General features: G+C 42.3%; 2 protein-coding genes across 3 annotated transcripts; one reads left to right on the top strand and one right to left on the bottom strand.

The window, feature by feature from the left end:
* Positions 1-33,464: 33,464 nt before the first annotated feature.
* On the bottom strand, positions 33,465-106,821 carry MYLK4 (myosin light chain kinase family member 4). Its single transcript, XM_054721169.1, has 11 exons — positions 106,597-106,821; positions 53,548-53,626; positions 49,089-49,194; positions 46,280-46,373; positions 46,094-46,203; positions 45,066-45,207; positions 42,119-42,189; positions 40,195-40,323; positions 39,441-39,593; positions 36,307-36,385; positions 33,465-33,523 (listed from the first exon to the last, which is right to left on the bottom strand). Exons 1-11 carry the CDS (start codon positions 106,753-106,755, stop codon positions 33,479-33,481), a joined length of 1,167 nt encoding a protein of 388 aa, XP_054577144.1. The 5' UTR covers positions 106,756-106,821; the 3' UTR covers positions 33,465-33,478.
* A 13,678-nt stretch (positions 106,822-120,499) lies between these two features.
* On the top strand, positions 120,500-141,779 carry WRNIP1 (WRN helicase interacting protein 1). Of its 2 annotated transcripts, XM_008158881.3 has the most exons (7): positions 120,502-121,576; positions 123,742-123,933; positions 124,720-124,961; positions 133,465-133,694; positions 137,599-137,754; positions 139,713-139,792; positions 141,005-141,779. In XM_008158881.3, the coding sequence occupies exons 1-7, from the start codon at positions 120,758-120,760 to the stop codon at positions 141,278-141,280; spliced, it is 1,995 nt and encodes a 664-aa protein (XP_008157103.2). In that variant the 5' UTR covers positions 120,502-120,757; the 3' UTR covers positions 141,281-141,779. The 2 variants fall into 2 exon arrangements, with proteins under 2 accessions (XP_054577546.1, XP_008157103.2); XM_054721571.1 differs by lacking the exon at positions 137,599-137,754 and having other exon boundaries at positions 120,500-121,576.
* The last annotated feature ends 2,400 nt before the right edge of the window (positions 141,780-144,179 follow it).

The following is a 144,179-nucleotide window of genomic DNA, read 5'->3' as shown; positions in this document are numbered from 1 at the left end:
GCGGGACATGTTCAATCCTATTTTAAATGCAGGAAAATTAACTCAACAGTTTATTGTGGATTCATATTCAAAATGGAGGCCAATTGGATAAATTTCATTAAAGCAAACCAATCTAAATTGAGAGTTGAAAAATATAGTGGTTTGATGGATTATCTCACATCTAGATCTGAAAATGACAATGTGCCCATTGGTAAAATGATAATACTTCCATCATCTTTTGAGGGTAGTCCCAGAAATATGCAGCAGTGATATCAGGATGCTATGGCAATTGTAATGAAGTATGGCAAGCCCGATTTATTCATAACCATGACATGCAACCCCAAATAGGCAGATATTACAAACAACTTAAATGCTGGCAAAAAGTTGAAAACAGACCTGACTTGGTAGCCAGTGTTTTTAATATTAAGCAGAATGCTCTTTTAAATGATATATGTAAATTCCATTTATTTGGCAAAGTAATAGCTAAAATTCATGTCATTGAATTTCAGAAACATGGACTGCCTCACATATTATTGATATTAGATTATGAATCCAAATTATGAACAGAAGATGACATTGACCGTATAGTTAAGGCAGAAATTCCAGATGAAGACCAGTGTCCTCGACTTTTTCAAATTGTAAAATCAAATATGGTTCATGGACCATGTGGAATACAAAATCCAAATAGTCCATGTAGTCGGACATCCCCCGAGGGGTCCCAGATTAGAGAAGGTGCAGACCGGGCTGAGGGACACCACCCCCCCCCCTGCATGAATTTCAGGCACCGGGCTACTAGTCATATATAAGAGTGTCTGCTGATTGTTGTTATATGTGTCTCTCTTTTTTTTGTTCAGTTTGTTTAGAGATGGAGCATATTTCACTTTGCTAGGGGCCCCAGCTACTTATGGCAGGCTGAACGCGTAGTAGGGACTGCAGGAACTTCCCAGAAGCTGCTGAGAAATCTTAATCTTGGGGACCCTTCCTGCTATCCCTTCTCAATGCATCAGCCACTGGAAACTCTTAGCTAGTGGAAGTTCTTGTCTGTCTGTAATATAACTTGGTTATTGATGTTCTTTGCTTGCTTTCTTATCTTTGGGGGACTTAATTTGCTCTTTGCCATTTTATGAACATAGGGAATCCTCTGTCTCTGCTGTTTGGGCTTTGTGCCACTCAGAACCCATTTGCTGTGCTGGGTTAATGTGAGTTAAGATTCTAAGGCTAATGCCCACCCTTTTATGAGTACTCACCTATTTACTGTAGGGTTTTTCTGTTTCTGTTTTTAAGATCTCTTCTTATATGCAAGATTTCATATTGTTAGTCTACTCAGAAAGAAAAATATGGGAAACAATCTTTTTTCCTAGGAGGATTAGATGTGTAGAAGTGCCCTCCAGCTGGCTTCAGAAATAGCAGTGGGGGCCACTCTGATTTTGTAAAATAAGATAAAATAGTACTTTCACATTAAAGCCACTGAAGGCCAGTGAGTAATCCCTGTTACAAAATTTGCCAAGAAAATGCATTGGGTAATAATAATTGGCTTTAAAATCTCAAAGTTGTTAAGGCAAAATAAATATAACTAAAATGAAGGGTATATGATAAAGCTTTTTCAGTGGTAATTATATATGCCTAAACATAGTTTTCCAAAGTCTTTGGTAACTTAAAACTTTGGAGTTTGCTGGGTTAAATAATAAAAATTATTAAATGTCTAGGTATTTTGAAATAACAGGATACGAAATATTAATTAACCTGAGTTTGTCTCATATGAAGAATCTAGAGGATGAAGTTAAATCTGTTAATAAATAAGTCTTGTATTTTATTTGAAATATCTCTTAAAATGTGAATGTATTGCTAATCTGAGGAGTGTTAATTACTTACATGTCACCTAAAAATTAAGGTTTCTAAGGGTTAAGAATTCTAACTAATGGAAAAGAGATTATGGTTTTGGTGTAATAGAAGGCATGAGGCATGGAGATGCATTTTGAAGGAGAAAGAAAGTGCCTTCTAAAGTTGGTTATTTCTGAAAGTTACAAGGTTTCTGAAGAAAGGTTTGTGAAAGTTGTAGAAAGTTTGTGAAAGTTGTGGAATGTTTGTAAAGAGAAATGTTAACAGGGAATTATATAAATGACACAGGCCAGTAAGCCAGGACAAGTAGAATAGGGAAACTGAAATGATTAAACAGCAATTTGGAGCCATCTAGTAAATCCTATCTTCCCAAAACCAAGGACACTTATGAGTAAATGATTTGCTTCCCTAACCAGAGGGTAAATAGCTTATATCAACCTACTCAGGGAGACAGATAGCAGAAATCCAATTAGTGTCATTTGCTGACCACACCCAAGGAAAAGTGAAGTTAGAGAATAAACCTATTTTGGTAAGTCATTTTCTAGTCTGTTAAAAGGGAAAAGATCTTTCCTGTTTTTCTACCCAGGGAGCAAAAGTTTTATAAATTATTAAAATGGTTATATGTCATATTAATCAGGTATTAAAAAAAGGCCATCATTTAATCGTGGGAACTAAAATTTGCTAGTGCATGTTTGTGTCTATCCTTTGGTAAAATAAGTTTAGCAATCCTTTCAGAGTTTGAATTTTAAGAAACTTTTTCTTGACCTAGCATTGGCTTTGGATTATTCCAATAGGCTCTGGAATGCCTTAAGTGTTTGTTTTCTCTCTCATGAAGGAAAATTTTCTGCTTAAGGTACATGGGAAGCTTTGTCAAATAATAATAACTATATTATGCTTTCATTTACAGCTCTAATTGTTATTCTGGAATATTGTGTTTTGCAGAAAAGACAAGATTCCATGTTATTTGCATTACTCTATAAAGTATCTGGATTTATAGAAGCACAGGCAGGAAAAAATCAGGAGAAACAAAAATTTTATTATGGGGCTGAATGAATAGAAAATAATTATATATTTTGTGTAACTTTTGTTGAAAGTATTGCTGATTCTTAAACTTTTTGTTTTTCAGATATAGGGAAGCATTTTTAAAGCAATTTGGCAAATTATGTATTTCTTTCCCTACCTGTCCCTCCAGTATTTGGCAATCTTACCTTATAATAGACAAATATGCAAATTGACCGCACCTTCGGTATGCCCAAGCCATGCCCACCAACCAAGCCACGCCCACCAACCACACCCACCAGGAAACCGTTGCAGGGACATTGAGGTGTGGCGGAGCCCACGGTCGGGAAAGCTGCCCGAGGCTTTCCCGGCCTTGAGCACCAGCGGGGAGCCTGCACGGATCGCAGGAAACCACTGGGGGTCGGCTCCTGCGATCCTTAGCAGGGATGTTGGGTGCGGCCGAGCCCAAGGCCACCGCCTGGGGCCAAGCCCCGACCCTGAAAGAAGGCAGAAGGCGGTGGCCACAGCCAAGGCCTGGGTCCCCGGTGCCAGCAGAAAACTGGTACAGGCAGCCAGGTGAATGAAGGTCTATTGCACGAATCTTCGTGCAAATGGGCTACTAGTTCTTAATAATTGGCAATACGTTTCTTTGCCTGAATTCAATAAGACCTGTTTCCAATTGTAGCTATATTAACCAAGATAAAAACTGATAATGGGCCTGCTTATAGCAGCAATGGCTTCCCTGCCTTTTGCAGAACTTGGTCCATCCAGCATTCCATGGGAATCCCTTACAATCCACAAGGGCAGGCCATCATTGAACATGTACATACTACCCTGAAGAGTATGCTGGTAAAACAAAAAAGAGGGAATATGGGACTCAAGGATTCTGCTATAATACTATCTAAATCACACTTTACCCTTAATTTTTTTAATCTGAATGATCATTTTCAATCCTCTATAGAACAGCACTTTACCTCAATAACCCCACCTCAGAAACCGAAAGTCTTGTGGCAAGTTGTGGACTCTAATAACTGGATGGGACCCAATGAATTATTAACATGGGGGAGAGGGTATGCATGTATTTATTCCCCCACAGGGCTGCTGTGGATTCCAGCTCGCTGAATTAAAGCCTACTGTGGCATGGCATAGGACCAATCCTCTTCCAGAAATGAAGAATTTGGACTTAGGGATGCCACAGCCCCAAATGTTGCACCTTCCCTGGACCCAGATGGCCCCCAGATAACTTGGGGAGTGATGAAGAAGCTGATGCCAGAGGCTGAGAAATTATTGGAATGTACTCACATTCCAGGCACTCCAGATAACTAACCATTATTTTTGTTTGTTTTTCTTATAGTCTGTAAAATTGGAACTGGAGCAGTGAACACGCTTCATAGAACCCAACATTCACCAGCAACAAATTCATTGCAGCCCTCTGTCTTCTACATTCAGCAAAACAGAAAAAGGGGAAATGTAGGTAAGCACGGGAAACTTCGTTGGAAAGTTTAGAAGGAGGAAATTCTGAAAAGGAAAGTTGGCTGAAGGTGCCTGCCCCTGTTAATCAGAATTCTGACTTGGGAGAGTTGGCTAAAGGCGGATATCCCTAATTGTTCCTTGGCCTTTACAAATAAGTCTATGTACATGTGGACCCTTGGGTGTTTACCAGAATCTTTATGCTTAATCTTTAGGTGTCCTTGTTAAAGGACACTACAGACACACATGTCCTCCCAAGATTACTTACCCTACTGATTGCATCTAAAAATAAACTTCATCTCAAACTGCTGTTACAATAAAAGCCTGAAGAGGCAGTCGATCAAGGCCATCTGGTTCCTTTAGCCAGGTAGTCCCTTAGCCCTCTGTTTCACAGCAATCCTGTGTCAGAGTAATCATTTATCTGTAGCTCAGGGTCTGCTGGTAGCCCCAGAAGGATTAATTTATTGATGTTACATTACAAGGATAAATCTCAAGGTAATTATGTTGCATGAAAAGAGCCAAATGAATACATATGTGATTCCATTTATATGAAATTCTGGAAAATTCAAACAAATCAGTGTTCGATCTGTTACAAAATAGATCAGCATCTGTAATGGAATGCAGAAGTAAGCTAGAAAAGCTGGAAGAAGCTTTACAAAGAGGCAAGGGGAAATTTTAGAGGGTGATGGCTATGTTCATTATCTTGATTGTAGTGATAGTTCCATAGTTCTATGCTTTAAATTTGTACAGCTTATCGTATGTCAATTATATCTCAATAAAGCTATTAAAGGCATGGGAATATTAGCTATTTTCCATATGGATTGCCTATATGCAGATTTTCAATCAAGAGTATACATATTTTCTATTTTTTCTTATTTTTATTTTACTTGTATTTATTAAAGTACTAGTGGCCCAGTGCACAAAATTCATGCATGGGGCAGGCGGGGGGTGTCCCTCAGACTGGCCTGCACCCTCTACAATCTGAGACCCCTTGAAGGATGTCCTACTGCCAGTTTACAGGGATCGGGCCTAAACCAGCAGTTGGACATCCCTCTTGCAATCTGGGACTGCTGGCTCCTAACTGCTCACCTGCCTGCCTGATTGCCCCTAACCACTCTGCCTGCCAGCCTGCTTGCCCCCAAATGCCCCCCCGCCAGCCTAATCACCCCCAACTGCCCCCCTGCTGGCCTGCTTACTCCAAACTGCCCCTCCCACTGTCCTGATCACCTCCGACTGACCACCACTGACATCCTGCTCGCCCCCAACTGGCCTCCCTGCTTGTCTGCTTACCCCCAATGGCCCCACCCCCCACCAGCCTGATCACTCACAATTTCCATCCCATCCTGACCTGATCACCCACAACTGCCCTACCCTCTTGGTCTCTGAACCACCTCTACCTCGGCCCTGCCACCATGGCTTTGTCCAGAATAATGTCTGGAAGGTCTCCTGGAAGGTTTCCCAGTCTAATTAGCATATTACCCTTTTATTAGTATAGATAGAGGCCTGTTGCACGGGTGGCGGCCGGCTGGTTTGCTCTGAAGAGTGTCCCAGAGCAGGGTGGGGGTTTCCTTGGGGCATGGGGCAGCCTGGGAGAGGGGCCTGTGGTGGTTTGCAGGCTGGCCATGCCCCCATGGGGGGAGGGTTCCCACTGGGGGGCGTGGCCAGCCTGAGTGAGGGGCTGAGGGCTGTTTGCAGGCTGGTCACAGCCCCTTAAGGGTGGGGGGTCCCGCTGGGGTGCCTGGCCAGCCTGGGTGAGGGGCTGAGGGCCGTTTTCAGGCTGGCCAAGCCCCCCAGGGGTACCCTCACCCCATGTGGGTGTGGCCAGCCTGGGTAAGGGGCTGAGGGCTATTTTCAGGCTGGCCACGCCACCCGGCGACCCAGGCTCTCAGCCCCTCTACTTTTTTTTTTTTAACTCCTCCTTGAGCGGAGTCCAGGGCCAGCTGGAAGCAGGTATCTGGGATTTATTTATCTTCTATAATTAAAACTTGGTAGCCTTGAGCAGAGGCCAGGGCTGGCCAGGCAGGTGAAAAGCTTGGCTTCCTCCATCGCCGGGGGCAACCCAAGCCTCCTGCTTGCTCCAGGTCCATGGCCGCCGCCATCTTTGTTGGGTTAATTTGCATACTCGCTCCTGATTGGCTGGTGGGTATAGCAGAGGTATGGTCAATTTGCATGTTTCTCTTTTATTGGTGTAAATAATTATGTCTGTTGAATCTTATAATGAAAAATAGGGCTTGCATTTTGAATGTTTTGTTTTTCTATTTCATTTTATTAGCAATTGATTTTTCTTTTCTTTTTAAAATATATTTTATTGATTTTTTACAGAGAGGAAGGGAGAGGGATAGAGAGTTAGAAACATCAATGAGAGAGAAACATTGATCAGCTGCCTCCTGCACACCCCCTACTGGGTATGTGCCCGCAACCAAGTTACATGCCCTTGACTGGAATCGAACCTGGGACCCTTGAGTCCTCAGGCCGACGCTCTATCCACTGAGCCAAACCGGTTAGGGCAGCAATTGATTTTTCATTGTACTTCACAAAAGTATCATTTTAAATGAATTGGAAATTTAAAAAAAAATAAAGGACACCAACCCCCAAAATTAGTGTTTTTTTGAACTCTAGATTGAAAAACACTACTGTAGCATAATTCCTCTCTGTTAATCAGGATTGGGTCATGTGGTCATGCCCTAGCTATATCAGTCTGGGAAAGGAAGGGAAGCAACTGACTCCCTGAGGTCATAACATCAAAATGGGTGTGACCCAGAATGGTGGAGCGAGGATCTGAATATCCATGGCTCTCTTAGGAAAACAAAACACTGGCAAAAATGGTAAAAATCAACCTTTTTAGAACTCTGAAAATTAATTAATGACTTGTAACCATCCAAAAAATGTTTATTCAAGAATGGCTGAATATTAATGTACAGTCAGCTTTGCAGCATTTTAACTTTCTTTATTCTCATTCTCTTTTACCCAAGTTTGTGGTAGTCTTGAAAACTCTGAGCTTAGTAGTCATGAGAGGAGGCATACTGGGTTGAAGTTCCACAAAGCGTTACCCTGAGAGCACTGTCAGTATTAGTCTCCTCTGTCAGCTTCCCGGGAAATCCCCATTTTCAGGGCTTGTTATTATTTGACCTGACTCAGAACTCCTTCAGTTGGGAAAGTTCTATCCCCGGGCATTAGTCAAAAACAACCAATTGTTTAATATCTCAGCTACCTGAGGTGGTGTTTTCAGTTGGAGTAAATAAGAGGCTAGCCAAAAACTTAAAACTATGACATATTTTAGGGGATATAGAAAGCCATGTACTTGTGCAGGGCTATGTACATAAGAAGTTAGGAAAGAGCTTCAAAAACCCTAATGTCTTTAGGGCTCTAACAATGGCTGGCCTTGAGGCCTATGTGAGCAGAAAATGAAGGTAAAGGCAAGAATTCTAAAGGCTTTTCATTGAAGATGTGCTCCAATGCACTAAGAGAGCCTCTCAGCAAATGGTGGAAAACTTCCTGTATGAGGCATTTACAAAAATCACTGTCAAATCATTAATTGACCACTAAGCTAACTGAGAAGAGACTTAAGTGGTCACAAGTAACAGGGAATAAAACTTTACAAAATCAGTCTAAGAAAGTAACTAAACAGACATTATTATCATCTTTAACAACAACAAAACAGCAACAATAAATTTTCAGGAGGAAGGAATCTGATTTCCTGATTTACTATATTATTTAAAATGTCCAATTTTCAACCTAAATTATGAGACACTAAAATAAAAAGGAAAGTATCCTATATAATAAAAGCCTAATATGCAAATTGTCCCCTTGGGGGGGTCATTCAACCGAGAGTTTGAACACTCACTATGACATGCGCTGACCACCAGGGGGTGGCACAGAACATGGTGGGTGTTGGCAATGCAGCACTGACAGCAGGCAGCAGTGGAGGCACTGCTGGCCCTGATGGGCCCCCAAGAGAGCAGGACGACAGCAGGATAGTGGAGCAGGTGAGCAGGTGGCGCCAGGCTATGGCAGGTGCAAGCAGGGGACTGATCGCCCTACTGATTACCCTGCAGATGGCAACCAGCAGTGGTGGCAGTGAGCGGGGCCAACGCCTGGCTCCCAGGCACTGAGGGAGCTGGGCAGGCGGCCTGGCCCTGATCAATCGTCCCACAGGTGGATGGTGGAGCAGGTGAGGGGGCAGTGCCAGGCCAAGGCAGGGTGCCAGGTGGGGCTGTGGTGCTGTGAGGCTAGGGGCACAAGCTGGGGGTGCAAGGCTGGGTGTGTGAGCTGGGGCCCGATCCCCACAGGCCACCCCGACGGACCCCACCCATGCACGAATTCGTGCACAGGGCTGCTAGTGACTCATAAAAGGGAACAAAAGTAATCAACAGAAATTGTCCATGAGGAAGCCAGATTTTAGAACTTATCAGAAAGTCTTTTAAATAGCTATTAAAATTTTATTCAGAACTACAGAAAACCATGACCAAAGCATTAATGGAACATATGAGAATAATGTCTCACCAGAAAGTGTAAGAATGAAGAGATAGAAGTTATTTTTTTTCTTTTTTTTTTTTTTTCATTGATTTCAGAAAGGAAGGGAGAGAGATAGAAACATCAATGATGAGAGAGAATCATTGATTGGCTGCCTCTTGCAGGGCCCCTACTGGAGGGTTGGGGGGGGAGAAAAAGCCTACAACCTGGGCATGTGCCCTTGGCCAGAATCGAACCTGGGACCCTTTAGTCCACAGGCCGATGCTCTATCCACTGAGCCAAACTGGCTAAGGCTAGAAGTTATTTTTTAAAATTAGTAATTCTGGAGTTGAAAAGTAATGACTGAAGTAAATTTTTCACTAGAGGAACTTAACAGCAGATTTTAATTTATAAAAGAAAGAATCAGCAAACTTGATAATAAGTTATTTGAAGTTATATAGTCGAAGAAACAAAGAGAAATAAAATGAAGAAAAATAAACAGAACCTTAGATATTGTCAAGCATGCCATCATAAACTTAATGGAAGAGGAGAGACTGAGAAAAGAAAGAGAGAGAGAGAGAGAGAGAGAGAGAGAGAGAGAGAGAGAGAGAGAGAAATATCAATATGCTCAACAGGCTTCAAATAGAATAAACTAAAAGAGGTCCATACCTAGAAATTTTTAAATTCAGAAAGTTCATGTGCCATATATGCCCATCTAAGCCTAGTTATTTTGTCCCCCAGCCACCTTTATAGTGTTACCATATAATAACTTCCAATAACTCATAAAATGCCTAAGTTCCTATGCAACACAAACTACTATATAAAGGGGAAAGAGCAAACACTGTTTTCTGCTTACTGTGAGAAAAATGGAAATCTCATTTTGCCGATATGAACAAGATCCCCTTTTGTCCTGTGATCTACAAGTATTATTTTGAAAATTACAAGTCCTAATAGATAGGCATAACAGAAACAATTATCATCTGATTTGTTCGTTTTTATGTCTTAATTTTGTGAAGTGCCTTAAACATTTGGTGTTTTATGAAGCATCTGGCTGTTAGCCAAATTTATAAGATAGCACAACCTAAAGCAAAAGGACTGCTAAGTGAGACAGAGGAAAATGCAAACTATTACTGGACCAAAACTGTGGAATCTGACTTCAGGGAAGTTAGCAGAAGGTAGGCTTAGCAGAGTAGCAAAACCCATGTTTCACCTCGGAAGGCTCTGAACTACTGCATATGATAAAGGCTGCTAACTATAGAATGATAAGATTTGAAACAAATAGGAAGATTTTCAGTGAAAGAATTTTTAAAAACTATTTTTAAAACATTTATAAAAGCAGACCATATGTTGTCTCTTGAAACCTTAGGAAAACTTCATAGTTTTTTGAAGTTTAAAGTTCAATTTTATTAAACATATGGTTAAGTTTGGAATTATTCAGAATATTTAAATTAATTTGAAAATAATTAAAATTCAGAAAACCTCATGTGCACGTCCAACTTTTAGGCAATGTTATTATGGTATAAAATTGCCAAGGAAATTTATAGTGAACAGGTGTGTCAAGTAATTGAGGGGGAAAAGTTTCAAACATTAATTAGCAAGAATTATGAATATCTTTGTTGGATTGTTTTCTCTCAAGTTGACACAATTTTAAGCATATGTAGAGTGGAAATATTTTTTTAATTATGAATACAAATGGAAAGTAAAATCTCACTTATCTATAATATTCTGCACTTTTGCCATTAATCACTTGATGAAACATGGAATGAAAATGAGAAAAAGGTCTAAACCAAAAGAAAAATATGATTCTAAATATTTTTGAAAGTTTATTCAATAAGTTTGTTAATAGTGTTGAAATGTTCTCATTCCAAATCCAGCAAAATAAGTATTCTTTCACTGCAAAAAGTATCTCTGTTGAAATTTGGAGAGGAAGGGATAATTATGCCAAAAATAAGACCCAATGACCTATACTCAAGGAATTTACAGGAGGAGGGGAGCCAGACCCCCCTCCCAAAAGAAGCCTAAGTTTAGAAAATAGTGTTACAACTGTTATAAGAAACATATAGAGGATGTCACAAGTACATAAGGCTTTGCCCTGGATTTGGAAATGTGGTGGGATTTGGGTGTTCATCCACTAGATAAGAATAGCAGAAAATATTTTAGACAGAAAAAGGGGTATGTATAAACTTTTAGAATTCTAAACAAGGCTTTTGTACAGTGCTCACAGAAGTTGCAGAGTGCTACCATAACAAAAATCTGAAAGGAGAAAAAGCTTTGGAAACAGCTGTGGAGAGAAGTTGGAAAGCTGGGGAAAGTGTTGATAGAGCCTGAAGAGTCTTGAAGAATGTTTCGTGAAATCCTAATGACCTTCAGGGAGGATGATAGTAAGGGCTTGAAGAAAATGTTATTTGACACTGGAAAAAATGATCTTTGTCATATAGAGGCAGAAAGTTTAGCAACACTGTAGTCTGCAATAATGGGGAAAATAGAAAACTTACCTAAGCTGTCTGACTGGGCTAAGGACTTTTCCACAGACGATTGAAAATGCTTCCTGGTTTCTTCGTTCTGCTTGTAATAAAATTTTAGAAGAAAGAGATGAACTAAAGAAAGGACTTTTAAACAAAAAGGAAATTAAAAATTCCAGCCGCTGAAGACAACAAATGATACTAAAATTAAGAAAAGATTTCTAGGTAAAGATCAAATTCAGCATACTCTGAAGAAAGCATGGTCTAATCATGAAAATTTTTGAAAGTTTAAAATTTTTAAATTCTCTTTTAAAATTATTTGTTAAAACTTCAGAAATATTCAAGACAGTGCATCAGAGAATCATTTAAACAATAAAGCTTCCCTATAATGTCTGAGGGTGTTGTCCCTCAAGAGGCTTAGCAGAAGTTCAAGGAAAAGCAGAGTATATCTTAAAGAAATGTGTTGGTTTGGTCTTTGTCTAATGGAGTCGACTCCAATCAAATTCACAGGATACTTTTAAACTAAAAAAAAAAAAAGATTCATATTGACAGGTATACCACCAGCTTGTATTGAAATGGGTAACAAGAGCACAAAGAGGTCATAGGGCTTTGTATTTTTCAAACTTCTACTGGCAGGAAGTAGGCTGAGAAATCTACACAGCTGCACATACAGACTAGTTCCCATGGAAAAGGAAGAGTGGCTCAGAGGCTAAAATTAAAAGCCTGAAGTGTGGAGCCAACAGTCATCATGAATCAATCCTGGGAAGGGGTAGGGTTGAGTCTTAATAAGAAACTCCCAACGTTTACCCTGATTTGTGTATATTATTCCTTTTCCCTCATTTTAAATAGGAATATTTTTAGTGACTGTCCTATGCCTGTCCATCATCATGTCTTAGGTGTGGATGTGTTAGAGGAGGGATAAAGTTTCTCTTTAGTTTACATGTCTTTGGACCAAGAGGAACTGTACGCAAGGAGTTATACTTAAGGCACAGTGACTCATCCACAAATACCTTTATTTGGAAGATGAGATTTTTTACTTTGAGTTGATGTTTTAATAGGATCAGATTTTGATGGGTAAATGGGTGAGTGTGATTTGCATGTGTGTGGGACATGTACTGCTGGGGAGTCATAGGATGGACAATGGTTGATAACCTCCAAAATAGTCCCTAATGATTCTCACCTCTTATTATTCTTGTCCTGTGTAGTTCCTTCCCACATATTATAGGGCATTGTGGAAATTAGAGAGTATGGCTGAAGCTGAGAATAGGTCAGGAAAGTGATTGAGATTTCTACCTGACTATTCATTCTGAGAAGCCAGTTGTCACATGAGCAGCCCTATGGAGAAGGAACTGAGGCCTTTTGCCAAAGTCAGCATCAATTTACCAGCTTATGAAATTAGTCATCTGGGAAATGGAGCCTCCAGCCCCAGTCCTGGTCTTTTCCAGCACTAGTTGTCTGTGATAAGGAGAAATAACAGGGATTTAAAATGGTGGTGGAGTAAGTGGATGCTACACAGACACGTTCCCAGAATCAACTGGAATTACAATTAAAATACAAACAAAAGCCATCCTGAATAATCAACTGAAGAATAGATGGAGAGAATCCTGATAACCAAGTATGGAAAGTGGAGACCACATAGAGACTGTTAGGAAGGGCAGAGGCACCAAAGGGTTGCCACTGAGAACTCTGGGGTCTAATCCCCAAGCTGCATCCTCCCTACAACAGAGAATACCAGAACTGAGAAATATGTCCACATAACATCTGTCTGGAAATGCAGGAACCCTCTTAAAGAACCAAACACAAAATTTCATGTGCAGCCAATCACCTTGGGCTCCAGCGGGGAGAGACAGGAAAGGGCAGAGTGAACTGGAGAGTAAGTATAAGCCAAGGTTGGGGGGTCTGGGTTTAGAGCTTGGAAGGCAGACACCCTGGTTTCCTGTGCTGAGTCATTTGCTCATGCTGTGGAGGTCATCTTTCTAAGGCAGACCTTTGCTACCCAGGTCATTTTTACCTGGGGGAAGACAGTTGACCCATGCTATTGGAAAACCCCTTTTCCTACCTGTGGAGTTCCTGAGGCCCATTAAGAGACTGAGAATAATAATTAGCCTCCAGGCAGAAACAATTGCCCTACCTTATTGGAAAACCTCTCACCTCACCTGTGGATGATTGCCTGAGGTTACTCAAGGCTGAATCCAATCAGTTTGTAGGCAGAGGTGGGTCTCTGGAGGCTTTGAGTCTTTGCCTAATCTAATTAGTCAGAAACAGCATTTGGGTCCCCTCTGCAGACACCACCCCAGACCAGGTATCAAGGCAAAAGTCAGTGGGACCCCAAGTGCTTTCACATGACACTTGTAGGACCAGCTCCATGGGGGGAAGGGAGTACAGCTCAGAACAGGGGCAATCAAGGTGTGAGACTCAAGGCAGACCCAGCCTCTGGGCTAAGGAGTTCCCGACCACTAGACTGGTAGGGGTTTCAACTTCTCAGACCTCAATCAGGTTGCCCAGGGCCAGAAAAAGACAGTGACTCACATTCACCTGCACTAGAAAAGCTCACAGGAGGTCCAAGATAGACACACCAAGGGACAAGATTCAACAACATCAGAGCAAAATCCAGTGAGCCCCACAAATTGCAGACCCAAAACACTGTATAATAGCTGACATGATGACAATGGGGTTGAACCTTAATGGCAGCAAGTTGGGAGGGAGATCCCTCCCACAAATGGTATATCAACAATCAAGTCCCAGTTACAACAAGAGAGCTCAAATAATGCATACTAGGGGTATTCCTAGAGTATCTAGCTCAAGAGAACAAGGAGACTGCACCACTGGACTCCTCAAGACACTTTCTATATAAGGTCACCCCACAGAGACTGGGATGCATAACATTTCTATCTAATACATAGATACAAATACAAAGAGACAGCTAAAATTGGAGATAAAGAAACTACCCCCAAATGAGAGAAAAGAAGGAATCTCCAGAAAAAAAACTAAACAAAATGGAGGCAAGCACCTTATCAGACATAGAATTCAAAGTAATGGTTATAAAATGCTTAAAGAACTCAGTGCAATCATAACAGCATGAAAAGGGAATAGAGGCCATGAATAAGAACCAGACAGAAATGAAGAATGATATATATGACTTCAAGAACACACTGGAAGATATTAACAGTAGATTGGATGAACCCGAGGATTGAATCTGTAATTTGGAAGACAAGGTAGAAATAAAAACCCAATTAGAGCAACAAATAGAAAAAAATAATTAAAAACCAGAAGGGTAGTTTAAGGGAGATCTGGGACAACATGAAAAATAACAACACCTGCATTATAGGAATACCAGAAAGGGAAAAAGGTGAACATAAATAATGTTTAAAGAAATAATGACAGCCCTAACTGGTTTGGCTCAGTGGATAGAGCATTGGCCTGCAGACTCAAGGGTCCTAGGTTCAATTCCAGTCAAGGGCATGTACCTTGGTTGCTGGCACATCCCAAGTAGGAGGTGTGCAGGAGGCAGCTAATTGATGTTTCTCTCTCATCAATGTTTCTAACTCTCTCTCTATCCCTTCCTCTCTGTAAAAAATCAATAAAATATATTTTAAAAAATAAAGAAAAATAAAGAAATAATGACAGAAAACTTCCCCAACCTGGTGAAGGAGAATGTCACACAAGTTCAGAAGGCACAGACCAAATCAAGATGAACCCAAAAAGACCCACACCTAGACATCATTATTAAAATGGCAAATGTTAAAGACAAAGAAAGAATCTTAAAGGCAGAAAGACAGAAAGTTACCTACAAAGGAATTCCCATTAGAATGTCAGCTGACTTCTCAATAGAAACACTTCAAACCAGAAGGGAGTGGCATGAAGTACTCAAAGTAATGAAAAGCAAGGACCTAAATCCAAGACTACTGCATCCAGCAAGGCTATCATTTAAAATTGAAGGTGAGGAGAAACCAAGATGGCAGCATAGGTAAACACCTGAACTTGCTGCCTCGAACAACCACTTCAAAACTACAACTAAAAGACAAAATGGACATCATCCAGAACCACAGGAAGGCTGGCTGAGTGGAAATTCTACAACTAGAAGGGAAGAGAAAAGCACACTGAGACTCAGAGGAGGTACGGAAGTAAAGTGCGGAGGTACGGAGGCATGTGCGCAGAAAGGGCTGGCAACTGAGGATGTGGTTGTCTTTTTCAATAGGGAGGGAGACACAAGCTCCCGACTGCACTGAACTCCAGTTCCAGGCGAGACTCTGGGGACCCAGACTCATACCGGGAGAAATTGGACTGTCTGGCATTGGGCCGGAACACAAGGGTGGCTTTCTCTCAGAGGTGCTTGCAGCGATTACCACGGGACACTGAGACCCAGGGGCCTCTTAGGGCAGGGCTGAAGGTCAGCCATTGCTGTTTGCTCTGCCCTGTTGATTCCCTGAGACCCCGCCCCACACAATTTACAACCCCGCCCCAGCTGTGCACAGAGGCTTTTGCATATGACTGGCCTGGCCCTTTGCAATCTAAAATTACCTAATAAACTGCAGCTGGGTCAGAGAGCCCCAGAACTTCCAAAAGAAGGCCTAGCGCTCCACAGCAGCCTGAATTACTTCACAGCTGGGCCTCATCTGGGCACCTCCAAACCCCAAACAAAAAAGAGGAATCTGCAGATCTCTCCATAGCTCCTGCTGGGTGGCCTCAGGCAGAGGCTAAATTAGCACCTCCTTGGAGACCCAAGAGCCAGTGTACCCAGTGGTCAGAGTGGGACCATCCAGATTACAACTCAGATCAATAAGGGACACATTCAGGGGGCAGACACAGTGAGCACCAAAGCCCCACTGAAGCAAGTCCTATCCCATAAGGGTGTCTCCAGCACAGAAGTTCTCCCAGAGTAGACACAACTGATCCTCACAGCCTATTGGCCTGGAGGTTAATTCCTCCCAGTGATACCAACAACAATCAAGGCTTAACTACAACAACACTGTGCACACAGCCCACAAAGGGGTGTACCAAGAGTGTCCACCTCAGGTAACTGGGGAGGCTGAGCCACTGGGCCCTATAGGACACCTAGCACACAAAGCCACTCTATCAACACAAGGAAGCAGCCAAAATGTGGAGACAAAGAAAGAGGTCACAAATGAAAGAAATGGAGGAAAGCAAACTACTGGATATAGAGTTCAAAACCACGGTTATAAGGTTTTTCAAGAATTTTCTAGAAACCGCTGATAAATTTAGTGAGTCCCTCAAGGATATGAAAAAGTACCAAGTAGAAATTAAGCATACACTGACTGAAATAAAGAATAATATACAGAGATCTAACAGCAGACTAGAGGATCACAAGAATCAAGTCAAAGATTTGAAATATGAAGAAGTAAAAAACACCCAACTGGAAAAGAAAAAGAAAAAAGAACCCAAAAATATGAAGATAGTGTAAGGAGCCTCTAGAACAACTTCAAGCATACCAACATCAGAATTATGGGGGTGCCAGAAGAAGAGAGAGAGCAAGATATTGAAAACCTATTTGAAGAAATAATGACAGAAAAATTCCCCTACCTGGTGAAAGAAATAGACTTATAAGTCCAGGAAGGGCAGAGAACCCCAAACAAAAGGAATACAAAGAGGACCACACCAAGACACATCATAATTAAAATGCCAATAGCAAAAGACAAAGAGAGAATCTTAAAAGCAGCAAGAGAAAAACTGTTAGTTACCTACAAGGGAGTACCCATATGAATGTCAGCTGATTTCGCAACAGAAACTATGCAGGCCAGAAGGGAGTGGCAAGAAATATTCAAAGTGATGAATAGCAAGAACCTACAACCAAGATTACTCTACCCAGCAAAGCTTTCATTCAGAATTGAAGATCAGATAAAGAGTTTCACAGATAAGAAAAAGCTAAAGGAGTTCATCACTGCCAAACCAGTATTATATGAAATGCTGAAAGGTATTCTGTAAGAAGAGGAAGAAGAAGAAAAAGGTAAAGATAAAAATTATGAACAACAAATGCATATCTATCAACAAGTGAATCTAAAAATGAAGTGAATGAAAAATCTGATGAACAGAATAAACTGGTGAATATAATAGAATCAGGGGCATAGAAAGGGAGTGGACTGACAATTCTCGGGGGGAAAGGGGTGTGGGGGGTGCAGGAAGAGACTGGACAAAAATCGTACACCTATGGATGAGGACAGTGGGGGGTGGGGTAAGGAAAAGGGTGGGGTGGGAACCGGGTGGATGGGAGCTATGCGGGGGGGTGGGGGGGGGAGGGAGAGGAACAACTGTAATAATCTGAACAATAAAGATTTATTTAAAAAAAAAAAACTGGTGAGCAGAGCAGCAGAATGCTCCCTCCATGCAACACAACATTCCTCGGCCACAAATGTACAGATGTGCCAGTGTATCCTGCAACACGATGCACCCTGAAAACATTATGCTGATTGAAGGACGTCCGACACCAAAGGCCACATGCTTAATGATTGCATTTTTATAAAATGTCCAGAATTGGGAAATCCATGGAGACAGAAAGGGGATTAACAGTTGTCAGGGGCTACAGGGAGACTGACAATGGTGATGGGGATCCTCTTTGGGGTGATGAGAATATTCTAACACTGATATGATGCTGCTGTATGAGGCTCTGAATATAAATCCATTGAGTTGAATACCCTCAGTGGTTGAATTGTATGATTGGAAGATTATATCAATACATGTCCTTGTCACAAAAAATAATAAAATAAATAAAATAAATAAAATAAAATAAAATAAAATTGAAGGTGAAATAGAAAGTTTTCCAGACAAAATAAGGGTTAAAGGAGTACATTACCACCAAACCGGCAATGTAAGAAATGTTAAAGGGACTGCTTTAAGATGAAGGAAAGGAAAGAGAGAGGATCATAGGAATAAAGAAAATAAATATGGCAATAAATAAATATCTATCAATAATAATTGTAAATGCTCCAGTCAAAAGACATAGAGTGACCAAATGGATAAGAAAATATAACCCATATATATTCTGTCTACAAGAGACCTACATCAGAACAAAGGATACATACAGACTAAGAGTGAAGGGTTGAAAAAATATATTCCATGCAAACAGAAAGGGAAAAAAAGCTGGGGTAGCAATACTTGTATCAGACAAAATAGACTTCAAAACAAGGGCCATAACAAGAGACAAAGAAGGCCACTTCAGCCCTAGCCGGTTTGGCTCAGTGGACAGACATCAGCCTGCAGACTGAAGGGTCCCAGATTTGATTCTGGTCAAGGGCACATGCCTGGATTGCATGCTTGATCCCCAGTAGGGGGCATGCAGGAGGCGGCCAATCAATTATTCTCTCTCATTATTGATCTTTCTGTCTCTCTCCCCCTTTCCCTTCCTCTCTGAAATCAATAAAAATATATTTTTTTTAAAAAATAAAAGAAGGCCACTTAATAATACTAAAGGGAATGGTTCAATAAGAAAATATAACCCTTGTAAACATATATGTACCTAATATAGGAGCACCCAAGTACACACAAAAAAAAACTCTTGATGGACTTTAAGAGAGATTGACAGCAATATAGTCATGGTAGGGGACTTTAACACCCTCCTGACATCACTGGATAGATCTTTCAGACAAAAAATTAACAAGGAAACAGAGACCTTAAATAACACACAAGATCAGATGGATCTAACCGATATTTACAGAACATTTCACCCCAAAGCAACAGAATGTATATTCTTCTCAAGTGCACATGGAACATTCTTAAAGATAGCCCACATGTTAGAGCACAAAACAAGTCCATACAAGTTCAAGAAGATTGATATAATACCAAGCATTTTCTCAGATCACAATGGCATAAAGTTAGAAATCAACTACAATAAAAATCCTCAAAAACACTCAAATACATGAAGGCAAAATAGCATATTATTAAACAATGAATGGGTTACCAATGAGATGAAGCAGGAAATGAAAAACTTCCTAGGAACAAATGAAAATGAACACAAAACCACCCAAAACCTATGAGACATGGCCAAAGCAGTCCTGAGAGGGAAGTTCATACTACAGGCCTACCTCAAGAAACAAGAAAAAGGACTAACAAACTATGTAAGCCAACAACGAAATGAATTAGAAAGAGAACAGCAAGAAAAGCCCAGAGTAAGTAGAAGGAAGGAAATAATAAAGATTAGATTGGAAATAAATGACATAGAGACTTAAAAAAAAAAAAAAAACAAAAACAAAACAAAAAAGTACAAAAGATCAATAAATCTAAGAACCTGTTCTTTGAAAAGATAAACAAGATTGATGAACCCCTAGCCAGACTCATCAAGAAACAAAGAGAAAGGACCTAAATAAATAAAATCAGAAATGAAAGAGGCAATATAATAATGGACTCCACAGAAATACAAAAGATTGTAAGAAAATACTATGAACAACTATATGCCAATAAGCTGGACAATGTGGATGAAATGGACAAATTTCTAGAAACATACAATCTTCCAAAACTCAATCAGGAAGAATCAGAAAACCTCAGTAGGCCAATAACAACTGATTAAATTAAAGCAGTAATTTAAAAAATTCCAGCAAACAAAAGTCCTGCACCAAGTGGATATATAGGAGGATTTTACCAAACATTCAAAGAAGAACTAACACCTATCCTCTTCAAACTATTCCAAAAAATTCAAGAGGAAGGCACACTTCCAAGCTCTTTTAATGAGGCCAGCATTATCCTAATTCCAAAACCAGATAAAGAAAGAAAATTTCAGGCCAATATCCTTGATGAACACTGATGCTAAAATTTTCAACAAAATATTAGCAAATTGGGTCCAGCAATATATTAAAAAGATCATTCACCATGATCAATGGAATTTATTCCAGAGATGCAAGGCTGGTACAATATTCACAAATCAATAAATGATACATCACATAAACAAATTAAAAGATAAAAACCACATGATCATATCAATAGATGCAGAAAAAGCATTAGAAAAATCCAGCATGCTTTTTTGATAAAAACTCTCAGTAGAGTGGAAATAGAGGGAAGATACCTCAACATAATAAAAGCCTTATATGACAAACCTACAGCTAACATAATCCTCAATGGGCAAAAACTAAAAGTATTTCTCTTAAGAACAGGAGCAAGACGAGGATGTTTGCTTTCAACACTCTTATTCAGTATAGTACTTGAAGTCCTAGCCACAACAATCAGACAAGAAGAGATAAAAGAAATCCTAATTGGAAAGGAGGAAGTAAAACTGTCATTATTCACAGATGACATGATATTGTACATAGAAAACTCTAAAGACTCCACCAGGAAACTACTAGACTTAATAAATGAATTTGGCAACATAGAAGGATATAAAATCAACATCCAGAAATTGGTGGCATTTTTATACACCAATAATGACCTCGCAGAAAGAAAAACTAAAAAAGCAATCCCGTTTTCCATTGCAACAAAAAATAAAATAAAATACCTAGGAATAAATTTAACCAAGGTGGTAAAAGACCTGTACTTGGAAAACACTAGGACATTAAAAAAGACATAAAGATACAAACAAATGAAAGAATATACCATGTTCATGGATTGGAAGAATTAACATCACTAAAATGTCTATATTTCCACCGAAGCCGGTTTGGCTCAGTGGATGGAGCGTCGGTCTGCGGACTGGAAGGTCCCAGGTTCGATTCCGGTCAAGGGCATGTACATTGGTTGCGGGCACATCCCCCGGTGGGGGGTGTGCAGGAGGCAGCTGGTCGATGTCTCTCTCTCATCGATGTTTCTAGCTCTCTATCCCTCTTCCTTCCTCTCTGTGAAAAATCAATAAAATATATTTTAAAAAAATGTCTATATTTCCAAAAGCAATCTATATATTCAGTGAAATCCCTATTAAAATAGCAATGGCATACTTCACAGAGCTAGAACAAATATCCCAAAAATTTATACGGAACCATAAAAGACCCCGAATAGCTGCAGCGATCTTGAGAAAGAAGAATAAAGTAGGAGAGATCACAATACCGGACATAAAACTATACCACAAAGCCATTATAACAAAAACACCCTGGTACTGGCATAAGAACAGGCATATAGACCAGTATATCAGAACAGAGACCTCAAAAACTGACCCACACCATTATTGTCAATTAATATTTGACAAAGGAGGCAAGGACATATAATGGAGTCAAGACAGTCTCTTCAACAAATGGTGCTGGGAAAACTAGATAGACACATGCAAAAAGATAAAACTAGACCACCAACTTACACCATATATAAGAATAAACTCAAGATGGATAAAAGACTTAAATGTAAGGCATAAAAACATAAAAATCTTAAAAAGAACATAGGCAGTAAAATCTCAAACATCTCTCATAACAATATGTTTATAGATACATCTCCTAGAGCAAAGGAAACTAAGGAGAAAATAAACAAATTGGACTACATCAAAATAAAAAGCTTCTGCACAGCAAAAGAAACCACCATCAACATGAAAAGGGAACCCACTGGATGGGAGAACACATTTGTCAGTGATACATCTGATAAGGGGTTCATATCCAAAATATATAAAGCACTCATGCAACTCAGCAAAAGGAAGACAAACAATCCCATTAAAAAATGGGCAGAAGACTTGAATAAACATTTCTCCAAAGAGGACATACAAGTGGCAAGAGACATATGAAAAAAATGCTCAAAGTCACTAATCATCAGAGAAATGCAAATTAAAACCACAATGGGATATCACCTCACACCTGTCAGAATGGCTATCATCAAAAAATCAACAAACAACAAGTGCTGGCAGGCAACAAGTGTGTAAATATATAAAAATATATCTTAAAAAAATTTAAAAATTAGAAATAAGAGCACAGATAGTCTGAAGAAATAGTCAACCACTAGTTCACTGCTGGTGGGAATGCAGATTTGTGCAGCCACTATGGAAAACAGTATGGAGTTTCCTCAAAAAATTAAAAATGGAACATCTGTTTGACCCAGTAATACCACTTCTGGGAATATATCCTAAAAAAACCAAAACACCAATCAGAAAGAATATATGCACCCCTATGTTCATAGCAGTATTATTTATAATAGGTAAGATTTGGAAACAGCCCAAGTGCCCATCAGTAGATGAATGGATAAAAAAGCTGTGGGACATTTATACTATGGAATACTATGCAGCTGTAAGAAAAGAGGGATATCTTTGGGTCAGCATGGATAGACCTGGAAAATATTATGCTAAGTGAAATAAGCCAATCTGAGAAAGACAAATTATCATGATCTCACTTATTTGTGGAATATAATAAGCAAAATGAATTACCAACAAAATATGACCCAAAGCACGGAGGCATGGAACAGAGTGACATACCTTGATGTGGGGTTGGGGGAATGACAAGAGAAAAACCAAAGAACTTATATACTTATATGCATAGCACATGGTCACGGGCAATAGGATAGTGAAGACCTGGATAAGGGCTTGGGGAACATAGAAGATATCTGTAATACTATCAACAATAAAAAATACATTTAAAAAATAAAAAAGAGAAATAACAGCACAAATAGTCTGAACCTTTTATTAGTTCCTGAATGGTCTAAAAGCATTAAATTCAAAATTTTAGCAATTGTGGTGTTCAAAGAGATCCACATCTGGCCTACTTTAGTCAGAGATACTATATGATGACCCTGCTGAGGCCTACGAAATAACTCCTGTATCTTTAGAGTCAGGACATTGGGGGAAATGTTGTGAATGATGTTGAAAAGTAAGGTAAACCATGCTAATACATGAGGATCTTAAACATGACACTATGGGGCTTAAGGGTATTTTCAGGTTAAAGGCCTAAACTTGAAGCATTAAAGTGTTATAATTAGATTTGTGTTTTAAAAGATAAAATTATCATCAATATGAAGGATTAAAGGAGAAAGAGACCAAAGTCCAAGACACCAATCATGAAATCCAGGAGAATCTGTGAAGAATGAAGTGTGTAACATCTAGTACTCACCAGCCTAAAACTGGGGCTGAGGGACGGAGAGGTACAAAGCAGATGGTTATCTAAGGAGAGTGTTTGCTCATCACTAGTTGAACTCTCCACAGAAAGTTGTAGGATCCTGGTTTTAAAAAGAATGTGAACACAGAAGGGCCATCCCTCTGGAAGAAATGAGTGTGGCCCTAGAGTCCCCTCGAGCAGCAAGATTCTTTGCTGTTCTATACCTGCTTTAGGAACTTGCTTCATCTGATTGTGAAAAGGGACAAAGAACATTCTTATTTAATAACCCTGTGATGATTCATAAGCTTTAGCTAACTCTACAATGCAGAGATGTCACTAAAGAGAATTGGCAGGAATTCAGGAGTTCAGATAGGCCTGATGGCACCATGAGATGTGTATTTTGGAGCAGACAGTTTTCATGGAAGAGAGGGATAAGGAGGAGGATCTGTAGCCGTTCCTGTATGTTCCTCAACCAGCTCAATGAGGGGTCAAGCGCAGAAGCTGAAAGAGATTGTTTTAAGAAGAATCATGTGAAATGCTGGGGCCGACCATGTGAGTTTGTCTTTAAACTACTCTGGCACAGAAGTTAGTAAGCATTTGAAGAATATTAATCTAATCAAGAACATATACTCCATGGTTCATGTAGCTTTTAAAATTAGCATAAGGAGGCTGGTCTGTTCAATCTCTTCTATCCTTATGTCTATTTAATACCAGAAGAATTTGAAATTGACAAAATGGATACTAGAAAATGACTTTTTAAACTGGTGAAATAAGTAGTGTGTACAATGTATGGATTGGCTAGAAATGTTGTATAGACATTTCCACTTTAAAATAAAGAATGAGAATCCTATATAATAAAAGGCTAATTTGCAAATCGACCAAACGTCAGAATGACCAGTCACTATAACGTGCACTGACCACCAGGGGGCAGACGCTCAATGCAGGAGCTGCCCCCTGATGGTCAGTGTGCTCCCACAGGGGGAGTGCCACTCAGCAAGAAGCCGGGCTCAGGCGAGCTCAGTGGCAGTGGCGGGAACCTCTCCTGCCTCCGCAGCAACACTAAGGATGTCTGACTGCCGGCTTAGGCCTGCTCCCCGGGGGGGGGGGGGAGTGGACCTAATTAATCAGTCAGACATCCCCCGAGGGCTCCCAGACTGTGAGAGGGCACAGGTCAGGCTGAGGGACACCCCCCGCCCCTGAGTGCACTAATTTTGTGCACCGGGCCTCTAGTATAATATACTAGTAATGATAGAATGGTAATAATAATGCAATAATCCTTACATAATAGTATAAGAATTCAGCAAGCTCAGGAACCAATATGCTTGGGAGTGTCCCCAAAACCTGAGAATTCCACTTCGTTCTGGGTTTAGTCTCTTACAGAGGATACTGTAACCCCATCCAACTACACAGTTACCTGGATCGTGTAATCAGAATATTGTCACATTTGCCTTGAGTGACCTTTCATGCAGAGGGCCTAAAAGGCCAGACAGATGGGGCTCCACTGGGCTCACACAACTATTTGTATAACTGTCCCTGTACCTACTACCCATCCATCAGCCTAAGCCTGGCTAAATTACATTGTGCCAAAACCCAACTAGTCGTGAAGTTATGGGAGGAGACTGTTGCTTCACTTCTCTCTACCTATTAGAAACTGGTAATAGTTCATGAAGAGATCTTAATGGTCGTGATTAGCATGAGGAGTGAGTTGACAGGGCAGTGAGCATTCTCTGCACTTCTGTGTGGCCATGTGACTGTGCACATAGCATTGGTGTGATGGGGACTCCAGGAAACACCACCTGGCTGGTACTGAGAGGGCTGGCTTCTTGGGGAAGCTGGAAGGCAATGCCCTTAGCTGGGCTAACTGCTGTGGGGGTGCCCTGGAATAGCAGCAGTTGGTGTCCTACCAAAGAGGTCACTCTAGTCACTCTCCCTGCCACACTGGCTTCTGAACTTGTACAAGATTATTTTGGACATCTCTAGAAATAACTGGGTGAGCTATGAGGGGCTCAAAGGCCCTCAGCTGTGTAGCTGAGGCCCTGAGCCAGCTCAATACAGATCAGTCCCTTTCATGAGACCCTGCGTGTGCCTGAAGCAGTGTCTGGGAACATAGGTTACAAGGTCCTAGCTGAGTCCTGTGTGAGGAGCGATAGAAACAAGTTACTGAGGGAGGAGCCTCAAGAAGCACATATCTTCCTAATGGGTCTGGGTCCTGAGCCAGGGTTGGTGCCCCTTTCAGAACAGGGAGTGCTCAAAGGAAGTGACAAGGTGGGTTTCAGGGCCCTCCCTTTGTGGGGATGCTGAGGGAGGCCACCCCACTCCACTCTACCCCAGGAGAAGGCCAGAGAGGAAGATGATGGATTCTTAATCTCCCAGGCCCAGGCCCTGAAGCTCTAGTCTTGAGAATCTGGGAAAGGGTGAAGCTGTCCATTGGGATCTATGTGGTGCCAACATTGGAGGGTAAAGGAAAACGACTTCTCTTCTCATAACATTTCTGACACCAAATGGATCGGGGGGGGGGGGGTTCTCCCATTAAACAATGTTGACACTAACCTCTTGGAGTTAGCACAGACCCCACAGGTTAAGGGCTCAGTCCCACAAGAGTATCCCCACTTTGGACACCAGTCACAAGTGGTGAGTGCCCAGGTTATCCACACTCTGTCTGACTTGACTATAAATCTGGGCTTCCTACAGCCCACTGCTAAGGCTCAATCATTTGCTATAACAACTCAGAGAACCCAGGGGGAAACTTTACTATCACCAGTTTATTATAAAGGATGTAATAAAGAACACAAATGACCAGCCAGAGGATAAAGTACATAGGTGAGGTCCTGGGAGGGGCCTGAGCCCAGGAGCTCTGTCCCCGTGGAGTCTGGGGTGAGCATGTGGATGGTCCTGGTCACAAACCCAGAAACTCCCCAAGCCCCTTTGTGTAGGCTTTTCATAACAGTTCTGCTACATAGGCATGATTGATAAAATCATTGACCATTATTGATTAACTCAATCCCCAGCTCCATTCCTCTCCCTATAGGTGGAGGGTGAAGTTGAAAGCTTCAACCCACTAAACACATGGTTGGTTCCTCTGGCAACCAGCCCCACCCTCCGAGGATCACCTTGGTTGGGGAAACTCGGGTATGATTAAAAGGGGCTGATCATGAACAACAACAGATGTTCCTCTCTCCTCTACCACTCAGGAAATTACAAGGGATTTAGGAGCTCTGTGCCAGGAACCAGGAACAAAGACCAAATGTATAGTTCTTATTAAACCACAGTATCCCAGGGAATCAGTAAGGTTTCCTCACTTTGGGGAAGAAGTCAAATGCCTGCCTCACCTGGGGGTTTAAGGGGGAAAAGACTGGGGTTCAAAAGAGAGGGACAGGATTGCTTTACATGAGAACACGAAGGCTCCACTTCTGCCTGCAATTGAGACAATGGAAAATTCAGTGGGACTGTCTCACCAGGTGGGGGTGGGGGACTTTGCTGACACTGAGAGACTCAGTCACTGCTGGGCTGAAATGTGAATGTTCTCATGGACTCAGACATCATCTTCAGATAGGTATGTAGGCCTTGGAGCTGACCAGTCAAAGCAGCGTTTCCAACCAGGAGCAACGTAGCTGCCAATAACTGCTGGTCAGTCACTTCACACTGGAGGTTTTAGTGGTAGATTTTCTGAAGCAAATAATTTGTGGGGTCTGAGAAATATTCACTAAGGTACATTATTAAAGAAGTTGGACTACTGATAACTGCCCTAATAATTTATTAGACACTGCTCTGACACTATACACTTTATATCTCAGTAAGTAGTTTTGTATGAATAGCAAAAAACCCCTAAACCTGTGTTGGTACATTGTGTTCAAATAGAGAGGTTGTTTTCCTGTGTGGGACCAGCCCATGTTCCTGCGATGGTCCTGGAGCTCCTGTGAGTGTGACATTGTTCTCTTAAGGTATGTAGGGTTCTTAATGGCACCGGCTTTAATATGTCAGAATTTGTCATAAAGGAGAGAATTTGTGTTGCATTTGCCAAGATCACTTATTTGAATAATTGAGCTCATTAACGAAAGGACAAATAAGGTCCATGTTTATTCTTCAATATAAGACATATATATATGACTGTGATACATTTTATAAGACAATGAAATAGAGCTGAATGAAATGATATTCAGAAATAAAAATACACATGATACACATAATCACCACATTATGAATCCATTTTTATTTGTTATCTACATAGGACTCACTGACATCTACCAGCGGACACAACTACAAACACGTGTAGTCAGCATATGAACACTCGGGTATCTGACATTTCCTTTTCTTCTGAATAAGTAATAGTTGAGTTATAAGCCTTCATGGAAGGTGAAACTGCTTTTATAAAAACTTATTGTAAAAAACACTAACCTACTAAAATGGAGCTAGGAGAAATATCTAGAACTTTTAGTATGAGAAACTTCAGACTCATGCTATGCAAGGAAGTAATATTAGCCTAGGCATTGAACATCTAGTAAGCCCAGCAGCAAGTTTTCTTTAGGACAGAAAGTAACTTACCTTTGGGAAATATAATTTTTATCCTAAAAAAGCTTTTAGGGGAGCATGATGATGGATGAGAAGAAGGACTTTGACTCTAAATTAAGAAAAAAAGAAAGACGTGAAAAAATAAAAAAGAGCAAAAGCAAGGCTGAGAGCATTGTGGCTCAGAAAACAGGCATGTGGTGATGTGCCCTAAACCCATGACTGGATTGCCAGAGAACCTGAGTCTACCGACCAGGTCCAAGTGAGGCTCCCTCACCTGGCCTACAGCCAACTGAACAAGCACGTGGATGCATGCTGGCTCCCCTTGCCTAATCGCTGTGGTAGGGTAGTGGGGCAGGCGAGATAAGAAAAGAATGAAATATAGAACAAGACCCTCATTTCTCTAATATCAAATCCATATTTTTATTCTAAAACAAGAAAAAATTGCTATATTTATTGATAGTTATAAAAATGGTGAAAATATAAGTATTCACACATCTTTCAAAACACGCTTACATCAAAGTATGTGGTGACAATGGCAGCATGCCTAGTTACATGTTTGAGGAAAGAAAGCAAAATAATATTGTCAGACAAAAAATAAACAACTAAAAAGAAACCTATGGTACTCAACAAACATGAGAATTATCTGATTTTAACCTAGAAATCTATTCCCCAGGTTAGTTCAGGTGAGAATCCATTTCAGGGATTTTTGTGCCACAAACTGGAGCATGAACCCGTTGCCCTGATTTTTAAATAGCAACAGGTTCTGTATAAGTGATGGTATCTTATAAATTACAAATATGGACATGCTTTTTCCTTAACAGTTTGTGAGATTTATTTCTCTCCAGGCAGTGGGAAGGGCCACATCCATGCTTAATTTCCTCCATTTACTAAAGGAATAGCAACTGCCTAATTCAAGTGAGCGAAGCCATATCACGTCATTAAGAGGGTGGAGAAGAAATACAGGCTCTCAAGTCCTAATGACTTCTTGGAAAAATCTATCACAATAGCCGCAGTCTAGCCAGACTTCGCTTCCATGGGTCATGCTGGTTGACTCCTTCGCTGTACAAAGCCTCCTTTCCAATCGGCAATCTGCCCATCGGGGCTCTGGCTGGAACAGCCTCACAGGGGTGCGGAGGAAGGCAACAGGATGAGCAGGGGGCTGAAATGCTCCCCTTTCATGTAACTCTAGACTGTGATCATCAACTCTACCATGCAAACCGCCCTCAGCTCTCCTGTGAAAGGTGCCCTGCTGGCATGGGGAGGCCTCCTCATGCAAATGTGGAAATTTAATTACAAATTCAAAGGAGATCCAGTTTCAAAGTAGAGTATCCTCTCTAAACCTTTTCTGGGGAAAAATCACACCCGCTAAGTGCAGGGTCATCAATGGATTAATTTTGCAAAGAAATTTGGCCTAAGCGCTCTCTTGCATGTGTGGTAGGGCCTGGGGAAAGTTTATCTGCCAATGCAAGGCAGGGAGTGGATGCAAACTGCGCATCATGCAGAAGACCTCTGCTCTGCCTGGTAGAGAACGCACACTACAGGACAGAAAAGCCTTCCACGCGGGCTTTCAAATCAAACCCTTGTGTCTTATTTAGCATTTGAGTAAAGGCCAGCGCTCTGTGGTCTGAGTATTAATGCGTGCACTGGCTTGTATTTTTCCAGACTCTATGAATACCATCAGCTAAAGATAGCACAGCAATATAACACTTCAGTCACGGGGCTTTTTTTTCTAAGGAAACTAAATTAAACATTTTAAGCATAGTCACATAACAGGAACTGGAGAAGCCAACCTTGGGTAAATGCATGGGCCAAAGGAAAGAAGAAATGCAGCATGGTGTAGAAGCCATGGGTAGGGAAGGTCCATTTTCTAGTATAACCACTAAATTGTCATATGGCCTTAACTAAATTAAACATGTTCTTCTTTCTCTACTTCCTCTTTAGCTTACATGTGAAAATAAGGGCATTGCTCAAATAGTGGTTCTTGGCATGCTATAAGGATTCACTGGGTGGACATGAGAAATAATGGAGAAAAGCCAATGCAAGTTAAAACTGCCCTCAATGATGCGGCCACCAAGTTATTCTTAGTTCATTCCATTGCCTTTGTGACAGCAAGAGCCTAGAACAATTTACAGCCAACAATAAAGACATTATTCTAGCTAATCTCAGCAGAGCAGATATTTGGACATGGAAAGTGTGAGGAAAGTGTTAAGAAGCCGATGGTGAGCTCGGTGTTGGGTGTGTATCTAGCGTTAGTGTGGCTCCGCATCGCCTCTTCTTCATGATGAAACTGCGCCAGCGCATTCCTGAGAGGCCCCGTGCCTTTCTGTGCCGAAGGCAGTCGGGCTCATGACCCTTCTTCAGTATCCATGATGAAATGGTGCAGGAGCTCAGGAACAAGAAGAAGCGTCCACTGGAAATCATTCTTGTGTCCAAAAAATGAGCACTTTTGACTTCTGAATGCTCTTTCTTCCCAACCACTGAGCCTCGTGAGACTCCACGTAAGTGAGATCATGAGGCTTTGAAAGTGTTTGCGTTACTTGAATACCATTTCCCAGTCTTTTCAACATTGCAAAGCAGCACTGTTCTTCCACAGGCTGCCCAAGACCTATCTCTCCTTGTTGACAAGTGCAGCACGAGAAGAGCTCTCATCACTGTTGACATCATTCCAAAGGTGTGTAAAGACCACCCGTAAACAGATGTCTCCTTCACTACCTCTCAAAACCGGCGGGCTGCACGCAGATGAATGTTCAATCAGAGGAAAGCGGGGAATGCACTAGGAAACTGTGTCATTCATTTGAAATAGAATCAGCTACTTGGGAGAAACTGATGCAGTTGGGGGGAAATGCAGAATAAACAGAAGATAGGATGTCTGAGGCCTCGTGACTCAGGATTCAAAGAAAGCTTATGTTCCAGAATGCAAACTATTTATCAATTGAATTCACCTGATTTCAGAACAAATCAAAATAATAAGAAACTAAGTGCTCAAGGGCGCAACAGACTTTGCATTTTTTCTGGCCATATGATCACCCCTTTGAAAGGTATCCTTTAATGACTGGAAGCAGTTTTCTTCCTCTAAGTTCATCCTCCAGGTTTTAAAAGAAATCTCTAGTATGCTGGTGTCAGTAAACTGAGAAGTAGCAGACATAATGCCTTTAGTCCATGACTAAAATCAAGAAATAAAAATAAAACATAAAAAACTCCAGATAGCAGGGAAATAGCTTCCCAAGTGTACACTACCACGGGGCGTGGGGAAGCGAGAGAGGAGTGTGAGGCTTGCCTGAGCCCCCGGGACCGGAGTGCTGGGAGGCCCCTGGAACCAGAGGCTCTGAGTTCAAATGTGGTGGCCCCCACGTCCCCAAGGCCGCCAGTCATCATCGGGGTCAAGGTATCAGAACTGCTGATTTTTCAAAAAATCTCAAAGCAGCAGCAACCCCAGCGGTTTTCCTGCAAAGCAAACAAAATATGACTCTTGTTAATTCAACAGAGCTTTTAAAATTGTAATTAGTTGGTTGTGCCCTTAGGAAAACCACACACGATTTTTTATAATGTATGTGTGTATGTGAGAGAAAAAAAAGAAACCCTTTGAAGGAGTCCAAATGCTTACCAGAGTGGGGTTGGTTTTTTTTTCAGTTTATGCAGGATATTTCAGGACTATTTGCCATATCGAAGGACAAGGCCTCTTTGTTCCCTCAGAAGCACAGCCAGCTCCCCAGGCTGCTGCCACCGTCCACTCTATCAGCTCAATCTGGCATCAAAGTGAGACTGCGGGTTGCGAGTGGAGAGACCTCCACTCACTCTAGGCCCGCGTCTGACCTGGCCCACACACGGTCTGCTGTCCTCCGTCATTCCTAGAGACCTGGGGTGTCCCGAATGTATGTCTCACGGCTCCAAAGAATGCAGTGGGAACAGTGAAATGCCGCTGTTTCTAGAGAGATTTTTTAGGGTGTTTCCTCAATGCATCAAAAAACCTCTAACAAATTGCAGGAGATTTATATGCCACAATTTACGTTGTGGATTATGCCTTATTCATAGGGCCTGGAAGTCGTACTTTTTCCACAGAAATAATCTCCAACCACCAGATTTCTAAAATCAATATTATCTCAAAGTTGGTTTTACTCATAATAGATCTTGCCAAAAACCCCATCTTAGCCTAGCAGGAAATATTGTGAAGAATGAGCTATTTTTTTAAAAAACATGAGGCTGCTCCCAGAGTTCATATCTTAAGCTTACATTTTAATCTGAAAACAAAAAGTAAAAAAATAAACTCGGAAGTGGCCACATTGTGTGGACCTGAAACACTCGCCCTGCACCTGCAGGGGCCAAGGTGACCTCTGTGGCTAGACAGAGCGGCGGGACCCAGGAAGGGATGGTGGACAGCCCAAGTGACTGTCAGGAAGCAGACAGGACCAAGTTCAGAGAGAGGGCTCCTCGAGCTGTTCCAGCAAAGACGGTCCTACATAACTGCGACAGTGTGACCGGTTCAGGGCTTTAGTCTTTGTCCCTGTGACTGTTTACAGATTTCAGGATAAGTGGTAGACTCCTAAGTAAGTGACCTTTACACCAAAGGCCAAAGGCATTTCTAACACTGTTTTGTGACTTTTATTATGACGTATTGATTTATTTCTACCCGGTCTTACTCTATAAAAGATTCAAGGCAGCTTACAAGAATATACACAGTCCAACAGACAAACAAAAACCTCAAGACCAGAATAAATACAAATCTGAATAAAAGATTAAGAGCCCATGGGTCTCTTTGGACTGGAGCAGTTGCCAGCGGCCCGGAAGGAGCGGGGCAGGCCCTGGGCCACTTTGGGAGCTTATGAGATGCTGGGTCCCAAAGCTCCAGGGCATCTGCCAGGCTGGCCTCTGTAGCCACCGAATTCCCAACCCCAGGCCAATCCGGAGCACTTGCCACTCCCGCACACCCCACAATTTGTAAATTGCTGGAAATCCCAAAGACAGCACAGCCACATTTGTTTACAGGATAAAAGATTAATGCCAGAAGGCAGCAACAATGCAGGTTCACAAATTTTTAGTCCTACATAATTGTTAAAATTGAGCTGCAAAAAGGCCTCGGACTCATTGCCCTAGGTTAGGGAGCTGACTTATGCCCCAAAAAGAACATAAATATTGGGGTTTCTATGAGCCTTCTATAATATAAGTACTCTTATTTGGGCTTCTCCTTTAGTGCATAAATTGGGCTAGCTCACTGATATAACAGAAGATATCCATGTGTAAAACTATTTCTTAAGAATTCCCACAAAATTCTAAGCAGGGTAGAGTCCTTGGGGTCCAAGATTGGGTGAAGACCAGGAGGCAGCTTAGGAGAGAAAAACAATGTGGGTTTTAGATTCAGAGACCCTAAGAGGATGACATTCTACTACTGACCAGCTGTATGGCTTTGGGTGAGTTACTGAGTCTTTGAGTCTCTAAAGCTTGGTTTACCTGTCTATGCAAAAAAAATATATTACTTCCTCTGATCTAACACAGCTGTTGTAAGGACCACCAGAGGCAGTTTCTGTTTCATTACGGGCACCTATTGAGCACCTACTATGTGCCAGGCACTGGTCTCGAGACGTTGTTTGGATTATCTCAGTGGAGCCACTTAGAAACTTAGGAAGTAAGACTATCCCCAACTCACAAACCAGGAAACTGAAGTTTCTCAGCTAGAAAGTGGCAGAGTCCGGGTGCAAATACTGCGATCTTTGTCCCCCAGCCCACCTCAGCCAAAAGACCACTCTGCTTCCCACATATGCAACAAACACTGGATTTCTCTTAAGGACTGCACACAGCTCGGCACCGAGACCAACCTTTCAAATGGGCCTCTTCTGGAGACTATTGGGTCACAAGGTCTTGAGCGTCAGAGCAGCGATTCTTCTCCTAGGAAAACCAGAAGACATTTGGGGAAGGATAAGAACTTTTTGCGTCAGTTCCTGACTTATGAAAATACTTGAGTCAATTATTTTCTACTGAGTAGAAAGTTCTTGAAACCTTGTTGCTAATGATCCTCTGATAGATACGATGAGTCCAGCTCAGGCGCAACCCCACTCTGCCCTGGAGCTCCTGTCATCACTACCCTCCCTCAGAGTCAGGGACAAAGAGCTCGGCACCTAACGACACCTGAATTTCACACATGTGTGTGCTGCCAAAACCTCCTTGGACACATTCACTTAGACAAAGCACAAGAGTCAGGACTGAGACTTGGGTTCCAGTGACTACAAAGACGCGCTGGACACAGAAACTGCTTCGTCCAAAAGTTTTCAAATCCAGCGGACAAGAGTCAGGTGCTACAAGAGAAGCTCAGGAAGACAGAGAAAGCACCTCCAATTGGGGGTTGAGAAGAGCCATATTAAAGGAGGTAGCATTTAAAATAGGCCTTAGACAATCGCCATGATTTGGGCTGATCTGGAGGGAGGAGTGGAGACAAGACTGGACCGAGATCAGGGCGTCTTGGAAGAGGCCTGAACTGTTGGCTGTGCCTGCTGTACACAATGGGGAGCACTTGAAGACTGTTTGATCAGGAGTAATATGATCAGAGTTGTAATTAAAGAAATCATGATTGGTGAATTAGCGAAGAGAGCCAATGGAGGTTGAATATCGGCTCATGTTTTATTTTATTAGCTCGGTGAATTGGAAGAAGAGCATGTGCTAAGGGAGTAGTGCTGGGAATGGAAAGGAAGGTAGAAGGCACTGGGAGATAAGGAAACAGGTCACATTTATTCAGTTTTCCTTCCTTCAGCCCCAAAGCATTTACTGTCTGTAGTAGGTGCTGGCTGAGTTCTAATAGACTTGTAGTTTGGGAATGCTTTGTTCCTTCCCACAGAGAGCTGTGTCTGATGCAGGATGGGTTATATATGGATGGTTGGGTTATAAGAAAAGCTTACGCTGTCTCTTCAGCTTCCTCATCCACAGACTGAGGAGAACAGTGCCTGTTCCAGAGGATTGGTGTGAGGCTTAAATGAGTTAATATTTGTATAGCAGTTAGAACAGTGCCATATAACTATAATTTTTATAATAATGAACTAGCTTTATCCAATGGAATTTTTTTAATCCTCACCATTCTTGAAATATCTACCCACCTTAGATAGAATAACAAAAAGGTGATTTTGTTGCTGTTATATCATTTAAAAAATATTTTTAAACACTTTCCAAATTGTATAATGTCATTAATTATCCGCTGTGGTTTCCATATTGTCCTACCATGTCAAAGTGTATTTAGACACCAATAAGCTTGGGTAAAAATACATTGGTGGAAAATTGGCCCAAAATAGGTTGGTAACCCTAATAAGCAGTTTATGTAGTCTGAGTAAGGTACAGAATAGGTAATATGTCTATTTTTACTTGCCATCAGTACCAATTATCAAGGAAAGGTATACTCAGACACAAGTAAAATTGAGTACTGATGCTGAATTTAGAAGCAAAGCTAATTTCAATAAAAACTGAACGTGGAAAAAATGAGTACCTGAAGCATAGTCATTCCAAGGTTTGCTGGTCAGTGGAAAAGCTCCATTCCGAACCCCAGGGAGTGGGGAGGACGAGGAGCAGAGACGGAGGAAGTGAAAGTGTGTCAGATTCATGTTACCCAGGGGCCATCTTGTTAATAACAGATGCTCACGTCACACCTACCCTCAGTGAGCCCGAAGACTTAGAGTGCTGATTGCTCTGAATGTATCTTGTTCAGTTGAACATTCTAAATGTTTAGTAAAGTTATTTAAATGCTACACATCTGCTTCCATGTCATTGACTTGAATGGAGAGGAGGCTATCATGGTCGTTCAGGTGAGGGTTGACCTGGACCAGAATAACCATGCGGATGGAGAGGACACAGATTCCAGAAGTAACTAGGAAAATAATGTGCAGAAGTTGGGGATAAATTAAGCATGAAATGAGGGGATTGAGGAAGAAAGAGGGAAAAATTAAGATGTCCTTTAAAGTCATTAAGTGGGGTCACTCTGGGAGGGGTTGGGGATGAGATGAGGTGTGGTGGGGGGAGATGAGTTCAATTTAGGAGAAGATCCAAGTGGAAATGTCAGTACACATGTGGATTGTGTACCTGAAGTTCAGGAAACAAATCTGTGCTAAAGAGACAGATGGGTGAGTCAGAATATAAATGGTAATTAAGGCCATAAGAGTAGATAAGGAATTTACTACAAGAAGTTATTGCAGGGAGTGGGCTCAATTATTCTCAATAAATCCTTCTGTCATCTTCATTTAGTCTCTGGTAAGAGTATCCTTCACATATACTTACATTAATATCTGCACCAAGCTGAGTATAATAGTTTTTGGTGCCAAAGAAGACTAAACCAGGTGAGCATAGAAGTTAGAAATTCTGAGTTCTGTTTTAAGGAGACATAACATACATTGATATAGTCTCCCAAACTTTATATGTTCATTTGACCTAGGCTATATGTGTGTTTGTGTGTTTAAGTATATATGCATAGCATAGTTTATAATAGATACAAATATTTAATAATAAACATAACACAATTAACATCTATTTTAAAAACACAAACTGCTCAATAAAAGCATTTTAAGCAATTTAACACTAGCATAGATTTGAAGGCTATAAGAAAAGGAATTAAATAGAACCGCTCTTAAGGCTAAAATTCTTCAAGCATCTGATCATCAAAAAACTGAGGCCAAACAAAGAAGAGCCTTGGTTACCTGTGTTTTGAGTCTCGAGTGGAGCTTGTGGTCTGACAACCAAGGGTGCTTGAGAGCTTCACTTGCACTTATTCGCCAACTATAGGGAAATTCAGAAGGTTATTAGTGGGAACATGCCTGATGAGGCCTGCACCTGCCATTCAAGCTCAGCTCTGGCCACTGCCTTTGGGAGATCGGATGCAGACGGTGAAGTTCCCAGGCCATTCTGACTGCTCTGAAATTGTCAGTGTCATGTAAGTTACCATCTAATTCAACCAGGGTAATAATATGGGTAAGACAAAGCAAGGCAACAATTCCAAATTCTTGTTAATAACTGAACATCTACTTTCAAATATAAGTAGACTAGAGGCCCGGTGCATGAATTCGTGCACAGGTGGGGTCCTGCCAGCCTGCCCCAATAGGAGCCAATCGGGCAGGGCCGGCCGGAGGGAGGGACCACAGGCAATTGGCTGGCTGGCCCCGCCCCCTGGTTGAGCTCCTGGTCCAGGGAACAATTTGCATATTAGCCTTTTATTATACACTAGAAGACCAATGCATGAAATTCGTGCACAGGTAGGGTCCCTAGAGGCTGCCAGCCGGGACCTCCCTTCATTCCACGCTGCCCCCTGGTGGTCAGCGCATGTCATAGCGAGCAATCGAACTCCCGGTTAATTGAACTCCCAAGGGGACACTTTGCATATTAGGCTTTTATAGAGAGAGAGGATATTATATTCTTGATGTACTGTCTGAGCTTCATAAACTGAGCTCTCAGTCAGTTGAAGAATAAACATATGTTTATTATTGTATGGACAAAATGCTACAATGATTCTTGCAAAAGCAATTGATGTATTAAAACTGTTTAATTATATGTATTACTAACTTTTTAATTAAAAAGTTTCAAAGAGTTAAGTAGAGAAATAGGTAGAAAGTTAATGTAAGTATTGGGAGAGAGTATTTTATATTCTGTCATGGTAATATTTAACGTTGGCCTTAGTTTCATCAGGTATTGACATGAATACTTAACTAGTTGTCATTCTGCCCAAATGTGTATCTGCTGCTCCTTTAGTGTTAATGAAACCTGCAGACAAAGGGAGCAGCAGGGCACAGGGCTGAAGTGCCACAGGCCTGGCTCAGAATCTGCCCTGAGGAGCCCTGACTGCTTCACTGCTCCCAGTGATAACATGATGGTGATAATAGCCACGCACCTCAGGATCTCCATGCGATCAAACCAAAGAACAGGTAAATGGATACAACAGGTCCTCAAATAATGTCATTTAGTTCAATGTCATTTCCTTATACATTGATGAGGAAAAAATCAATTTCAGCTGGGGACACTGTCTGTGGCATGTGTACTCTGTCCTGCCTGCAAGGGTTTCCTCTGGACACTCTGGTTTCCTCCCACAACCCAGAGATGTGCACGTGCATGCATTGGAGTGTCTGCACTGTCCCGTCTGAGCGAATGTGGGGTGTCTAGTGTGCCCTGCAATGGAAGGGCATCCTGTCCAGCATGGGTTCCACCTTCGCCCTGAGCCACTTTCAAGCCTGAACTAAAATAAGTAGGGCATGTCCTTGTTTTTAATTAATCTTTCTTAATATATATTAGCTCACCTTCATTTTTTGGTGTTTTGGTCATTATTTAGAAGTTTGTTGGTGCTTTTGTGACCAGAAATATGCCATAGGAATTTAACTCTTGCTTTTGTCAATTAGCCCATGGTAAAACTGGTTTCGGCATATGTCATTTGACTTAAAGTCAAGTTTCCAAGTGTCCAAGTTTTCTATGGGCAACATTAAATGAAGATTTACTGTATCTCTAAATAGGTTCTCAGTAAATTTGTATCTCTCATCTATCAAAGATTTGACAGAGTTGATGTTTTCCCTCTGTTTACTGCTTGGCATTCAGTGTTATAAATAATGATAATAACATCAGCTTTCCATGAATGTGCCTTTCCATTCAAGATAAAGCCTGTGCCTGTTCATTAGCCCTCCTCTCAGACTGAGACCCCAGCCTGGCCAAGTCCTCCTCCCCTTTAGGACTCAGCTCTGGCCCTTGTCAGTACACTCTATCTTTGCATTAGTCACATCGCATTATTTTTTAAATACCTGTCTCTTCTACTAGATTATGAGTTACCTAAAGGCAGGGGCTGGGCTTTATACATCTGCCCTCAATGCCCAAGACACATTCCCTGGCAGACTGTAGGTAATTACCTACTTGCTTCAGGAAAAGAGCCTCCTGTGTGGCAGGCACTGTGCCAGACCCTTTCCCATGTTGTGTGTTTACCAGCCCCTCCACTGCTCCCTCCTCTGTATTGGTTCACAGTCATGCTTATTAATAACTTAAAAGCCAAAACTATAATGAAACAATAAAGCAAGTATTGTTGGCCCTGAGAATCTTAAAAACTACCTAACTGTGCTATGTTTTAGATATAAAACCATTTAAAACTGTGTCTGCAGAGTAATGGAAATGTCCTTCCCCTGTCCATCATTCTAAAAGGCCAGCCTACTCTTCTTCACCAACTGACACACAAATGTTGTTTCAGCATGGCAGGAAATACAAGGCCATGGAGTGCATAACAGTTAAGTGACTGGCCTTGGGGGAAGGTAGGTTTGTGTTTGATTATAAATTCTACAACTTACTAGCTGTATGATCTTGGGCAAACTCCTGAGAGTCTAATCCATAAAACAGTAATGATAATTTCCATCTCATGGAATTGAGTGGGGGTTGAAAGAGATAATGTCCTGGCACAGTCTGGCCCATTATAGGTTCTCAAATGAAATAATAGTTAAGTGTTCAGCTACACAGAGCTGTATTCGTGCTTTGTAAATGTGAAAGGCATCATGGAAATAACTTATCCCAAAACCTTCATTTGCAGGGTTCACCGAGGCCCAGCGAGAGCCCTTTAGTGCAAGAGCCTTATTGCAAAAGACAAAGACTGGAGTTTTTGCAGCTCCATTCAAACCTCATGACCAAAGCAGTCCCATATATCAGTAAATTGGGTCAAGAGCATCAACTCTTCCTATTTACAACTTGGTGCAAGCATCAGTGACTTCACAAAAGGAGTTCAATAGTTATCTGTCATTAATTCTAATAGTCCTGGTGACATACTGTTCCTCTACAGCCCCAACTTCTTCCAGAACCCTGGATGAGCTGGCGTTACCTTTTCTCCTTAATGAGAAGCTTAGAGATGAACTCCTTGGCCTCTTCTGAGATGTTTTGAAATTCTTCCTCTTCTAAGTCCCACCTGCAGGCCAGGATGTTGTTCAGGGTCTCAGCATCATTATCACCCAGGAAGGGGGACAAACCACTAAGTCTACAAGACACAGGGTCCAGAGTGAGTATTTTTTTCAACTGCTTCAAACTCCTCATAAATAGGTTGCTCTTTGTGGTTCTATCATTTAAAAATGAAAGAAAGCAAACAACCTAATATTTAAACATAATTTAATCATAAAAATATACATTTTATCTCCCCTCAACCCATTTCTGTTAAAGAACTGCAGGGACCCAAGTGGCAGCCACACCTGACTGTGGATGTCACAGACCAGCACAACCTCCTCTTACAGGACTTACGGCTGAGATGGTCTGTCACACACGCACATGGCAAACAGGGGGAGTGTCACCTCTAGGGAGTAAGGGTTGTTTTTTAAAATTATTTTTAAGGCATTGGGTGGTGTCCTAAGAGTTGAAATGACCAGTGAAGAAGACATACAGTTACTTTTTCAGATGATGGTCAGGGAAGGAATTTACTTCTTTCACCCACAGCATGCAACAGAGCCTAGAAAGTAGTTGACTATGGCCTGGTGTTATTTATTCTTAAGATAGCTAAATTAGAGCTTTCATTCAAAATAGCAAAACCTCATAGAATATGCATGATGACTGAGAATACGTGTCAGGGAGATTGGTGATCTGCTTACAGCATATAGGCGATGACCCCCACACTCCACATGTCAGTGGGAAAGGAAACAAAATCATAGTTCACGACTTCAGGGGCAAGAAACTCTGGGGTTCCAAAGTTCACCTTCAGCTTCTCTCTGGGTTTGTATCTGAAATTTAGAAGACAAGTGGAGAGATGGTGAGTGGCAATCAAAGATCATGGAAATTTAAAAGACACAGTCTATAAACAAAATGACTTCAGCCATACAACAAGTTTAGAATAAATAGACTTTAAAAGAAATCACTTTAAAGTGTCAAAAACTTGTGAAGAAGTTCTAAGAGTTTTAAGTCATAATTCATACAATAAAACTTTAAAACTAATAATCTAAAACATCTATGAGAAAAGCCACTCAGAATAATTAGAACACCTGAACTATAAAATATCTATATATATAAAAGCCAAGCAACAGGAATGCCAGAATGACCGAATGACCGGTTGCTATGATGTGCACTGTGGCAGCCAACTGGCCCAACTGGGGCCCCGATCGGCTCCCCCAACCTCCTGTGGCTCCTCCCCAAGCCAGCTCCACCCCTGACCACCCCCCTTCTAATCAGAGGCAGGGACAGCCAACCTCCTGTGGTAGGCCCAACCCCAATTGGCCCCCATTGGGGCCTGACCAGCCAGATGCCACCCATGCACGAATTTGTGCACCGGGCCTCTAGTGACCAAATAAAAACTTACGTGATTCTTGACATGTAGATGGATTGAATAAACCCTTATTAATTAATTAGAGGCCTGGTTCACAAATTCGTGTGCCAGTGGGGTCCCTCAGCCTGGCCTGCTGGATCAGGCCAAAACTGGCTCTCTGACATCCCCTGAGGGGTCCTGGATTGCAAGAGGGCACAGGCCAGGCCGAGGGACCCCACTGGTGCACAAACAGGGCCAGGGAGGGACCATGGGAAGGCTCCAGGGCATGTCCAACCCATCTCGCTCAGTCCCGATTGGCCAGACCCCAGCAGCAAACTAAACTACCAGTTGAAGCCCCTTGGTGGTCAGTGCACATCAAAGAGAGCGGTTGAGTGGCCTTAGCATATCTTTAGTATTTTACACTTTGATTGGTTGAACAGACGATTGGATGACTGGACACTTAGCATATTAGGCTTTTATTGTGTAGAATACATTAAATGCAAAAATTTACAACATCTATTTTATTTCATTGTTAATGTGTTGAAGTGCATGTAAACTCTTTGTTCCCTTCAGAACCTTAGATGTTCCAGAACCCCTTGCTATCTTGTTTAGACTATGATTATTTTTTAAAGTAAATCTTGTTACAGATGGAACAAATATAAAAGACAGACAAACTCTTACAAATTCTGAATTAATGTTTTCAAATTTAATAACTTCACTGTACAGTAGGTCCTCGAGTTACATTGGAGATCTGTTCCTATGGTGCGATGTAACGCGATTTTCACCGTAAGTTGGAACCCACCTACATAAGCACCTACGTCACTCACATGGAGCACATGCACAGCAGTAATGAAGTGAAACAGTAAAAAAAATTTAAAAGAAAGTTAACAATTTCTGACCTTTACTTGTGGTAAATAAATAATAAAAAACATAAAGCACATATGTACATACGTCGAAATGACGGAACTTTTCTTTTATATAAATAAATGTGGGATGGCGATGTAACCACTAAACGACGTACGTCGAGTCAGACGTAACCCGAGGACTGCCTGTATTGGATTTTAATTGTTTATCTTTTTCTTGCATGCACTGTAGACACTTCTAAACATTCAAATCCCAAAGTCAGCAAGGTAAAGCTGAAACATAATTTTTGTTAAGGTAAATCTAAATAAGGGTATGAAACTAAGGGATATATCTATCAGATTTGTCTTTACAAAGAAAGAGCACTCATCGTGCTCCCTAACTCCATTCATGCACCTATGTTCAAATAGACGTACCTTCTGGCCAATCCAAAATCAATAATTTTTATTTGTTTAGTATCCCGATTCACACACAGGATATTCTCAGGCTGCCAGGAGAAAGAGACACATTAGCAATGAAAACAACCATCATTCACTCAAATTGTCCTTGAACCACGACTAAAAATACAACGATGCTCAGGAAAAACATAGCAGGCCTTTCACTTTGGGGCTGGCTTGTCTGTGTGGGTATTTTCTCCTTTAATTATGTGGTAGACGAGGTTTTGGGTACCATGCCAAACTTGCATTACCCCGCCTGTTCTCCCCCCTGCTCCTGCAGTTTACCATGATGTGTGAGGTCAGGCAGGAGGCCTCCATGAGGGAAGGAAAAAGGGGACTGCTTCAGTACTTTCCAAATGCACTGTGGGGGCTGTCTCAGACCTGACATCGGCCCCCCTAAAATTATGAAGTATGAATTTCCCTTCTTGGAGGAATATTTTACCCAAGGATTTATGAATTCTAAGAGAAATGGCCTGATTCATTTAAACAACCACCCCGAATATGCAGTAGAATATGAATCCTCCAACCTCCAGATTTTCCTTTATGCTTTGGTCTATGAGAAAGTCATGTGTCAAAGGAAGGCTTCCCCCATTTCATTCTTCATTCTCTGAAATTCCAAAGTTTTGCTGAGTTGGATCTCAATCCCTAACACCCTTGACTAAGTGTTCCCTTGGAGTTTGACTCTGGGAACACCTAGCCCTGCTAATAATCTGACAGTCTTGGGGTGAAGAGGGAGAAACATAGATAATAGCACTGTAACTGTTTACAGAATGTCTTACACATGTACCTACATTTGTTAGGATAGAAAAGCTTAGGTCAAAGAAATATGAGAGATTTAATTTAAAGTTAAGGTTATCCATAAAAGAGAAAATTTTCAACAAATTGCCTGGATTCTCAAGCTCTAATCCATCCCAACTCTTCCCTTATTGCTGGGGGGAGGAGGGGAGCATGAGCTGAGTAATTGAATACTTAGGATCCCATGTCCCATCCTTTAGGTGGGATCCTGTCTGGGTGGAGAGGAGGTTCAGATGAGATCAGAAACTCAGAAAACACTTTATGAAATAACATAGTCCATTTGGTTAGGTATAATGTCTTTGGAAGATCTTTTCTAAAATATCTCTAAAACAGATGTTCCTGAGAAAAAACTTTTGAGAAGTGGGTGCCATATAAGAACATTTGTTTTTATGCTTAAATAACTGATCAATCATGTATAAAGCTATCTAGTTGTCAGCCTACTATGACACCACACACAAAATTGTTTGCAGAATGCAAAGAAGCAGTTTCAAGGGCACTTCAAAAGTTATTTTTTTCTAATTATGGAATTAAAGCATATTCATTGAATAAGATTTGTAAAACAGAGAAAAATATAAAGGAGAGCATTTTTTAAGTCACCTCTAAGCTCCTCTACACATGATAAGCACTCAATATTTTTGGCCCTTTTCCTTCCAAGGAGCTTTCTGAAAGGATGACTGGTCTTTAACGGCCTGTCAAGCTGCTGCCTTTATTATTATATTTACATACAAGTTGTAGCCTAAATTATTCACTGCAAGTCCTCAGTCAACATTATGGAGCCACATATGAAGTTGTCTGACTTACGATAGGTCAGGTCCTAGTTCCAGTTGCCAATCAAATCCCTTTAGGGATATCTGCAGAATATCCATACTCAATGGAATGCTCCATGAAAATACGCATTCTCAAACTCAGCTCATAGCCGAGCTTTTTGCTAATGATTTTTAACCTTTGACTTTGCCATTTTATATACCACTTACTCCTGCCCTGTGAATGGGAGAGGCAGAGCACATAAATCAAAACAGCGAGGGAAGACAAGTTATAGGAGAGAGGCCCATGGGAAATTATTTAAGGAAGTTAAGTGTATTTACTTCTACAACCCCTGGTGAGTTTCCATAGATGGTATGTTACATAGAATACTTTATCTCACTGCCAAGCTGTGTAAACAGGGCAATGAGAAAATGTGCCACACAGAAGATATATTTCATGATGCTCAGCCGGAATATCAGAGCTGGTCAATTATTGGGCCTGGGTATTTCATTGGTTGTAACTAGCTACAACCTAGGGACTTCATAATGGGAGAGAAATCAAAAGGGAAGGGTAATTGCCTGGACAGTGTTGCTCAATAGTTGAGCATCAATCTATGAACCAGGAGATCACAGTTCGATTCCCAGTCAGGCCACATGCAGGAGGCAGCCGATCAATGATTCTCTCTTATCATTGATGTTTCTCTCTCTCTCTCCTCTTTCCTTCCTCTCTCTGAAATCAATAAAAACATATTAGGAAAACAAAAACAAAAATGGAAGGCTCATTGAATAAGAGAAGAAAGAAAGGCATCTTGGATTCCCAATGCTTACAGAAACCTTCTACCATTTCCAGCATTTTCTCACTACTCTTCTGGCTGTCCTGGATCCCGTCCTGCCACTGGTTTCTCTTCAGTGCTCTAGCATGCCCGTCAAAAAACAGAGCCCTAAAGTCCAGGGCTGCCTGAGTGAGTTTCAGAAGAATGCTGGGGACTCCTGGAGAGCTGAAAGGCTTGGCTACTACAAGGGTATGTTGACCTAGTAAAATCCTCCCACCTACTTAGCACATAATGTCAGGGACACAACTAGGGCACCATGATGGTGATGGTGATGGTGGTTTTAATTCTAAACTTTTAGGGAAATGATCTCCATGTGGATTCCCTTAACACAGACAAGTTGCAAGAATCTAAATAGTAGTCCCTAACGAAGGAGAATGCAAATATTAGTGGGTGACAGAAGTTGGAAATGGAAAGGTAAGGTTAAGAACCTGGATTTTTATTAATTACTTAATATGTACTTAGTGACAGTCTCGGTGTCCCAAGCTGGTGTATAGTGTCTGACGGGGCCCTCAGATTCACACGAGGGGAAAGGTCAGGATACAAAACATGTTCTACCTTCAGGTCCAGATGAAGAATGTACATCTGATGCATATGTCGTATTCCCTCACATATCTGCTTGATGAACAGGATGGTGTCCAACTCAGTCAGACTGTAGTTGTTGTCAATGATCCGATCAAACAGCTCGCCTCCGTCCACACTGCAGAAGGGAGAGGAGTGAAGTCCTGAGTCTTGATTCCTTCATGAACATGCTTTCCTTGCAGCAGGTTGGTGTGTAAGCTCCTCTAGCTCTTCCAATAAAGGTGTGCACACAGTTCTTTCTCTGCCTTCTTTGCTATCTCAGTTAGATGGCTCTTAGGTTGAAGGCCTTTGTCTTACCTGCCATCAGTTTTACAAAGTCGCAAACTCCCTTTCATGCAGTGGTTGCCGCTCTGGAGTAAGTCTACATCTACCATTTTCTAACAGACATGGAAAATAAAGAGGCCTCTAAGAAGGCAAGGAGAGAAATTATAAACACCAACTGAGGGTTAGACAGGGTCTCCTCAGATTAATTTCAGTGATAAAGTGCTTCTATGTGGCTGATGATAAATATTTAGTATTCAAAATTCCTTATTAAACAATGATAAAGAAAATCCAAAATGAGGAGAAATTGAACTGAATCACAATACTGATTCACTTTCTAACTAAACACTAAGTTTTAGAAAGTTGATTTTAAATGGAAGTTTCTTAGCCCTAATTATTAAGCATTTGACATGGACAGTAAAATGTAGTTCAAACATCACTATCCTCCAAGTCAACCAGAATAATATTCAAGCTGGATTTTTTACAGTATAGCTTACATAAAAAGTTTAGATCTATGTTGCTTTTCTACTTCTTATTAATTAAATCATATATGGAAATAGCTATTTACAAGTAATGTCCTTTCTGAAACTGATGAGATTATCAGAACCAGCTCATAGCCGAGCGTGGATCTGGAAACTTCGGCGATAGGACAGAGCACCATGGTCACAGATGCTGCGGGTCTCTCTCCACACGGTGCACAGCTTTTCAGGGGAGTGGAAGAGGGAGCAGAAGGGAACACATACTACTCCATGACCAGGACGATGTCATTCTTAGACTCGAAGGCATCGTAGAGCTGAATGAGGTTCACATGATCCAGCTGGTTCATGACAGTGATCTCATTCTTCACTTCATCCTGAGAAGAGAGAGGGACAGGCACTCAGTGAAGTGAGGATAACAGTAAGGAAACAACCACATGGCACAGCCTTTACCTTATCCTTCAGGCCTCTAGTCTTGATGATCTTGGCCGCCAGCTTTAAACCTGTTGCTTTCTCTTCACACTTGTGAACCTGGCCAAAGCGCCCCCTGCCAAAGAAGAGGACAAGGTGCAGCTTGAGGCTCTGTCCCCACCAGAACCTGGCTTAGTCACTGCCAACTAGATGAGGCAGTTGCCCCAAGCATTTCTCCTTTTGAGTTTGAATGAGCAAACCTGTTAGTACATCTACAGTAGCCAATAAACTTCTACAACAGTGTCAAGGGGTGGTCTGTAGGTCACTGGATCAGAATCTTCTGGGGGTAGAAATACATGTTTCACAGCTCTACCCCAGACCTACTGAGAAAGGAATCTGGGATGAGGCCCCAGAATCTGAATTTCACAACATTTCGTGGGTAATTCATATGCAGCCTAAAATTTGAGAACCTCTGTTATGGAGAAATTAGAATTGTTCTGAATACATAGAAATATAATAAGCTAGGCTTTGTAAGCATGTGAACAATACAAGTTATGAACAGACACATCGTTGTTGTTGTTTTTGGAAATTCATATAAATAAATAAGAAGTAATAACAATATTACATATAAACACATACATATACATACTTGTTTCTGAGCTTTTTAAAATATTTTTTTTCATTTATTTCATAGAAGAAGGGAGAGGGAGAGAGATAGAAACATCAATGATGAGAGAGAATCATTGATTGACTGCTTCCTGCATGCCCCCTACTGGGGATGATCAAGCACACAACCTAGGCATGTGCCCTGATCAGTAATCGAACCATGACCTCCTGGTTCATAGGTTGATGTTCAACTACTGAGCTACGCCATCTAGGGCAGCATCTCTGAGCTTTTTGACACTTTAGGTTGGATATAAATGTATATACACTTTGTAAGACAGCTTCTTACAAAGGTAATCACAGACAGCTATGCACCCTCATGAATAATTTTCCAGTCTGACTTGCTTGCTGATTTAGTAAAACAGACAGCACCCTAGTGCCTGCCTGTGCAATGATGGCTCTCACAGCAGGGGCCACAAGGAAGCTTCCCTTACAGCATCGGGAGCCTAACGTCACTGCACTCTTAGAGGCCTGCAGAGGTGAGGGTCTTGGCAACAACTGAAAGAGGGAGGGTGATGACTGCCACCACACCCCATGCAACTCAGCTATGCACGCCTGGCAGAAGCAGATGGGTCCATAAACAGTGAAGTGATAACTTGAATTCTAAGTGGCTGCTGATTAGGAACTTTTTTTTTCTCCTTCCCTAGATTAGCAAAAGCCCCCAGAACTGCCTGGCTTAGCAGAGGTGCCACATCACTTTTAACCTCAGAACTACTTCAACTTTCACATGATTTACTCTGCAAGTGCCTTGAATGGTGAGGCTGCCTCCAAGTATTCCTGCTGGCCCACCACACTGATAAACTCATGCTAGCTGAATATGCTAAGTTGGGATTATAAATACTCCTGAGGCCACAGGTTGGGAGATGAACCTCAGGAAAATTCAGGGGCCTGCCACCACCGGCATGGGGTGGGGGGGTGGATCCAGTGATCCTCTACTAAAGGTGAAAAATAAATATCTGCATCTGGAACCTTTAATTACTAAAAAGGAGATACAGCCATTGATTATCTCTTTGTACTTTGAGGCAACAATATACACTTGACTGTGGTCCTCTAACTTATTTGCCAAGTGAGATCTGGCGGCCAGTTTTGAGTGGAGCCCAGACAGTAGATGACCAGCAGCTAGTGTGGATTGCAGTACAACCAAGAAGATCCAATGAACCTCTCAAGGAGCCATTGACAGCCTTCATCAGAAACACAGCACCGGCCCTGGGGATTGTTTCAAAGCCTCTTCTGCCCAATAACTCCTCTCCTTAAGAGAAGCAGTTGCTAGCTTGCTGCTGAAGACCCAGGCAAGCTGCTGCAGGCTCCACGGCACCTACTCGTGTTTCAGAACCCCTGCTCCTCCCTCAGCCCATCCTCACAGTCCCAAGGGGAGTTGTCCAGGATCAGGTTGCTGAGGAGGAAAGTTCAGGTGGCTCTGTGTGGTAGAGGGCAAAAAAAATACAGAACGGGAAGAGAAAGAAGCGATTTTACAAATGTCAACCATACCCCCAATGGCCAGTCACAGAAACATGCATTACAGTAGCTATGGATATTTTCCAGTGTGCTGTTAAGTAAATTTTGTATGTATTTGCACAAATTTTCTGTTTTCCTCTTCCTATTTTATATAGGTATGCTAATCGTGGTAAATTTTAGAATTTAGGCTTTAAATAACAAGATATCATAAGGGATTGCGACTGAAGTAGAAGAGGAAGAAAAGAGTAATGACCTCGGGTCCCCGATGGACTCCACTCTACCTTCCTCAGGGAAAGACTGTGCATTTAGATGTCCTTCCAACAAGTTATTCAGTGAAGAAAGTAATTGATTAAAATGGAGAAGAGTGATTAATACAATAAAACATAAATGGAAAACCAACAGCAAGGATCAAAATGATTTAACACACGCTGCAGGAAATACACAGTTTGTTTCTCAGTTTTCACACTTTGGACAGATTCTCGACCTTCTGGTGACTCAGAGTAGGTCTCTCTCCTCTCAGACAATGCAATACGGGAAGCAAAGTGGATAATTAATGTGGAATTTAATCCCCACATCAATTTCTGGCATTCGTGATGCTTAAAATCTCTTAAAATGTTTGTTGATGACATTTCTGATTCTCAGGTCAAGACTGGCAAATATTTAGAAACCCTCCGGATCTTTGAAAGTTCTCTTTTTTGTTGTTGAAAGTGTGTTAAGATAGAGCATGACTTACCCTCCTAAAATTTCTGTTCTGCTCACAGTATAGAGACTGTTGACTGCTGTCTGTTTGGCTGTTACAATCCGGTGATGAAAGGGTGCGGGAGGAGCCGGGCCGTCATCTAGAAGGTGAGAGGGAAAGGAGGGCCATCTGTTAAGCAGTCAGACTCTTTATAGCACCAAGCATTGGGCCTCAGAGTGAAATTTTGCTCATTTAATAATAAAATACAGCAGGCCATCTGTTTTATTCCTAACGATCCAGGGAGTACAACTTTTCATTTCATATTATGATCTGTGATTCATGAAGGTGACACCTGACATCTTTGAGAAAGAATGTCAGGACCACTAACCTCTGGTTCAAACCATCTTCAGGACGACTTTTAGAAATGTCAACATAGTTGAAAATCTCCAACCCCAAGACAGTCCAAATAGGTTAGACTTCCAAGCCTATGGTCATTTAAGTTCAAACATGAGATATTGTTTGTTCCATTTTTTTTAGTACCACAAGTCTATTTTAATTAAAGCAGGGAGGGAAAAAGTGAAAAGTTTCTTCATATCATTAAAATATTTGAGATTATTACATATTACTTTCCAAAATATTTTAGCCTTTACTTAAGATACTTACGGCACAAATATGAGTTTTTTCTGGCTGGAAATAAAATGCCCAGTAAAACTGGCTTAGTATATATTCCACAGCTCTCAAATTTCTCCTGCTTTCTACCTTCTAGCCTAAGGGTTTAAACTCTAGTCCACCTCAGGACTGATTCTGAAATACAAAATTATATTTTCCCAATATTCTTTTCACTTTTCCATGATTGCTGCTGTTAAAGCTTTCTTGCTACAAACCTATTCATTTCCCCATTTATTCATCTACTGCACATACCTGCTTACATGCATACAAAAGATACAAAAGAGGTAAATAGATAATAACTTTGCTTTCAAATATTTACATGTATTCAACAAATAATTCTTAAGCATTTATCTTGTGTTAGGCACTTTTCCAAGTGATAATATTTTTAATTGAGATAATATAAGTCTGGGAATTTGATTTGAAATGGACATTCACCTCTCACACCATAAATATGCAGAAAAATTAAAGTCATGAAAAAATTCTCTCAGTGGCATTCTTCTCTTCAGACTAGAAAAAGTGATAGAGTTACAAACATAAATGGCATCAACACAACCTAATGTCTCCTTCAGGATGTTGGGCTAAGTTAAATTTAGTCGGAAATGCTTGCTGAAAAAGTTAAGAAGCTTTAGAGGTTGAAACAAAAGCCATTTCCTACCCAGTGGAGTCACCAGATCTTGCTATCTGGAGGTCTTAATTCCAGGGGACTCCAGGGGTTTGGCCTTTTAAGTTCCCCTGGAGTGGTCTGGTTTCCTGTGTCCTTCTCAGTGTGCATCCTTCACCTGTCCCACTACCTCTACTCTGCTCTTTTTGTTGTCCTCTTTGCTGACGCACTCCTCCACCACTCTCTGCTTACTACTGCCAGCATGCTCTGTCTGCTCAGCACTCTGGAAAATGGGTCCTAGTGCTGATTTTCTGAGGATTTGTGCTGTGGAAATGGCTTTTACACTGCTGATACATGTGGAAAATAAAACTTAGCTGCAACTCTCAAAGTTTTGGGAAGGAAACTTTTAGGTAGTCAAATTTCTTAGAACTAAAGCTTCCTCAGAGTGGTGTTTTGGTGAAGAGACCTAAGCTTTGTGACAGATAGGCTGTGATGTCAGTGTTTGGGGATAAAATGGAGCAGTGTGCTTCCCCATCAGATCTGGGTGCCAGAATGATGAATGTAGGCAACTAGGATCCCAGAGAACCTCCCCAATGACTTCATTGGGACCCCAACTTATTCCATTGAACCTTTACAAAAACAGTCATTTCATGAATATGTAACTAACTTGATCTTCACTTTTTCACTTCCTTCTTTTATAAAAGAAAGAAATTACTAAATTAAAGCATAATAAAAGAAGTAACAATCTTTGTGGACATTCACAGCAATGAGAGTAAGCCTTTTTTGGTGAAGGAATTGACCTAATTTCCGTTTGCAACAGCTCCAGATCTTAGGAAGCACACCTTCCCAGCAATGGACTTTCTTAGTAAACGTAACTGTTTATGTTTAATTCTTGGAAAATTAGACTTCTCCATGATTAGATTTCAAACACAGTTTTTAAAATAAAATAATAATTATATCTTAAACCAATTTTTTTTAAAAAGACCACAGATGTTTGGATTCTTTTTGTTCCAAATAGATTCTGTGTGTCATTATAACACTAGAGGCTTGGTGCACGAAATTCGTGCATGGGGGGGGGGGAGGTGTCCCTCAGCCCAGCCTTCACTGTCTCCAATCTGGGACCCCTCTCACAATCCAGGACTGCTGGCTCCCAACTGCTCACCTGCCTGCCTGCCTGATTGCCCCTAACCGCTTCTGCCTGCCAGCCTGATCACCCCCTAACCACTCTCTGCCAGCCTGATCAATGCCTAACTGTTCCCCTGCCGGCCTGGTCACCCCTAACTGCCCTCCCCTACCAGGCTGGTTGCCCCCAACTGCCCTCCCCTGTTGGCCTGGTCACCTCTAACTGCACCCCCCTGCTGGCCTGGTCATCCCTAACTGCACTCCCCTGCTGGCCTGGTCACCCCCAACTCCCCTCCCCTGCCAGCCTGGTAATCCCCAGCTGACCTCCCCTGCAGGCCTGGTAGCCCCTAACTGCCCTCTCCTGCTGTTCTGGTCACCCCCAACTGCCCTCACTTGCAGGCCTGGTTTTCCCCAACTGCCCTCCCCTACAGGCCTGATCGCCCACAACTGCCCTCCCCTGCAGGCCTGGTCCCCCCCAACTGCCCTCCCCTACAGGCCTGATCGCCCACAACTGCCCTCCCCTGCAGGCCTGGGTCCCCCCCAACTGCCCTCCCCTGCAGGCCTGGGTCCCCCCCCAACTGCCCTCCTCTGCTGGCCTGGTCACCCCTAACTGCCCTCCCCTGCTGGCCTGATTACCCACAACTGCCCTCCCCTGAAGGCCATCTTGTGGCAGCCATCTTGTGTCCACATGGGGGCAGCCATCTTTCATCACATGGGAGCGACCATCTTGTGTGTTGGAGTGATGGTCAATTTGCATATTACTCTTTTATTAGATAGGATAGGATAATTAATTGTAATTGGCTACATAGTGACCTGCATTTATTTGCGAAACTTTGCAGTTGAAGAGTGATTCAGTAATCTTATTTATTACTCAATCCTCATAATATTTGGAGGGAAATAGGCAACTTCTCAGGTATAAATGGCTAGGTAAACTTTTTAAGAATTAGATTTAACTTACAAATAAATATGATCCTTATTCAATTCTTGATCTTAGGAAAGATGTGCTCTATATTGCTAAAAATAAGAAAATTTTACTTGAACTTTAAAAGATATTGATTGATGTGAGTACTATTAATCATTATTTTGTCTTTTCTTTGGTAGGAGGCTTAGAAAATAATACAATGCATGAACATATCACAGGCATGAAGAAAAAGTAATGGCAAAAAAAAAACATGGCCAAAAAAAAATCTACACAGGTGAATACTGGTTTTTAAACCCTTGCTTTAAACTTACTTCAGCTATCCTTTTTCTATGGCCATAAATTGCAATGGCACATGTATCTACAAAGAACATCAGTATAGATATATAATGTTTTTACCCTACCTTTCACAGAACTGATCACCATTAGTTTTGTCAACACTTTGCTTTTTATTTGAACACTTGTCCATCACTGTCTCACTTGCAATAGATGATCCCCCTTTTTTCTCAGGGTCTCTTTCATTAGTCTCTTCCTTATAATGAAGCCTATTTTCCTCCCTTTTGAATACTAGACATTCACTTTTATTCACAGTGACTTGTTTATCACCTCCAGCACTGTTCTTTGCTTGTCGACACAGTCTCTCTGTGTATAAAATGTCTCTTCCACCTGTATTTTCTCTTGGTTCTATGGACTTTCTTAGAGCAAGATCTTATCTTGTCTTGTGGTATTTTTGCATGAAATGTGGACAAACTTCTCTGGACTAGAGAGGCATTGGTCTTCTCAGCATTTTCCTTGTGGAGTTTATTAACCTTTTCTTTGTCAGAGGAAGGCTGGTTCTTCTGAGAAGATCTTTCTAAAAGCCACCACACGACACAAATACTTTAATGGAGGATGTGTATGATCAGCATCATTTTGTCTTCATATAATGGCATCTCTATTCAGCTTTGTCTTTATAAGCAGATAAGAGTTTTTGAAAAGCAAAGTATACGTGACCATGACCAACTGACTAACCATTGGGTTCCCCAAGATTTTCTAGTTGGTAGCTAGTACCCAAAGCCAATCAAATAAAGGTATTCAATTGCACTTCTCCCGACATGTGGCTTTATGAATGTGTAACTTCCTCTGAATAAGAACAACAGCAACCTGACTTTTATAACAGAACTTTCTTTGTCCATAGATATCTGGTCTTCTGAAGCTGTTACCTGTGGGGACCAATGTCCTCTTGCCTTTGACAGGTACCATTTCTTTCAGGTTGGGATATGACCACACCTTCTCCTTAGCCTGTGGATACACAATTGAGTAATTGAGATTACACATCACATCAGGGTTTCTCAGCCTCAGAAGTACTGACACATGGGCTGGATAATTCATTGTGGGGAATGCCATGAGCATTGGAGGACATTCAGCAGCATCTCTGGCTTCTACACCACATGCCAATAGTATCCTTCCTCCCAGTTGCAACATTCAAAATGTCTTTAGAAATTGCTAAATATCCCCTGGGGGTGAAATCACCCCAGACTGAGAACTATATATTATGTGATTAAAACACAGGAAAAAATTAATAGTATTTAGAGGGCAGAACAGCCTGAATTAATGAAACTCTATATAGACTACAGTATTAGAAGACAAATGAACTCCCTATTTTAAAAGAAATCCTGTAAAACTCTAGCACTGTTTATAGAAGAAGGCCAATTTTGTGAACAGATTAAAGGATATTGATAATATTCAAGTCACCCTCGACCTCTGTTTATATTGTCTTGATGTGGTTCATATTTCAATCAAATAAAAAATGAGAGGACCTATGTGATTGGTTTTGTAAACCAGAAAGTAGAAGACTAAAGTAAGCTTTTATAAATGGAGCTTTTACATTGCTTAGAACAGATGGCCCTTTTCCTAAGCAGATAAACATTCTTCTCACAGTCCCGGCTCCTCTGAATTAGCTTAGCAAACCCTTTTTAAATACCACATAAAAGGTAAACCAATCCACCCAAATTATCCCAAATTCTAAAGTTATACATTATAAATTAATGAAGTTGTACAGATATCCAGAGAACCAGTCTTTTTCCTTTGGGAAGAGAGCAAGCTTTGCCTCAGGGTGAATTGAATGCATGAAACGCCATGTACGTGCAGTTCACAGACATCAAGACAAACTGCAAATGCGCTTTTAAACAACCCAAAGGGCAACTCCATAGGTCGAGCACTTCCATCTTTCTGACAGGGACATTGGAACACAGAGGCGTGCTCAGTAAATCTATTCTAAAACAGAATTAGACATTGCAGCCTAAATTGTAACTTTCTTTTTTAAGTCAAAGTGTAGGGATGATAGACACATATTTCTTTCTTTGCACGAAAAATGCCCTTTAGCGTGCACAGCACTCAGCACACCCCCCAGGCCCCTCAAGCCTGGTATCTCTTGCAACATTTTATTAAACTTTTTTTCCTGCCGAAACCGGTTTGGCTCAGTGGATAGAGCGTCGGCCTGTGGACTTAAAGGTCCCAGGTTCGATTCCGGTCAAGGGCATGTACCTTGGTTGCGGGCACATCCCCAGTAGGGGTTGTGCAAGAGGCAGCTGATCGATGTCTATCATCGATGTTTCTAACTCTCTATCCCTCTCTCTTCCTCTCTGTAAAAAATCAATAAAATATATTTTTTAAAAAAACTTTTTTTCCTTTTTGCCTCAAATGGGCAAAAAGACTGGTGTATCTTTGAATTCCTGGTGTTTACCCCAGAGATTGAGACATAGTGATAATAATGATGATAGTGGTGACTAATATATACCAAACAATGACTGCATAACAGGTGCTTTTCTATACTCATTATATTATTAACTTAGTCGGTCCTCATAGAAACCTTTGGGATAGATACTATTAACTCTATTTCATAATGAAGTTGGGTAATTCCCCAGGGTCATATAGTCCAGAAATGGTATAACCAGGGTTCTAACTCAGTTATCTACTCAATCTGTGTTCTCAACTACTAAATTGTCAAGGTAGATACCGTTAATATTTATTGAATATCCACCACATAGCCAACACTACTGGAGATAAAAAATAAGATTAAGAGAGAAGGGTATAAATAAAAACAAATTAGTAGAGTGAAGAAAAATTTATTGGTCAAAAGATTAGAATTAACATGGAAGAGAGGCAAGAGAGAGAGAATTTAAGTCTAATTTTGAAAATATGTCCAAATTAGTAAAACAGGATAGTTTAAAAAATTTCTCTTAAGCTACTTTATAACTTTGCCTTCAAATGCTTCTCTTTCAAAATGAAAACTCCTGGTGGACAGGCCTTGTGCTTCTGGGTTTGTTCTGGATGGCAGGAACATGATGGTCAATGTCTAAGTGGACTCTAATGACAACCGTTGTGTTTCAGTTCCTTTCAATCCATTCATGTGTAAAATTCAGAATTTGGTTGTAAGACTGGAGTGATGATGGATCAGCATTTGCCTCTAAGGCTGTCTACAGTGTCATTGGCAAATGTCCACAAACTGGGCTAGCGTTCTTGGGGTCCAGCAGCCTGACTAGAGTCACAGGGGAAGCTGTCGTTCAATCCTGAGGAATATAAGCAACCAACTTCCAAATGAGGTTGTTTTTTCCACCAATTATATATCACATATGTTTTACCATTTGAATAATGTAAGGTCTTTATCCATTGCCTCGGCCTATTATACTTTCATTTCCCTATGTAATACTGACATCTAGAGGAACTTTCAACTGAAAGATTCCAAAAAAACAGGCTGCATTTCTCCTTTTCTGTGTCTGGACAACAGCTTCAGTATGAAGAGTTTTTACTTCGTGTTTCCCAGTTAGATGTGGAAGTCCCTAAAATAGGAAGCATATCTGTGGATCCATCTTGTAAGTTGTCAAAAACTGAACCTATTTTCTACTGATTGCAGAGGACAGGATGATGCCATTAAACATGATGATTCTGTAAGGATTTCTGCCACCCTCTGTTCAATGATAAAAACCACGTCAGACTCAGTTTCCTCTGCTAAGTTCACACTGATAACCCTGACCAGCAGGAGGATCACAGTTCACTAAATTCACTCATTATTCACTCACTTAGTCATCACAAATAGATTTGCATATGGATTCCCTTTGTAACCATTGACCCATTCCTCTGACAATACATCAGTAAATTTAGAATGACATGGAAAGGTGACTTGGCCCAAATGCCCAAGTATTCGAAACACAGTTCTGCTCCTTGCAGTCTATGCAGTTTCCTAGACTGGGATTCTCAGTGGGGCTGTATGTAGACAGAGAGTGTTCCAGGAGCGTGAAGGAAATGTTTGAAACCTTCTCTTCACCTTTGCCCGCCCCCAGCACCACACAGGGGCTCAGAGTTCTGAAATGCTTGCTGAACCCAAGAAGGGAAGAAGTGCTTTCGAAGTGGTGCCCTCATTGTGAGAGCATCCTTTCAGCAGCTGCATTGCAGAAAAGCTGCATTGGAAAAGCAGGGCTACCCAGGCACCATCAGACATGCATCCCTGTCACCGTCACCGGCGCTCACATTCTTTGTAGCCACATCTCTTCATTGTGGGATTCTAGTTGCTGCAGAAAATGTTTTCTTGACATCAGAATGGGACTTGACTAGAGTAGCTACCTACCCTGAGCCGAGGGCTTTCCATGTGACTGTTTATGAAGATGCCAAGATGAACACCTCTTGGTGATTTTAGCCTAATGCCTATAAGTATAAACACAATTATAACATTTTATAATGAGTTTGTTCAACTTTGATTAGGCTCCTCATGGGGAAGAGGAAAGCATAGAGCCTAAAACAATGCAAAGAGGAATTTTCATAAGAAATATTAAAACTACATTTCCTTGCCTGAGCAGGGAAGATAATTTTAGAGTTCACTTATAAAATAACCCTATGTCTCTTAATCTTCAGGACACACTCAAATTCTGTGTCAGTCCCTGTCTGAGGAAAGCAGTTCTCACGCAGCATAAGCTGTGCTGTGGCCTGTGGGGACTGGCTTGGAAAGATGCAGGACAGGATCCGACTGACTGAATCCAGAAAGGGACAGGGTTAACCTTGACCTCCGACCTCAGTCAGTGGACCCTCCCCAGTTGCTGAAAGCAGAGAATAATCAAACAACCATTTTAGGAAAATAACCCTGCAGGGCAAATGAAAGCCTTGGATGCACCCACTATGACCCAGACCAGTGGTCGGCAAACTCATTAGTCCACAGAGCCAAATATCAACAGTACAACGATTGAAATTTCTTTTGAGAGCCAAATTTTTTAAACTTAAACTTCTTATAACGCCACTTCTTCAAAATAGACTCGCCCAGGCCGTGGTATTTTGTGGAAGAGCCACACTCAAGGGGCCAAAGAGCCGCATGTGGCTCACGAGTCGCAGTTTGCCGACCACTGACCCAGACAGTTCTTCATTCACGTACCAGGAAAACGGGATTCCTTAAGGAGACAGCACAGCAAGGAAGGGCCTCTAATTAAAGGTGTTGGTTCAGAAAAGCCTAATTGGACAATCTGCCAAGTGCAGACACATGGATAATTTTACTTTTATTTGATTATAAGATGTATTGAGCAGTACCATGAACAAAGCCTCCCCTAGCAAAACCAAAACAAACAGACAAACAAAAAACACTGGGAGAGCAGCTCTGGTCAAATGGACTCTATCAGGTTATTTCTAACTGACTATGGACGTTTCTTCATTCAAATACATGTTCAGGTTTTCTTGTCCCAATAGCCTCCTGTTATAACCCAGACCATTCAGGCTACAGGTTCTGTCCTGAGGAGGTGTGTGTGAGCTGAGAGTTGTGGGAGTGACAGGATCCTAATATCTGCCTGCCACCATCAGGGGACAGGCTATGGACCAGAGCTACAAATATTTACAATACGTGTTCTCCTCCATTCTTCTATCAAGCCTCTCTTTGTTGATTTTAAAATAACAAGTTAGAAATAACTTGGAACCAATTAAGAATCTTCACCTAAATATTTAGTCACATTAGGTCCTTTGATCATACAGGTTTTATTTTTTTCCTTATCCTATGCTCATTGGATGAGCTTACATCAGACGTCTAATGGATTCATATTTTTTTAAATTTCCTTCTCACTATCACTTTTCCTGTCTTCCCCAAACAAAAAACACTGAGCTCTCTGCTGTGTAACCCTTCATTTTCCCACTCAAACTGCCAACGTGACTGCTTGGCCTGCAGGCCTGTGTGCCATCCCCCTACCTTCCCTGCAGACTCTCCTTTGCTCTAACTCAGGGTTCTTGGCCACCTGGGAGGCAGCTGAGAACTGGTGATGCCTGAGTCCTGCCCCTAAAGGTGGGGTGGGCTGGACGCTGGTATTTTTACTCCCTCCCCCCACAAACCCTACTGACTCCAATGTGCTGCAAGGTTTGAGAGCCACTGCCCCTGTCAGCTACAGTTCCTATCACTTTTTCTTTTCCTTTTTCTTTTTTTTTTTTTTGAGTCCTTACCACCCAGGCTGCTCTGTGGGCCACAGTTTTAAATGGTCGTGCTAACACTAGAGACTCCGTATTTCTCTTAATCCCTGCTCCCCTCCCACCACCAGCAAGGGCCTTTAATCCTCTCCCAGATGGATTAACCACTGCCTCTTCCTCACCCCCACCCAGGGACACCTATGTGGAATGAATCTGAGATACACTGGTATACTGCCCTAACACACATGCCTCCCTTCTAAGGGATCTCAAGGGCATCCAGGGAGAGCAAGCCAATCAAAGAGCCAGCCTGGCTCAGCCTTAGATCCTCGGCCCTGCTTCCTGGTCAAATCTAGGAATTGAGCCCTGGCCAGGTCGCTCAGCTGGTTGGAGCATCTTCCCCTACACCAAAAGATCTCAGGTTCCATTCTGGTCAGGCACATGCCCAGGTTTCGAGCCTGATCCCAGTTGGAGCACATGCCCAGGTAGAGGGTTCAATTCCCATCAAGGTATGTGGGGAAGCAACCTATTGATGTACTGGGAGGAGGATTAGAAACAAAATCTGATCATTGGAAATGGTTTAATTCCTCCACCAAAATGGAGGTGAGCAGATGAGGGGGACTCAGGGCATCGCGTTATTTATAGCACCATGTGTCATGGCAAGCTTTTGTCTTCTTGGGATTTGTCACCAGAATAGCACCTAAGGCTTCAAAAACTATGTGGAGGTTACTAAGAAAGTGCAGTGTGTGTGTGTGTGTGTGTGTGTGTGTGTGTGTGTGTGTGTGCGCGCGCGCGCGCGCACATGTACCTTAATAACCAATTTCATATGCAGGTATAAATAGGATTATAGCTCCTTGATGTTCGTTTGATTAAAATGAATCTTACTTAGTAAAATTCCTCTTTTATGCTACACAACACCAAACCTTGGAATGTTTTCACAAGAAGTTTACAGTGGTTTTCATCACTTAATAAAACTGATTTCTTCCCACGGTGGCAGTTTAATGAGCATTCATTGCACTAGGTGTTCTCAGTGTGCTTTTTAATGTTTACATTAGGTTCCCTTTATCCCTCCATCTCCTGACTCCTGCTCCCAGTAACCAGTCAGCTCTCAGCTCCCTCCCCCTGCCCCGCCACACACACACACACACACACACACACACACACACACACACACACACACACACCGAGGGCTGCTCAGGAGCTGGCACACGCTGGCTCAGGTTCACAGCTCAGTGTTCCCGAAGTGAAGTGAGGTGCAGTCTCGGGGGTTGTAAGGCAAGTTCAGAGATCTGAACTTAGATTCACTGAGCAAAACACTGCACTTCTTAATGGTTTACATCTTCCCCTGCACAGCAAATTCCACAAACACACGACAAAGGGCTTTTAAAACACTTTCTGAAAAGCCGTGAGAAGCTGCAAAGCTCTTAAAAAGTCTCTGAATGTGGAGTATGTGATACAGACTTTGTAGCTATAAAATAATTAGTTATGACTATGCCCAAACATTCCGTTGTCTAGTCCCTTCTACTCAAAGCAGGTCCCTGAACAGCACAACAGCATCCCCTGGGAGCTTGTTGGAAACTGAGCTCTCTCAGCCCCTCCCCCACCGACCACACCCTGAATCTGAGCTTTAACCAATCCCTGGGGTTCCCGTGCACATGAAATTTTGAGAAGCATTGGCCTTGATAACATAACTAATGACTTGGTATGAAAAACTGTATTTGACAAAATACCTGTCACGGCCTAATGTAGTTATTTAAATCTTGCCTCCATCAACGAAGAGTTAATAATGTCATACTTGGGTAAGCTCAGAGGGAGGACAGTGAAGAAAGAAGGAAGGAGCCGAGATAATGCTCAGCTGGCCTGGATGTCAGTTGCCTTCAGAAGAGTAGCCAGGGGAAGTCCAGCATCACGATGTTAGTGAGCTTTAAAGAATGTCCAGAATCCTGACACTGACCTGGGAGACTTAGCAGGAGCTCAAAAGAGAAAGCAAGAATTGTTATCATGTGCCTGGAGCTCTCCTAGTCTCTAGGTCTACTGAATGCCTGAGTTCAGGCCTCAGAGAAAAGCAACATCAAGGTGTAAAGGCTCTATTATGAACTGAATGTTTGTGTCCCTCCACAATTCACATATTGAAGCTTTAACTCCCAATATGATGGAATTAGGAGGTGGGGCCTTTGGGAGGTAATTAGGTTTAGATGAAGTCATGAGGGTGGAGTTCTTAAGATGACATGAGTGTCTTTATAAGAGACAGACCAAAGCTCGCTCTCTCTCTCTCTCTCTCTCTCTCTCTCTCTCTCTCTCTCTCATTCCTCTATTCCCCACCCCTGCCCCCCACCATGTGAGGACATGAGAAGTCTCCATCTGCAACTCAGGAAGAGGGTTTACACCAGAACCACACCATGGTGGCACCCTGATCTTGGACTTCCAGTCTCCAGAACTGTGAGAAAGAAACTGTTATTTAAGCTGCCCAGCCTATGGTATTTTGTTGTAGCAGCACGAACTAAGAAAGGTTCGATGAAAACTGTGCCAATGGGCCCTAGCTGGTTTGGCTCAGTGGATAAAGCATTGGCCTATAGACCAAAGGGTCCTGGGTTTGATTCTGGTCAAGGGCACATACCGTGGTTGCAGTCTCCAGGGCCTGTGCAGAAGGCAACCAATCAATGTGTTTCTCTCACATCCATGTTTCTCTCTGTCTTTCCCTCTCTCTTCCACTCTCCCTAAAAATCAATGGAAAAACATCCTTGGGTGAGGATTAAACAACAACAACAAAACTGTGCCAATGGTAAGCTCTAGAGAATTAGAAATATATTCCGATCAACTCCAAAATCAAGGAATACAGTTCATATTATTAATACAAGTGCTATAACATTTGCTATAAAGGTGACTATCAACTTTAAAGGGAACAAAAATATTTTTATTTAGTCCAGTTCTTATGAACCAAAAACTTTAAAGAAACCGATAGTACATACCCTCTAATACCAAAGTGTATGTATACATTTTTGGGACACCTTATAGTTGTCTGTGCTTTTTTTCTTAAGGTATTGTTAAACCCTTAATCAATGGAGAACATAAACGTCTACTGAACTCTTTGTATTTCTATCTCATAGTCTTCATTTTATTGTGTACATACAGGAAAATATTCAGCTGGAACACTGGTCCTATAACAATTATCAAAATAGAGAAATACTTCATACTGGCTGGTAAGTAGTAGATGTCCTGAAACTTCCAGGAGCCCCATTTCCAACTCCTGACCTAGCCACCCTGTCCAGCCTAAGGACCTTCATTAGATTCAGTAACTAAAGGGTCAGTGACTAACTTGGCGGGGCCCCCAGGACCCTGCTCCAACTCAGTCCATTCTGAGAGGTGAGTGACTGTAGACTCCCAGCTACTGAATTCAGTACTGTACCAGGGAACATTAATATAATATGAATGTACCTGTCCACAATGGTAGGCTCCTGGCTGAGTAGTTTTTAACATTTGCTTAAAATCCTTTTATTTTACTTACACTATCCCTGTGAGGTAATTATGAGCAGGAAATTGGAAAGTATACCTTCACAGTCAAAGAGAGAGCCATGGCTGATAAATGGAGAAGAGACAGGGGACTTACTACCAGCCTTTGCCTACTTAGACATTAGGACAGTGGTCCTGAAGTTTATCTTGCCCCAGAGACTTAATCAGTAGGTCTTAGTCTGAGCTCAAGAACATTTTTCACAAGTTCTGGAAGTGGTCATGATGTAGGTAGTCCTAGGATCTTTCATTGACAAAATGTATGGAATTCCTACTCATTATACAAGAACCTACTTAAGAAGGTTTTTCTACATGAATTCTTACTTGGAACACTCCCTACCACCCCCATTCTTATACCAAAAAAGCAGTCAATCTTTCCTCCACCTTCCTTAGCCATTCATCTGTCAGGTAGTTTTCATAATGGGTTGGAATTATTTGTTTGCATGTCTGGCCTTCCTGCACAAACACTGATTCATTGATTGATTGATTGATTGATTGATTAAGGATGCGGGGAAGCTAATGCCAGGCAGAATTTACTGAACATTTCAACCACCGATCCTAATATATAAAAAGCCAGGGGCCATCACGACCAAAACAACCAGATGGACAACTGAACAGCAGGCTGCGTGGAGTGACCAGGCTGGCAGGGGGGTTAGTGAGGGATGACCAAATGATTGAACAGCAGGTTGCGTGGGTGACCAGGCCAGCAGAGGGGGCAGGGGGGCAGTTGGGGTTGACCAGGCTGGCAAGGGGTGTAGTTGGGGGCGACCAGGCCAGCAGGCAGAGGCAGTTAGAGGTGATAAGGCTGGCAGGGGGGGCAGTTAGGGGCAATCAGGAAGGCAGGCAGGTGAGCAATTAGGAGCCAGCAGTCCCAGATTGTGAGAGGGATGTCCGACTGCCGGTTTAGGCCCGATCCCTGGGATTGGGCCTAAACCGGCAGTCAGACATCCCCCGAGGGGTCCTGGATTGGAGAGGGTGCAGGCTTGGCTGAGGGGGCCCCCCCATGCATGGATTTCATGCACCACGCCTCTAGTATAAAATATTTTCTTAAGGGATGCCATAGTGTGCCCTTTACTATATCCTCTTCAATATCAGCCTTGATAGCCAGCATCCTGGCTTCTGTGGCACCTAAAAGACCTCATTGTCATGAACAGCAATTTGTTGGTCTGGCCTAGGAAAAAGCCCATAGTCTTCTCAGACCTTTTCATAATTCAAATGTTTGTGTCCCCAGTAACATTCAGCATGAGTTATTAAAGTAATTTAGCACTTGACCACCTTCTCAACATATCTTATACTTAGTGAAAATCAGAACATGTACTATGAACATTCATTTGCTTAATGTACATATTTAAGATCTATCATTCATATTTCTGCGTTGATCATAACTTCTTTAGTATGCTTTAACATATTAGGATGGAGAGATACTTAATAAATACTTTTGATGATGGAAAATGAGAAGAAGTTGAGGTTAGGTTTTTCTCACTGCCATATTTTACTTTATCGTGATTCTGGAACTTAATTTTGACAAAAGGCAATAGCTATCTCCTTAAAAAGTCTGATTAAACTTATTTGGTTTATAAGGTGCTAAAATAGGTGCTAAATAAATGTCTTTGAATTTAACTGGTAACGTCCTTTACAGTATTTATAACGGTGATTAAGCAGTCAGTCTCACCATACATCACATTCATTACTTCAGCTCTAAGTTCTATGATGCCACAGAATCCAGAAGAACGCTTGGCACCATTAAAGAGCGTGCTGTGAAGCTTTGTATGCCAGCAAGAAACCACCTCTCAGGTGCTTTTCCAAGTAGCTTCACCCCGGAATCGATCCTCTATTGTGGTGATGACTTAGTAGTAACCGGATGCCTAAGTACAAACGTCTCTATGGAAGATCTAGGAAGAAGTGGTGTGCTTGTTTGTTTCATTCTGTGCTGTTTATTTACCATTTCTCAGCAGGCAAGGACTTTGCTTCAATACAATTATTATGGTCTCCCTACTGCATTTGTCCCTGTCAAAGTGGAAGGAGTTCTCTGGGGGACGTTATCAACAAAGTTTCCCATTTGCCTCTTTCTGCAGGGAAGGGAGTGTGATGGGAGTAGTCCTGGGGTTCTTCTAATATTTCTTCTCAAGCACCGCTCAGAGGCAGCACCCACGGATCTGGGGATGGGCTTCCAAGGTGTGTTCCTCCAGCTTCTTTCTCAATCCCTGGTTTCAGACAGCCATGGCAAAGAACCTAACCTCCCTGTTGAAACAGGGAGCTCCATTTGCTGATGCAAATAGAAATAACAATCTCCAAGATTATTCTCCAAGACAAGAGATTTTCATTTTAATGACTAAAGCCAAACAAAACAAAAGGTAGCATTTTTTGTTGTGGACATCAGCTATTTATTGTCCATACTAGTAGCCCATCGTACATATCGCGCAAGACCCGGGACCCCTCACTCCCCCCTCCCCTGAGCCATGGGACCTTACCTGAATGCTTTGAGCACAAATGCCTGCACTTGCTACTGGGATGAGGTTCATGTGGGCGGAAATCTTGGCTACGCCCACCTTACACCTCACTACGCCCCTCACACTGGTCACGTCATTTTGCTTATTCACATTATGCCCCCCCCCCCCCGTCCACCCAACAACACCTTAAGCCACACCCTGGATACACTCCCTAAGCGCATCTCAGCTTTGCTCAGAGCCTCTTCCACAGTCTCGAGCGCCTGTGCAGTAACTTGGCCCCATCCCTGCCCTCCGCCTGGGTTCAAACCTCCTTCTAGCAGGACTTTCTCTGTGATGCCTCTGAGGGCAGCAAAGCTATGCCCTATGGACAGGTGCACCCTCATGTTCAGGGTATGTCCTTGCGTACACTACTCCTTGGCACCTCCTCTCTATCGGTGTTCACCCTCATTCTGCTGACTCCATGTCTGTCCCTTGTGCCCATGTTCCTGTTTTTAATTCTAGTAATTCCTGTGCCTGAGCTTACCCCTCCAGCAATCTCTGGGCTAGGCCAAGGCCACAGCCCCACCCACAGGGCTGGTGCCTATGGTCCTTCCCATGGTTCCAGGCTCTGCCCCTCCGGTCCGAGTTCTGGAGTCCTGCCCCACATGGCCGGCGTACCGTGGGATGGCCCTGAGTCCTGGAATGCCACCCCAATGCCCTGCCTCTGGGCAAGTGGGGCCGTGGAAACCCCAGCAGAAACCACATGAAGCGGATGCCAGGACCCTTGTGGGGCCACAGGAACCCGGGCAGAATCTGTGCACCGGTAGCTCTCTGCGGGGCCTGGCCACTCTGCACCCACTGCCCAGAGGCTCTCCGCAGCCCAGAGGCATTTTGCCAGGCGGCTCACGCTGCCCACTCTCAGCAGCTGCCCTCCCCCTCAGACTGGGGGACTCCAGCAGGGCTGAGAGGACTGGGCGCCACCATCTTGTGGCTATGGGCGCTGCTATCTTTGTGATGGAGTGATGGTTAATTTGCATATTACCCTTTTATTAGATAGGATTGGCTGAAGACAGAATAAGAAAACAATCTAAAATATCAGCTTAGATTAACATCGCATATTTCAATTAGATTTTAGAAAGAAATGAATAATGGTATAAGTTTGCCTCACAATCCAGTGGGTTATATATGTAAGTGTTCTGTATTCTCAACTACACAATTTACCCCAAAAGAACACAATATTCTAAAGGTTCAAATCAAACCCTTTCTAAATCATAAAATCTACTTTGAATTGAAGAGACCTTAAAGAGTATGTAGGCTAGTCAACTCAGCTGGAGATAACAAATGATATTCTACCCAATTTTACCTAATTATAGAAGATTTTAGTAATTCTTAAAATATTTCACTAAAAGGAATGGCTACTCCAAACACTGGTAATTTTCCCCACAACACCTTCATCTTTAAATATGTAATAATACATTGTGGCAGACAGTCTCAGTCTTTATTTTCTCTCATCAGACATCCACCCACCACAATGCAGCTTTCAAATGTACACATAGTTCTCAGCGTGCCATTTCTCATTATGCCTCAGTTTTCTACAATGGTTAGAAAAAGTAGACAACTATAGATTGATTTATATGAGGGACTGGTATAAACATTGGATTGCTATAGTGTGGAGTACATAGTTAGGCCAAGTAAACTTTAAAGTCACTATTTTTGTTTGGAGAAAAAAAATATCCTTCTGAAATAAGACAGGATTAGGAAAACCGTTAGCACCTACAGTAAGTATTGAACGTGAATCTGTACACTTAGGCTAGAAGTCACCTGCGAACTAGGAGGGGCGGGCATGCTTTCCTTGGCTCGTGGAGAGCCCCATTTGAAATTCCCTGTGGGAAGGGAGGAAGCGATACCATGCATGACATGTGTTCATTTCCATAGGAAGCAAAAATAGTGCAGACTTGCTCTTCTGCCTTTCTGGAAACTTTGCTAGCCTACAGCCAGAATAGCAATAAATGAAATGTCTACAATATGGGTATTCCAAGAGCAGTATTAAAGCCTGTTTTCAGTTAGGAGCCTCCTATAAAACTGCTGCATCTGTGTTTACCACGTGCAGCTGCGCCTCTCCCAGAGTGCTTAATGAACTTTCCCTTTTTTGTGAATGCTGACCTACACACAAAGGTAGCACCCTTAAGTAAATATTTTGAGCAAAATACTTGTTTAAAGCAATATAGGCTGATATATGTTTGCTTTTATTCTGTTAACTGAGAGGTACCACAGACCTCATATTCATGTGCTAAACTATTTCATTAGATTCCAAAAAATAAATCTAAACTGTGAAATGAGAAACTGCTAGAGAGAGAGAGAGAGAGAGAGAGAGAGAGAGAGAGAAGCAACTTTTTCAGTTATTCTGGTCATATCTCATTATTTTCATGTATTAAAATTTAGGCAATAGGCTAAATATACTTGAATTTCATATTTAATGAGATCAGTTCAATTTGGCATTTAACAATCACTGTGAAATTTTTCATTTTGATTTAATTCAGTTATAAGCAATATATTTTTCAAACTGACCTCATTATTGGTGGAGTACGTTTACACAAATATAAAATTTACTATATAGCAACATCAGTCAAATCTGAACATGAAAAGTTCTTCGTGTACTTTGCTGTTGCTCATTTTCTATTCATTCCCACAAAATTACGCATATTGCAAAAATTTTCCCATCTAATAGAGAACTAGTGTTATTTAAAAATAGTTCAGTTTTCAGGTAGATGTTATAAAAAGTGTTAAGTACATATTATGAATTCTACTTTAGTTATAATCACCTAAAATTTTTCTCTACTAAAGGTTGTTACACTAAGTATCAAAGTCCCATGCAGTTTTTCTTTTGAATTTTAAGGCAAATTAACCAGATGAGGATTACAACTTCTATGAAAATTCACATTCTATAAAATGAGACTCCAGCTGCAAAAAATTCCTCACCTAAAAATCCTTAATTCTGTATTTTTCTTCAAGTAATTAAATAACTGAGACTAGTTTATTATATAACATAGATGTATATTTTTAATGAAATGGCAAACCATTCATACACATTTTATAACCATCCATATTTTATTCAATAATGCCCCATCATTGCTAATTTAACCAAATTCATGTCTGCAGAATGTATATATTTTTTACCCTGATGATCTAATAGCTTTAATAAATTTAAAAATATGAATTTTTATAGAATTAATCGCAATCTTATATCTAAATATACTTGCTCTAAACAATTTTTATTTTAATAATTAACTTATTATAATAAGTTTCCTCACTAAATTCAAGTTTTAATAAAAATACCAGCTCAGGGATTAAAAAGTACAAATTTCTGGTTATAAAAACAGTCATAGTCCCACACCTGAAACCTATATGTTCATATTGACCAATGTCACCCCAATAAATTTAATTAATGAATGAATTAATTATTTAAAAAATTAGTCACAAGTGTGTAAAGTACAGCATAAGAAATATAGTCAATAATATTGTAAATACAATGATTGGTGTCAGATGGAGACTAGACTTATCAGAGTGATCACTTAGAAGGCATATAAATGTCTAATCACTAGATTGTACACCTGAAACTCACACAATGTTGTATGTACACTATAATTGGAAAATATAGTTAATTTTTTTAAAGCAGACCACCAGCTCCAAAATAAAAGTTGGAAAAGTGACAGTGAATCTATTAACATATCTGTGTGTAGAAATAATAGAAATGTGTGCTTATATTCTTTCATGGAAACTCCGTTTTTAAAAAATTGCCATTAAGCATTATATTGTGTTATATTCTCCTTCAATGGTTTTGTGAATTATTTTTGTAGAAAATACCAAAGAACTGATCTTTACTTATCAAAGTTTAACTTCACAAATTTGCCATATGATGTAGTCATCATTATCATGAATTTTGGCTTTGGGGAAAAAAAATTATGGCTTATCTTTCTATTTTCTCTGCTAACAAAACAGAAGGAATTGTTCAATCTCAAAAACTGTATTTGCTTTGGCTTAAGCCATTAAGCTCATAAGTCTTAGGTAGCCCAGGAGTAAATTGACTATAACTAATACTCTTAGGGATTCTGTCAGCTCTCAGCTTCTCATAAGAGTTGTTGTTGCGCTTATATCCAGGACTATATGTTCTAGTCCACTTAATCCTTTGGCTTATTACTTTGTACTCTAACTCATAACTAAAGTTCTGGTCTCCTGCCTACATGGCTCCTCAGTGCAAAAGTCTTACACTAGAGGAAGGCCTGGGTTCATCTTCTGGCTTCTACACCTCAGTGTATTTTCCAACACAGGTCATATCCTTGAAAACACTATCTGGTTTCTCTCTAAATGAGCAACTCTCATATGGCACTTTTAGAAATACCTAAAATGTTTGACCTCCCTTCATAAGCCATGTACCTATCAGATTTCAGATGGTCTCATTCTCTTAGAAGATCCTTTGATTTCTTCAGCTTAGACCTAATCCCAGTAGTGGTAGTCATTATTTATGCATAATCAGAAACTGATAGCTGTGTGACATTTCTTCCTCTTTGGCCATAATAACATTCTACCAGCTTCCTCATTTACTATGTATTTGACATCTATGAACACTGAGTCAAGATGTATTCCATTTGGAGAGTTTAGCAACCCTTGCAACTAAACTCTGTACAACTGAACTAAAAATTCTGTCTTTATTTTCATAATTCCAATGATGACTAGATCTTAACATTCAGTCATACTATAAGAATTTTGAACTTTACACATCTAAAATAAAACGCAACATCTTACACCCCCACTGGCTTGCCTTTCTGTTGCTCCAGATTTTGTCTGGAGCCATGATGCTTGTGTCTGTTTATAGATCTTCCCATGAAGCACAGGATCCCATCCAAAGCAAGACAGGAAGGTCTGGGCCTCTCATTAAAGTTCTCATCTTCCCATCGGGCATAGTTTACAAAGGGGGCTCACCCACCTGAAGCCACAGCAAGCAACAGTGCCCAGTTAAGTTTAAGTTTTAGATAAGCAACAAACACTTTTTTAGTATAAACATACCCATACAATATATGGGCCGTTCATTATTTATCTCAAATTTCATTTTAACTGGTGCCTGTGCCCTAGGGTTGGCTGGCTAAGGTACCATCCCTCTAATTTGCAATTTATCTTAGGTGGAAAGTGAATTCTGTTGCCCCAGTCAAGATCCCTCTTTCAGATTTGGTTTACTAGGGTTTAGTTCACCAAAATTTAATAGTATGTGCTGAAGACACATTAGGATTTGACAACAGAGAAATAAACAAGGTATTTCCTGTCCTCAAGAAACTAAGTCTAAAGATGAAATCAAATAAAATCTTCCAGCACTGGCCAGTTTTGCTGAGTGGTTAGAGTGTTGGCCCAAGGACTGCAGGTTTGATTCCTGGTCAAGGGCACGTACCTCAGTTGCAGGTTCCTGGGCCCTGGTAGGGGCACATGCAGGAGGCAGACAATTGATGTGTCTCTCTCACGTTGATGTTTATCTCTCTCTCTCCCTCCCTTCCTCCCTCCCTTCCACTCTCTGTAGAAATCAAAGGAAAAAACAACCTCAGGTGAGGATTTAATAATAATAATAATATCTTCCATAGTTGAACATATATTTCATTAAAATAAGAAATGTTAGTTAAACTATTTACCTAAACAGTAATTAATCATGTTGATATTTTTGTTTATAAGAGAAGGTCGTTTGGAACAAGACTTACAGAAATACAACCTCTTTAAATGGAGATATCAAAAGTACATTCTTAGAAAATTAACTTTTAAATACTGGTTACCGCTTCCCTCGTCTAGAGGTTTTCTGGCACTGAAAGGCCCCTCCAGTTCCGAACAGTGCCTTCCTTGCTCTGAGGCTGCTTTCTGCTTCGGGGTTAGAAGCTCTTAAGCCATGAGGTTTCTTAGGAGATTTGAAGCACAGTTTTCAGTGCTCTTTAAAGTTGGTGTTTAAAATGTTGAACAGGATGAGACTGAGGGACAAAGGGCTGAGTCACAGCTAGTATCTTATAGTGTCACAAAATATTTGTTAATAATAATGTCCAAGGTACCGAAATTTGCAAGCCTTTCATTTTCCAAATCAGAGTGGTAAGTTTATTGTCCTGATGTCTCTTGCACTAACTCGTGTCCAGGTGTGTTTTCTCGAGTGGAAGAAACAGAGTGGACCTTGGCCAGTCTTGCTAGACTGTGCATAACTCTGCATACAACCACGGACGCGAGTCTAGGATTAAAACTCACCATCCACGGGAGCCACACAGAAAACGTGTTGAAACCTACAGCTCTAGGTTTATATTAACCCATCGATTACCACATATTGAGTATGGCTCTTTAATTAACCATAGCTTCACCAAGCTCATCTGTTATCCAGTTTACATGCCTCTGAATTTCCCACAAGACCTGGTAAGAAAATCAGTTGCAGTAATTAATCTAAATCATGGCATTCCCACATCAACTAGCTTAGTAACCCAGGAGAATAGGGGGTGTGATGAGTGTAGCATGACATTTTCTGGATGAATGCAAGTTACACATTTTTGTTAGTGTTTTTGATGTGTTAGCAGCCCCTTAACTTCACCCCCAGATGGTTCTATATCCTAAAAATTCTTAGCTACCAGTTGCTTTCAAATTTTCTCATGAAAAAATAGTGAGGACGGTAAGTGTTATGTACATTTTACCACAATTTTTAAGAAGTAATAAAAGCTAATTTCATACGTTTTGCTGTTTGGAAAGTGTCTGAGGAGAGAGTGTGCTGACGCAGACAATGGTGGGCAGAGAGCAGTGCTGCGCTGAAGTTCCCGGCTACATCACCGGAGTTTCACTTACCGAGGGAAAGGCGTATGTCCCTGGCAGCCCCTGAATCAGAGCTCTCTGCTGACTTCCACGAATAAGCTAGGCATGCTTAAATGTTTGGTCTGTGGCCGACGATCAAAATCATGAAATAATATGTTCCTCTCATGCTCATCTTTGCAGAAATTCCGGTTTGGCTCAGTGGATAGAGCGTCAGCCTGCGGACTCAAGGGTCCCAGGTTCGATTCCGGTCAAGGGCATGTACCTTGGTTGCGGGCACATCCCCATCCCCAGTAGGAGGTGTGCAGGAGGCAGCTGATCGATGTTTCTCTCTCATTGATGTTTCTAACTCTCTATCCCTCTCCCTTTCTCTCTGTAAAAAATCAATAAAATATATATATATTTTTTAAATGAAGGTGTTTTCCCTGCGAGAGAAGGAGATGAAGTGTGTGCATAGTAGAAGAACTCAGAACATGTGTGAAACTAAAGTCCCTGGGAAATTCCAAGACTTGTGGAGCCTTTTCTGTGCTGGTCGGGGGCCGTGGCCGGTGATGCACCCCTACCACGCAGGCAGGCGCCCAAGCCTGTGGCCGCGTGGATTTTAGAGCCTCCCAGCTCTGCTCAGAGCCCTCTGCCCCAGCTCCTTTTAAAACATTTAGTGAGGACTTCTTTATAAAACATAAAGATTCTGAGTGAGCGATGCTGACTAGCACCTTGGCTAAAAAGTAAATAAATATAAGATGAATAATTATCTCTTTTCTTCTTTCCCTCATTCCCAAAGGATTGAGGCGACTGCCATGTTGTTAGAATCTTTTAAAAATTAGAATTGGAACTATGATCAGTCATTTTAAATGAGCAACAGTTTTTAAGGTCATAAAAACAATGTACTAGCAAGGGACATAGTGTGTTTAAGTGTGACCTGATTTGGACAAATCCTGTAAAGCATGTACATATATGCTGGTATGTGCATAAAAACTTCTAGGATAAACCACAAGAGGATTGACACTGTTTACTGTGAAGAGAGAAACATGAATTAGGACCATTGAGTAATCTCTCCTCCTTTTAGAGTTTCTGCACAATTTAAATTTGCTACCCCACACTAGTATGCATGTATACATTCATTCACTCATTCACTCATTCAAGATAAAATGCTGGGTACACTCAGAAGAATAAGACAGAGCAGATGACAGAAATGTCCTCACAATCTAGTAAAGAAAACTGATAAGTACATTATTAAAATAATTTATATTTGCTGTAATTGTTTAAGAACTTGGGTTCAAATACTGACTTGGCCACTTCCTAGCTGTGTAATCTTGGGCAAGCTGCTTAACCTCTTTGTGCCTCAATTTTCATCTGTAAAATGAGGATGAATAAGCAGATGTAAAGCACTTAGAACAGTGCCTGGTACATAGTAAGTTCTCAATAAGTGTGTGATGTTATTATAGTAAAGATACAAGAAAGGTATTATAACAGCATAGAAAAAAGAGAGATTTATTTCTTCTGCCTGGGTCCTGGGTTAACAAGGCTTTGAAGTGGAGATGCTCCTTGAGCCAGACCTTCCAAGATAAATAGGTTTTTTCCAGATGAATAGGAGGAAAGGTGCATTTAGGGAAACAGAAACGTACAAGAAAAGGCAGGGAGATATGACTTTCTGGACAGCAGCCCAAAACAGGCCATGTAAACTCCTGAACTTTCCTTCCAGGAGTGTGTCAAGAAAGTGAAGAAGAAAGAGCAACTTTGTACATTTTTAAAGTCCAGTACATAATGTGTATGAAGTCTGACCCTTCATGTGGCATTTCAGACTCACTTGTTAAATTGCTTTTTATAGTCTTCTTGGTAGAAGTTCACACCTGATCAAACATCTATAAATGGGCTAGTATTAAAAAATGAAAATCCTGAAATATAAAACAGATACCTATGCAGACCTGCAGAGCACAGACACGCAGCATGGAGCTGGCCTTCAGCCTCCCGCAATCCAATCTACACCTGCTTCTGGAGTTATTTACAATATGCTGCTGGGCATCAAGAGATGACCTTATGACAGTTCCATCAGCGCCCACAGTTCTCTGGCTGTCCCCACATTTAAGGTTAGACCATGATCTTTGGTTCCCCAACTTAAAGTCGCATTGAGGAAGCACTCGTGTGTTTGAGACTCTGCACTCAGAGGCTTTTGCAAACCTCATCTCATCCAGTTCTCACCAGGAACCTATGGGTAGACATTACTTCCTCCTTGGGGGCGGGGGGAATTTAGATTCTGAGAAGTTAAGCAATTTGCCCAAGTTCCTGACCAATAGTTCAGGATTTGTATCATGTCTTCTAACTACACATTTGATACTCTTTTTTCACTGTTACATGCTGACTCCTCTGGGAAATGCCTTAAACTCAGCACCCAAGATGTCCGTGTCATAAAACAATAGCGTGTTAGAGATGAAAGAAATCCTGAATGTCTAGCCCTGTAGTCTGCAAACCACAAACTCATTGCCCGTGATTCCAAATACACTCTCAGCATCATTTACAGATGGCCCATGCTAGAGACTACTATCCAATGCCCTTCTCCCTCCTTCTCTTCTAACAAACACCTGGATCATGTGCTCTGCTGAAAACCATATTCTTCACCTCCTTCGCAGATGAGGCGGCCTCTGAGACATCATAATAAAAGAATAAAACTTTAAGGAAAACTCCTTGCCCTTCCATCGTCCTCTCCTCTTCAAGCTGCCGGGAAAGAGCAGTTCCAGCAACCACTGTGGGACCGCGAGGAAAAGGTGAGACAGTTCCAGAGATCTTGGCTGTCCACCAGCACCTCAAATTTCTTTCTCTTAAATCTTTATGGATTTAAACCACCGGAACTGGAGTTCTGTTTCTAGACACTGTAAACAACTCTGAGTGTTGCACTGGCTGGACATTAGCATGTGCTGTTCAAATGATTATTTATCCTGGTGTGGTTAGTCAACTTCATACTTACTTGAAAGAGCCCAGCCAGTGCTGCTCAGTGGTTGAGCATTGACCTATGAACCAGGAGGTCACGGTTCGATTCTTGGTCAGGATGCATGCCCAGACTACGGGCTCAATCCCCGGTGGGGGGGGGGGGGGTGCGGGGAGGGGGGAAGTAGGGAGAAGGGGTCATGCAGGAGGCAGCTGATCAATGATTCTCATCATTGAGGTTTCTATCTCTCTCCCTCTCCCTTCCTCTCTGAAATCAATTAAAATGTATTTTTTAAGAACTTACTTGAAAGAGTTGTTGAATAAAAATAGCTTTTAGTCCTAGCTGTTTTTGCTCAGTGGTTAGAGCATTGGCCTGTGGACCTAAGGGTCCCAGGTTCAGTTCTGGTCAAAGACACATACCTTGGTTGCAGGTTCTTCCCTGGCCCGGGCCCTGGTTGGAGCACATGCAGGATGGAACCAATTGATTTATTTCTCTCACAAAGATATTTCTCTCTGTCTTTCCCTCCTCTTCCACTCTCTCTAAAAGTCAATGGAAAAATATCCTTGGGTGAGGATTAAAAAAAATAGCTTTTAGTTATATATTTCTCAACAGGAAGTGACAGCAGTGAAATATAAAGGAGTGTGGGTGTTTTTCTTTTAACTAATAAGGCTGGAAGTCACTAGTCTAATTTGATCCTTAAAGGGACTTCTTCAGGTGAGTTCTCTGGACTCGTGATGTAGTTCTCTTGCTAGCATCCAGCTGACATTACGCTGGACTGCTGTTGCAGACAGACCCTCTAGCAAGGACTGATCAAAACGGGGGCTCTTCTTAAAGAAAGTCAGAACTCTTCCCAAAAACCAAATGCTTCAAAGTGCAGGCTGAGCAGCTAAAGTTTGGGGTACATCCTTGAGTTATATCCAGTCACACATTGGAGAAAACACTCTAGTCAACTTCATGCATAAAGACCAGCACATTGAATGTTTATCTATGAGGAGAGAAGGAAGGGAGGGGGGATGGAGGGAGGAGGGAGAGAGGGAGAGAGAGGGAGGGAGAGAGAGGGGAAGGGACAGGGAGGGAGAGGGAGGGAGGGAGGGAGGAAAAGAGACAAGAGCAATGGGTAGTAATAAAAAGAGACAAACCAACAACACTTCTATAAACTAGAAGTCTGAGGCAAAATTTCCCTCATGTTTTATAATTGTCCCTGAGACTGGAAAGAGACCCTCCATTTCACATGTAAAATTGTGAATTTGAAAGCAATTAAATATAGTAATTTCTCACCTAGCTGCAGAATTGAATGTTCAAATAATTTAGTATTAATTAACTGTGAAAATGCATGGCATTTTATAGGCCTTGAATTTCTTGCTTGTGTTTAATGATTTATTAATTATAAATTATATGTTATATTTCACAGTTTGTCTTTCTGTTATTTTCATTAGGGTAAGCCCTCAACAATTTCAAGTTCAGGTAGATGACAAGTCTGTAAAAAAAAATTATGGAATTTGCTAAAAAAAAAAAAAAAGCACAAATTTTATTCCAGTTTTGTTAATTCAGTAATACAAATTAATAGCTAATAAAGTGAGGTTCAAGTGTGTGTCATATCAGATTCATATAAATAAACAGCATTTGTAATCTGAAGAACTAGTTTGTCCTACTACATATACGTTCTATAATATCCTTGAATATTTTCTTTCTTATCCAGGTTACCAATCTACAATTTTTTTACACTAGTATTTTTCATAGGTTTTTATTGATTTCAGAGAAAGGAAAGAAGAGGGAGTGAGAGATAGAAACATCAATGATGAGAGAGAATCATCAATCAGCTGCCTCCTGCAGGACCCCTACTGGGAATGGAGCCCCCAACCCAGGCATGTGCCTGGACAGGAAATCAAACTGTGACCTCCTGGCTCATGCATTGACCTTCAACCACTGAGCCACACCAACTGAGCTACACTAGTATTTTTAATTGAATCCTCTCCCTGCCAAATAGAACAATGATAAACCTTTAAAAATACTATTATTGCTAATTATTATTTAGTAAAATAATTATAAATTAGGGAAGCTTGACTACAAGAGGTTTTACTTTTTAAATGACTAGGATGCTTGTGTTCTCATATTTAAAGAAAATTTGATTGTCCTTTTTGAATAAATAAAGTCAAAATTATTGCTGATATTTGTGTGTAGGTCATTAGGACCCTTCAAGTTCAAAACTCACCTCCTCAAAGTATCCTTTCTTACCTACTTTCACTCCACCCTCTGCTCTTTCTGTAAAGCCCATTAAAAATAACTGTAGAGGGACTTGTGAAATGGCCAGGTACACACAAACACACAAGCACGCACATGCAGGGTCAAAAAAAAGCAACAAAAGAGGAGGAGGTCCCGGCAAAGGAGGTGGGTCGCAGCAGGGGAGGACAGTTGGGGGCGATCAGACTGGCAGGCAGAAGCGGTTAGGGGCAATCAGGCAGGCAGGCCGGCGAGTGGTTAGGAGCCAGCGGTCCCAGATTGTGAGAGGGATGTCCGACTGCTGGTTTAGGCCCGATCCTGGATCAGGCCTAAACCGGCAGTCGGACATCCCCTGAGGGGGTCCCAGATTGGAGAGGGTACAGGCTGGGCTGAGAGACCCCCATGCCCCATGCATGAATTTTGTGCACCAGGCCACTAGTTTTATATATAAAATGGTTTAATTATCAGTTAATTGACTGCCCAAACTTTTAGCATGACAATTTGAGACCTTTTTATATCACCCTAATGATTCACTTTACACTTAATAAATCACATTGTCAGTGATACACACTCTCATATTTTTACTTTTTTAATTGAAAGCTATGTGAGCTCTGATAATGATTGAGATGAAGTTTTAAATGTAACCTTTCCCACCCCAGTGGAAGATCAGAAAGTTTATTTTAAAAGCTTAAAGTTGAAACAAATATGCTCGAGCAGTTCAGCACTCAAGTATTTGGAAGTACACAAGATGCAAAGGTCTGTCAAAAAATGACACGACTGCCCTCATACTGGCCTCTCTGAGACTCTCTAGAGCTCACTGGCACCTCATGGTCTGCATTTGCCCTTTCATTTCGAATCCACTTTCCATGTTTTTTCTCTTCACTTGTGCCCTGTCCAATCTGGGACCCCCAGATTGGAGAGGGTACAGGCCGGGCTGAGAGACCCACCCCCCACCCTGTGCATGAATTTTGTGCACCAGGCCACTAGTATATATATATATAAAATGGTTTAATTATCAGTTAATTGACTGCCCCAATTTTTAGCATGGAAATTGCTAAAAATTGAGCTCCTCATAAAGTTATGGTTTTGGCTTTTGCATCCTCAGTAAAAGCTCAGATGGAAGTGGTTGGGCTGTGGGTGGCTCGGGCTCCAGGCATTCCTGGCTAGACAGCTTGTTAGCACTCATAGCAGCCTTATCATTTCCGGGCTCTGAGACAACTTGGTTGTCTTCTACACAGAGTTATTTTGTTGGTTTCTGATACCCTTCACACTGGCTCTCTGACTGATCATTTTGCAGATGCCCTTGTCCTCCTTCAGTCTCCCTGTAGCCAAGAATGCCCCAGAACCTATTTGTATGAGCTAGATGCATAAAGGACATTCCAGTGGCTGCTTAGTCATCATCACCAAAACCCTGGACCCTGCTGTTCCTTCTTCTGAGGGTCGCTCAAGGATGTGTTCTCAGTAGGGGAATATTGGGAGAAAAACAACAGGAATCCTGGAGGGTTCAGATCCATAGGAGCTATAAAAGGGGTGCTCCAACTTTGATCCAGCTGAGAAGTCATGCTCTAACTCAAGCAGAAAGGCAGGCGTGTAGAGACCCCTTGTCCCCCTGTCTAAGGGAATGAAAGTGTGGAGGGTCAGTGAGAGCTGTGGGGGAAATAAAGGAGGAAAGAAAAGAATACAGCCTTTTTTTCTTTTTCTTTTTGCCAAGTGAAAACAACACTACGAAAATTCATCTTTTAGACCTTTATAGTCAGTTGCTAAATAGTCCAAAACATTTGAACCTGCAGCTCGTTATTTCCTGGGTATCTGGGGGAGTCTGTTTCATCATGATGGTGAACACGGAGAGCACAGCCTGGTGGGTCTGGCTTCCTAAGCACTGTGGGCAGCACAGCACCACACAGATGAAAAGCTAGAAATGTCTTTATGATGATAAAGAACATCTGACTGGGGGAGCCTTATGGAGATCCTCATGTTCTATTAACTCAAGAAAAAATTTTCTCCATGAAAGCTCCAAAAGCGAACAACTCACGCTCACTAAAACAATACATAATCAAGAATATGTTGTGTAGCTAAGTAGGAAGTTAGACTTACCACCTTTTAAATTAAATCTTGATATGCAGAGCATTGTTAAAAATAACCTCAAATGTACTGGGGGAATGTGCCTCAGAATTCAGCATACACCAGGACTCAAGCATTTAAAAAATCAAGTTTGGAGAGTCCCAGGAGTTCATCTCCTTCAAACCCATGTATGATATCCTGACAAGTGGTCACCCAGCTTCAAGCTGATGACTGCAAGTATAGGGAAGGTCTGTTCTTATTTACCAATGTTAGTACTCCTGGTCCCTTATCTTTAAGATGCTAACTTGGAGGAGCTTACCAAGGAGCAAGCGGTGGCCAATAGCACTGAGCTGTCTCTTCCCTTGGCAGTCTTCTCTCACTTTCAGTTGTGCACATTACCAAACGTCTCACGCTATTAAGAGGCCATTTCTAAACTATTTCTAAAAATGCTAGGAAATAATCAGCATCGTCAATGAATTTAGGGAATGAATACTGCTTGCAAGTCCAAAAATGGTGCTGCGACTCTATAACTGCAGAATTGTAAAAAAAAAAAAAAAAGTAAAATGTGTCAAGTTACAGACTCACTCTTGTAATAAAGAGCAGAGAAGATGTAGTAGGTGAGAGGAAGGAAGGAGGTCTGGGCACACAAAGCCTACCCATTTGCCAGGAAATGGTTTTATGTTTTTGAGAATGTAGGTGAGTGGTTTGCATGAAACCAGATCTCAGTATGAGGTGTCTGCTTAAGTAAATCCTATCCCTGATGCACTCTCCTCTTAGCCATTCCTCTCCTCAAGTTAGAGGAGACAAAAGTCGAAAAGCCATGCTCAGAGTTGCTAGGCCATTACAAGAGAGGAGAATGCACAGGGAAGAGTAGGAGTGGTTCAGAGAGGGCCCAGACCAAGCAGCCTCCAATTCCCTGGCTGAGTTACTGTACAATTAACCATGTGATACTCAGGCTGAAACAAATTTCTGGGTGGTTACCTGACAGCAGGAAAGACCGGCTTTGTGTTATGTCAGATTCTGTTATTATTTAAAATGTGGTCCTAGGAAAGTCTACCATGGGGTGTCAGAGAATATAGATGCAGGCAAATGAGCAGAAATGATGCAGGTGTGGGAAATTTGCTTTTTTCTGATCTCATTGTCATTCTTCATGAATCTTAAAGAACTGGCTCCATGAACTAAATCAAAGTCAAAAGCAGCTACACTTTAAAACAGAATAGAACTCCTCCCTGCCTCAAACACAAAATTTTGGCTGCTACTACTCTAAGATTCCGTCCCCAAGGAAGAAGGGAGACACTGGAAAGCCCCACAGGGATTTCAGGGTATAAATGGACTTTTAGAAGGATGGAGGCAGGCCAGGCAGGGGGGAATAGAAACCTCCCAGAGTCTCAGCAGTACAACCTCCCCCAATAAGTGGGCAGGCAGTCCCCCAAGGATGGTTGTTCTAAGAAAGCTAAAGTCAGTGTTTCCAAAATTTCAGAAAGCCTAAGAATCACTGGGGGTTGTATTTAAACGTGAGGATCAGAAATTTGATCTCATAGGTCTGGAGGTAGCTCATTAGTCAAATAAATAGTAACATGGTTGGTCCATATCTGTTGTTGTTGTTGTTGTTGTTGTTGTTGTTGTTGTTATCATCTAGCACTTTCTGAGGACTTAGAATGGCCTGGCACTGCCCTTATTTAATCCACCTCAACCTTAGAAGGGTTCATTTTCCCTCCATTCTACACACAAGTAAACCAAGGCATGGAAAGGTTAAGAAATGAGTCCAGCCCTAACCAGTTTGGCTCAGTGGATACAGCGTCGGCCTGCGGACTAAAGGGTCCCAGATTTGATTCCAGTCAAGGTCATGTACCTTGGTTGCAGACATGTCCCCAGTAGGGGGTGTGCAGGAGGCAGCTGATCGATGTTTCTCCCTCATCAATGTTTCTAACTCTCTATCCCTCTCCCTTCCTCTCTGTAAAAAATCAATAAAATGTATTTTTTTAAAAAGAATTATGAGTCCAAGGTCACTTGAGTAGTAAGTGGCAGAGCTGATCTCTCAATCTTTAAAGGTGACCTATGTTCCACAATTTGCAAAACAAAGTCCCAAAAAGTGGTGTCAGACATTGGGTAGCAAAACAGTTGGGGTAGTGAAAACTTACTGTTTCTGCAGAGCAAGAGGTTGGCACCTCGCCTTCTGGAGGGACCACTTCTATGTCTTTAACTCATTATGTATTCCTTGAAGAAATAGTTTTTGTTGTTGTTGTTGTTGTTTTAAGTTTGATACTGCCCCACCTTCAGGAGATTCCACCTCTTTTATTGGCCTCTTGGTGGCCTTGAGCCTACCTACTGCTCCATCCTTCTGCCACTTCCCTTTTACCTCTGCCCGCCGGGCTCTGCTCACCGGTGCACTCTCTTCCAGCTGTGACTTTCCTCACTGCCCCCACGCCATTGGCTTCCTCACTCTCATCAGGCCTGGTTCTACTGAGACTCCAGCTGAGGCTGAGGCAGGGAACCAACTCAGGGTCCACAGAAAGCATTTCTCTTCTGTTGTGGTTATCACCATGGCCAAAAGTCCTCTGTACCTGGCAAGTTTCTCTTCACCAATGCAGAAATACAATCAATTCATGTCTGCTTTCTCCTGGTTTTCAAATTAACTCCTCACACCCTCACTTCCCAATCAGATTCCACTTCCTCCACTGAGAAGAGGAAGCTAGACAGTGCCCACTATCTGTGGTCTCAGGTCTCTGCTGCTCTGCCCTCTGCTGCTGCCTCCCCAGTGGGCCGCTGCAGTGTCTGGCACTACAAGGACATCTTTGCAGGTCTTTACCGGTGTACTCAAGCAATGGGTCACCTGTGCTCCCACTCCCTTCTGTGGGATAGCCCGACTGCACTCACACCTGGCTCTCCCCTTTCTAGCTCATAGCCATGGCCACAGAATACCTTCTGGGCAGTAACTCACAGGCCACATACTGCTTCTGCACAAATAAAAATGCAGGACAGCCCTAGCCGGTTTGGTTTAGTGGATGGAGTGTCTGCCTGCAGACTGAAGGGTCCCAGGTTTGATTCAGGTCAAGGGCACATGCCTGGGTTGTGCACTCAATTCCCAGTGTGGCGCGTGCAGGAGGCAGCCAATTAATGATTCTCTCTCAGCATTGATGTTTCTATCTCTCTCTCCCTCTCTTCCTCTCTGAAATCAATAAAAATATATTAAAAATAAAACAAACAACAACAAAAACGCAGGTTGCCCAGTAAAATTTGAATATCAAAAAGCAATGAGTAACTTTCTGGTATAAGTATGTCCCAAGTATTACATGAACATATTTATACTAAAAAGGATACTTTGTTTATCTGCAATTCACATTTCACTTGGCAGCCCTTCCCGTGCCTGCCCCCCTGCAGCCCAGGGCAGACACCCTGGAGAAAGTCTCCTCGGGCCTCTGGGGGTAATTTCCAGACTAGACTTCAGCTCATAGATTCATTTAATGTCTTTGAACCTCACTGGGGAGAAAGTGAAGGCCTCTTTTTTTTTTTTCTTTCCAGGAGGCTCCTCCTCAAGGGCATTTTTCAACATTTAGCAAAACTGTTGGGAAAGGAGTTTTTAACAAATTACACAGGATCATGTTAAAAAGTATATCCTGGAAGCAGTTTCTGTGATATTTTTCATGTATGTAACCCAAAAGGGTCAATTGAGCAATTTCTCCCAGCAGGAACACTGGGTGGGCTCAAGACCACTTTTTACCTCCGCCTGGAGGGATGTACAGTTGGCAGTCTGCAAATGCTAACTTTTCTCCTCTCTAAAGCACCACCTCACTGGGAAACCCCCTGCTCTTCCGCTACACATGCATTATCTGGAGTCTTCTTAACCAGTGTCAGCAGTTTGACAAGGAGAAATGGCAGCTCCCGAAGGAAAAGGGTCTGCATTCCCGCAAGACGCCCACCTTTGGTGTACGGCCCACACACTGGATGCAAAAGCTCTTCCAGGGGCAAATGAGCCGCAAGCCACTTGTGCTCCCTGGGCCAACCCCAAGGAAGGGATGTTGTTTTCTTCCCCTCGGAGCAGTCAGGATGTCCGCCCCCAGGGCATTCAGAAGGATGTCCCCACGAACCCACTGCCCTAGAGAGAGCACCTTTGTAAATCGTGCACAAAGCTACTTTGCCAGGTTGGAGCGACCCTCTCATCCTAGGAGGATTGACCAGGGCAGGGGAAGAAAGGATGGGGAAACAGAGCCAAGAGTCAAATCTCAAAAACCCAGTTTTCCTTAACTGCAGCATTGAATAAAGGGCTCTAAACAGCCACCAGAGCAGGTCCCTGTGTGGGTAAAGGCTCTGGGTTCACTTAGGAGACTAATTTTCAGGCTACATTCTCTTACTCAGCACTTTTAGCCAAAATAATCAGTCCAGTGTCTGAGGAGGGAGAGGGAATGAATGGGGCAGTGTAAGAACCCCTTGCTGCTAATGAAATATTTAGAAATCTGGGACTGGGATGTCCTGTACCTCTTAGTACAGAGAAGACGCTTACCATGACCCCCGCATGCAGGGGTGCTTTTTATTTTATTTGCAAGAAGAAAAAAATAGAATTTATGTACCTTAAAAAAATATAAAGTGAAAAATTATTCATTAGCACAGCAAAGACCTATTTCCAGGAAACAGGTTTTAAAAGAAAATTCTTGACGTCCTGAGGTTAAACCAGGAGGTGTTGTGACTTTGGAAGTGAGCAATGAAAGGGCCTCTGTGTCCAGGTGCGGGGTCGGCTGGCCTCGCTTCATATGTGAAAGGAGGCTGGTTAAAGTCCTGGTCATAGTCCAAAAATACCCTGGCAGTTAGCATCCTGCATTAAAATTTATAACCCATGAAAGGCCTTTTCTTACAGAAAAGTTAATTCAGGCTGGATAGCTTGGGGAAAAACACAAACACACACACACACACACACACACACACACACACACAACACAGTATTTAAAAGGGGTAGTCATCAGAAGTGGTTATATGGAAAACTAGAGGTAAGTAATGCTTTTTGCTCTCCCAAAACATACTAAAAATATAGCAATAGTAATTTCAGAAGGAAGGGAAATAGCACCATTTCTAAGACGTCCCAGGAATGAGCCCTGGAACTACCAGAATTAACTTTTAGGGGTGACAAAATAAAGGTAGGAATATTAGCAAGAAATCAGACCTGAAAAGCGATGGAAGCGGGATGCCCTTCCGTATCTCCACTCAGGGGCAGCTATGAGGTGCCACTCTCTCCGATTGTAGCCAGGCAGGTCTGAAAGGGCACGCAGCCTCTAAGCCACAGCCCCTGGCTGCTCTGCCCCTCTCTCTCTGCCTTGCCCCTCCTTCACTGCCCTGGTGATGAAACCTCATTGAGCGTGTGCCTCCTCTGCTGCTCTGGCTCTATTCCTGCTCATCCTTCAGGTGCAAACAGAAACATCACTTGTTCAAAGAGGCCCTTCTTAATCCCTACACATTAGGTGCACCCCTGCATCTGTTCTTCTCTTAACCTTCGGCACTCTTTTCCATTGCCTGGCTTCTCTGTAAGATGCGGGGGAGGGCTGTTTCTTTTATTCATCGCTGTATCCAACCTCTCCCACCCACCCATTGTGTGCTCAACAAATATTGATGAAATAAATAAATGCCAGACTTTGTGATTCCACTTTCATATACCTATTTTATCTTTTATTCTAAAGGACTTGGAGACTTGACTCCAAAGTTAGAATTATAAGGGAATTGGGGGGGAGAGGGGAGAGAGAGAGAGAGAGAGAGAGAGAAGAGAGAGAGAGAGAGAATGGCAGCAAGCAGAGGGGTTACACTAAAATAGATGGTCAAAGCATTATCCCTCCTACAATGCAGTGAGGTTATCTACAGGCAACCCGGCTGAGGGCCTGTGGGATGACTCCATTTGCACATAAACCTGAGTGAGAGTAGAGAAAGCACTAAACAGCATCCTCTGCAGGCCTGTCCCAGGAATTCAGCCCGGAGCAGGCTGCTGTGTGCTCTTTGAAAGTCATAGTCCACAAGAATCACACTTGAATGTGCCCAGTCTTGCTTTCTTTCTGATTCATATAATTAGACATTTTAACCTCGACTAAATGATAAGCTTCTAGAGTAGTGGTTCTCAATCTTTCTAATGCCGCGACCCTTTAATACAGTTCCTCATGTTGTGGTGACCCCCAACCATAAAATTATTTTCGTTGCTACTTCATAACTGTAATTTTGCTACTGTTAATGAATCGTAATGTAAATATCTGTGTTTTCCGATGGTCTTAGGTGACCCTGCTAGCGGTTCTCAACCTGTGGGTCGTGACCCACAGGTTGAGAACCTGCTGCTGTAGAGCCTAAGACCATCAGAAAACACAGATATTTACATTACAAAATTACAGTTATGAAGTAGCAACGAAAATAATTTTATGGTTGGGGGTCACCACAACATGAGGAACTGTATTAAAGGGTCGCGGCATTAGGAAGGTTGAGAACCACTGTTCTAGAGAAACAGTAGCCATCATTTACTGCTAATGGTAGCTCCTATTTATTGAGTCCTCACTTTGTACCAAGAGTCGTGCTAAGCATTTGATATATAGTCTCTATGGATTCTGTACCGCAGCCCACATGATAGTGATTTTATGCATCCCATCTTTCAAATACCTTTTTAGCAAGCCACAGGAATTGATGTAGGTCCTACAGCTAATCATGACAGGCACTGTAAATTTCATCTCTTTGGCCACATCTATATATCCTATCAGATATCTGGGCACCCGGGAAGTACCTAATAAATCCTTTCCATTTGGCCTGAGCAGAATGATGCAAGTCCTTGTATTTCTAGTCACCACAGTTCTCACCTTGGCCCACATGGACAGCCCAAGTCTCTGAGCCGGACCCTGATCTCGACAGAGTGATCCCAGGAATGCTGTGCTGTGCCAGGCTTTGCTGAGTAAACCCTGAAGCCACTGGAGTCTAGGGAGAGTGTGAGATCAGCATTCTGGGAGGTTAGCTGAGTCTCTTGCTAATACAGCAAAACTGAAACTCTACAAGATTTTGCAAGAATGGCCAAAAGGACTGCGCTGGTGCTTCATCTGTGCTGAGAGCAACCTCACATTGCAGAGTTTGGGCTCCACTCCACCTACTCTTGGCTGTTCCTCCCAAACATTCTTTCACGTCCAACCTTCCTTGACCCTCTGTCCCCATCTATTTGTGGATATATTTAGGGCTAAGAACACTGGGGTTGAATTTCATTCAATTTCACAAGTAGATTCAAGGAAGGTTTACTTTACTATAATTGTTCAGACAGAGGCAGGTCCTTCTACTTGGGCTTGCAAAATGATGCTCAGCTCAATTCTTCTTTGAATCTTTGTACTCTGTCCTTCTTCTTTTAAAAATATTTAAAGCTATTTATTTTATCCTGCATAAATCCTCTTTGGCTATTTCAACTACATATCATATCTCTTCTACCAAAGTGTGAAAGAAGTTAGCCTTCTCTCTGGGAAAGTTTTCTGACTCTACCGAGTATGAGAGAACAAATGTTTAATTCCACAAAGCATTTTTTGTTTTAATATTGATGCAGCTGATGCAAAAATAAAAGAGTTATGACAGGAAATGAAGTATACACATAAAAACTATAATTAACACCATTTTTCATGACTTACTAATTTCTAGAGATCAAAGAAACCTCAATGACAAAACAAGCAATAGAAGAGAAAATAAACTCAATAATATCAGTTGATTCATGTAGCAGTGACTCAAAACAATATGTGTGTGTTATTATATCAGCTAATATGTGTGTGTTATTATCAGCTTTATTGTATAGACAAGAAACCCCAAGTGGTCACAAGACTAACTTACTAACTTAACTATAGGGGGTAATGAGTATTCATCCTCTAAAGAAAGCAAATATTTCAAATTGTCATGTATTTTTTATAGTCTAACCAACCCCCAGCACTGTTATAACATCACATTCTTAGTTGCCAATTTTCATCTCCTGATATGAGCACATTTAAGGACAGAAGAAGGAAAATGAGCTGGATAGTAATCAAATGGCTTTATTAGAACAGTGCTAACCACACTTCTGATGAGAATCCCCTGGGACTGGCGATCAAGATGGCAGAGTAGGTAAACACTGTGCTCACCTCCTCCTATGACCTGCCTGGACTCATGTTGCTAACTTTCCTCAAAGGTTCAAAAACCCCAAATAAGCAGCCCCATAGCTCTTCCTAAGTGGCCCCACCCCAGGCACTAGTGACAGCTAGCCTCGGTTCCCAGTTTGGCCTCTACCTGATGCCCCCAAGCCTCGCACAGGTGGCATCTATCTGCAGATCACTCTGTAGCTCCTACCATTTGGCTCCAGGCCAGGCAAAGGCAGCAGCCTAATTTGACCAGCATCAGAATGCCACCCAAGAAGCCCCAGAACCAACATATCTAGTGGCCAGCTTCAGACTAAACCAGAGCACCACCCAACCAACACTACAAACAACATACCCAAAGGGTAGAGTCAGCAAGCACCAGAGCAACACTAAAATAAATCCTGCTGAGCAAGTACAGCCCCTGCACAACAGCTCATTCTCTGTAGTCATGGCCACTTCTCACAACCAGTCAGACTGAGAGTCAATCTCTCACATGACATTACAACAGGAATCAAGGCTCAACTACAACAGGAAGGCACATACAACCCACACAAGAAACACAAGAGAGGACCCAGTTTAGGTGACCAGGGAGACTGCACCACTGGGCCCCACTGGATAACTGTGCTGCCAAGACGGGGAGACATACAGATTTGCATAATGTATAGAAACATACACAACCAAAATGAGGAGACAAAGACACACATCCCAAATAAAAGACCAGGACAAAACTTAAGAAAAAGAACTAAACAAAATTGAGACAAACAAGTAATTAGATGCAGAGTTCAAAACACTGGTTAAAAAAACACTCCATAAGTTTGGAGGAAGAGTAGATGAACTTTATGATAACTTCAACAAACAGGAAATATTAAAAAGCAGATAGAAAACATAAAAAAAGAACCAGTCAAAAATGAAGAATACAATAACTGAAATGAAGAATGTATTAGATGAAATCAATATCAGATTAGATGAAACAGAGGATCTAATCAGTGGTTTGGAAGACAAGGTAGCATAAAACACCAATTTTGAACAGCAAAAAGAAAAAAATAATTTTTAAAATGAGGATTGTTTAAAGGACCTCTGGGACAGCAGCAAGCATAACAACATTCACATCATAGGGTTGTCAGAAGGAAAAGAGAGAGAACAAAGGATTGAAAACCTATTAAAAAAAAATAATTACAGAAAACTTCCCTAACCTGGCCAAGGAAATACACATAGAAGTCCCAGGAAGCACAGAGAGTCCCAAACGAGATGAACCCAAAAAGCCCACACCAAGACACATAATAATTAAAATGCCAGAGGTTAAAGACAAAGATAAAATCTTAAAAGCAATAAGAGAAAAGCAGTTTCTTACCTACAAGGGAGCTCCCACAAGACTGTCTGATGATTTCTTAGCAGAAACTTTGCAGGCCAGAAGGGATTGACTGATGAAAAGTAAGGACCTACCATCAAAATTACTATACCCAGAAAGACTAGCATTTAAAATCAAAGGAGAGATTAAAGCCTTCCCAGACAAGAAAATGCTAAAGGAGTTCATCACCACCAAACTACTATTATAAGAAATGTTAAAGGGACTTTTTAAAAAATGTTCAAAAATATGAATAAGAAAATATTGCAAAGAAAAAATTCTCACTGACAAAGGCAGACACAAAATAGAAGCAGTGGATACACTAACACTGTAACTAGTCAAAGTTTAAAAGGCAAAAATATGAAGATCATGTGTAATTGCAACAGTTAATTAAGGGATACACACAGACAAAAAGAAATAAAAAAAATAACAACAAAAACATAAATGTGGAGGGAGTGGTAAAATGGTAATGATTCAGGAATGTGTTCAATCTTAAGGGACCATCTTCTTTAAAAGATTGCAAAACCATAGCTTGGTATATATGAACCACATTGCAACCACAAACAAAAAATCTACAAGAAATAAAGAGAAAGGAATCCAAACACAACATTACAGAAAGTCATCAACATACAAGAGAAGAGAGCTAGAGAATAATGAACAGGAAGCAACTTCAAAAACAACCAGAAAGCAATTAATAAAATGGCAAGAACTATCTACCTATCAATGATTACTTTAAATGTAAATGGATTAAATGTTCCAATCAAAAGACAAATGGGTAAAGAAGTGGTACATATATACAATGGAATACTATTTGGTCTTAAAAAAGAATGAAATCTTACCATTTGCGACAGCATGGGTGAACACAGAAGATATTATGCTAAGTGAAATAAGTCACACAGAGAAAGACAAATACCATATAATTTCACTTATATGTGGAATCTAATAAACAGAACAAACAAATAAATGAAACAGAAACAGACTCATAGATATAGAGAACAAACTGATGGTTACCAGATGGGTGGTAGTTAGAGGGCTGGGTGAAAAAGATGAAGGCATTAATAAGTACTAATTGTTAGTTACAAAATAGTCATGGGGATGTAAAGTACAGCTTAGGAAAAATCTTAAATAATAAAAGCCTAATATGCTAAGTGTCCAGTCATCCATTCAACCAATCAAAGCATAATATGCTAAGGATATGCTAAGGCCACTCAACTGCTCACTATGACGTGCACTGACCAACAGGGAGCAGACACTCCAACCAGTAGGTTAGCTTGCTCCTGGGGTCCAGCCGATTGGGACTGAGCAAGACGGGCCAGACTTGCCCTGGAGCCCTCCCACGGTCCCTCCCCAGCTGACCAACCTCCCGCATCCCTCTCCAGTCCAGATTGTGCACCAGTGGGGTCCCTTGACCTGGCCTGCACCCTCTCACAATCTGGGACCCCTCAGGGGATGTTGGAGAGCCAGTTTTGGGGAGGCTTGAAGGACCCCCACTGGTGCACGAATTCATGCACCAGGCCTCTAGTAGTCAATAATGTTGTAATAACTATGTGGGGTGTCAGGTAGGTGTAAGACTTATTGGGAGGATCACTTCATAAGTTATAAAAATGTCTAACTGCTATGCTATGCACCTGAACTAATATAATATTGAATGTCAACTTTAATTGAAACATGAAAAATAAAATTAAAAAGAACAATAAAATTAAAGCTATCATTAATCCCTCCCCCAAAAAATAAACAAAATAAATTAAAAAACAAAACAGAAATAAACTCTTAGATACAGAGAAGATTTGGTAGTTGCCAGATAGGAGAGGATTTGGGGGATGAATGAAAAGGGGAAGGTACTTAGATATACAAATTTCCAATTATAAAAACAGTCACAGAGATGCAAAGTACAACATAGGAAATTTAGTCAATAATACATGGTAAGGCAAAAGTAGGTTTACAGTTGTGAGTACATGAAACAGTTTATTCTTGTGTTGTTAGTTATTGATTTTTTGTATTATTTTCCATACAAATAACTGAAAATCTACTTTTGCCCCACCCTATATTGTACTGCATATGATTTCAAATGGGTATTAGACTTATATAGAGGATCACTTAATATCTAATGACTATATTGTATTCCTGAAACTAATATAATATTGTATGTCAACTGTAATTGAAAACTAAAAAAAAAAATTTTTTAGTGAATCCCCTGGAGGGTTATTAAAAACACAGATTCCAGGGCTCCATTCATGGAGATTCTGCTTCTATAGTTTATTGGGCCTAGGGGGCCTCCTCCATGATTCTCAACTTCAGGAGAGTTTGAGAAACACCGCCTTAGCACAGTAGTTCTCATCCCAGATAAACAAAGATCAGAGTCACATACAAAGTCAAGGTCATTTACCCAATGTGAGTGGCAAACGCACAGGTACCAGTGATCTTCCCACTTGACCCTGGGACCTTCTGAATTTAAAGTCATCCTAAAACTAGCAAGAGTAGAATGCAAAGAGTAGAATGCAAATTCAGCCACTCTGCAAGACATGTTCTCATTTTTACATGCTAGAAAGCACCTGCAGAAGTAACTGAGTTGCAAGTTAGATTCTCACGTACTATATTCCTTTACTCAGTACATATGTGGCTTTCATATAAACTGCCTTCTGCCTTGTTGACAAGAGCAGACCAAGGAATTTCTATGACATAGCATCTCAACACAGGGCCACCACCTTCAGATGGGTGAGAATCTGCATGGCCCAACATATCTCTGAGAATCAGTGTGGCCCTCACAAGGAAGGAGGTCATGCCCGGCTTTTCACGTGTTCTCTCACCCTTCTTATCTCACTGGCCACAGTACAAGTTCTGCATTTTGTCTGCCTGGGAAATCTAATGGAAAGAACTATTATTAGACATATTTATTTTACCAAGGAAAATATGCTCTGAAAATGTTCAAGAAAGGAATTGGGATGTTGCCTGGTTCCCAAGGATCAGCCTGAGAGACCCATGGGAGAACACACACACAAATATATATGATGTGAATATAAATCAGGAAACAGAAGAGTTCAGTGGTCAAATAAATTTTGAAAGTTCTTATGATAAATACTAATGCTAATAATATTTTTATTGATTTTTGAGAGAGAGAGAGAGAAACACTGATGTGAGAGAAACATTGATCAGCTGCTTCCCATACATTTCCCTGACCAAGGATCAAACCTGAAACCTAGGTATATGCCCTGACCAGGAATCAAACCCACAACCTTTCAGTGTGCAGGACAATGTTCCAACCAACTGAGCCACACACGCGAGGGCAGAGCTTTTAATATTCTAACGTGCATTGAGAATATATATATTGAGAATATATATATTCTGGATATGACTATATATATATATATATATGCACACACACTTAGGTAAACATATTCACAATTGTAGTAGTAAATGTCTAGTTCTCTTTCAGCAATTTTTTTATAGCAAGCTTAAATTGACCTTCATCTTTCAATTGCAGAAGGTAACGAATATTCTTGTGTTTCTCAAACCTTAATGTGCACATTAACCATCCAGGAATCTTGCGAAAATGCAGGTTCCTATTCTGCAGGTCTGGGTGGGACCAGGTGGTGCTGACGAGTCACTGACCACTCTTAGAGTAAGAGATTCTCATGGTTAATGAATGACCACCATCATCACACATAAAATAGCAACTGTCAAAGATTAGAACATAAAAAAAAGCAAGCAAACATATAAAAACTGTGTTAAAATTAACTCATTCTTTCTTGGATAACTCATTTCAAAGGGGACTTCAGAATCTATGAATGCCTCTTGGCTATTCATTCAATTTTATTAGAGCCATTTCAGAATGTAAGTTGATAGGCAAATTTTGACTTCAAAGAAAGAGGTAGCAGATCCCCTTGTTCTTCAGAAGGGAGCAGAAAGCACCCAGAGCTACATGCAGGTATCTCTTATTGATAACAATTTAATCTGTGGGTAAATTGAGAAAGCTGTGTTACATCAGATCACACCAACCTCTCTAAATTGATTCTGCCAGTCTAGAAATGATTACGATTTCATTCAAGTCAGCCTCCTGGAACTCTGGGGGGAAATGTCCAACACTAATATTACTCCAAATAACTATTTGGAGATTGGCCCTACTCATTACTTTGTTTAAATATTTGAAACAAGTATATTAATAATTATGTTCACTTCTAAGACTAAAATATGAGATGTGTTAGTAATAACTAGAACACAGATAAAAATTGACTTTCGTAGCACAGTTGTTATGAGGACACAAAGGACACATGTAGTGACCCTCAGCTTTTTAGGGGGAGGCCCAACCATGAAATAAGAACACCAAACCCATCCCTACAAATGGTACAGGGTATTTAAACGGGGTACTTAAAGGATGATGTAGTCAATGCAAACTCAGAGGTCAGATTAGGATCAACTGTGGAGGGATTTGAAACTGACCTTGAAGAATAGGAAGGGTTTCAAAAGGCATAAAACTGGAGCAAGAATGAGGACAAGGGTGGTGAAAAGTAAAAAGTAGGAACAGAAATTAAATTTGGGGTCACAACTACTTGCTAACAGATAGGTTAACTAATTCAATCTTCCCAATTATCCTGCAAGGTTGCGCTTTTACACCATTTTCGTGAACACAATACTGAGGCTCAGGTTAAATGATGAAGGCCACACAGCTGGTAACGGCCCCCACAGAGACTTGAATCTGGGTCTGTTTGGTACCAAAGTCAATAATTGGTCCTCTGTCAACAAACCAGCATTCCCCAGGGTATATCTTAGGCACCCTAAGATGTGAATATAAATCAGGAAACAGAAGAGTTCAGTGGTCAAATAAATTTTGAAAGTTCTTATGATAAATACTAATGCTAATAATTTATCAAGTAAATGTAATAAGTTAACATTTATTAAATGTTTCTCATGTGTGTGGTTAAAAATGGTTTTGCTTTTGTCACTTGAACAAAGGGGACCTCTCAGAGCCTTTAAATTTTTTAATATTTTTATTGATTTTTGAGAGAGAGAGAGAAACACTGATGTGAGAGAAACATTGATCAGTTGCTTCCCATACATTCCCCTGACCAAGGATCAAACCTGAAACCTAGGTATATGCCCTGACCAGGAATCAAACCCACAACCTTTCAGTGTGCAGGACAATGTTCCAACCAACTGAGCCACACACGCCAGGGCAGAGCTTTTAATATTTTAACGTGCATTGAGAATTTCCAATATTATGTGTTGAGCAATAAAATTGATAATCCCATATAAGATGATGCTGATCATGCAAACACATGATATTAAAGTAGAATAATTGGAAATGGATCAATAAACTTCAACTATAAGTCATTATCTTCTGGTGGGCAAGCTTAAGAGTTAGACATTATGCCTGGTAACTTCCCATTCTTTCCTTTATCCCCAGTTAATTTTATTAGAATATACAACTCCGTAATAAATTGTGTGTGGCCATCTGAGCTCAGGACCAGGAATGGTTCTCAGGGAATGAGGACAGGAAGTTGGGAGGTGGGAATGTAGCTTCTCCTGTGGTATCCAACAGCTGGGAAAGTCAGGTCTGATCGTCCACCACTTGAAATACTGAGACAAAGTTTCTGGGCAGGACACAAGTGGAATTTCTCCCACCTGCTTTGTTATGACAGCGATAGCAATTGTTGCAATTTGTGACTTTATAAATCTTTGTAAACTGCATCAAGCTTGAACAAACCACTCATTGTCCAATTCCCATGGCATGTTGGGTAATGTATTCAATAAAATAATAGTCTCTGCCTTCTCTCGTGTTCTACTAAGATCATGTGGCCAAATCCTCTGTATATCAAATAAGATGATCCCACCATTGAGCATTTCAACCTTTTCATTTTTAAAGTCCTGTTCCCATTATCCTGTGTGTAGTTGGGCATCTTGAACAAGCATTGGTGCTGGACTGGATGCAGTGCCTTTCTCCCTCTGAAGAGAAGATAACTCATCTGTACACATCCTTAAGTGACAGTGGGAGAAACAAACCCATTTGCCATCATCCCAGTGGGAATGAAAAGGAGACACCTGAGAAAACTTTCAAGGTGCCACATACAGAATTTGGTGTCTGATGTCCAATAGGATGTGACAGGGAATAGAAAGGGTCAATATTGCAGGATGGCGAGGTGCCAAGATCGCTAAGGTTTCCAGTCTAGTCGCTGTAAAATAAGGAAGGAAATTCAGGGTGGAAAGACGTTAAAGGAGAAGACTCCTTCAGGAAACCAGACCTGTGGGGCACACAGCAGGAAAGAGACAAGGCCACCAAAAGATGCCCAGTGTCACATAAAACTTCCTATTTGGTTTACGGAGCACTTTCTCCATGCCAAGCACGATGTTAACTGGATTATACAACAGTCCTGTGGGGTCCGTATCATTAGCCCCAGATGAGGAAATGGGCTGAGAGAGGCTCGATACTGTGCTCAATGTCCTAAAGATAGCAGGAGGCAGAAATGAAATTCAATCTGTAGTCTCACACTGAACATACCAGACAGTAAACCATGTCTCACGTTGTAACTTCTAATTATTAGGTAAACCGTGTGTGTGCAAACCACCCAAACACCTGATCTATCTTTAGTGAAAAGTCAATTCCATTTAATAGTCAAGACATAATTATGGTTAATAAAGTATGGAAAATATAAAAACTGTATAACAAAAAAATTAAGTATTTTTGAGCATGCTGACAAACAGCATTTAGTTTATAACCTCCCAAACTTATTATATGTTTTAAATAATCATCAGTCCCAGTGTATTCTTCCTGTGTTCATGAACCAACAGGTGAGAGAGGGTGCTGACTGCAGACCCATGACACTGATTCCAACAATTAGGTTTCCCCTGAAGTGCTTCGATTTCACCACGGGGCTGCAGAAACTTTCGTAACCTCTGCCCACTAGAGGTCACTGTTACCTCGTGGTCCCAGAGCCAAGCCTCGGTTTGCCTTGAAATATGAACTAGCTCCTGTTACCCATCGGTCTGCTGGTGTTTACATCTTTGTGCCTAGAGTCTATATTAATTTACTCGATAAAGAATTGGAACAAAGAGCCAAAACAATCATCAAATGTGAACTATGTTTCAGATCACCTGAAGATAATACAAACTGTCCTTAGAAAATTCATCAGAGATCATTTGTCTTCAAATTTGAATTTAAAACATTTTGTTTTAAAAAGTACATTCTAGTTAAATTTTCTATAGATAAGCTGAATTATCTGTATCATGTGTTGGGCAAACATCTATTCAAAAAGAAATAACATGGTATATAGTTGCATAACTTTGGGCAAGTTCCTGACATCACTAAGCCTCAGTTTACTTAGCTATAAAAAAGAGGTGATGATTATACCGAATTCATGGGACCATTATGAGGATTAACTGAAGTGCTTGCTGTGTGCAAAGTGCTTGTCACAGTGCCTGGAACACAAGCAACACAACATAAATGTCAGAAATTGTTAGTATTATCTACAGAGCCCAGCAGGGTAGTGCCTGCAAGGTTTAAACGAGTTCATATTTGTAAAATGCTTAGCACAGGATCTGGCACACAGCAAGGACCATTTACGTGTTTGTTAAATAAGTAAATAGATCCCTGTTTAAATCATAAATAGCTAAAATGCAAAAACAGCCTAAAGAATGTAGAAACTTACTCATATCATAATATCAATTCAACATGCTCATTCTAGAAGGTTGGGAAAAAGTGAGACCTAGCACTTGTAATTATCCATTTTTAAATTTCTAAGTAACAAGAATTTTCCAAGTAGTTTATAGAAAGACCTTAACATAAAACACCTCTATAAATACGTTGAGCTGCAAACTGAAAGAGCCTTTTGCAACCCAAATGTATCTCCTATGCTTATCCTTTAAGTAAATGATCATGTTTTATCAGATTCTACCTCTTTTTGAGACTGTCAGTGACCTTTGTAAATGAAATTTCTTGCATCTTTGAGTTCCAAGCATCTGCCCTGCAAACCTGTGTTATATTTCGCAGTAATTATGGGAGAATCCCAGCAGGTCCAATGCTGTCCTTTGTGCAACAGGGAGGTCAGCAATTCTTTATTGAGTAAATTAATACAGAATCTAGGCACAAAGATTTAAATGAATATTTACATTGATATAGTCTGATTAAGTACATTTTTGTTCCTGCTTCATCAAAGACATTCTTAAGCAAGACTGGCTCTTTAAAAACAAATACTTTGAGTGTCTGCTGGTGAAAAATTGCTAGGATTACTGACTAGTGCACTTTGGTGCTGCTGCTATATTTTGTGCTGCTGCTATATTTTGTGCTGAGGTGCTAGCAGTTTTACCCACTACTGCCTATTCTTCATCAGTACAAATGTCAAGGCAGGAAAAAAGGCCAAAATATTAGAATTATTTTAAAATAGTTTTGATCTTGCAGACATTTGAAAGAGCCTTACATCTTACTCCCCCGGAAGTCCAGGGACCTCACTTTGAGAACTGCTGGTCTAGTGGATGATGTCTCAGCAAAAGACAGCCCTGGCCAATGTAGATTCACCAAGTGTTGCGCTTGCCTGTTCCAGCTTCTCATCCCTTGGGCAATTTGGGAAAACACCAAGAGCTGGAGTTCCTTGGGTTCAGGCTAGAGTGGGTGATGACACTTTCTGAGGCCATACTTGTGAGACACTCTGGAGCTCTCTCCAGAGAACTGAAGGAGTTGGAGTGATTCAGAGCAGTGCTAAGGTCTTTGGCAGATTCTGGGAGATTTAAAGCTCCAAACCAAATCTTCACCTCTGCTGTTTCTTCCTCCTTTATCCCCTATGTGTTCTGGGAGCATCCAGAAGACTAAAGATACTCTAGACTTAAAGTTATCCAAGCTAGAACTGACAGGTGCTCTGGAACAGGGCCCTGTGATGGAACAACACTAGCCATCGCACACGGCAGTCAACGTTCTAGGGGTAGCCCCGGCTGGGTGGCTCAGCTGGTTGAGTGTCGTCCAGTGCACTCAAAGATTTTGGGTTCCATTCCCAGTCAGGGCACATACAAAATCAATAAATATATCCTCAAGGGAGAATGAAAAAAATGGAAAGTACCAAGGGTATGCACCCTGGCATACCAAAAAACAATGGAGCAAAAGTTCCACTTAAATTGTATGGCTGGCAGTGAGAGGATGCTATTTTTTTAAATATATTTTTATTGATTTCAGAAAGGAAGGGAAACGAAGAGAGAGAGAGAAACATCAATGATGTGAGAGAACCATTGAGTGGCTGCCTCCTGCACTTCCCCCTACTGGGGATTAAGCCCAAAACCCATGAAACCCAGGCATGTGCCGCGACTGGGAATTGAACCCGTGACCACCTGATTCATAGGTCACCTGGTTCAGGTCAACCACTGAACCATGCCGGCCAGGCAAGAGAGTGCTATTATCAAACATTTATATTATACAGAAGGTAAAGTCCTTTCCCAAGAACACACACACACACACACACACACACACACACACACACAAAGTACATTAGGAATTAAAATCTTGTATTTATAACTAATTCTTATAGTTACCCCTTATCCTAAGTTAGCTCAGATAAGCATTGAATTGTATAAAAAGTGTAAGAACAGGAAAACTTTACATCCTTGTTCACTACTCACATTTGGAATGCGAAAAGCTAAAGGTCAACTAGACAAGTCAGAGGTTTGGCTCTCACACCTCTTATTTCTAGCCTGCTCACTGCCTTTTTTTAGGTTTCCTGACACCTGGCCACTGACAGGAGCATTAAACCTGAGCCTTGCCAGCTCCCAGACTGAAGCCTTGGGGAAATTATCCTTAGAAGAGGAGCCTGGGTACCGTGAAGAAATATGATGTTCCTACCTAGAAAGAGGTGGTGCCAAGGCAGGAGGTCAGCAGGCCTGGCTGATGGTCCGCCACCCTGCAAGGTGGGCTGGCTGATGTGGAGTCTGCCCTGGTCTGTGCTGGGCCCCCATGGGAAAAGGCCAGTGGGGAACCTTGGCAGTGACCAGTCCAAGTACTGCCAACCCCTTTGTGAAGGAGCCTGGCTCTAACCAAAGAAAACATGGAAAGAGCATCAGAAAATGTGGTTGGAAGACAATTCTAATTTTAGGATAGTCCCTTGATGTCACAAATAGTGAGCAAGTCCATTTGATCTCTCTTGGACTTTAAGTTCCTCCTACAGAAAAGGATTTGGCTAAGCTGACCTCCACAGTCTCTCAAGGCTGTGTCCCTAATGTTCCTAACCTTTGAGTCACAGCCCACATGCAGAGCACAGGCCCGTGGTGTCCACTCATTATGGAAATACCACAACAGCCATGCCCATGAGAATCTCTGACTGCATGAAGCCACGAGCCATGGATTATATGCTGGTTTGTGCTAGTATCCAAATGAGCACCTGTCATTTTTACACAATCAATGGATGGCAAATCAGATATTCTTCCCTAATTAAAAGTTGTAAATGAGATGGAAGTGCTACTGGGACCCTGATGGGAGCCAGCACTCACCCATATGCCACTGAAAATTCCAGGGGACAGCCCTCACCCAGTGCGGATGGTGCCAGCTGGATCAGAAGCCCGATGGGTGAACCGCTCTGAGGTCACCACCCAGCAGTGGTCAGCTTGGCAATGTGACCTCATTGGAGCTTCTCTCCTTCCCTATTGCACACTCCTCAGGCCCCCACACCTATGCCCTAAAGTCAATTCCCAAAACGATACATCGACAACACATGCTCTTGCCTCAGCTCTGCTTTCTGATGGGACCTCAAAAGCGACCACATGGAGAACTCTGGTCCAAGCACATAAAAACCACTAAACAAACTTTACCTGCTATCGATTTTCTAAATGCCTGCTATCTAGAGGCAAGACTTCAGTTCTCTCTTCTCTCCGCTGCTGACTGCTTCTCAATTTCTCTGGACTTTGTTATTGCCGCTACAGGGCAGGCAGAAAATAAGAAATGAAGTTGGAAGTGCCAAATGGCACAGGGCAGAGACCTGGAAACTACTTCCACAAGCTGACTTGGGAAAACCTCACTGCTAGGGATCTGGGGTTAACTCACACACCATTTTTAAAATTCACATGTGTTATTGCATATTTGAACATTTAGAATAAGCATATCAAAACCATGGCTTCACTCTGTTATTGATTCTGCTCATTTTTTAAATGACTTGGTATATGAAAATAATTAATAGGAGTAAAATGAGTATGCAGATTAGCAAAAGTCATGGAGGTGGTATGTGAAAAATGAAAGTCTGGGAAACACTAATAGATAAATGTGCTCTTTATAGCCATTGTGTTTAGGTAAGTCAATAGGGACATTCAGGAATTTTGTTCTCACGTATATTATACATTTTCTAATTTAGGAACGCAGACTTGATTTTCAATATTTATATTTTGTACTATATTGCTTTAACTTGTAGAAAGAAAAAATAAGGTATGTTTTCTTATTTTACCCCCAAATAACAGAACTAGCAAGAATTTTAATTATTCGAAGAACCTGAATTGACACAAATATAAATATGACTTATCGCCGTGTTTGGGACGGCACACCCAGACAACATGGACAGGTATCTTACCCAGTATATTGGACAAACCTTTCAGCTGTTTCGTGTTCTAAACGATACAGAGCACATTAATATCACAAAGAGGATTCTCTGATGGCCCTATGAACAACTTTTTAAAACTGCTATGCTTACAGAAATTTCTAAGCCCGCATTTCTGAATAATTGTTAGCAATGGGGAAAAGTGCAAGGATATGTTGTAGAATCTGATTACAAAGACATTTTTTAACAGTTAAAATTTTCCAAAACTTTTTAAAATCCACACCAACAACACTCCTAACTAGGCCATATATCTTGCTAACGTTTTCACTGGGAAATAGTTTGAGGGCTACATTCTCATAGCTTAGGTGAATAACATTCTAGCATTTCCCATAGGAGATATGTTAAACAGCCAAAAATTATGAATGCTTGGGCACCAGTGACCAAGTCTGAAAACACAATCCTAATCATGATGTTAGGTTAGATCTAAAGAGATTTACAATGTTTTATGATGTCTTATTTAAATAAAAGAAATCCATTCATGTCTATCCATTCTTTTCCCATCGCTCTTACTTTGTCCCCAAGGACAACAGACCAGGTGATAAACCATTCCAAGGTTTGGCAATTCTTCTGAAAGTGAACTTCAGGATCCCAGAAATGCTTACTGTGTCAGGGTCCCCTGCAAAGTCTGAGGCATCCAGAAAGCCTGAACCCAAGGCCCTCAGTCCTCTACACACCACCAAGATGCTGAGCTGGTAGTTTCTTGTTAAATAAGGTATAAGTAAGGCATTTATATACAAGGAGGAGCAAAAGGTTTATATGGAAAAAATACAATAATTAGTAAATGAAATTACAAGAATAAACTCTGTGTTTCACATACTCATAACTGTCAATCTACTTTTGCCCCCCTATATAGGCATAGGAAAATATTACTCAACTGCTTGGGGGAGGGGAAAATTTTAACTGTAAATCATGCATTCTCAGTGGGGGTAACATCACCCCCCAGGGGGGTAAAAATGATTCTTTAGGAGGGGTAAAAAAATTTATTCTTTTTATGTATAAGACACAGATATATCTTTAAAACCTAAACAGATATACAGTCTATCTATGGTATTAAGATTTCATAGGAGGTGTTCAATTAGGGGGGAAAAGCCAAAAGTCTCTGGAAGTGAGGTAGATGATAATGGGAAAAGCTCAGGACCACCGCTATAAATTCACTTCCTGTAGGAACAGTGATTCAGACTGTCTTCTGTAGCATCTTCTAAACTCTTGCATTGTTCTAAAAATAACTTACTCTGTGTTAACTGACAAAAATGAACTAAATATGTGGAAAGGGCTGCTTTTCCAGATGCAATACCGTCTCTTGGAAAGTGCTAATATCCTTAGAATCTGAGTTATTTTTCTTCTTTCCGAGTCCCATTCTTTTCCTGGCTGGATTCCATTCCTGGAATTGCTATGGTATCAAGTGAAAGGCATCATGGGGCAAGGGTTCAAGGGAATAGCACAGAAGGCCGTGCTGAAGAGCTTTCTCAGCACAGCGGTCACTCTTCAGAGACTGCTTTTGCCATAGACTTCTTAACAAGGGAAAGGGAGTTTTGCTTTTGTGCCATTTTATTTTCTAATTGCCACATAAGTAGGAGAATGAAGAAATGCTGACTTAATTTTTAGCTCCCACAGGCAAAAACAGGTCACCAACTTTAACATGCCCCAGGAATAGCTGCTTTGAGGTTCCCAAAAGGCAGTGCAAGTGTTGGAAACTTTGAAATGTAGCACCTGCCTGTATTATCACTGAGAGGGCAGTCTGGGGCATGCACTCCAGCCCCTTTGGCAAGCACCGCTCCCTGATTGAAAACATTTAAACAAGAGTAAAACGGATCTGTCTTAGTTGAAAGTGGTAATACTACCTGTGTGTCCTCAGGAGCAGGAGCCTGTCTGTGACCTCCCTGGGTCATCCCGGACCGCAGCACACGCCAGAGTAAGGGAGATGAGATGAGGCACACACTACCTACAATCCAGATGTCTTTCCTTCTAAGTGGTAGGTCCATTCTCTGGGAGCGGCTATAAAGCAGTCTCTTGGCTTATATGTTCTTCCCTTTCCCACTCTAGCACCAGCACATGTCCCAGCACTGGGTTGTTAGCGCTCTGCTCTGAGGAGTAGGCAGTGTGAGATCACACAGAGTGCTTGCAGGGTCCTGCAATAGATGTTCCAGTTACACGATCCACAGATAATCGCCTCTTTAAAAGGAAAAATATGATGGTCTGTGTAATAGATCTGAAACAGGTGCAGGGTCAGAGAGAGACCTGTGGTGACAATTGACACCAAGGAGAAGGAGCTTGTGCCCAGTTCAAAGAGATTAGCAAGACAGAAACTGGCATCTGCCTGGATGTCTCGGCCACCCCCAGGCAGCTTCCTCCTGCCCCGTAGGGTGAGAAGTAAAGAAGTGGGGTGGGGAAATGTAACTTTGAAAAATTATAAAACCTCCACCCTCATTGACGTGACTTGAGATCTAAGTTTTAATCTTTATGAATGCCACTGATGGTACATTTTCATAGCAGTTAGTCAGGAAATGCCACCTACTATTAAAAGCACCAACTGCAATCCAAATAGACAGATCCAGGTTTTGCTCCAACCCACTCTATCCTATTCACATTCTGTTAATAAACGTTTTTTTCTCTTTGATCTTTGGAGCATTTGTACCAGGCATTTAAATATTCCCAAGGCTGTGACATCCTGCCTCTGTTAGGGTCATCCTTATTCTGTGCTCCCCGCCGCCCCCCGCCCCCAACAGCTTCACCTTACTTCCCTGGTCAGGACCATGCCATTTGGATGGAGGATAAGTAACTAGGGGTGGACAGGAAGGTGGGGGAAATCAAAGAACAAGGAGGTGAGTGCGGATAGTCTTGGGCATAAAATGTAGGGGTATGTATAGCAAACAGGGGAAGCAGACAGAACCCAATGCTGCATTTCCAATGGGAAAATGGAACTCTGGTTGCCTAAAAAAGTTATCTGGCTCTTTTGTCTTTTATTAAGCAAACTAGAGGCCCAGTGCATGAAATTTGTGCACTCGGGGGTGTGGGGGTCCCTCAGCCCAGTCTGTGCCCTCTCACAGTCCGGGACCCCTCCAACATCCCCCAAGGGGTCCCAAATTGTGAGAGGGTGCAGGCCAGGCCAAGGGACCCCACAGGGCCAAGGAGGGATGCAGGAGGTTGGCCAGCTGGGGAGGGACCCGGAGGGCTCCAGGGTGTGTCCGGCCTGTCTTGCTCAGTCCCGATGGGCCAGACCCCAGCAGCGAGCTAACCTACTGGTCGGAATGTCTGCCCCCTGGTGGTCAGTGCACGTCATAGCAACTGGTCAACTGTCTGCCCCCTGGTGGTCAGTGCACGTTATAGCGAGCGGTTGAGCAGACTTAGCATAATATTAGCATACTAGAGGCCCAGTGCATGAAATTCCTATGCTCACGGGCTGGGTGCGGGGTGGGGGGTGGGGGGTCTCCTCAGACCGGCCTGCACCCTCTCGCAGTTCGGGAGCCCTCGGGGATGTCTGTCATTCTCGTGGTGGAGGGAGCCGCTGCGCCCACCAGCTGTGAGCCTGGCTTCTGGCTGAGCGGTGCTCCCTCTGTGGGAGCGCACTGACCACAAAAGGGAAGCTCCTGCATTGAGAGTCTGCTCCCTGGTGGTCAGTGCGCATCATAGCAACCAGTCATTCCACTGTTCAGGCAATTTGCATATTAGCCTTTTATTATATAGGATTACACTTTGATTGGTTGAATGGACAACCAGACAACCAGACACTTAGCTTTTATTATATAGGATAGTGTGTGCATGTATTTGTATTAAACAGTAAATTATATCTGAGGGAAATGCAGAATGGGGCTATTCATACAGGAAATAGAGAAGTAACAGAAGGAGAAACCCTGGGTTTGATTGTACAAAAGTAATACTAATTAGCATTATGAGTCATTTATCATTTATGAATTCATGGTATATACACACAGCTATGAAACTCATCACTCATATGTGGCAGATTAATTTCTTTTAGGTTTTACTTGATTGTACATTTAAATCTAGTTTATTATGGCATATCTGTTAAAAGCTTTTAAAATTCTACACTATTTAGGTGATTTTTAACACCCTTTAAATATCATAGAATGAGAAAAGTCATTAGAAAACAGGATAAAAAGGAATATAGAAAAATTTAATAAATTCAACAAAACATAGAGAAATTGAAAGAAAATAGTTTAAAATAAATCCAGTGGAGGAAATATAAGTGAAATGGAAAAACCTGGTTAAGAGCAGGAAAAGAAAAATAATCTGAACTTTACCAGACCATGTTAACAAATATAAGTTGTTAAATTTACAGATAATTTGCTCTATTGGGACTGGAGAGTAAAGACTTTTCTAGAAAGAATTGTACTCCAAACTTTCCAAAACACAGCTTCCACATCACAGTGTCTGAAAGCCAGAGTACATTCTTTCCAGTGCACCGCGGTGAAGATTTTTACTATGATTAGCAGTGCTAATCTTCTCAAGGAGAGAAGGGATAAAAGAGAAAGGAGAATAAGTGGAGAAAATTATGGCTTAAAAAAAATAATCCCTGGAGAGAAAAGAGTGTTCTTTACTGTGACCCCAGCAGAATATGGAAACAAGTCAATCTAGGTCTGTCTACATACCCAAAGACATCTGAGCTGCTGGAATGTCCTTCTCCATCCACCCACTGCCAAGGCCTCTGGCTGCCCTGGCACCCACTGGCTCAGGAGGCAGGAGCCTCCAGCACAGGGGCCTTGGCAGCCACAGAAAGGAGAAAAGCTCTGAGCCTCACATTCATGTGCCCATCTGTCCTCCACCAGGCAAGAGAGACAGGGAAATTTACTGCTGACATTTCTGGGCCCCTCGCCATTTACAAAGAAGAAGCTGAATGGGACATATGGAGCTACTAGCCATTCCTCCACACCTTCTGCACAGCACTGACTGCAGGACCCAGCCAGGAGGCCCAGGTTACACAAAGGACATCAGATTAATTGTGAAGGATGTTCTCTTAGGGTTTCTGAGGAATGACATTCTCAGTCTTTCCCTCAAAAATATCATAGCCCTAGCCAGGTGGCTTAGTTGGTTGGAGCATCGTCCTGTGCACCAAAAGGTGGCAGGTGTCCACTCAGGACACATACCTAGATTGCAAGTTTGATTCCCAGTTAGGGAGCATTTGGGAGGCAACCAATCAATGTTTCTCTATCATATCAATGTTTTTCTCTCTCTCCCTTCCTCTCTCTCAAATCAATAAAAACATGCCCTTGGGTGAAGAGTAAATATGTATATTTGAAGTATTTGACTACCAAATCATTTGATTTCTAATATTCTGAAGAATTTCATCACAAAACAATTCTTCCTTAAAATGTCCATGTTTTAACTTAGCACCATCTCCCTCTGAAGACATTGCCTACTCATAGAAATTATATCAGAATGTGGAAAAAAAGAGTACTGTAAAAGTAATTAAATTCATATAAATTACTAAGACAGTTGGTAAATTTCAAAGTTATCTGAGAAGAATATTTTGTCTTCTCTGTCTACAGAAATGAATGAACAGAGAAAGAAATCCTTCTGTTTGTTTGGCTATAAACAGCCCTCATGAGGAAGCCCTTCACATTTGACTGAAATTTCACCTGTGGAAATTTTTTCTTGGTGTATACTGAACAAGACATGAGCTCATAGGGCAAGTAGAGATCTCAGAAAACCTAAGTTTTGACCTCACTCACTTCTTCTCTCCAGTACATTTTACCATTCTGTATTCACTTACAGTAAAGACTAATCTGCCCTTTATACCTAACAGATCTATTTTATTCTGTTGCTCATTAAAAATGCCCTTCCAGTCTGAATAGTGTTTTGCAGAAAGTAGCTGGACAAAGAAAGAGGTTTCCCAAATCTGCTTAATAAGTGTCAGTTGCTCTGGTTTTTAAGAACAATAACTTCTAGCCCTCAGCCAGAAAGCGGATTGCACTTAAATAGATCTGTCCCTCCCACAAACATTTTTTGGTGCCTACTATGTGCCAGTTACTGGGCAAGTACTTGAGAATGCAAAGTGATGAGTTCCCCACCTTGAGGAGTGACACCAGAGAAAGGTGACAAACACCTTCAGAACAATTGTTTGTGCTGGGATAAAGGCACAGGCAACACGCTGTGAGGCCCATGCTGGGCCAGGAACTGCCTGTCTATGGACGGATGACTGGGAACTAACTGAGCTAAGCTAGGGGATGGGATTGCTGCTAGCTAACATGTAGTAAGTGCTTAGCATGGTGGCAGATTACAGTATGCTAAGTGCTTTTTATCCATTATCACACTTAATTTCCACAACCGATATCATCCCATTACCCAGATAAGGTGGAGTTTAGTAACTTGCCAAAGATCAAGCAGCCACAATGGGCCGAGGGCCCATGTACTGCACAGATGAGGACACAGCGTGCCATTGGGCCAGGCCTGCTTATCCCTGCCGCTGACCATCAGTGTCAACAGCTCTACCACCTAGCTTGGGAGATTAATGTCTTGAGGAAACTGGCAACTTCTGCACAGCAATTGTACCCATTGCAGTGCTTCTCAAAATTTCATGTCCAACTTCATGCTTTTAAATGATCCTTCTTAAGAAATGTGTGTTTTCATATTAAGAAATGTGTGTTTCCATAAATTCGCTTTCATAACTTCAAAGCCACTAACTATAATGTAGCCTGCGGGTAGAGATGCATAATCAAAGGCCTCCTAAGTACTTCCCAAACTCAGTTGTTTAATTTACAAATGAATAGTCCTCAGAGAAATAAAATTAAAGCTTTCCTATTTATAAATGTTCTCTAATTCTACACTCAAGTGACAAAATAGAATTTGAAAGAGGTCTGATGAATGGCTATCTTTATTGATGTATGTAAGAAAAGATAAGGTAGAACTATGACTTTTCAGGAGACTAAATTAGCACACAATTACCTCATTATTTCCAGATCTTGAATCCTGTTCACTAGAACTTCCTCCTAGAAAACACTTCATCTTCTCAACCTTTTCCATGCACTGAAAAAAGGTCGCTTTCTCCAGACCGTTGCTGTTGTAACACGTGGTGATTTCCTCCAGCCTCTTCACTTTTAACATCTTGGTGGTGAGTCCGATGAAGTGACTGTCTGGAGTGTTGTGTTCATCTCCCTCTGTCCCTGATTTGTAAATCAAGATGCAATTGTGACTTTTGATTGCACCTTCCTCCTGACTGCAAAAAAAGGAAACAGAGTTCTCATCATTTATTCACTTATTTGACTTTTGGGAAAATGACAGAGAAAATTTTGAAGTCTCTTCTATGATAATTTTTTTAAAAAAATATAGTAATTACCATTTATAGGAGGATATCTAGGGTTTTGAGCACTCCAAGTGTAGAGTATGAGTTCCGGCAGGTAAAGGGAAGTTTCTCAGAGTTCAAAATGACTACATGGTTTTCTGGTATAAGCCTTCACTGTCAGTCAGCATAAATCTTCCGAAAAGACAGCCTCCACCATGAAAATAAGTATCCTCTCTCTCAAACGCCACTTTGAGCCCCTGTTTAAACTAATATGGTCCTTGATCTCATGTTACTCAGCTGTTGCCTTCTTAGTCAGATGGGGAAGTATATTAATTTCAGACACCGGGCTTTTTAAGGCCAATGGCTCCATTTCAGAGGTCAGGTAAGGAAAGGACAGACTGGGAGCAGTGGATAAAATATCACCTTCACCTTTCCCTCTCATCAGTGTGGCAACATGCTCAGAATTATAAAACTGCATTTGTCTTTGATGATCATACGTCCAGATATTCTGCCTCTTTGAGACTCATGATTATATAACTGCTCATCCTCAGCCAGGAGAACCCCACAGACACCTTTGTTTACCCATCTTACCCTGTGAACAGGTCCAACTAGAACAGGAGAGATCTTCTGAAAGTACTTAGCCAGTTTTAATTTTTTAATCCTGAAAATTATTTGCAATATCTCCAAATGTTTGCAACGCTAGGGAAAGGTTGAAAGTGCAGGCATCCAGGCAGTTACAAAGAACAGGAACAGGCAATACCATGCATTTCCCCCGAGTTTTCCATCAAAGGCCAAGAAAAGAAAATCCAGCCAAATAACCTGCCTGTCTGACTTTAACAGTAGTGCATTCCTAGCTTTATTTAGAACCTGGATTGCTTAGAAAATACAACTAGTAATACAGATAATCCTATAGTTTCTCAAGGTCCCGGTGATTTTCCTCTCTTTTTTGGGAGCCTTTGCTGATTCCTCCACTCCCCACTTTAACACCAACCCCTGGTGCTCTCTTGCTTTTCAAAAAAGAAAAACAAAGTTCTTATTTTTAATTCATACGAATGATGTATTCTATATAAAATAAAAATACATGTTTCCACTTAGATAGTAAACAGCAATTTGGAGCCATCTAGTAAATCCTATCTTCCCTAAACCAAGGACACTTACGAGTAAATGATTTGCATTTTGCCTCCCTAACCAGAGGGTATAACCCAGTGATGGCGAACCTATGACACGCATGTCAGCACTGACACACGTAGCCATTTCTGATGACACACGGCCGCTAAGGCGGCCGCATGCCGAGGATGAAACATTTGCTGCTCCTGAGGATGAAACATTTGCGACTAGAGTCTTGGAGTTAGATCTAGTCTTAGACTCTAATTCCAAGACTCTAGTCGCAAATGTTTCATCCTCCCCTATTAGACACTCTGTGCTGGAGGTCTGTAGGCCAAAACAACAGAAGTCTGGCACAGAGCATCTAGTTCTGGGACTTCCAGTTAAGCCGGGATCTTTGCCCTCACTTCCGCCGGCAGAGCAGGGAGCAGCAGAATGCAGCGGGGGACGCATCTCTGGGGGCCCTGCCATTACCAGTAACCAAATAACAGTTAACCACAGCAACCATTATCTACTGTTCTGGGGTGTCATGGATTTCTAATCCATCATTACTGAGATAAGTGAGGGGGAGGCTGGGAGAGGCGAGGGTTTGTGGCGTGCTATGGGTGCCGTTTCCCGCCATTAGAAATAGAGGCAGCCATTTTAATTCACATAAGGAATACCATCTTGCTCCATAGTGCAGACTCCATTTCACCACTATTATTGTTGTGCATCCTTATTAACCCCTATTTCTGCTTATTAACCCTGCCCTTTCCTAAAAGACAGTTATATGCACCATTTTGTGGTTAGTTAGGCTAGTTAACCCCTAATTGCCTGCAGGCCTAACAAGCTATCTATAATTCTATCTTCTGTCACTGCCCCCCTGATGGAGAACCCAAAAAATAAATAGCAGAAATCCAAAAAAATAAAAAACTAAGATTAAGTAAAGGAAGTGGTAGTAGCAGTGGCCAACCCTTTCAAGAGACATGGACCGAGATGTATGGCTTTATAGAAAAAAATGGCAGATCATTTTGCGTTCTATGTACTGAAATGGTAGTAAGCAGAACGTGGAATATAAATAGACATTTTGAAACTAATCATTCCCAGCTCTTGGAAAAAAGTGAGGATGAAAGGAAGGAATACATTTCCAGGCAGCTACACCTTTATAAGAGCCAATCTAATTCCATCCTTAAATTTATGAAAGGCTCTACAAATTTAACATCTGCAAGTTTGAGCATTGCTCACTCTATAGCTCAGCATGGAAAAGCGCTCAGTGAGGGGAAATTTATTAAAGAAACTCTCCTAAGATGTGCACCAGTTCTATTTCACGATATGCAGAATAAAGATGCAATTATTAAGAGAATATCTGAGTTACCACTCAGTAGAAATATCATAAAAGACCGAATAATGAGACTGAACACAAACAGACAACATCAATTAAAGAGAGACATAAGGAAGTGTAAATATTTTTCGATCTCTCTTGATGAAACTACTGATGTCACATCACATGCTCAGTTGGCCATTATTGGTCGATATTCTGATGGTCTCACAATGAGAGAAGAGTTGATAAAGTTAGTATCAGTGTCAACAAGTAAATCAGGAAGCGAAATATGTAAAGTTGTTATACAAACATTTTATGACCTAAGCATTGATATCTCTAAAGTTGTGTCAGTGACGACAGATGGGGCACCAAATATGGTGGGGGGAAAAGTCGGATTTGTCAAATTGTTTACAGAAGCTATTGGACATCCGATTGTGCCTTTTCATTGTATTATCCATCAGGAGGCTTTATGTGCCAAGGCAGGATTCACCGACTTAAACAACTTAATGTCAGTTGTTACAAAAATAGTTAATTTAATAGCTGCTCGCCCCCTTCACAAGCGAGAATTTTTGGCACTTTTACTGGAGGTTGATTCCACCTACAGTGGACTGCTGATGTACAATAATGTAAGATGACTGAGCCGAGGCAAAGTTCTTGAGCGCTTTGTGGAGTGCTTTGAAGAAATTAAGGTATTTCTTGATGATAAGGATCTGGGAAACTTTCCTCAGCTTAACCTTTTGCACTCAGATGTCGAGTGTGACTCAACACGGTTAGCATTAGAATAAAGGAATCAAGAAAAATGCAAGCGAGTGCAAAGGGTTAATGATGATAAGTGGGTCAACACCCTGATGTTTTTTTACAGATCTCTCTGTTCATATTAATGAACTGAACTTAAAGTTACAAGGTTTTGGCAAAAGTATTGACGTTATGTTTGGATACATAAAAGCTTTTGAAAGTAAAGTTAAAATTTTCAAGCGAGATGTAGAAACTAAAACTTTTAAGTATTTTCCTCGAGTAACAAAGTATTTTGAGAAGGCCAGTGCAGATGTACAAAATAAAATGGAACTCTTGCATATGAAGTACCAGCATGTTTTAGACTCGTTACTTGACCAGTTTAGTGTTAGATTTAGTCAATTTAGAAGTCTAGAACAGACCATGAAAATAATTAAGTATCCTGATGCAGTAGTCTACAGTAGTTTGGAATTAAATGGTTTCCAATGGATGCAAATTAATGATTTGGAGATGCAACTTGCAGAATTTCAAGACAGTATCTGGGCTCATGTGTTTGTCGACTTGAGGTCAAAGCTTGAGAATCTGGAAAGGTGCCACTTGAAAAATCAAGAGGAGTTCCACTACAAACAGGAAATTTGGAGTGCCTGGAACCGACTACCAGACACGTTTATCACCCTGAAAAATACAGCAATGGCTTTACTCACAATTTTTCCCTCTACATACTTTTGTGAGGCCTTATTCTCAGTGTTAAATAATATCAAAACCAACAAAAGAAACAGATTGACAGATGAAGTTAGTAGCGCTTGCTTGGGCCTGAAGTGTACAAAATACCAACCTTCAATTGAAGATTTAGCCAATGAAATTCAGCAACAAAAAAGTCACTAATAGGCAGGTTAGTTAAAGAATTCCCCCTCCCCCCCACTTATCTTAGTTCACAGCACCCCACACAAGCTAAATAATATCAAGACCAACAAAAGAAACTGGCTGACGGATGAACAAAGAAGTCACTAAGCAGGTAAGTTAAATATTTAGTTTTTGATTTATTAAATACAATTATATATAACAATTATACATTTATGTTATTTAAACTATAAATATCGCAAAATAATGTTTTTTCCTCAAAGTGACACACTACCCGAGTTATGCTCAGTTTTTTGGCGAAGTTTGACACACCAAGCTCAAAAGGTTGCCCATCGCTGGTATAACCAGATGGTAAATAGCTTATATCAATGTACTCAGGGAGACTGATAGCAGAAATCCAATTAGTGTCATTTACTGACCACACCCAAGGACAAATTCAGTTAGAGAATAAACCTCATTTTGATTAGTCCTTTTCTAGTCTATTAAAAGGGAAAAGATCTTTCCTGTTTTTCTACCCAGGAAGCAAAAGTTCTATAAATTATTAAAATGGTTATGTTTCATATTAATCAGGTATTTTTTACCAAAAAAAATCTTTTAATCATGGAATTGAAGTTTACTAGCTCATGTTTGTGTCTAATACTCTTTGATATATCATCTTTTGGCAAAATAAATTTGACAATCCTTCCAGGGTTTGAATTTTAAGAAACTTTTTCTTCACCTAAAATTGACTTTAGATCATTCCACTCTGGATGGAATGCCTTAAGTATTTGTTTTCTCTTTCATGAAGGAAAATTTTCTGCTTAAGGTACATGGGAAGCTTTGTCAAATAATAATAACCATATTATGCTTTCATTTATAGCTCTAATTGTTATTCTGAAAAATTGTGTTTTGCAAAAAAGACAAGATTCCATGTCATTTGCAAGTAATGCTGATTCTTAAACTTTCTGTTTTGCAGGAAGCATTTTTTAACGCAAATTTGGTAAATTATATATATTCTCCCCACCTGTCCCTCCAGTATTTGGCAATTCTTAATAAGTGGCAATACGTTTTTTTGCCTGAATTCAGTAAGACCTGTTTCCAATTATAGCTATAGTTTATAAGATAAACTGATAATATGCCTGCTTATAGCAGCCATGGCTTCACCACATTTTGCAGAACTTGGTCCATCCAGCATTCCACGGGAATCCCTTACAATCCACAAAGGCAGGCCATCATACTACCCTGCTACCCTGAAGGGTATGCTAGTAAAACAAAAAATGGGGGGAGGGGGAATATGGGACTCAAAGATTTTTCTATAATACTATCTAAAGCACACTTTACCCTTAATTTTAAAAATCTGAATGGTCATTTTCAATCCTCTGTAGAACAGTTATTTACCTCAATAACCCCACCTCAGAAACCATAAGTCTTGTGGTGAAATGAAGACACTAATAACTGGATGGGACCCAATGAATTATTAACATGAGGGAGAGGATATTCGTGTGTTTCTACCCCGACAGGGCCATTGTGGGTTCCAGTTCGCCAGATTAAATCCTATCATGGCATGGCACGGGACCAACCCTCTTCCAGAAATGAAGAATCTGAGCCTGGGAACTCTGTAGCACCGAACATTGCACCTTCCCTGGACCCAGATGGCCCCCGAAATAACCTGGGGAATGATGATGAAGCTGATGGCAGAGGCTGAGCAATTATTGGAGCATACTAACACTCCACGCATTCCAGATAACTAACCATTGCTCTTTTTGTTTTTCTGATAGTCTGTAAAATCAGAACTGGAGCAGTAAGTGTGCTTTGCGGACCCTGTCATTCCAAAGCAGAAAGTTCACCTCCTTCTGTCTTCTACATTCAGCAAAACAAAAAAGGGGAAGATGTTGGGAGCACTCAGGACTTGGTTGGAAAGTTGTAAGGAGGACATTCTGAGAAAAGGGAAATGTGTGGAAGGCCGCCTGCCCTGTTTATCAGAATTCTGACTTAGGGGAGACTTAGGGGAGTGTCGAAGGCGGTGCCCCTAATTATTCCTTGACCTTTCCAAACAAGTCTGTGCACATGCAGATCCCTGGGTGTTTACTGGAATCCTTATGCTTAATTCTTGGATGCCCTTGCCTAGGGGACAATGTAAACACTTGTGTCCTCCCAAGATTACTCACCCTACTGATTGTATCTAAAGATAAAAAATTCCAATAAAAGCCCAACGAGGCAGGCAATTGAGGCTGCCTGGCTTCTTCAGCCAGGCCGTCCCTTAGTCCTCTCCCCCATAGTGAAACTGTGTCAGAGTAATTTGTTCATCCGTTGTTCAGGGGCTGCTGGTCAGCCCTGGCAAAAATAATAAAGGAATTGAAGAGGAAGAGACAAAAGTGTTCTGACACCAAGTGTGAGAACAACTCAATTCATGTCTGACATTAACAAACTGAAGTTAGTGTCATACTTCACAGATTAAGGGCAAAGTCCCTCATAAGTCTACCTTCACATCAGACACCAGCCTCAAGTCTTAGGGACCAGATGCATTCCTGATCCACTGACTACGAATTTGGGGGTTCCTACAATCTCCTAAAGTTTGGTAATTCACTGGAATTAATCACATAAGTCACTGAAAGCACACTAGTTATGGTTAGTTTTTAAATAATGGATACACATAACATCTGGGAGGGTCCCAGACACAGAGCTGCCAAGCCCTCTCCCCTGAAGACAAGGCTCATCACCCTCCATTCACACATGTGTTCACCAACCAAGAAGCTTCACCGAGCTTAGTGTTTTTATTGGGGTTTCACTAAGTAGGCAGATTGGTTAAATCACTGGATATGTGATGGAACTCAAACTCCAACCCCCTCTTCTACTCCCCAGAGATGGCTGGCCTGATGTTCTAACCCTCTAATTATGTGGTTGTTCTTTCTGGTGATCAGCCCCCATTCTGAAGCTATCCAGGGACTAACTAGGAGTAACCTCATTGGCATAATAAAGACTCTTCTATTACTCAGGAAATTTCAAAGGTTTTTAACTCTGTGTCAAGAACCAGAGAAAAGTTCAGATATGTTCTTTTTATACAACAGGTATCAATTGAAAATCACCTAAAACTATTAAAAGTGTTCCCAAAAAGGTGAAATATTAAAAGACTAGTGGCCCGGTGCACGAAATTCGTGCACGAGGGGGGGGGGTGTCCCTCAGCCCGGCCTGCACCCTCTCCAATATGGGACCCCTCAAAGGATGTCTTACTGCCAGTTTACAGGGATCAGGCCTAAACCGGCAGTCGGACATCTCTCTTGCAATCCGGGACTGCTGGCTCCTAACCGCTCACTTGCCTGCCTGCCTGATTGCCCCTAACCACTCTGCCTGCCGGCATGCTCGCCCCCAACTGCCCCCCGCAAGCCTGATCACCTCCAACTGCCCCCCCTGCCAGCCTGCTTGCTCCCAACTGCCCCCCCTGCTGGCCTGCTCACTCCCACCTTCCCTCCCCACTGGCCTGCTTTCCCCCAACTGCCCCCCTGCTGGCTTGCTCACTCCAAACTGCCCCCCTGCTGGCTTGATCACCCCCAACTGACCCCCACTGATGGCCTGCTCACCCCCAACTGCCCCCCACATGGGTCTGATCACCCACAACTGCCCTCCCCTCTTGGCCTCTAACCACCTCTACCTCGGTTCCGCCACCATGGCTTTGTTCAGAAGAACGTCTGGAAGGTCTCCCAGTCTAATTATCATATTACCCTTTTATTAGTATAGATAGAGGCCTGGTGCATGGGTGGGGGCCGGCTGGTTTGCCCTGAAGGGCGTCCCGGATCAGGGTGGGGGTTCCCTTGGGGCATGGGGTGGCCTGGGTGAGGGGCCTGTGGTGGTTTGCAGGCTGGCCACACCCCCATGGGGTGAGGGTCCCCACTGGGGGGGCTTGGCCAGCCTGGGTGAGGAGCTGAGGGCTGTTTTCAAGCTGGCCACACCTCCTTCAGGGTGGGGGTTACTGCTGGGGTGCCTGGCCAGCCTGGGTGAGGGGCTGATGGCTATTTGCAGGCTGGCTATGCCCCCTGGTGACCCAGGCCCCCAGCCACTTCTTGAGTAGTGGCCAGGGCGGGCTGGAAGCCTGGGTCGCACCTGGAAACCCAGGCCACCAGCCACTCCTTCAGCGGCGGCCAGGGTGGGTGGGAAGCTTGGCTTCCTCCATCACCAGGGCCAACCCAAGCCTCCTGCTCAGCTCCAGCTCCATGGCCGCCCCCATCTTTGTTGGGTTAATTTGCATACTCACTCCTGATTGGCTGGTGGGCATAGTAGAGGGATGGTCAATTTGCATGTTTCTCTTTTATTAGTGTATATTAATAAAAATCAATGCATTTCTTTTAAACCAATAAAACCAGTAAGAAAATAGAACAATTAAAAGGTCTTATTACAATAACAAGGAAATGTATACAGTTTACTAGAATAATGTGCCACAGATTCCAAAGGACACAGGGGGAAGTCAGGAAGAGAAAGGAGCAGGAGGTTGGGTTAGGAGAGAGAAGTCACAAAGCAGGAAGAACAGATGACCATAGGGCTAACTTTTACGATGGTGACTAAACATGTCAGGGATGTGCATTATGGTGGGACTAACTGGACTCAAATTGTCCAATATATTCCAACATACCTTGGGTATGAATATGAGGGTACAAGATGATGCCTGGAAGTTTGATAATCCCAGGAGAAATTATATACCCGTTGGCACCAGGTGTTAGACTAGTGGAGGTAGATGGGACCTCAGTTCAACAATCTGGGTACTTGAGTTCTGAGAATGAATTCAGAGCCAAGACTCAAACTAGAGAAAGTTTATTTTTAATGTCGCAGAGGTAGAAGAAATGAGCCTTAGAAGAAATGGGCTCAGGAAACAAGTTACAAGGCAAGAGAGGGCCCTTAGAGCTTAGGAGAAAGAGAGGCAAGGAAAACATGCCTGGGGAAAGGTGTGGGTGTGCTCCATAGAGAGGGCTACACAGGGTCCTTCCTCTTGAGGGTATTTATTTGTAGGTCTCAGGGGAGGATCCCAATAGAATATTCATCAGCTTTCCAAATGTGTTCTTTCAGGGTCAAGATCTCTGTGATTAGTCAGCATCAGGGGGCTCATTAGGCATTGCAGCTGGTCCTGAGGTCAGCCATGCCTTCACTTGTCTGGTTTTGTTGCTTTTCTAGGCCTGGAGCTGAAACACAACTGAGGCCTAGATGCATGTGAAAGGTAAGGAAATTGTGCCTGGGGAAGTGGGGCATTGTCCTGGGGGCTTAATGCTTAAGGGCTTAATTCTCTGGGCCCCTTGTTCTTTTCCGTCTGAGGGGTTCCAACCCCCAGGACTAGCAACATACCAGGGGAGGAAAGATCAGGGGAGGGTCCGAACTGCATGGCCAGTGATATGAAAGGTCAGGGGCATCTAAACCACATGGCCATCAATATGCTAGGGTAGGAAATGTCACTCTGGGAGCAAGGTCCCAGCCTAGTTTTGCCCATTGCTACGTACCTGGGGCTTTCTACCCTGGTGATTTTCTATACCTGGCTGATAGTCCTTGCTTGGCTCAACTCATGTCTATTTAACTGCCTATCTAACTGCCACATATCTGCACTTAAGCATTGAAGCCAGGCTGAGACTTTTATTGTAGCTACTGAACAAAGGGCTTATTGAGACTCCCACTGAATACATCATCTCTATTCTGAGTCTAGGGAAGGACGACAGAGAAGATGGTTACACCACCCAAAGCAAACTGCCAAGGTCAGCTGAAAACAATTAAGCAGTGAGGTATTAAAGGAGAAAATTTAAGTAGGTTTTACTGCTTTACATTGGCCTAATTTCCTGTGACCTTATAATGGAGTTTAAGTTTATTTGTATTTGCTCATTTTAAAAGGAAGTTTAAATTTGGTTAGAAAAGCTGGTATGATTTATTCATTTTTTTTCTACCATCACCATCTAGTGGAGGGAATGTGAACTATAGGCAAAATGAGCTACGACTCGCAAATAAAATGATAATTGAGGGCACTATACCAAAAACATTTGCATTTATAAGGTCATTTAATTTCCTTTTTTAGATTTGGAAACTGAGCCTAAAGAGTTAAGAATCTTGCCCAAGGTCTCTTTGTAGACAACTCAAACCCAGATTCTTGAAGTCCAAGCCTAGTGCCATTTTGACCTCATCCTATCTAATAAAGAGGGAATATGCAAATTGACTGTCAAGCCGTATCAAGATGGCTGTGCCCACAGCAGAGGCAGGGATCCCATAACACAAGATGGTTGTGCCCACAGTGGAAGCCCAGTTTCTGTAACAATGAGCAATCAGCAGGGACCTGAGGCTGCGTGGTGCTGGGCCAGGGCAGGGGACCTGAGGCTGCGCCCCCCACCTGGTGGGGCTTGACAGGGGACCTCAGGCTGTACCCCCTGCCCCAGCACCAGGCTGAGGAAACTTAGGCTGCGCCCCCCGCCCAGCAGGGCTTGACAGGGGACCTCAAGCCATTCCTCCCCCTCCCCGGCACCAGGCCAGGCGACCTGAGGCCATGCCCCCCACCCGGCAGTGCTTGACAGGGGTGGGGCCAGCCAGGTCTGGATCTAGCCCAATGGGTGTGGGGCCGGCTGGGTCTGGGTCTCGTACGATTTTGAGGCGCACGTGTGTGGGTGGGGACTTGACTCTGGTTCCCGTGGTACGCCCAACTCTGACAGGAGGAAGATTTTCATTATACATTTTACTAATTTTCTTTCATCTCGGACACTTCTATTATAGAGAAAGGGCAAATACACTATTAAAATATTTCCTCTAATTAATTCCCTTTTAATGTGCATGAATTTCGTGCACCAGGTCAATATATATATAAAAAGCCAGCGTAACACCGGAAAGACCGAATGGCTGGTTGAGCACTGACCACCAGGGGGTAGACCCTCAATGCAGGAGCTGCCCCCTGGTGGTCAGTGTGCTCCCACAGCGGGAGAGCCACTCAGCCAGAAGCAGGGCGCAGGAGCCTCTCCTGCCTCTGGCAGGCACAATCTCCAGCAAACAGACTGCAGTCCCAATGCCTGGGTGGTGGGGGTGTAGCCGGAATGACCGCCGATCAGCCTTCGCCGGCCCCTGGAACTCTCCCTTCAGACCCTGTGGCTGCACCGCACCCCTTACCTATTGCCCTCTGGGTCTCCGGATGCAGGCTCGGGAAAAACCCACAGAGGCGCTTCACAAACGTACTGCCTGGGCCGGCACCCATCTCAAGAGCAAGTGCTGGTGAAGTCCAGCCCAAGGACCAACACCCACACGTGTCTGCAGGCGAGCCCTTCGCAACTTCCACCTACCACCCGGCCCCATCTCCAGGAAAGGTCCGCGACCTGGCACCAAATACCGGCTCCTGGACCTCTGCAGAGCGCTGGTCAGCTCCGGTGGGTGGAAGGGCACCGGTAGGTGCTGGCCTGACCTGCTCGGTTCAGGCACCCCCACACTTGGGCTGGGAGTTGCATGGAAAAACCACCCCCTCTATACTCTGCTGGTCCAATCTACTGCGAACACATGCAGCGTGGAACATTTGCGCATGACTGGGATGACCTTGATACTGACGCTGGCTCCCTGGAACTCCCCCTCAGGCATCAGGGCTTGTTCCACCCCTTAGCTATTGCCGTGTTCCTTCGGATGTGGAACTGAAATATTAAGAACGCGCCTTACCCAGGACCGCGATCCACCTCTCCCTCCTTACTTCCTACCACCCTCAGCTGCCACTTCCAAGCCGGGCTGGTCCCCACCTCCCCTCCAGAGAGAGTCCTGGAAAAAGTGAGAAAATCCCAATCTGATGAGCGGGTCTCCCATGGGTGTCCTTAGTGGAGTCCATCGCATCCTGGCTCCCACGTTCCCCGCAGATCCCCGGTGGCTCCTGCAGGCGGGCAGGCCTACAGATGACATCTCCTGTGGTGTGGATGGATACCTCGCCCCCTGCCCCTCTTGCGTGTCTCTCTCTCTCTCTCTCTCTCTCTCTCTGCTGGTATCCGGCCCAGGGATGCCTACTGCTCAGCCAGAACTTGCTGAGAGGCAAGCCTACAGGTACAATCTGGGGAGAACAGATGAAGTGCAGACACTCAGAGTAACCAGGATGAGCCTGATATCGCTGCCAGGCTTCTGGAACTCCGCCTCGGGCATACAGATAAAATCTCATCCCTTACAGATTGCCCCAGCGCTACAGAGGGAGGCAGCAATATAAAAATGGCCACAAGGTGGCGACTAAAAATCAGGGTAAAAGAGAGATGGATCTGAAGGGCCGGGGCCTGGAAGAGAGAGCACCCCCTCCCTCCAAGATCCCCAACTTTGTATTGTTCACCTCCGAGCATCTCTTACCTGGCTCTGAGCAGTGGAAAGCATTCAGAACCGCCCAAGGCTCACTGGGGACCTCCCGGCTGGCAAGGCGCAACCCTGGCCGCAGAAGGGACATTTGGAAATATTTTTTCAGGAAGCTGCAGAGAGGAGGACAGACTCCCCACACAACCTCCCAGCGGCTCAGGGAGTGTGGAAACTCCCCGGGCACGCGGATGCAGGCTCCCAATTTCCTTTCAATGTGCACAAATCCATGCACCGGGGCATTAGTAGTATATATATTTTTGAAAATACATATTAGGTAACAATAAAAACATAGAATCATATTTATATATATATGTAAGTACACAGTATAATATTTAAATACAATTTAAAAGACTGAAATGGGGTGCTAAAATATTAACAATGATGGTCTCTGAGTAGATTTTCCATAATAGCATGTATCATTTCTAAAGAAAAAAAATGTAAGCCTTACATTTATTAAAAGACATTCAAAACAAATTTCACAATTGTCTGTTATTGTCATCACTTTAACGTATTTTGCTTGTGTTCATGATGACCAAATGTCAATATATTTCTATTAATGTTTAAAATAATGTATATTACATTTCCATATTTAGTAATACTTTCCTTCACAATCTGTTTTGAGAGCAGCCTTAGAACGTAAAGGACAGTGGAACAGGCCACACCAAAATGCCACTGTAGTATAAGGGTTATTTTGAATTGAAGGCAGTTGAGAAGCAGCAGATACAGTTCTCTATTCTCTCCCAATTTACTTAAAAGCAGGACATACATTGTAAAGGTGCCCACCCCCACTCCCCTCTCTACCAGAAAGGCCAGAAACAACTCCAGATCCTTTTAACCCAGAGGAATCTACATAACAAACTAGCCGGTATCTTTCCTTAGTTTCCTTACATATTTACCTTCCTGCAAAACGAAAATGAGGTACTATCTCACGCCTGTCAGAATGGCTACCAACAACAAATGACAAGCGTTGGCGAGGATGTGGAGAAAAGGGAACCCCTTTCCCTTTAATTACAAGCTCTGGGCTCTTCCCATCCCTCCGCCCTCCCCACACGCCAGTTCAGCTCCGGGTGTGGAAAACCGCTTCCCAGGGCGCAACCTAGGGGCATCCCGCGCAGGTATCATGGGCCTCGACATGCGCGGAAAGGTGCCCATTTGTCCACCACTAGCTCGTGCGCACGCGCAGTCCTCTGGCCTCGTTGACCTCACCGGAGGCTCGCAGGCCGGTCAGAAGTGGGTGCGCAGACTACAATTCCCGACAGGCAACGGGACACGTATCCCGCTTGCAGCGGCGGAAAAACGGTGCGGAGGACTCTCCGCGAGGCGAAGCGCGAGACGCCGCCGGAGGCCGGCTGAGGGCGGGCCGCCCCGGGCAGCTTCGGGCGCGAAGCATGAGCGGCGCCCTCCCCCGGCCGGCTCGCTTCCTGCCGCCTCCCCGAGCCTGGGTCGTGCGGTGTGGGGCCTAGGGGCGGGCATCGCGAGCCCTCGCCGTGCGTAGGGGCGCTGCGAGCGCGCCAGCGAGGGCAGCAGCCGCCATGGAGGTGAGCGGGCCGGAAGACGACCCTTTCCTGTCGCAGCTGCACCAGGTGCAGTGCCCCGTGTGCCAGCAAATGATGCCCGCCGCGCACATCAACTCACACCTGGACCGCTGTCTGCTGCTCAACCCCGCGGGGCACGCGGAGCCTGCGGCCGGGCCGCACGGACCCGGGGAGCGGCCCAAGGGGCTCTCGCCTCCCGGCCCCAAGAGGCGGCGGCTCTCCGAGAGCTCGGCGCTGAAGCAGCCGGCCACCCCGACGGCGGCCGAGAGCAGCGAGGGCGAGGGCGAGGAGGGCGACGACGGCGGCGAGACCGAGAGCCGGGAGAGCTACGATGCGCCGCCCACGCCCAGCGGCGCCCGCCTCATCCCCGACTTCCCGGTGGCCCGCTCCAGCAGCCCGGCGAGGAAAGGCTCTGGGAAGAGGCCGGCCGCTGCGGCCGCCGTGGCGGGGAGCGCGTCTCCGCGGAGCTGGGACGAGGCGGAGGCGCCGGAGGAGGAAGAAGCGGTGGGCGATGGCGATGGGGACGCGGATGCCGAAGGCGAGGACGACCCGGGCCACTGGGAAGCCCCCGCCGCCGCCGCCGCCGCCGCCTTCGGGGCCAGCGGCGCGGGCCGCGCGCACTCCAGGGCGCTGGCGGCCGAGGAGATCCGGCAGATGCTGGAGGGCAAGCCGCTGGCCGACAAGATGCGCCCCGACACGCTGCAGGACTACATCGGGCAGAGCAGAGCTGTGGGGCAGGAGACGCTGCTCAGGTCTCTCCTGGAGACGAATGAAATCCCCTCGCTCATCCTGTGGGGGCCGCCGGGCTGCGGCAAGGTGAGTGCCGCCTTGCCGGAAAGTTTCCGAGCCTGGATGGCCCCGGCGGGCGTGGATCTAACGGCCAGAGAGCCGCGGCGTGGGCCGGCCCCGAGGAACCGCCCGTCTCTGGACCTTGAGGCCTAAGAGCGCTGGGCGTCAGGTAGCCTCTGAGCCCGGGCGGGGCCTGCCCCACAGGTGTTGTGATGGATGTGAAAAAGGCACACCCACCCAGATCCATAAGACACGTTTTCTGTCGTTTTCAAAATGAGAATTGGGTGAATTCATAAATTTACAAGAATGTATGGACTGTTAGATTTAACCTACTTTTGTGTTCCAACACCACATTAATGACCAGATTCTTAAGGAAACAGCATGCTTCAAATTGCAGAGTATGTTACATTTTTAGGTATACGGAATCAGTGTTTAAAAATTTTAATTCCTATTGTGCTTCCTTCCCTTCCATCTAGCTGTTAATTTTATCAGGCTGATTTGTATTTATCTCTGAAACTACTTAACAAAACTAGTATGAACACTTTGCCCTGTGCAAGTCATTTCCATCTAGAATTTCCATAACTGCCTTCGTAATGCCATGTATTTAGAGAAAAAAACGGTGCTGTATTTTGGTGTCCAGTTCTGTATACCTTCTTAGGAATTACCACAAGTCCAAAGGAGGACAGTTAGGATATTAGTGTCTAGAAAACATGTCATTGGAAGAGTGCTTGAAAAATAGTGGAGTGTTAAGACTGGGGGGAAAAAAAAGAGTAGGCTGGGGTGTTTAAATATGTGATTAAAAAAAAAAAAATCCATAGGAAGAGGGAGAGGAATGAGCACCAGTGAATGAAAGGCAACATTTAGGTTCAGAGTCAAGGGGCTCTGAGCTTTCATGTTCAGACTCCTTAGTACACCAGAACTTTTATGATTTTTCTCCAGTTTTTCTTTCCAGCTTCATCTCCCACAACTTAATCGCATCTCCCTTTACCCCAGTTCCTGAAATGCATGTTCCTTTTGTTGCCTTGTTTGCAGTCATACTTTCCCTTTGGCCAGGTGTAAATTAGATGTAACCCAAGTAATGTATTACCATGGTGGTGGGTTTAGTTGTTACTCCATTTAGAGGGGATTGAGCAGTAGCAATTTTATTAATTGTCCATGAGTCTTAACATCATGAGAATGGCTGATCAGCTGTTGATGGTCTCATATGACAAGAAAAGTCCCCAGGGAGATGATGAGTAGGGTGAACTCAGAAGATGCTGGACAAAAGATTTAACAGGCTATATTCCTCAACGTAGTGGTTGGTGATTGGTCACAAGCCTATATATAGATATATGTGGCTTGGGAGCCAATAGGCTGGAATTTGCTGAAGAAGCAACCTCAAATCTATTGGTGCTATACAACTTTTTAGAAATTAAAGTGCCACCTTTCCATTTAGGGGCAAATTTGACTCTCAGGTTAAACAATCTTCTCTTTTGCTTTATCCCCATCCATATTACTGTATTGCTAACAATAATGTTAATAAGCATATGCAAGTTTGTAGAGCACCGTTAAGTGCCAGGCACTGAGCAGTATTTTCCTTGGATCTCTATTGTTTTCTGGTAAGTACTGACATGCTCAGAGTGCTGTTTCACCTCCTTCCAACGTAGACATTCAGAAGTATTATGCAGTCATATTAAATGCAAGCTAGTTGTCATTTGTCTCTCAATGCAAAGGCTAACTCTCCTCTCCTAAGCTGCAAAAGGTTCCAGTTGTGGAATTGATGGAGTCTGTGGTCCCTGCACTTCAGTTGCACACCTAGTTCTTCATCAGTAATGTTTTCTTGGCTGGAAGAGATCACAGCTGTCACCCAGGCTCTACTAAATCAAAACAGCTGTTCTTTTTACTAGGATTTCAAAGATCTTAGACTCCCCCCCCCCCCCCCCCCCAAAAAAAAAAAAAGGAATCAAATGGGGTTAGGTACAAAGAAGGAAAAATCAGGATTAGCCTAAGGTTTAGCTACTTTCCTGTTTGATCCATGACTTTTTAAATTTCTGATAATGTGCTATGGTATTTCAGATTGTGTCTATGCTGCTAAGCATTTTTCAGAGGTCAAGTTGCTTGGTATATGCTTATGTTGATGGTGTTTGTACCCATGGGTGCTTTTTTCTCTGTGTCTGATCAGCTTTTCAAACTGTGTGTGTCATCTTTTCTAGACCACATTGGCTCACATCATAGCCAACAACAGCAAGAAACATAGCATAAGATTTGTGACATTATCTGCAACAAATGCCAAGACAAATGATGTACGAGATGTCATAAAACAAGCTCAAAATGAAAAGAGCTTTTTCAAAAGGAAAACCATACTTTTTATCGATGAGATTCATCGGTTCAATAAATCTCAGCAGGTATATTAACTTTTCTACCTTTTGGTCATTGTAAACATTAATTAAATAGAATATAAAGTATGTGAGATCACTTTGAAAAGCATTAAGCACTATACAAATGCTAGCGACTGTTGTTATCATTATTAACTGTCTACAAAGAAGCACAGGTTGCCAACCCATCTCTTTAGCTAAACTTTTTTACCTGATTTGACTCTATCATTAAGTAGACCCTTAGAGTTATAACTGGATGTTAGCACTACAGATTTTATATTGGATCATTGACTCACCTTGGCATTTCCCATTAGCAGCATCTGGTGGTTACATATTCACTGATATATATATATATAATGTATATTTACTATGTTTATTAGGAAGAATAACAATATGTCCTGAGTACTTGCAGTGGAAGAAGATTTTGGAAATACTGTTTTTGTGTTCTCTTAGACTTCTGTAATTACATAGCTGCTATATTTAAGCTATTTCAGTTTGGCCTTGGGATAGAAGATACTTTTCTAAGTAAATAAATCATTTATATTAAAACTAGAGTAGAAATCTACTTTGAGCTGTTATTCTACCAGCAAGAGACTGGACTTGGGCATTGGCATTCCAGAAGATGTGTTTTAGGCTTAAAAAAGCATTAGTTGTGTTCTCTTGCTATTGCATCCATATTCAATATTCATTGACTATAAAGCTGCTATTCCTGAAATCAAAATTAGGAAAAGGAAGGAATGGTTGGCCAACTTACATAGGATTCTGCAGGTTGTCGCTGACTGGAATCAATGTCTTCTGCTTTCCTCCCATGATTAGGATACGTTCCTTCCTCACGTGGAATGTGGGACAATCACTCTAATTGGGGCGACCACAGAAAACCCTTCTTTCCAAGTCAATGCTGCTCTTCTGAGTCGCTGTAGGGTTATTGTTCTTGAGAAGCTTCCAGTAGAGGCAATGGTGACTATTTTAATGCGAGCAATCAACTCACTGGGCATCCACGTCCTGGATTCCAGCCGTCCCACAGACCCTCTGAGCCACAGCAGCAACAGCAGTTCTGAGTAAGTTGACTGTTCAGTATCCTGGAGTAACACACCTCCCAGAGAATCCCCTGGCAGGGGTCCAGAAAGGGCTGGACAGCAGTAGGGAGAGAGTGGGGACAGAGAAGAAATGTTGATCAAGTAATGAAAACAGAAGAGAAGGGAGTGCAAGTATATCTCTGCAAATATTTTCTTTTAAGAAGTTTTGTAGTTTATAATGGCTGTATCTATAATTCTTCGAGCTTTAACATTGCTTTGCCTATTATTTTAGTTTTGGGGTGTTTGCTTTTGTGCTTAGAGATTTGGTTCTTTACCTAGCACACTTCTTTTAAGTCTTGGAAAACTATGGGAAGCCTTATTGATTATCTTCTTTTATGGAATAGATTTAATTTATAATTCTTTAGAGATTTATAATCAGATTCCAATTTTTTCTTGCAGTTTACTTTTAAAAATATTAAGTAAAAATTAATGTAAATGATACCATAAAATCACTTAAATCATTTTAGAATGATTTTTGCATTCCCTAAAGTCAGACTCATTTTCATGGAATTAAAGTGATTTTAACTGAAAAGACACATTAGAGGCTGTTCCTTTCCTCTCGGTGATCTATAGTTGTATATGAGTGCTACGTTGGTCCTTAATTCACAGGTCCTATATCATGGATAAGCAATTAGATTACTTCAGTTACAGATTTTCATTTCTTAATTTTAGACTGTATTCTTCAGATGTCCCTGATTCATGTGTCAGTTGAAATATTGCAGTGGAACTTAATCTGGTGTGATGAGAGGCTAATGCCTGCCTCTTCATGCTGGGGACCCCACAGCTGCCGATGCCTGCCCTGGGGCCAAGATCTGGAGCCACTCTTCTGTGAGGATTAAGTACAAGACATAGGCTCAGGGTATAGGTTTCAACAGTCTCTCCCTATATGTCTGGCCTCTCCCATTTGCTCCTGTCTCAGATATAAGAGGAATTATGCTATATCTCATGAAAGACCTAAAATGTGGCGAAGGACCCCCAATCGGAACAAAGTCACATCATTTTAGAGTATAGTTGTGATGGGATAGCCATCAGAATTGTGACCAAGAAGATATATGGAACTGCTGGTATCAGTCAGGTGTACTCAGACTTAGGAGCCCTTTGTATGCTGGGCACTTGTTTTTCTCTCTCCCAATCACTGCCATGCCGATATTTAATGAAATGAGGACAAAAGAGCCATGGAGCTCATCTTAAAAAGGATTTCTGCGTTTTAACAGGATTCCCACGTCACTTGCATGCACACTAAAATCTGAGAGGAGCAAGTGAAACTAAGAACTGTATACAAAAGTGAGCTGGTGATCCTTTTCTTTAAAAAGCGATTTTTTATTGATTTTAGAGAGGAAGGGAGAGGGAGATAGAAACATCAATAATGAAAGAGAATCATTGATCGGCTGCCTCCTGCATGCACCCTACTAGGGATCGAGCCCTGCAACCTGGGCATGTGCCCTGCCTGGGAATCGAACCATGACCTCCTGGTTCATAGGTCAGTTTGCAACCACCAAGCCACACCAGCTGGGCAAGTCAGTGAATCTTAATCTGTTAAAATTGCTTCCAGTCAGAAAACACCTTCTCTCACCAGTAGATCGTTTACTGCTCCATTACCACTCATTTAGAATTGATCCTAACTATGACTTCTTTTCATTCTTCTGTTTACTTTCTTATATCCTTTACCTTCCTGAGAAGGCTAGGAGGACAGGAACTTTTCCTTCTTGTTCATATCCCCAGCACCCAGCACAGCACAGCATATAATATATGTTTAACAAATGGTTTGTGAATGAATAAATAAATCGTACCTTTTAATATGAGAGAAATAGTTTAATGGGGTTTTTTTGTTGTTGTTACTTTTTGTATAATCCAGGATAAGGGATAATTGCCCCATTGCCCAGGTATCAAGAATCCTTTAATACTACTGTCCAAGCAAACTAGCAGCAAGCAGAATGAAATTAAAGATTATTAAGCTTAATTTATTGGTCTGCTTGTTAGAAATTCTGACAAGAAGTTAAGTTGGGAGATATCATAGGCCATAGGAAGAATTATTCCATTACTAGTGAGTTCCTAATAGAAGTACCTGGCCACCCCAGTTGCCATGGATCCTTAATAGTAGATTGTGTTCTCTTTCAGTTTTAGTTCAAATTTTACTTTCAAATCCCTGCTGACTGACATTTACTATATATACACTATTGTAGACATAAGGTAGATTTGGTTACACTAAAATCTAGTGGGAAGAAAAGACTTTTGACCCCAAGTAATTACTCTCTCTCTCTGGAAAGCTATGAGAGTACATTTGTATTCTTATATTTTGGTGTCCTAGATAACATCTACAACATTTTCAGAGAAATCCCAGACTATTTAAGGTTGTGCATGAGAGGAGCTGAGCAGGTACCAAATCTGGAAAGTAATCAAGCTGATGTTTACACCATCCTTTTTTTAAAAAATGTATTTTTCCTAGAGGCCTGATGCACGGATTTGTTCACCAGTGGGGTCCCTCGGCCTGGCCTGCAGAGATCGGGCTGAAACCAGCCCTCCAACATCCCCCAAGGGGTCTTGGATTGTGAGAGGGCGGTTCTTGGATGACACACCTCAGAATCAGGCTCCCTCCTCTCTGGTTCTGGGTGTGTCACCCAAGTCACGGCAGCTCGGCAGCTCCTGCATTGAGCATCTGCCCCCTGGTGGTCAGTGCATGTCATAGTTACTGACCAGTTGGCCAGTTGCTTAGGCTTTTATATATATAGACTAGAGGCCCGATGCACGAAGATTCGTGCAAGAATGGGCCTTCCTTACCCTGGCTGCCGGCACCACCTTCACTCCTGCCAGAGCTGCCTTTTCGCTCCTGCCCGGAGCTGCCTTTCCGCCTTCCCACACTGCCCAGAGGCCTGGAGCGGCTGGGGTGGTGCGGAACGCCTGCGTCCCACCCTGCCCCTGGCCGCTTGGCACCTGCGTATGCAAATTAACTCGCCATCTTTGTTGGGTTAATTTGCATACTCACTCCTGATTGGCTGGTGGGTGTTGCGGTACGGTCAATTTGCATCTTACTCTTTTATTAGTGTAGGTTGATTTCAGAAAGGAAGGGAGAGGGAGAGAGAGAGAAACATCAATGTTGAGAATCATGATTGGCTGCCTCCTGCACTTCCCCCACTGGGGATCAAGCCCACAACCCTGGCTTGTGCCCTGACTGGGAATTGAACCATGACCACCTTGTTCATAGGTCAACACTCAAACACTGAGCCACGCTGGCCAGACCCATTCTTGATTTTACTTGAGGAATTGTGAATTCTTATGCAGTATATACCTGTATAATATAAATTCTCATTAGCATGAGATAAAAGTGTTCTTATTTCTGTTTCCCTCCTATATTTAGTCTGAAGGTATAAAAAATGCAGCTTCTATCCAGTTATCTTTCACAGTATTTTTAGGGACATGGGCTCATCTTTCTGCTCTACCATTTGAGCACAGGGCTTCTACCTCAAGTCCCAAGGTAACTGGTTACTGGAAATCTAGCTGTTATATTTGCACTCCAGACAACAGGAAAGAAGAGCGGCCAAAAAATAGCATATCACCTCCCTTTCACCCTCCAGCTTAAGTGTGACATCTGCAAAATAGTACTCTATGTATACTCAGTTGTGTTTTGGTTGTGAAGAGAATGATGGAGATAAGTGGTAATTTATGTTGAATTATCTATCCCATAGTGTCTTTGGTTTGTATGAGTAATCAGTTTTCATGTATTTGCTCTCTAAACATTTTTGTCATTTGGTACAGTAAAGCATGTTATCTGTGCTTTGAGTTAATTTTAGAGGCCAAGAAAAAAATCCATGGTCTATTGTCTGATGAGCTTGCACTGTTGAAAATGAGAAGGTAAACTAGTGTTTACTTGCTGTTTTGAAGGATTGTAAATTCCAGATCATAGAACACGTGCATATTCAAAAACACCCATAAAGAATCAGTTGTTTGTAGGCCAGATAATAGCCCATAAGTTTGTGGACATGAAGAGAGTGATATGGAAGTCTGTAATTGCCGTATTACTGTCTAACTAGGCAGAGTTCCAAGAATTGGTTGAAAGAGGTGAAGTGGCTTCTGTCCTGAAGGGAATGTGTGCTGGTTTGACTTTGAGATGGGGGCTTTTCTCTGATCATCTTGAGAGGAGATCCCAGACAAGGTGGCCCCAAAATGAGGTGTCCCAAAATAAGGTGGCTGTGAGATTGAACGGTAGAGCAACACAAGCATAGAAGTCAGAAGGAGTTGTGGATTTTAATAATTTTTCTTAAAAATGTTTTGATATAAAGAAAAATGTTACATTAATATACATTATTAAAGGATGACATAAAAACACTGGCAACTAGAAAGAGATCTCGGGGACCTTGTATTCTCTTCCTGTGGCTGCTGTGCCAAATTACCACAAACTGTACCTTAAAAGAATAGAAATTTCTTCTCTCACAGTTAGGGAGGTTTGAATCTGAAATCAGGCTGTTGGCAGGTTCACATTTCCTTCAGAGACTCTAGGAGAGAGTCCTTCCTTTCAGATTCTGATGACTTGTGGCATTCCTTGGTTTGTGGCAGGATTGCTCCAGTCTCTGCCTCCATCTTCACATGGCCTCCTCTGTGTGCCATTATACTCCCTTTTACTGTTTTTTATAAAGACATTTGTCATTTGTCACCCAGCTTGAAGAGAATAGAACCAGGTTTTGAAGTCATGTTTAACTACTAAACTATCTCAGATGTTAAAAGGAATCTGGGTATGAAGTTAAAAGGGTTACTTACTATTTAATATAAGTTAAAACTGCTGCTAGTTAGTATTAATATTCTAACCTTTTTCTGTTTCTTTGTGTAAAGGCAACATTGTATTAATTTGTAAAGTATTAGGGACTGCAAGATTTCCAGCTGTAATTTAGCAGGAGTGCCTCTTAGCCAGATCTACACATCACATTGACCAGGGTTGCATCTTGACAAGACGTGCTCAGGGTCTGTCCCTGTGAGTTCAGAATCAGTACATGTGTGGTAAGATACACGGGCTGTACTTGGGGAAAGTTCTCTGTAATCTGATGCACATTCCTAGTAGAGGACCACTGCATAACAGTTGTTACCCTATCCATGGAATGTTTTGCTTTAGTGAAAGAGATTCACAGAATATTGTTTTGTAATTTAGGGAGAGTTTAACTGAGTCTTTTGTTTTGCCATGAAACAACAGGTACATTTTTAGAATCTCACTCCTTCAACTTAAATATTCAGCCATCTCAATAGAAGCCTTCAGATCCCATGTTATTCACCAGAAAAACAATGGGCAGAAAGATTCACACCCTTGAAAGAAAAAAAGAAAGGAAAGAGCTGTCTTTACAGCATGCTTCCCATATTCCTGCTAAGTCCAAAGAATTTTGCTTCAGTTGGAGAAAGTAGGCTGTCTTTATTTCTAGGTCTTATTAACTAGAAATATGATCTTTTCCAAAGCATTTATTTCAACCTTTTTTTTAGGTAGAACCCTTTGAACATCCTATACAGTGTTCTTAGTAGCACATTTTCAGTTGGGGATTTGTTTGACCATCGTGAGAGCCATCAGTAATCGCTTTTATTATTTGACCAGAACTTCTGGAAGATTCATTTGTATTTTTTAAAAAAAAAAAACTAACTCATTTTGAACGTTGGGTGAAATTTGGAGTGTGGTTCATATTGAAGGGAGGAGGAATGGAGTGGGAGCTTAAGTGGAAGCACTCAGCTCTGGCTTTATTGTGGCAGCACTCATTCTCCATGACTTCAACCCTGATTCACAAAGGTAATGATGGAATAACTTGGACTTTGGTTAAGAGTTTAACCTTTTGCACTTGGATGTCGAGTGTGACTTGACACTGTTAGCATCGGTAGCAGCTCGAGAAAAAAGCAAGCGAGTGCAAAGGGTTAAAAATTGAAGGAAGGATCCTATTTTCCAGCCACATACAATTCATACCCATTCTCAAAGACTTATTCACTGTGTGCTATCTATAAATCTATGAAACAGTCTATGAGTTGTCTTATCTCATATGTAAAAGGGCCTGCTCACTGGTTCTATATGGGGACTCCATGGAAATGGGGCAGGATAGTAGATCCTAGAGTATTAAAGGCCCCACATTTTTTCTCTGTCCCACGAGCATTCTTGTCTCTATACAAAGGACAAATTCATAGAAAGATTTCTACCAAAATACTAATGTTAAGGAAATACAGCAATAAGTGACTTTTACCCCTATTTTAAAAATCCTATATAATCCTATATAATAAAAGGCTAATATGCAAATTGTCCCCTCAACCGTTCAACTGAAATTTGACCAGGGGGCAGGGCTGGCCGGCCAACTGCCAGCGGCCCCTCTCCTCAGTGGCCCCTCCCCTCGGCCTGCGGTCCCATCTGCCCCAATTGGGGCGGGCGGACGGACCCCATCTGTGCACAAATTCATGCACCGGGCCTCTAGTCCTATCTAATAAAAGAGTAATACGCAAATTGACTGTCACTCCAACACACAAGATGGCCGCCCCCATGTGGACACAAGATGGCCAGCAGGGGAGGGCAGTTGTGGGCGATCAGGCCAGCAGGGGAGGGCAGTTGGGTCGACCAGGCCAACAGGGGAGGGCAGTTAGGCATTGATCAGGCTGGCAGGGGAGTGGTTAGGGGTTGATCAGGCTGGCAGGCAGAAGTAGTTTAGAGGCAAGCAGTCAAGCGGTTGGGGCAATCGGGCCAGCAGGGAGGGCAGTTAGGGGCAACCAGGCTGGCAAGGGAGGGAAGTTAGGGGTAACCGGGCCAGCAGGGGAGGGCAGTTGGGGGCAATCAGGCCAGCAGGGGAGCAGTTAGGCATCGATCAGGCTGGCAGAGAAATGGTTAGGGGGTGATCAGGCTGGCAGGCAGAAGCGGTTAGGGGCAATCAGGCAGGCAGGCAGGTGAGCAGTTGGGAGACAGCAGTCCTGGATTGTGAGAGGGATGTCCCAGATTGGAGCGGGCGCAGGCTGGGGCTGAGAGACACCACCACCACCACCCCCCCCCCCCCCCCCGCTCGTGGTGCGCAAATTTTGTACACTGGGCCTCTAGTCTACACTAATAAAAGAGTAAGATACAAATTGACCGTACCTTCGCCATGCCCACCAGCCAATCAGGAGTGAGTATGCAAATTAACCCAACAAAGATGGCGGGTTAATTTGCGTATGCAGGCGCCGAGCGGCTGGGGGTAGGGCGGGACGCAGGCATTCCACACCGCCCCTGCCCCTCCGAGCCTCTGGGCAGCGTGGGAAGGTAGAAAAGCAGCTCCGGGCAGGAGCAAAAAGGTGGCTCCAGCCGGAGTGAAGGCAGTGCCGGCAGCCAGGGGAAGGAAGGCCCATTCTTGCACATGTCTTCATGCATTGGTCCTCTAGTTTAATGTAATGTACATTTTATAAGTAAGTAATACTTAGAGTTCTGAGTACATTGTTTTTCAAAAATTTATTTGTTAAGAATGTATACGTAGTATGATCCCAATTTTGTTTTAAATGAGATGTAAGGTTTATGGTTGAAGGGGTGGATGGATCAAAAATGAAATTCAACAAAGACCATAGTAGCTATTGTTATCTCTAGGTGGAAGAGATAACAGATTGGGAGGGGGTGGGGAGCTATACTTTCTATATTGTAATTTAAAAGGAAATAAATGTTTCATTCTAAAATTGTGGGAAAATTAGTTTATTCATTATTGTGCAGATATTGAATCCCTATTCTTTTAGAAACATCGATGAGAGAGAAACATTGATCAGCTGCCTCCTGCACACACACACCCCCACTGGGGATATGCCCGCAACCAAGGTACATGCCCTTGACTGGAATCAAACCTGGGACCTTTCAGTCCGCAAGCTGACGCTCTATCCACTGAGCCAAACCAGTCAGGGCCTGGCAGAATCTTTTTGACCTCTACTACTCTACACACTTAAGGCGATTAATACCCACCTGGAAGTGTACCCCAGGCCAGAATCCCAGAGACCTGCTTCCAGGTGCTGCTCTGCCCAGCATAACTGGATACCTGGTTTGGTTTTTGTAAAATGAGAGAATTGAGCTGTGATCGGGAGCCTTTCAGAACTAGCTTTCTGATGTGTTGCCACCTCTTCCCTGTGTGGGGAGTGGTCTGAGCATACCCATGTTGTCAGGATGTGGCCTGAGTGTGCAGCATGTTTTCTGTACATCATAATGAGGCACTAGTGTTTTTGTAGTTTTCACTGTTCTGTAGGATAGAACCATGGAGACCACATGTCCACGACAACTTTCTAAAACTTCTGTGTCTTTATACATGCTTCTGTGTATGTGCTTATCCAGTGACTTACCTTCATGACTCAAAGTCAGGTCAGTTTTCAGTCTCAACAGTATTAAACCATGTTAACAATGTAAGTTCAAAATAGAGCAGGAATCTTGAACATAAGATAGCTTTTAGTGACCTTGCTAAGAGTTTGCTAGGATGTGCTATAGAATGAAAGTTGTGTCATATCAGCGTGACCAAAACTAACGCTGGTTGTGTTGCAGGCCCTCCGTATTCATAGAGGATAAAGCGGTAGACACTCTGGCTTATCTCAGTGATGGGGATGCCCGAATTGGACTGAATGGACTACAGCTGGCGGTGCTGGCCAGGTTAAGCTCCAGGAAGATGTTTTGTAAGAAGAGTGGGCAAGCCTATTCTCCCGGTAGAGTTCTGATCACTGAGAATGATGTGAAGGAAGGCCTCCAGAAGTCTCACATTTTATATGACCGAGCAGGTAAATAACTGAAGTGTGGAAAAAATGAACTAAGTTGTGTGCACACACCCTCACTTCCAGACTTCTGACCTTCTTCTGGGTACAAAGCATGAATGTGTTTCTCAGTGGGATCTCCAGGTTGGTCATAGTCCTAAACCTTACACTCAGAGTCTGATTTCAAAGCTCCAGCTTCCTGAGCATCTCTAGAGAGCTACAGAGCAGAAGCTGTCCTGATGAAAACTGAGAGGGCTTTTGGGGTTTGAAATTGCAGGCTTCAAACTTATCTTATAAGGTAGTTATTTCTCCATTATTCACTGATGGCACCTTTTAGAAGACAAGCATTTTTAAAACCCATACATTCAATTAACAGTAATTCTTGAGATAATTTATAATGGCATTAAATAACAGCAGGACTCTTGAAATAAGTGACTTATTTTATTTAATGAGAATTAAAATTCTTTAATTTCTAGTGTCTGAACTAAAGATTAAGTTTTATTTGGATCTTGATGCTTTTATTTTGAAATAGCTTTCTGAAAAATTTAATTTTGCTTTGTACAGTTACCTGTTTTTGTAGAACCACATTTACAGATATCAGTTCTGATACCAGCTCTTATTAAATTCGTGAGTTGGCAATATTAAATATCATAAGCACAGCACATTTGTATCTTTTTATAGAAGATGTGGGTGAGGCAGCACACTGTAGATTAGCCTGGATGTTTCAGGCTTGAGTATCTGTGCGATTCTGGATATTGCAGTAACAGGAATAGAATTTCCACACCTTGGAAAGCTCTGCTGGAAAGGGAGCTGATGATTGAACATTCCAGAGATCATGGAGGCTGCACCATGTCTTTAGTAGTATTTCCAAATGCCTTTTGATGTTGGAGAGGACTTCTTATTTGTTAGAGAAGGGTGGGGGAGTTTAAGAAGGACTTTGGTTCTAGGCACTGCCTCCTGGTGAGTGAGCAACCTGTGACCTTGGGGAAGTGACTGAAGCTCCTCAGCCAGTGGGGACAATAGGGTGAAATGGGGATGGGGTGGCTGACAAGCAGGCAGGACACATCAGAGGCCTTTAACAACAGTCCTCTTTACTTTCTGATGTGAATGTGCCTCTCACCAGGTACTTCTCTCATGTCCCGAAGGTCTCCAAAGGCCTTGAATGTCATGAATGCTTGGAAAATCTGAAAAGTAAAGCATTCTGGATGTAGAATTTCGCATTGGAGATGTGAACAAAATTAAAAATTTTAAGAGGTAAAAATAGTCCCACATGCTGGACTCTCCATTGTTTCTTGGGGGTCCCAGCAACAGTGGTCTTTTTTTCTACTTGGAGGTGTCATAAAAGTGACTTTATTTTTATTAGACCAACTAGAACTGTTCTTTCATATTTTATCAGTCCGTCACTTAAAAAACAGAAAGCTACCATTTAACATAACATTAGCTAATATTGAATCTCAGTATTTTATATACATTGTTTTAATTCTTAAAATAACTTTAGGAGATAACTTAAAATTATCCTCATTTTACAGATGGCAAAACCTGCCTGAATTCACAAAACAAGTGTTTAAATTCATCCTCAACTCCAGGTCTGACTGGTTCGGAGGACTATGTCCTTCCCCACTGGCGGTGCTGCCTCCATGTCAGCCCCTCCTCACAGTCACCAGTCTCACTGCTAGAGCAGGTCACTCATGCTGCTGACACTCATGCACATTCACACGTACCTACTCATGGACACACACACAATGGATGCCAGACATGTCCAGTCTTCTGGTCCTGCTCCTTGGGGATAACCTTCTCTATAGCTCTTTGCTGCCCTAGGAAGAGCTGGAGCCATGGAAGCCACTGGAGCCCCGTCTTGAGAACCCACACAGTCCACAAGTCTTACACCCCAACCTGCCCCATGCGAAATCACTGTGTATAGTCTGTCTGCTCCAGAGTGTATTCAGAGACTTACACAATTCAGATCCTAGAGCATCAGGCTGCCCCATCAGTAGGGTGATTGAAGCACTGCCCTGGAAGTCTTCTGGCTTATACTTTGGGGTCTTTTTTAACTCGGGTGAAACAAAGACCCTTACTCCCAGGATTCTAATTATTTATTTTACTGTCTTCTATTATTGTTGGACCCAATAACTAGCTCAGATAATTTTGCATCAGAATGAAGAAATTTCCAAGTGAGAACACATTCTCTGCCATGCATTAAGGTCAGAGTTCTGCATAAATAATATGAAATTTTAATTTATAAAGCAGTATATACTAAAAGCAAAAATGAAGCTAACATAGAATAATGATCTAACACATGTTTCTATAGTGCTTACTCCATATCAGGCATTCATTATTTAATACAACCCTGTGAGCTAGCTCGTCTTATAATATCCATTTTACAGATGAGAAACCCCAGGAGGTATAGAGGGTCAATCACTTGCCCAGTTACATAGCTAATACGTTTGGTGTTCAAACTCAGGCAGCTTGGCTCCAGAGCCCAGGTCTTAACCATCTTGCCTTTTGTTGCTGACCCTCAGTAAAGATATAAGAAAGTGAATAACCTCTGTGGCAGGGAGGGTCATTGCCAGCTCCTTATTTACATCTGACAGGGAGTGAAGTAGAGGTGGCTGCTGCCTTCTCCATGTCCATGAGTCATGCACTGTCTGGCCCCTTGCCATGTCCAGGCTCAGCACTGGAAGGGCTCAGCACAGGGCCAGCGTCCAGGAGGTGGGCAGAACCATGTGAGTTTCACCAGGACACTTTTCCAGCCAGTCTCCGTGCCACTGTGACCTAGTTGAGGAAGCCCTGGGACAGGCAACAACTCAGTTTGTCCACAAAGGTCTGGCAGCTCTGCTGAAACATGGATCTGCCTCGGTGCTCCTCTGAAAAGTGGGAGGGGTTCCGTCACCCCCCTCAACCCCCATTCGGCCTCACCTGTCTTTCTGTCTTTCTCGTCCTGTGCTCTTCAACGGAAGGCTGTCACTTTATCAGCAGAGTCTGTGGCCCGGACTTGCCTGGGCCCAGATGCTGTATAGAGCAGGTCATGGTCTTGTTGGCCTTGGCTTGAGCACAGACCAGATACTTATCTGGAAGGACTGTTTCTAATAAGAATAACACTTCTCTCTCAGGAGCAGCATGCCCTCTTCTCAAATTTAGGGAAGAGATGATGGTCAGAAAATAGTGAAATTTGTGCAGTTGTAAATGTTTAGCCATAATTTTCTCTTCTTAAATATGTTTTCCTAAAGCACATTTGACTGATTTGTTGTCCTGGGTTAAAAAAATGGGTAAGACCAAGTGGTGAGGGAGAAGGGCTGCATGCTTTCAGGTTGAGAGCTGTTAGCCCCTGTGTCCGTCCTGGGATCCTGCCACATGCACATGTGTTCCACACCAGATTCAATGACCACAGGCTTCAGATATCAGAAAGGCAGCTGGACGTGACACCGAGGAACACATGGGCTGTCACAGCTGTTCTTGCCACTCGGCTCTTCTGTTTATGGGCTACATCCAGGCCTGGGGTCAGTTCTCCAGTTGCCAGGAAGCACCAGAAGCCAGCACATCGCAGTCGCCCTCTTCCCACTCATGGCTCTGGCACATCCACCAAGGTCTGTGAGGACCACCTTTCACAGTGAATGTCCCTCCCTTTGCTTAGTGTGGGCTCCCATTCAGTGTGAACAACCACAGGTGTCCAGCAGCCTCCTGCTCTGACGACTGGGCTACCCAGGTTACTGCACAGGCCTGCTCCAACTCCCACACTAGTGGCATGTGCCCTCGCCCTGAGCAGTGCGGAACAGCCGACCACACATGCTCCTCAGCTTTGCTAGGCACTGTGGGAGTTTAGGCTTTCCTAAGTCAGCCAGTAAGCAACATAGGGCTTGGTGGAGCCTCCTTTGAGCCCTGAGGAGTCCCTCTTTCTGCCAGTAACTGAGCAGGTGCTTTCTGTGGTGTCCAGGAGAAGAGCACTACAACTGCATCTCTGCTCTTCATAAGTCTATGCGGGGCTCAGACCCGAGCGCCTCCCTCTACTGGCTGGCACGCATGCTCGAAGGAGGAGAGGACCCGCTGTATGTGGCAAGAAGGCTGGTGAGGTTTGCCAGTGAAGACATAGGTGAGTGTGATAGGAGGGCCCAGAGCCTGAAGCCCATGAGGGCAGGGTGGGTGGAGCGACGGTGGGTGGAGGGCAGGGTAGGTTGTTGTTTGCACCATGTGGGACAGGTAAGAAGAAAAGAGTGAAGTATGAACTCGATGTATTCCTTAATGTTGTTTGTGTGAGCTTTTGAGTGTCTGTGTTCCTAAAGTCACCATTCTGTTCCCTCTTCAGTGGTGTTTTTCATTACATGAGTATTGAAATCTAAGAAATATTTTAAATTTGCTTTCCAGTCAAGTGTTCAGGTTTTTATTGGATTGCTTCTGAGATAGAAATGGAAGATTCTGGCCACTGTTTATTTATTTTATTTATTTTATTAATTTTTTTAATATATATTTTATTGATTTTTTACAGAGAGGGAGGGAGAGGGATAGAGAGTTAGAAACATCGATGAGAGAGAAACATCGATCAGCTGCCTCCTGCACACCCCCTACTAGGGATATGCCCGCAACCAAGGTACATGCCCCTGACGGGAATCGAACCTGGGACCTTTCAGTCTGCAAGCTGACACTATCCACTGAGCCAAACCGGTTAGGGCTCTGGCCACTGTTTAAAGAAAAAGATTAGAAAGATGTTTCCTTGATGTTAGTAAAGGTTTCATTTTATTTTACTTTTTTTGTTGTTAATCCTCACTGAAGGATATTTTTCCATTGACTTTTATTTTTTTTTTTAGAGAGAGTTGAAAGGAGGGGAAGAGACAGAGAGAAACATTGATGTGAGAGAGACACATCGATTGGTTGCCTCCCACACGCACCCCAACCAGAGCAGGGGATTGAGCCTGAAACTGAGGTATGTGCCCTTGATCAGAAACAAACGCGGACCCTTCAGTCTGTGGGTTGATGCTCTATTCACTGAGCCAAACCAGCGAGGGTGTAACTTTTATTTTTAATGTATCCATCCTGTGACTGTCTTCATGGTCTCCACTCCTTATGTATTACTTTTCCTACTAGATAGAATGGAGATTTTATCCCTGAGGAAACAATTTTATTTTATTTCTTTATTGATTGAGGTGTCACATATTTGTCCTCATCCCCCCATTCCCATCCCACACCCCTCCCCACGGATGCCCCAACCCCCTGTTGTCCTTAACCGTTGGTTAGGCTCATATGCTTGCACACAAGTCCTTTGGTTGATCTCTCCCCCCTACCCCCACCCTCCCCAACCTTCCCTCTGAGGCCCGACAGTCTGATCGATGCCTCCTTGTTTCTGGGTCTGTTCTTGTTCATCAGTCTATGTTGTTCATCATTTCCCCTAGATGAATGAGATCATGTGTTACTAGAGATATACTTATAAGAACCGAATGTGAGACGAGCAATAATAGTTATGCTGACAGGCAAATGAATCAGTCTGTAGTGAGTTTCTTTCTGGACCAACAGTTCTTTTGAGACCCAATTTCAATGTCCACCAGTTCCTTATGTGTACATGTCGGCACTGACTTTTCAGCTCTGGATGGTGGACAAATGGCGGTAATGCAGGTCTGACTCCCTCTGGTTTGGTCTCGCCCGGACCCAGGTGCGCGCGGCCTCACCCGGTCCCGGGATCCAGCCTCACCCGGACCCAGGGGCGCGTGGCCTCACCCGGACCCGGGCTCCAGCCTCACCCTGACCCAGGGGCGCGCGGCCTCTCCCGGACCCAGGGGCACGTGGCCTCACCCGGGCCCGGGACCCAGCCTCATCTGGACCCAGGGGCGCGTGGCCTCTCCCGCCTGAGGAAACAATTTTTGACACCACACAGTAACCATTCAGTAACTTTGTCTTGAATAAGCTAATGAGATCAGAGAAAAGTCTGTCCATTCTGCTAAGTGGGATTTTTTTGGTCAGCAGTCTATAAGCAGTGACAGTCTCAGGTCTCGGCAGCACGTAGACAGGTCAGGGTAGGTGTGCATTGTGTCTTACATCTTCCTTTCTCTCTGTGTGCAGGTCTGGCAGACCCATCCGCATTACCACAAGCAGTGGCTGCCTACCAGGGCTGTCACTTCATAGGCATGCCTGAATGTGAGGTAACATCTTCAGCTCAGCTCCTTTCTCTTGTACTGTGTCCCCTTGGGGATTTACATATATAGGGTATCCCAAAAAATCTATACACACTTTAACACTTGATAACTCACTTAATTTTCACTGCTTTGTAGGTTTAACTGCTTTGAAATAATTGGTGAAGTCAGACTAATCTTTGAACAAAGAAAAGTTATCCTAAAGTGCCACTAGACTTTTTTTTTTTATGGAGATACATAAGATATTAAGTTTACAGTATAAAACCAGCAACAGTCAGCAAATTGAGGGTACACAAATACTGAACGAAATTATTCTTTTTTTTTTTTATATATTTTATTGATTTTTTATAGAGAGGAAAGGAGAGGGATGGAGAGCTAGAAACATCGATGAGAGAGAAACATCGACCAGCTGCCTCCTGCACACCCCCTACCGGGGATGTGCCCGCAACCAAGGTACATGCCCTTGACCGGAATCGAACCTGGGACCTTTCAGTCCGCAGACCGACGCTCTATCCACTGAGCCAAACCGGTTTCGGCATGAACGAAATTATTCTTAATGTTATCATCAGGGCCTGGACCACAGCAGTCATCAGTTTGAAAACAGGCATCTTCATTTCTATAGATTCTTTTAAATTTTGAAAATGAACTGTATGTTAATAAACACTGACTTTATAATCATTCAAAGTGTGTATACATTTTGAGGGGACACCCTTCATCTTCTGCCTTCACCATAAGTTAATTTGTGGGCGCACTGAAGAACTCCTTATTTAACTCCCATTTTATAAGCTTAGACTCGAGAGATAGGGGATCTTGGGTGTTGACAGGTCATGGTTTCAAACTGCTTCCAGTCGCCTGAGGTTCAGAGGAAGTGCTCAGAGTTTCCTGGGGGCTGAAGTGTTGAAGCTGAACAGGAAGTCTGTGCAAGTTCACCCACAAACACTCCAGCTTCGTAGCTATGTTTTATGTATTGGGGTTTTAAGAAAAACTCCATTTAATAAAAAGTTCTTCAGTTTAAAAAAAGAAAACCACAGGTCTGATTCAGCCTCTCCTCATGTAGGAATTTCTTCTTTCTGTCATAGGTGGTTGTCCAGACTAGAGGCAGAAAGAGGAGTGATAAAAGTGTGGTGTGAATCTTCTCAGAAGTAACTAAAGGCATCATAGAGTATTCTGCAAAACAAATTTTCTGGTACCTTCATAACAAAACGTTTCCTTTTCATCTAGGTGCTTCTCGCCCAGTGTGTAGTCTATTTTGCCAGAGCCCCAAAGTCTATTGAGGTGTACAGCGCCTACAACAATGTCAAAGCCTGCCTGCGGAACCACCAGGGGCCTCTGCCCCCCGTCCCACTGCACCTGAGGAACGCACCAACCCGGCTCATGAAGGACCTGGGCTATGGCAAGGGCTACAAATACAACCCCATGTACAGCGAGCCTGTGGACCAGGAATACCTGCCCGAAGAATTGAGAGGAGTGGATTTCTTCAAGCAGAGGCGATGCTGACTCTTTGAGGCTATGACAGCAGAAGGATGTTACTTTCTTTTCTTTCTTTTCTTTTCTTCTTCTTTTTTTTTTTTAATAGGAATGGCCAGAAAGAGAGTAAATGGATTGTGAAGTTGGTTTCCTGGTAAAAGTTAAAACAGCCCAACTTTTTGTGCCAGAAATTTGAGAGTTTCTTAAGTGGAGGCACAGCCACTTCAGCTAAGTGTGTAATGTTGAATTGTGTTCATTTGCACTCTGCAATAGTTATGTGTTTGGAAGGGTCTGGCAGCTTTGTGCAATGAATTAATGTTATAAGGAATTATCTATTTTGTCATAGTATTTAAATCATAATGTCATTTCAGAATTCAGTTCTGTAGGATTTTTTTCCCTTTAAAAAATGTATATTCTGGGTAGTTTTAATTGGTAAAAAAATGTAATTGTGATTTAATACTGCATAGTGTTCTGGGGTATTTTTTTTATATGCAAAGGTCTTATGAGCCAATAAAACTATTTCAAAGTAGTCTTCAGTTCGCTCCTGTTTTTCTCACCTTGGATGCCTAAGTTCCAGCGTCTTGTTACCATCACATTGTGGGTAAATACTCTAAAAGAAAATTATCGTAGGTGAAATTGGAAAGCTTTGTATTTTTTTGAAAATTTTAATTTCTTAAAGGAATACATATAATTTTAAATTGCTTATAAAAATCCAGTTGTTTGTTCCATTTCTCCCTGCTTCCTCCAGTTTCTTCTTGCAGCTCTGTTTCTAAATAATACAGGAGTTTCACTTTAGTGTTTCCTAAAGTTAAATGTCTGACATAGAGAGAGAACTTAGTTTTCTTTGTGTCTACTGTTAATTCTTTTCAAATTCCTTAATAGCTATTTTGCACACATTTCCACAGAGATGGCCCGATCAGTAACCCATCGGTTCTGTTTCCGCCCTGGGTGTGATCCCTCCTGGGCATGCCACTTCATTTGTCTGGAGTGTTTCCCAGCTCTGTCCTGGGACTTCCTCTGCCTGCTCCTTTACCAGGCTGGAGGGCAGTGCGGTAGCACTCCCCAGGCCCTGTGTGTGAACCTCCCTCTGCAGTCTGGACGGGCCATGTTTAGTACCCCCTGTTCCTTTGCTGTCATCCTGGAAATATCCTTTGGTTCGGCCTGTACCACATCTGATTGCAGGATCCTGTGCTTCCCTTCCTGCTTAGGTGACGCGCATCCTTATAGCAGCTTTAAGGCATGGGAGGCAAAATATTTTTAGACTTGGAGTGTCAAAATCTTCAGACTCATCTGATAATTTGGGAATAAATTCTAGGTCAGAAATTATTTGTCAGTTGTCTGTCTCTTCCCCACATTGCTGTTGAGAAGTTAGATGACATTCTGTTTTATGACCTCTGCAAGCTTATAGAATCCTCTTTCTGTTCCTCATGTTTGGAAAGTTTGGAGTAATTTTACTGGTCATTTAGTGGCCCTTTCAATCTGGAAATTCGTATCTAGTTCTAGGATAGTTTCTTTTTTCTTTTTAAATGTTTTTATTGGTTGAAGAGAGGAAGGGAGAGGAGGGGGGGTAGAAACATCAATGATGAGAGAGAATATTGATTGGCTGCCTCCTGCATGCCCCATACTGGGGATCAAACCTGAAACTCGGGCATGTGCCCTGACTGGGAATCCAACCATGGCCTCTAGTTCATGCTCAACCACTGAGCCATACCAGCCAGGTGGATAAATTATTTTTAATTCAATAATATTAAGTGCCTGCCTTATGCTGTTCACTCTTGTTGGGAATGTATCAGTGAACAAAAGAGACAAATCCTATGCTCATGAAACAACAGGATAAATAGTATTTTAATATGTCAGTTAATATTAAGTGCTAAGGAGAAAATAATCAGGATGGCGATAGGGTCGGGAGGTGGTGTGGTTGCAGTTTTATTAGAGTAGCCTAGACAGGCCTCATCAGGAAGGTGGTTATTTGAGTCAAGAATTAGGAAACATGAGTGTGCCATTCAGATATCTAGGTCATTCCAGGCAGAGGGAGCAACAAGCACAAAGCCCTGGGAGGAAGGTACCTGGCAGACAGTGTCCAGTAAGGAGACTAGTCATGGGAGAGGGGTCAGGAGATGATGGGGGTTTGGATTATATGGAACCGTTTTGTTCATGGGAAAATGTTTGGCTTTTACTCATGATTTCTAGCAAAAGAGTGCCACAATGGGACTTGAAGTTTATAAGGGTCACCATTGCTGCCATGTTGAGATAAGATGGTAGGGGGCTGAGGTGGGAGATGGGAAATGAGAATTTGCTGTATTGAGGGAGAGGTGATGGAGGACGAGTGCTGGTAGTGGAGATTGTAAGACATGGTTTGATACAGTAAAATTTGGTGACAGGTTGTATATAGTGCGAGAAAGAGGACTTAATGATGGCTGCCATTTACTGAGAATGTAACAAGTAACAGCTTTGGCATGGACTAATTTGAATCCTCAATAACCTAATAAGCAAAATGCTATTTACATTTTTAGGGTAAGGACATTGGGGCACAGAAAGGTTTAATCTTTGCTCAGGATCGCCCAGCCAGCTGAGGTTTGAAGGTAGGCCATCTGATGTGGAGCCCACGTCACCTATGGATTCTTCTTACCTTTCTGGTCCTTCTTTTTGTAACTCACAGTACTGAGGTTGGCCCTCCCTCAAACTGGTCTCTGTATATATTTCCCATTCTTTTGTCTTTTTGTTCCGCTTTCTGGGAAATTTCCTCAACATTATATTTCATTACTTAATTTTGCCATCATCATGTTTTAAATTTCCAAGAGTTCACTTTTCTCTTAATGTTTCCTTTGTTGTTGTTTGTGTTTATTTACTTATTTTGTGACTGCTTATCTCCCTGACAATACGTTTTTCATTTTCTCCCTACGTACTCTTCTTTCCTCTAATTGTTTTT

The sequence above is a fragment of the Eptesicus fuscus genome, chromosome 9 (genome assembly GCF_027574615.1).
Source record: "Eptesicus fuscus isolate TK198812 chromosome 9, DD_ASM_mEF_20220401, whole genome shotgun sequence".
NCBI lineage: Eukaryota > Metazoa > Chordata > Mammalia > Chiroptera > Vespertilionidae > Eptesicus > Eptesicus fuscus.
Note: the sequence above shows the minus strand (reverse complement) of the source record. Positions and strands in the feature narration are given on the sequence as shown.

Bases quoted from the DNA above. Each gene is read 5' to 3' on its own strand.
- WRNIP1 (XM_008158881.3), top strand. From the start codon at position 120,758: ATGGAGGTGAGCGGGCCGGAAGACGACCCTTTCCTGTCGCAGCTGCAC. The intron at 133,695-137,598 runs GTAAATAACTGA...TGTGGTGTCCAG, and splicing joins CATTTTATATGACCGAGCAG to GAGAAGAGCACTACAACTGC. The intron at 139,793-141,004 runs GTAACATCTTCA...CTTTTCATCTAG, and splicing joins TAGGCATGCCTGAATGTGAG to GTGCTTCTCGCCCAGTGTGT.
- MYLK4 (XM_054721169.1), bottom strand. From the start codon at position 106,755: ATGTTAAAAGTGAAGAGGCTGGAGGAAATCACCACGTGTTACAACAGC. The intron at 46,204-46,279 runs GTAAAGGCTGTG...CTCTCTTCTCAG, and splicing joins CTAGAGGCCTGAAGGATAAG to GATGAAGTGAAGAATGAGAT. The intron at 42,190-45,065 runs GTAGAACATGTT...TTCTCCTGGCAG, and splicing joins TTCTTCATCTGGACCTGAAG to CCTGAGAATATCCTGTGTGT.